Here is a 144179-nt window from a genome sequence, read left to right on the forward strand (position 1 = left end):
ATCAAGATAAAGCTTTCTGAATTTTTTGGCTTTTAGTTCAGATTAATATACAAACCTTGACAAATCTGATCATTTATATTTCTAAATTGTCCTTTGCAGGGTGGCTCTATCATTGCATAATCGTTTAGTAATGTTAATCTGCTTGGTAGTCCTTTGCTGAAAGTGATATCTTGGCTTTGCCTTTTGTTTTTTTTTTTTAGTTGCTTGGGGTTATGGCCTGGTTTGGTGACATCCTGGTCATAAATAATCCCAAGGCAACCATGTGCTCAAGGGCATGGCCCTGAGTCGACCTTGCTGGGCTCAGGCCAGCAGCTTGATTGGCTGTCTCAGGTGACTGGAAGATTCCACTCAGCAGTCCTTGCTGAGTAAATTTTTGGGTCTTTGAGAATATTCTTGTCATGTTTTAGGTATGCATAATGGAGGCTTTTGTTACATGTTCCACTTTAAAAAAATTTTCATTTCGAGTTAATTTTTTTTCTATTTTTTTTTTTATTATTAATTACATTGCATTATGTGACACAGTTTTATAGGTACTGGGATTTTCCCCTACCCCTCCCCAAACCCTCCCCCCATGGTGGGTTCCTCCACCTTGTTGCATTACCACAGTTCAAGTTCACATGAGATTCTTTCATTGCAAGCATATACCAAGCATAGAATCCAGCATCTTATTGTCCAGATAAGTTCAACGGCTTGTTGGGGAGAAGTTCAACGGCTTGTTGGGGAGACCATCTCTGGTCTGAAAGTAGAGCCAGCAGAGTATCATCCCGAATAATCAAAAGCCCCAACATAACATCAGCAACAATTTATAACATTATGAAATTAATTGACATAGTATTGTGTAACCAACATGTTTAAAAAAAAATGCAAGTTCTTAAACACATCCTGCGACTCCTTCATTGACATTTCAATTTTATCGAGTTTAACATTTCATTCAGTTGAACTGAAATAATACATTGACTTTAATGCTGGCAAGACACTGTGCTAATACTAAAATAAAAATGGCCAATTCAATAATAATCTTTCATATCCTTTCCACAGAAGTATGAACCACTATTTTACCTCCCCAAGCCTACTATACTTCATATGGATGTTATTTTTTCCTTCCAGAAAAGGTATTTCTAAATGGTTTGCAAAGATTTCCAACCTTGTTTCATTTGTTCTTTTTTTCATAAGCCATGATAAAACTATACAATTAATGTTTCCATACAAAGGCATTAAGAGTCTGAAGCATCAATAAGCAACATTTAAAAAGATGCTTTGATTGCCTCTTTCTGGTGTTAAGACAGTCAGCTCATTATTCCTCTCACCCATCAAGACCTGCTCACTTAAGGTTAACATTCTGAATTGGAGCTACAAAGTTACCAGGTGCTCAGGGCTCTACTATAGCTGCCAGGTGGGGTGGGCCTCCAGGACTTCTCTTCAGGAACACAGAACTCTGTCTTGCATGTCCAGGGTGACCATTCTTGAAAGAGAAGCCTCCATGCAAATGCAGCATGTCCTAGGGTATAAATGTCAAGTGGTTTAAGACAAGAAATCTAAGTGAGAAGATGCTGGCAGCATCCAGGAAAGTCTACAGCTTCTTCTCCGTGAATCCTTCTGGAGATAAGAGAAACACAGACACAAGGCGTATGTGAAATTCAGTCTCATCACATTGTCAGAAAAAAAGAGTGGCTCAAACTCAGTAATCTCTGAATTACACGGATGTCAGTGGAATGACTATCCAGACCTGACACACAGTCTCTGGTGAAGTTACTACAGATGGTGTCAACAATGACATACGGTTTCCTTAATTGTAAAACGGAATACACAACAGTCACCTAAAAGTCTCCTAGACGGACTCATCCAGACATCATCTTTGCATCTTTCTGAAAAGTTGGAAATCTAAAAGAAAAGACATGTTGGCAACTGGAACGGTGGTCTCAATTAAAAAAAAAATCCAACAGTTCAGGTTGAACCCGGTAACAAAGCATTGGCAAAATATGACAATTCAGTTATTCAAAGACTATGAGAGCAAGGTGAAATGAATTTAAGAAAGACACTCAAGTCAGCTGAGACGATCCACCACTGATACGCATGTGTGTCATCGCTGACAGCAGAGACGGCAGACAGCACTGGGGTGGGGACTGACTTGTGGATCTACGGGACTTCTGACACTACAAACCCTAAAACTTCATCGTCTATTAGGGCCTTCTCACTGCCCAACCTGGGAGTACTCTGCTTTTGTTACTCACGGATACGCTTTCTCAGTTTAGCTTCTGAGTTTCTGTATTTCAGCACAGCACTGGGAATTTCCTTATTTGCAATGTGAATGGGAAGGAAAATTCAGGAAAATTTTAGACAGATGACCTTTATACGCATCCCCTACTCTATGCCTAGCACTTCTATGCCTAGAATCCTAGTTGAGGGCTGGGATATCACCTTTGAGAAACGATTATGATAGAAAGGCCAAGAGAAGGGTATTTCAATAGAAGGGTACCAGTGGGTGTCAGGCACCTGGCCTGTACCAGGTGCTGTGCAGGAAGCAACAGCAGCGTCATTCTTTGCACCTGAAGGCATCCAGGCCCAACGGGGAGTTTATCCTCACTGACATGGCTCCACCAAGCTTGCAGGCAGCAGGAAGGAACTCTGGAGGTGTCTCTCCCTACTTTACAATTCTTTATTGAAGTACATGTACCATAATTCAGGACGGGATTCCTGGATCAGGGCCTGCAGCTCCACCTCCAAGCTGGTCACGGGCATGGAACCTTCTAGGGAAACATTTTGTTACATGTTTCATTAAAAATATATATTTATTTCTATTGGAAAGGCAGATATACAGAAAGGACAGACAGAGAGATCTTCTGTCCGCTAATTCACTCCCCCAATGGTTGCAATGACCAGAGCTGAGCCAATCTGAAACCTGGAGCCAGAACACCCGGGTCTCCCATGCAAGTGCAGTGTCCCAAGGCTTTGGGCCATCCTTGATTGCCTCTCAGGCCACAAGCAGGGAGCTGGATGGGAAACAGGCTGGCCAGGACAGGAGCTGGCACCTATAATGGGATCCCGGGTGTAAGACGAGGACTTTAGCCAGTGGTCTACTGCACCAGGCCTTCCATGTTCCATTTTTTTTTTTAAAGATTTATTAATTTTATTACAGCCAGATATACAGAGAGGAGAGAAGGAGAGACAGAGAGGAAGATCTTCCGTCCGATGATTCACTCCCCAAGTGAGCCGCAACGGCCGGTGCTGTGCCGATCCGAAGCCGGGAACCTGGAACCTCTTCTGGGTCTCCCACGCGGGTGCAGTGTCCCAATGCATTGGGCCGTCCTCAACTGCTTTCCCAGGCCACAAGCAGGGAGCTGGATGGGAAGTGGGGCTGCCGGGATTAGAACCGGCACCCATATGGGATCCCGGGGCTTTCAAGGCGAGGACTTTAGCCGCTAGGCCACGCTGCCGGGCCCCCATGTTCCATTTTTATAATCAAAAAGTTGCTTAAGATTTCATAACTGGCCAATCAAACCTTAAATATTATTTCTTTGAGATAGTAATACCCTATATTACACTGTGAGCTTAGCTGCTCTTGGGATGTCAGCTTTCTAGTACCTTATGTTCACAATAAGGTCCCAGAAAACAAATCAAACAAGAAATGGGCCACGTGCAGAGATCTTGCAGTTGGATTCCCATCTGTACAGGGGTGGGCGGTACAAAGGATTCTTGTCTCCAGTGGTACCAGAACTGAATTGAACCTTAATATGAGAATTGTCAGGAGTTGAGAGGGATTGCATCTTCAGTAAGAAGGGAATGAAGCCAGCCTTTCAGGGCAGCCTAACTCTCCTAACCTCACATGCTCACCCCCTTAGACGTTTTTCTCATTTGACTCCAAGTTATTTGTTTTATTGGAAATACCAAAGTTGCATAGACTTTTAATCTGGACAGCACTCCAAGTCCCCTAACAACTTGGGCTTGGGGAAGGCACTCTCATTTTCAATTTTTCTGTAGAGGGCTTATAAGTACCCAAGAGTGGCTCAGAACATGGCTTTAGAAATTAGAATTAAAATTGATTAGAATTTCCAGGTTCTCCCAAAACCAGGCCATGGCAATATGTCACTGAAGACATAAACTGAGATCAGTATTTCAGGTCAGCTTTATTGGATCTGGCAGAAGTTGAATTGATTGGCTTGGTTTTCATCATTCTCTTGGGAAGGATCTCTTGAATAGATCTTAAAGATCTGCCAGTGGTCGTTGCCAGTTAGCAGTTGCTGGTTGCTAACTGTGTGTTCTGTCACTTCTGTTTTCACAAAGCTGCTTCCGTTTGCAGAACAGTCTCTGCCGAAGCAGATACTAGAACCCTAAGTGCTTCAGGAAAACCCAGGCTGAGGCCCTCAAGCTTGCACACTTAACCCCAGGCACAGCTGTGTGTTTGATGCCTTAATATCTAACGTAATGTGCGTCTAAAGTTCTCCACATTTTATAAGCTGTTTGCATGTGTTTGCTCCTTGCCTTGTATGCACCGGGATCCCATATGGGCACTGGTGGTTCATATCCTGGCAACCCCACTTCCCTTCCAGCTCCCTATGTGTGGCCTGGGAGGGCAGTTGAGGATGGTCCAAAGCCTTGGGACCCTGTAACCTATGTGGGACACCTGGAGGCGGCTCCAGGCTCCTGGCTTCAGATCAGCTCAGCTCTGGTCATTGTGTTCACTTGGGGAGTGAATTAGCAGATGGAAGATCTTCCTCTCTGTCTCTTCTTCTCCCTGTATATCTGCCTTTCCAATAAAATCACATAAATCTGAAAATGAAAAAACCTCACACCTTTGTGAGGGAGACATTAGCATCTTCATTTTGTGGGCTGAAATTGAGAGACAGTAAAATTTCTGATTCAGGTCTTGAGATCTCTTGCTTAGCAAATAAACAGTTTTGCAAAGTAAAGTGTCTTCAATTAAAGGAGAAAGAAGCTGAGTTGAAATATTTTGTCCAAGAAGTAGAAGAGTTCAGTTTGATACTAAGTTTTTCTCATTTGTCTTGCTACTTATCTAGAATTCTAGTGGACTGTTCCAGAATAATTCTGGTATTATAACAGATGATATAAGTGGCTTTTTTTCTTTTTCGCTTAATAGAAATATCTGAATTCTTGGGTGGTTAAATCTGAGTTGCATCCAATTATCTTGTGAAATTTTCAAAAATATAAAATGCAAAGTTATAAAGAGGCAGAGAGGTGGGGTAGGGGGGCTCTTCCATTAGCTGGCAATCCCCACAAATGACTGCAATATTGAGTCTTGACAGGCCAATGTTGGGAACCAGATGGTTTTCCCATCTGGTTGGCAGGGGCCATTGCCTTTCCAGGCATATTAGCAGGAAGCTGGATGGAAGGTGGGAGTTGGGACTTGAACCGTCACTTACATGGTATGCTGGCATTACAGACGGTATCTTAGTATGATGCTCCTCAACTCTGGCCTTATTTCCATAAACGCAATTTAAAAAATTATTTGAAAGGCAGAAAAATGGCTTTGGTGTTGGCAGCTGGGACAGGCCAAAGTGGGGAACCAAGAACTCCGTGTATGTCTCTGTGGCGGGAGGGGTCCAAGTACCTGATCAGTCTTCTGCTGTTGCTCTCCTAGAACTGGAAGATCAGCAAGGACTCTAACCAGCCCTCCACTATTGGATGCTGGCTGCAAATGGCAGCTTAACTAGCTATGCCACGAACCAGTAAGACAAATCTTTCAAACACTTGCTGGAAAACTAAAGGTTTTTTAAGCCTTTAATGTAAAAGCCTACTATGTTACAAAGATTAAAATTGACGGATGCTAAATGCCTGAGGACCTCTGACAAATGACTTAGTTTTCTGTCTCTGATTATTCATCAGGAAAATTGGGTACAGCAGTAATACTTCAGAGTCCTCACAATAATAAAATTATTTACAATTTTTCAATTCACAACATTGGTTATTTGGTATACAGCTAATCATAAAAATAGAGTATGCAGTTGTTAAATAAATGTGTTCAACCAATAAAACACATTGATTTCAGGTTAGGTCCTGTCCTATATTAATTTGCATTAATCTCGGTGCCACTATTTCTTATTTTGCATATATGTTTAATTACCATATAATTATACATTCAGTTGCTGAGTTTGCAAATGAGCCACTCACTGGTTTCTGGTTTTGGATTGTTTGGCTCATTAAAAATGCCCAGAGAAGACGGTCACTGCAGTTGTATGTACTAATGGGTTGTGCTCCTGAAGTTCACATACCAATTGGTCATTTGGAACTTTGAGTGCATTTCTTTGTAGAAACAGCATTGCTAGTTGTGTTTAAAGTTACGCTCAGAAAGCCAATTTAGCTCTTACTATGATAAAATTGCAATTAGACTTGCTTCAACTATAAGGAATCTTCATTCATAATATTTCTCTAGAAAAATAGTTTGAAAGTTGCCCAAAACTCCTCTTTCTTTTTTAAAGGTTTATTTATTTGCTTAAAAGAGGGAAGAAGAGCCACAGGTAGAACTCTTCCATCTTCTGGCTCACATCCCAAAGGCCTCAACGGCCAAGGCCGCACGTAAACCAGGGACCAGAAGCTTTATTTGAGTGTCTGACACGAGTATGGTGACCCAAGCACCTGGATCATTCTCTCTTTCCCAGGCTCATGGGTAGGAAGGGGGAGTTGGAAGCGGAGCAGCCAGCACGTCAAGTGCCCTTCTGGGATGCTGGTGCTGCAGGTGGCAGTTAACTGTACCACAGTGCCAGCTCTCAAAATTAATTTTTCTACCACTTGCTCCTCTTCCTGATGCGTCCTACCCTTCCTGCCCCATTTTACAGGACCAGTCAGGAGACACTCGGCTGGTGTTCTCCACATGGAAAAAAGAGAGGTACTCATGGATTCCATCTTTGGAATAGCAACTGCTTCTGGTCTGAAAGGGAAAGTCTTAGTTTTGGTTTGAAAATTGCAAACAAGGTCAGTTTGGGGTTAATGTTGGTGTATTTATTGATATAAATTTACATTTTCCTATTGATGCTCTAGGGAATCACAAAGCATCACGTATTTGCTAACTCTGCACGTTTCTGTTGACTTGCAGTTTGACATCCAGCCTGCACTGGTCTCCCTCAATTAAAGAAGGGCCAGAGGAAGGTTGTTGACTTTGCTCTCCTCTCTGCTCAAGACATGTTGAGGGGGACCAGAAGCAATGCAGAAAGTACCATATTTGCTACCCCAAGTCCTTCCAGTTTCAAGTGCTATGTCTTGTTTGAAATTTGGTAATCCTGTGAAGTGGGTCCTACTTAACCATTCAAGAAGAGCACCAAAGAGGTTGGTTTGCATAACAAGATGGAGTTTTCTAGTCCCGATCTGCAGTCCAAGGCTCTTCATCTATTACCAGCCCTCTCCCCAGCAGACAGTAAAGGGATTTAGTTAGTTGACAAGGCACCTACCAGCCCAGCAGGTTCCTTTTCAAATCTCAGTCTGTGCCCAGTGGAGAAAGTTTGTTTGTAGGAGTGAGGGAAACCTCTTTCTGCCACCAGCCATTTGGATATTTATAGCATCATTGCAGGATCAGATTTATTTCTTGGGCCTTATACAGCCTGTGGGCAAGACATTCCTCACCCTTGATAGGACAGCTCCACAGCTAAGGAAATTTCCCTTTATTTAATTTCATTTGCTCTTTTGATACTGTTGGGGATTTGGCATCCAAATATCCAGGGAAGATGGCCTTGTTAGTGTTGATAGCTTAGATGATTTCTTCCACTTTCAGTTTCTCCAATGCTGCTTTTGTGGGTAGCTTTCCACAGTTGCAGAGTTTGTGTGAACGTTGGCATATTCCTGCATTTTACATGCAAACAGATCCACTTGGTGTTGAAATCACAGCCATACCTCCTAACAGAGCATTTTTCAGGTCAAATGCCCATCCCTTCCTGCTAGACTTTGACTCCTTGGGCAGTCCACATGAGGGTGTTCCTTGTCCTGGATACTATCTGTTTGTTGTTCTAATGAGCATCTTCTTGGGCTTAGGCCTCTAGATGGTTGTACAGCTGCTGTGTGTTGGCCACAGTGCTTCATTCTTCTGCTATTTATGGGCTGCCTAATTGTATGTCTCTAATGGGTTTGATAAGCACTTTTCCTTGGGACAACTGACCTACAGGGAAGGAAAGAAGCGCTATTGCTCTTGTAAATGGGTGTGGGGAGGGTGGAGACCAATTTTCCTTCCGACATTGTTAAGACTGTGCTGATAGGTGAGCTACCTTTTGGCTTTGATGAACTGTGTTTTTCTGAGGTTGGGCAATCAACCCAAGAATTAGAGGCTTTCTCCATGTGGAAATACCAGATGTTCAATTCCCTACAACCTATTTTGATCACAGAACTAATAAGTGAAAGATTCCTAGAATTTAAATTCTAAATTCTCACCTGTAAATCTTGATACAAAAACTGAAAGCCCAAATCAGCTAAATGTAGTCCCAACATGTCTAACACAATTAGACCAGTTCTTCCTTTGAGTCTGTCATAAGCTCAGTGAAGGAGGGAATATGTTGATTTGAAAGAGTCTCACACTGATTCCCTAATATGGCATAGTCTTTGAAGAGAGAGTTTTAAAAGCAAGGTAAGCCTTTTTTTTTTTTTGCTTCAAGACAGAACATTTTTAATATTGTTACAGAGATAGCAATTGCCCATCCAAACACTACTTCTAATTTACTTCTTGTCATCAGAGCTCTGTTTTTGCTCAGATACTGGGCAGCAAATTGCTCAGGAAGTCTGGACCCATCCCCAGGGAAGGAAGGATAATTAGCATAGGCCAATACATGGTCAACCCATTCTTTTCAGCAGTGATTGGTTTTGCTCACCTCCTAGCAGCAATCTTGAGGCATGTCCAAAGCCCTAATGATGCCAGGTCAGAAAGAGACTGTGTCCTTGATAATATTACCAAGCTTTGAAGTCAGTTGTAGCTTGTTTTGTGTAGAAAAAACTAAAAAAAAAAACTTTTTTTTTTAAATTGACACATCACTGAGATTTGGAAAAGGAGGTGGAAAGGAAGTGCCAGAGAGAGAAAGCAAAAGAAAAATATGTCTTCATTGGCTAGGTCATTAATGGCATTGATTGACTTGCAAGTTGGAACCCCATCAAGAAAACTGAATTTGGGTTCTATGCTGATCCGATCCATCATTTGTCTACTACTTCCTGCCTTAGAACCCAGAGGCTGGTAATAGAGAAACAGTGATGACATTGCCAGCTGCATGTCCATTGTCTCCAAATAGAGCATTCCTGAGAATCCCAGTGCAGTGCCCTGCATGGGAAAAGTTTCAATAAATGGCTGCTGTTCAACCATTAGCTGCATTATTAATTAAAAAAAAACACCCTGAAATTGCTCAATGTCTAAGTCTAGCTTTTTAGTAGGGGAAAATAAACAATAAGATTGTGGTGTGTTAGATCACAACATTGTACATTTTCCGAAAAGAAAACGCTGAAGTGTCGTGTGTCTTATTTCAAAGTTGCAATAGTACATTTCATCAAACCTTAGATTAAATATTGACTCTCAGCAAATATGTGGTTTATGCTTCCCTATCCTCACATTGTTATTACTACTTATCACTCATTTTCACCAGTCCCTGGGCAACTTCTTGATTCTGCCTGACCTGCCAATGCCCACTGTAACCTGTACTTCTTGGTTATGACCTCCTCCTGAGATGCGTTGGTGGCCTCCCATTTGGTTACCATTTCAATCACAGCAATGTAACATATGTGATATATCTTGTACATTTTGGCTTCCCCATCTGAATTAGAAGACTTTTAGGAGTGTAAAGTGTCCTATGTACATTATAATCTCAGTTCAAACACAGGGCCCAAATATAAATGTTTACTGATGACTATTAGGTTGCTGGTAGTTGTCTTCTCTTTTTTACTGTGATACAAGAGAGGTGACAGATTGCCAGGGATGTGCAGGTAACTCAACTTTAACCCCAGAGGGTAGTATGAGCCACCTTCTAAAGTATGGTTTTCTAAAAGGCCAGACAAAATAACTATTAGAAAATAACCTGCTTCAATGGATGGATTGAGTGAACATCTCATGAAAAATTCCCATGTGAGTAAGATCATTCTTAGAATCTGTACAGCTTTTCTCATTATTCTCTAGAGAATGGCACACAGACAGGAACTTTCCTCCCACTTGTTTGCTATTTGCTTGCTATTCAGTGCAACCTGTTCTTAATATTTCTTTGTAATGGAATGTAGTCCAAGGATCCAATCATTGAAAGGTCAAGAAATTAAACCCCAGGAAGTTTGGAGGGACTTGATTTCTTAGCCTTTTCATAAGATTACCTTAAATGACTCAACAAGTAGAGTAGGACCTAATGTAGCCATTCTTCATAGATTCAGAATTTGTGAACAGAAAACGTCTTAGCTACTCTAGATGGATTACCATATGTCTTTGTAATTACCTAGGAAGAATAGGTTTTCCAAATGAAGGAAAGCTTAGCCTACTTAGATTTAAAGATTTAAAAAAATATTCTTTGCTTTAGAAGGCTTTCCTCTTTTGTTGGTGGTACTTTATAAAATCACCATTTATAGAAACTGTTTTTTGAACCTTTCCGTACTTGCTTGTGAATTAAACTATATTTCCTCTTTGTGATTTGGCTCCTGGCTTTCTCAGTAATGAGACCACTGAGGGACTCAGAAGTCGGAAGGAGGAGTAGCTCTTTCCTGTTTGATTTCTGTAAGCATCACCGTTTGCCTCACTTCTTAACTTTCCTGTGGGGGTAATTGATTTCAGTAGCAGCATTTGGTTTCAGTTTACAATTTTCCCAGCAGTGGTCAACCTCATCTTATTCCCTCTGAGCCAAAAAAGTGAAATCCTTCCTCCAAGATTTTAGTTTTAATGATGTCAACCTATTGGTTTGTCCTTCTGGTTGTAACAATAACAACTGCTTCCTTTTAAAATTTGAATAAAAAATTTTTTTTTTCAGAATAGAGTTCCAAAGGCTCAGGAATTTCTTCTTCCACCCTTCTTATTCCTCCTGCAAGTCTCCAGTTTACACTTCCTCTAGGTGAATAAATGTATGTATATGTTTGCCTGTGTATCTTTTGATCTTGTATTTTGCATGAAGTTTGCCTTATATCAGAGAGAACATATGATATTTGTCCTTTCGTGATTGGCTTATTTCGCTCAGCAGAGTGGTTTCTAGTTGGGACAATTTTGTTGCAAGTGGTAAAATTTCATTCCTTTTAATGGCTGAGTAGTATTCCATGAAGTAGATGTACCATGGTTTCTTCATCCACTCCTCTTTCAATGGGCATCAGGATTGTTTCAATGTCTTGGTTATTGTAGATTGTGCTGCTGTAAATATAGGATTACAGGAAGTACTTTGGTAAAGATTTTAAAAAGTTACCAAAAACACAGATAGTCAAAGCCAAAATAAGCAAATGGGACTACGTGAAACTAAGAAGCTGCTGTACAGCAAAGGAGATAATCAAGCAAATGAAAAGGCAACCAACAGAATGGGAGAAACTGCACACACTACACAACTGATAAGGGACTAATATCCAGGATTTACAAAGAGCTTCAGAAACTCAATGACAGCAAAACAAACAAGCAAACATACAAACAAAAACCCTGCAAAGACATGGGTGAAGAAAATGAGCAAGCTTTTCTCAAAAGAACAAATTAACCTGGCTAATAGACATATGGAAAAGTGCACCGGCTCTCGAGCTGTCAGGAAAACACAAATAAAAACCACATTTTGGCTCCACCTAACTCTATTGAGATTGGCCTATATTTAGAAATCTACTAACAGCAGCTGCTGGCATGGAGAGAAGGTATCCTACTTTGCTGTTGGTGGGAGTGTAGGGTAGTAGAGCTACTATGAAGGTCAATATGGAGAGTGCTAAGACAACTGAATATAGATCCACCATTTGACCCAGCTAACCCACTTCTGGATAGATATTCAAAGGAAATGAAATCTGCATACTCTAGGTGCCTCTTGTAGCTGCAGCCTGCGCAACCTCATCATTCCTTCATGATCCTTTTTTTCTTGGTTGTTTCTGTTTTAGGTCTTCTTGTTAACAGAACCTTGCTCTTTGTATAAATTGCCCCTGTAATTCTCAATACCTTATGTATATGGAGGTAACAAAAAGTTGTACATAAACCTTCAATCCATAAATTGCACCTTTTAAAATTTCTACCAAATGTGTTGGAGTTATTGACATAGTCTAGAAACCATTTCTCCCTCGGCAATAACCAACATAACAGGCTGGAAGCTGATACTTTAATACTTAGAAAGAAAGTGCAAAATTTTCCATTTCCAGTAAGAATTGACATTGTTTTCCATTGCCGGACCCCTCCCTGTCCCAGGTTTGTAGCAGAAGTGCCCCTCTTGTGGCACTTCCACATCACAGGAGTAGCGCCACAGGGCTCTGATCACCCTGGGCTGCTCACCCTGGGCCCTTCTTGCTTCTGCCAGAGGGAGGAGTAACCCTTGAGGGAGCAGCAGAACTGATCCAAACATTCCTCTCCACATTGCTCCCATGAGTGCTAATAGAGGTTAGGAACTGATGCTCTGCCTTTGACTTTGGCAATTCTGAGGTCAGAGCAACACTCGTTAGGAATGAGTTCAGACATGGTGCCGCTTTCTCTGACTCATTTGCTAACCACTTCTGGGTCACTATCAGGTAGTTACTTGTCTTTAACTCTTTCGTGACGTTAATTCTGTGAAGCAGCTCTTATCGTTCCACAGATTTTGCAGATAATGAAAATGGAGCTCATTGATAGAATTTAAGTAACCCACCTCCTCATTGATGGATGCACTCCTTAAGTGCAGGCTTTCTGTCCACTCTGTGACATGTGTGTAGGTTGGGGTGAGGGGAAGAATTGGACTGAATAATTTGTAAAGGTTTTCCTAGTCAGAAGATTATTTGGAATGTTGGCATTGCAGGTGGTGGCTTAATCCACTGTGCCACTATGCCAGCCCCTGTCATTTTTCCCATGTTTAGAATGAGTTTATATTTTTGGGGAAGAAGATCACCACAGTGATATTTTCGTTGTGTTGTATGAAGGGTGAATATTGACATTGTGTTTTTTGGCTCCTGATGTTAACATTGATCCACTTACTAGGGTTCTAGCCAGCTTCTGCACTGTGGGATCACTGACCCAGCCCTTTCCAGAGCTGCTTCTTTGAAAGGAATACACTCCATGCAGCCATGCTTAGAGACCAAGTTTCTTCTTGCTCCTAGAGGGTAAGTATGTAAGCAAATTGCTTAAATTCTAACAAGGAGATTTGTTTCTTATGCCCCGTTTGTTTCCTTACCTAGTAATTTATGTGTATCAGTATGGACTGAAGAATATTGTCTACTGTATACATGCCACACTAGAAAAAAGAATTTGTACCTTAAAAGAAGTATTACGACACTAGCTTGACTCAGTTGGCATTTCTCTTTTGAGTAATGGCTCCTTAAGTCAGCTGCTCTTTGGGAATTTCAAGCAAAGAAAAAGTAACTTACTTTTTACTCCATTGGGTCTGGCTGACAACATTTAGTTTTCATTTGCCCATGGACACATTTCCTTGTTCTCAGAAAGAGGAGAAAATGAGACCTGGAGATCTTTTTATTTCCTTTGAGATGTTTTTCTTCTCCTTTTCTCATTTGGCTAAAGGAGCAAAGATGAATGTGAGTGTTATTAAATAATCACTTGTTACAAAGAGCTGATTAGGCTTTGGGCCCTGTCAACAATCATTGCTTGCCAGACTCTTGGCAAAGCTCTGGTCACGTTCGATCTGGGGTAATCAATTTATTCTAATACAAACCATATTGGATGATGGAAATTTTATGCCTTTTTTATTTCCTTTAAATAGCCCCATGAATGAAATGCTTATTATTCTGGAATGCAGCCAAATGCTGGCCACCACAGGAAGCCACTATTGAGATGGAGCTTCTATTCCTGCAGACATTTCTTTGCCTTAGGTGGAAATATTTGCAAAACTGAATAGAAAAATAATGTTTCTGGTTTCTCTTCTACTCTCTGAGTTTTATACGACACTGATGGAGTTGTTACTAAAAGGAAACTTTCTCTTCCTGATTTCTTCTCTTATATTTTAGATGATCAAAGATTTCCCAAGAATCCAATATTCAAATTTAGTAAGAAGCAGCAACCAGGGGGTATGAGAAACTCCAGAGAGAAAGGCCAGAGTGGAGCTTCCTGGAAAGCTATCAGACAATGCGTAGTCAGCTTAGAGATTAGGCATGGAGGTTCTGTAGGACCTTCCATGGAAAGAGAAGATAAAAAGGTCATTTTTTAAAAAGATTTATTTATTTTTATTGGAAAGTCAGATATACACAGAGAGGAGGAGAGACAGAGAGGAAGATCTTCCATCTGATGATTCACTCCCTAAGTGACTGCAACAGCTGGTGCTGCGCCGATCTGAAGCCAGGAGCTCTTCCAGGTCTCCCTCGGGGGTGCAGGGTCCCAAGGCTTTGGGCTGTCGTTGACAGCTTTCCCATGTCACAAATGGAGCTGGATGGGAAGTGGAGCAGCGGGGATTAGAACCAGCGCCCATACTGGATTCTAGCACATTCAAGGCGAGAACTTTAGCCATTCCATTAGGCCACTGTACCAGGCCCAGAGGCCATGTTTTAAAGGTCATATAATAACAGTGTCAGCAAGACAAATATTTGGAGATATATGGAACAGTAAAAGGACAGGGACTTAAGGTTGAGCAGAGGTGACAAACTCAAATACCCACAGGGAGTAGGCAGGAGGCATACAAGTAAGGGTGCTATGTAACATTTGATAACTGCTCTACCAGTATTTTCTTTTCGACACATCCATCTCAAGTTTCTGGGTGCCAGAACTGTGAAGCAATACATGTACACTCTTTTAAACTACCCAGTTTTTGATTCTTTGCTACAAGGCAGTTCTAGGAAACTGAAATTTCTCCTTTGTCAACAGTCCCAGACCTGGCTTGTGTACAGCCTACCACAGATCAAACCACTGCTGCTTGGAGTGTATGGAGGATAGAACTCACGTATTTTATAGAGACTACTACACATGAAGGAAATTATCATCTACAGGCTAAACATGCCTTCTCTGTTGCAAGACAGAAACCATATAACAGGCAACATTTTCTGTGTTGCTTCAGAGCAGTACCACCCACTAAACTACTACAAACTCACTGCTTTTGGCTCTTTACAATCAAATTTAGATGTAAGCTATTGAATTGAAAATTCTGTTCCCCTTGGATATAAGAGCTGCCTATAAATGGTGTCTTTTGGCTAGTCATTGCTACACTGGACAGCAAGGATATACAATCTATTTGTCACTACTTAGTATTTTGAAGTTCTGTTCAGTGCTGTTTTTGAGAATGGGATAGTTTAATTAGATGAATGTCCTGGTTGACCCAAAATGCCATGTATTAACAGGAGACAAACAACAATAATGAACAAGACAGAAGAGAAGTTGATACGGTTAATCCTGAAACTGTACTTTAGTAATTCTGAAGGGATGTTATAATCTTGAAGTAATTTAGAGGTGGGAGTATAAATTTCAACACTCAGTGTTCTGACAGAGGCCCGGAACACTGGCAAATTGGAAGTTGGGTTAATTGAATAACTCAGTATTTGCTATCTGAACTATGGTCCCAATATAAAAATCTAATCAAGTCTGGGGAATAATTTGGGAAGATTGAAAGTCATTAGGATCATTAGATCAGACTCAAGCAAGGCAAAATAGACAACCCTCCCTGCCTGGAAGTCGTTCTTCCCTTGCCCTGTAAATCAAGGTTGAGTCTCCTGAGTTTAAATAGATTAAAAATAGTGGTATTTTGCTTGGCTAATGCTTATTTTCACTTCTCTGTTATTTTCAGTGTTTACATCATTGTTTTCTGGCCCTAATTACTCAGTGTCTCAGAGCCATATGATGATAAGAGGTCTGAGTTGTCCACTTGCTTTCTTTGCTTCCATTGTGGGATTCAACGGAACAAACTCTGTCTGTTGCTACGTACTGGCTGCCATCCCTAGGGAGAATATCATTGGCCCTGGAGTGTACCTAGAAGTTTGACATCCCTAACACCATTTATCATGCCCATCATTTTTCATAATACTTACATCCCTTTGCAACCTTTGGGTCAGAGTGGCATTTAGTTTGCCCCTGTAACCTCTAGCTTTAATTTTCTTGGGGTTACAGAGGGACTAAATTTCCTTTTCTATTGTGGTTAGAGGATTCACCGAGCAACAATGGTTTTAGAATGCATCTCTGATTCTCAAATCGTGGACAATTAAGTCATACTTTTACGCAGAGGACTGCAAAAATCTTTCTTACAGATTGGTTGGCTTAAGGTAATGAACATTCTCTTCTGTAAAAAAATTTTTTGGTGTATTTATGAGAAATGCTCTAAATTTTAAATATATCATCAGAGAAGAAACTTACTTCAACTTATAAGGAGGAAAAAGCTATTTTGAGGCTCATTGAAGACCCTGCTTTAGGTGTTTATTTCTTCTGCTGTACTCCAAAAATATTTTGATTATGTTGGGTTCTGACAAAGCTCACTGTGATCGCACCATGAAGAGGCTGTCCTGGACAAGCAGGCAGGGATGCTACTGGGTCCTGGGTGCTTTGGAAGACAGCTTAGTGGCCTGCTTACTCTTCTGAGTCCAGCAATCTGAGAATGTGCTTGACACATGTGATGGCAAATTAGAGAAAAGATGCATCGATGAAGGTAGACAAATTTAATAAGAAGCCATTTCACTGTTGAAGATAAGAGGTCCTACTGCATACTCTAATGATTGCTCACCTAAGCTCTCGGATCTTGTCCCTAGTGAGGCAGATAAGGGTGCATTTTTCATTTTAAGAAGCTAAAAAATGAAAATCCAGAGAGCTAGAGCAGCTTTAGTAGAATAGCCTACATCAGAAAAATTTTCAAGTTGGCTTAGGAAAAATACATGTATACATAAATATAGAAGCACTTTGAATCATAAGCTTTGGCAGAAATCGCTGCTTTGGTTTTATATAGATCATGCTTTTCTTTTCCACCAAGGTTCTAGACCCCACATTTCATGTACTCATGCTAGTTTAAAATAAACTGCTCTTTGTCTTATGTTGGGATTCTTACGGGAAGTTTTGAAGCCTTTTGTCTCTGAATCCAAGTTTGTTACTCCAGCCTACACCTCTTCCTTGGTCTCCAGATCCATGCATACAATCATTTATGTATCCACTGGGTAGGCCAGTGGACATCTCAGACTTAACACTGTACAAAATTTCCCTTCAACCTCATATCTACTGTATCAACAATCTTCCTCAAGTAAGGAATTGTGGAGTATTCAAAGCTTGGTGTTTTCTTCACATCCCAACAGTGTTCACAAAGTTTAGCAAATGTGAACATAGATGTTTCCCTTAGGAGACATTTTGTGGGTTTCCCATTGGGAGCCTCCACTGTATGGTCCTATGATGTGGAACATAGCTGACCACTCAAAGACACAGGCTTTGGGTTCCTGGGCACCACAAGGCTCTGTCTGGTAAACCTCTTGATTAAAGACTTTTGAAGAAGATTCCAGTCTGGCTCCCTAATAACCACAAGGCCCATGCATGGTGGGAATGTCTCTCATATCTTAGCCTGTGTGAAAGTGCATTTCACCTCCAATGCTGCCCTCCTTCTCTGAATGGTATGTCTTAGCTCACGTGAACCAAGCCCTTTTGCTGGATTTCAGAGTGTTAGGGCAGAACATCCCTCTAACTTCCCCCTAGTGGGAAAGACAGGGCAATGGAGGGGAAACAAGGCATAATTATAACTTCTTCAGAGAAATCATTGTTCTTAATATCTCCAGCTCCAGTCCTTGTTTTACCCTTGAGATTGGTAGCAGGCTGAGGGTTGACAAATGAAGTTTTGGGTACTCTCTTTGCAATTCCTGTGGGCGCATTTGACATCTGTTATTTTGATTATCAGCCTACGGGAAGATGAAACAGAAAGAAGGAGCCACAGTTTAGCATCTCCTTGTAACTTCAAAAGAGTAAAGAAATGAGTTGAGGTTGTTAGAATGTTCTTTGATTCTCCTCTGCCGCTGCACCCTGCCTCCTTCTACAGACTCCAAGCCTTCATGGGGCTGGCTCTATGTTCCTTTTAGGTCTCAGCATAGCTGTAGCTATTTACAGAGGCCTGTTTTGCTCATGAGGTCCCTATCAGGCTGTCTTGATTCCGTCTTTATTTGCTTCTTGCGAAAGTTTTTGTTTGAAATCACCCAGAGACTTGCTTTACTTAATAATAGAGATATGTTCTGAAAAATGCATCACCAGGAAACTTCATTGTGTAAATATTCTAAATCTATAGGCTATATCTACTGCAAACCTAGCAACAGGCGAGAACAAATCATGTACAAGAGGAAATCATGCAAAGAGAGGTGAGCACAAAATGCATAAAACCATAGTTAATGAAATGGATTTACTGATTTTACAATAAGCTTTAAACACTAGTAGAAAGAATTCACTCTAAAATAAGGATACAAGATATAGTGCAGTAACTACATCAATAGTAACATAATCACTTATGATCATTATCAAGTGTTATGTGCTGTATACAGTAGAGATGTCATAATTTTGTTTTCCTGGCAGCACAGCAAGACTATATTAGCCTCACCACAAAAATGTGAGTAATGAGCTTGTAATATGATGTTATGACAGCTAAGTTGTGACAAGGTGGCAGGAATTTTTCAGTTACATTATAAACCCACAAGATCAGATGTGAGTGTGTTTATGGTTTACCAAGATTTCATTACGTAGCTCATGATTGTGTATTTAATTTCTGCTTCCCATTTCAGACTACTAACACCATACAACACAGATTATTTCTACTTGGTTCAGAGAGGCCTGCTTGGAGCCCAGTACAGAATCTAGCATGTAACTCACGCTCAGAAATGTTTTGGGACAAAACTGTATATTTTAGTGTTTGGGTCCTGGAACCACACAGCTTGAGCGTAAATGTTTGTTGTATACTAGCCACTAGCTGTGCATTCTCAGTAAGACTCCCCTGCCCATGTGTTGCAGTTTCCTCACTTACAGAGTTGGGACAATAATAATGCCAATTACTAAGTATTTAGAAGAGTTTATGGCGTACAGAAGTGCTTTTCAAGTGTTTGCTGTTATAAACAGTATGAGTGAAGCACTGTCTATGGACTACATAAAATATATTTTTTAAAGATTTATTTGTTTTTATTGGAAAGGCAGATATACAGAAAGGAGAGACAGAGGAAGATCTTCTATCCATTAATTCACTCCCCAAGAGGCTGCAATGGCCAGAGCTAAGCTGATCTGAAGCCATAAACCTGTAGCCTCTTCCGAGTCTCCCACGCAGGTACAGGGTCCCAAGGCTTTGCGCAGTCCTCGACTTGCTTTCCCAGGCCACAGCAGGGAGCTGGATGGGAAGCAGGGCAGCTGGGACCTGAACTGGTGCCCATATAGGATCCTGGCGTGTATAAGGTAAGGACTTTGGCCACTAGGCTACTGTGCCGGTCCTGACAAAGTATTTTTAGGTAATATTTTCATCACCATTGAGGGAGCACTCATTAGTGCTGTGCTTTGGAAGTGTGGAGTCATTCCCCATGTCTCAACCTGAGAACAGCTTTGAGTTCCTGTGGTACACACATCCAGGAAGGGAATCCTGAGAACAGCAATTGAACGTAGGGGTTCTAGGGTAGGTTATGGAAGCTCATGGGTCAGGACTGAGGCGTTATTAAATTTCTGTAAGGCTCAATTTCCTTACATTTAAAATGGAGACAATAGGGCTCCATTTTAAATATTGAGATGATTATGTGATTTTGGATCTATGACCATGTTTGACACATTTGAAACACTCAGAGATGGTAACTGACATAAAAATACTATTGTTAGTAACTGTAGCTACAACCCTAGAAACATGGTGCACAAGGGCTCTGTCTTTACTAAGTGAAATTTTAGAAATTGTGCACAGAATGTGGGTTATTGTTGTTTGTTAAGGTTGAAATTAATATGTAAATATTGGATATCATCTCAGTATAAGGAAAACCATATGCAAGAAAATCTAGTATTAAACTGAGAAAAATATTTCCGTTTCCTGCTTACTTCAAGTAATACTAACTGCAGTAGTTTCCAATACAAGCCAGGCTGCAAGGTGAGTGATGCTTTGAATCCCAGGACTGTTATGGTTTTTAAGCCACACCGAACATCTCTCTGTGAAGGCACAGGGAGCTCTCAGGGCCCCTTTGGTTTACAGCCAAGCTCAGCAGCTGGATTAGCCCCATGCTGCACCAAATCCATTTCTTTTTTTTCTTTCTTGTTTTATTTTTTTCATTTAAAAAATCTGAAGTGTATAGAAATAGAGAGATTTTTTCCCATCACTGATTCACTCCCCAAATACTTCCAACAGCCAGGACTAGGCTAGGCTAAAGCCAAGAGCCTAAAATTTGGTCTGGGTCCCCCATGTGGCAGGCAGAGGCTGAAGTACTTGAACCATCAAGGTGTAGGTCCACAGGAAGCTGGATTGGAAGCAGAGTATCCAGGACCTGAACCAGGCACTTAAACTCAGGTATGGGATGCAGGTGTCTCAAGCAGTGGCAACTGCTGAGCCAACCAAATGCTTTCTCTGCATTTATTGAAATCATCATGTGGTCTTTATACTTTAGCTCGTTAATGTGATGCGTCACATTTATGGATCTGTGTATGTTGAACCATCTTTGCCTATCAGGGATAAATCTCACTTGGTCCAGGTGAATGATTTGTTCAAAAACAAAAACAATTAATGCCTGTGAGGATGTGAGGGAAAAAAAATCAAATCCACTGCTGGTGGGAATGTAAACTGGAACAAACATCATGAAAGACAGTATGGAGGCTCCTCAGAAATCTGTAAGTAGACCCACCACGTGAGCCAGGCATCCCACTCTTGGGAATGTACCCAAATCAAATCAAATCAAAACCTATTTATGAATTATCTGTACTCTCATGTTTGTAACATCACGATTCACAGTAGTTAAGGTGGAATCAACCCAGAACTCCATCAACTGAGGACTAAAGAAAACGTGGTATATTTATATACACATACCATGCAATACTACTAAGCCATAAGAAATAATTAAATCTTTGCTTTTTGCAACTAAATGGATGCAACTGGAAACCACTGTGCTTAGTGAAATAAGCCAGTCCTTAAAAGACAAATACCATACATTTTCTCTGATATATGGCAATTAGTATGGAGTACCAAAACATAGGAATGAAACGGACATCCTGTGATATGTTTCCCGGCTGCTCCACTTCCCATCCAGCTCCCTGCTTGTGGCCTGAGAAAGCAGCTGAGGATGGCTCAAAGCCTTGGGACCCTGTACCTGCATGGAAGACCCGGAAGAAGCTCCGGGCTTTAGATTGGCTCAGTTCTGGCTGTTGTGGCTGCTTGCAGAGTGAATCAGTGGACAAAATATTTCTCTCTCTCTCTCTCTCCTCTCTCTCTCTGTGCATATCTGCCTTTCCAACAAAAATAAATAAATCTTAAAAATTTCAAGTTATTTTGTTTGGCATACACATATGCGTGCATTTTCTCTCAAATGATTGTGTGTACACATACCCAGACCCAAGAGGTGCCATCTGCTGGCCTACTCCTGGAAATGCTCACTGAAGTTTGGGCCAGACTGCTGAAGCAGGGAGCCAGGTTTCAGGGTGCATACTGGCAGGAAACTGGAATTGGAAGTCGGACCGGAACCCAGGCCCTCCATGGGATATGGGCCTCCCAACTGCTGTCTTAATTAGTAGACCAACTGCCAGTCTCAATTCTTTAGGTTTTAAATCTTCAAAACACTAATTCAATCATCAAAGAAATAGGTAGGAAATACAAATGAAGATTTCTTGTGGTTCTATGATAATCTAACTGAGAAAGCTAGATTTCCATTTTACAATTTCCTTATCTACATCTATTTCTTTTTTTGCTTTGTGTTTTATTTGAAAGACAGGGTGTAAAAAATAGTGGACCACCTGCTGGTTCACAACCCAAAGGTCATAACAGCCAGTGCTGGAATACGCTGAAGCCAGGAGCGAGGAACTTCTTTTGGGTCTCTCACATATTGCAGGGTCCAAGCACCTGGGCTGTCTGCTGCTGCTTCCCCAGGCACAGCAATAGGGAGTTGGTTTGGAAGTGGAGCATCTGGGGCTTGAATTGGCACTTACATGGGACACGGGCATTACAGGTGGTGGTTTGTCTATTATAGCACAAGCTAGCATCACATTTATTTCTTTGATCAAGGTGTGTACTTATATATTTTAACCAGGAGGGCAAATAAATGAATAGATATTTTCCCTGCAAAATTTCACCTCTATTCCAAATAGGCTCAACACATTGTTTCCTAGGTATTGTACTCAACAACTGTTCTAATCACTTTAAATGATTAAAAACTGGAAAAAAAAAGATTTGTTTATTATTTTGAAGGGAGATAGAGACAAAGACAGGTCTTATGTCCATGGGTTTACTCCCAAATAGGAAAGCCAGGAGCCAGATTTCCCATATGGGTGATAAGAGCCCAGGGACTTGGGCATCTTTGCTGCCGTGGAAGATGAAATGACAGTGATCACAAGTGGAGCACCCAGGTGGCCAAGTGGAATGCCGACCTCACAGTTGGCAACTTTACCTGCTTGGGCTACAGTGCTGGCCCTGGGCCTGTGATGAAGCCTTTTGTGAACATTGTCTTGACCAGGAAGATCTCTTTGGCTGCCCTTGGAGTCATCAACAAATGTATGGGAGTTTTCACATTGTGAAAAACTATGCATGCACTTGCAAGCATATTTTTTATTTTTGCATTGAAGTAAACTTATCTTTTAATTCCATTTTCCCCCTCACATTGTGAGGCCTTTCTGTATACTTGATGTGATGCCATTTTCTTATTTTCACAAGAAAACTGAACTTAAGAGAGTTTCGATTTTGTTTTTTCTTTTTTTGACTGCTACTTACAGATGTTGACAAAATGCCTTTCAAGAGGACTTTGGATTTGCAGTTGCCCATTGGCCCACCGCGATCATATGAGCAGAAGCCTGGGGTTATCACGCTTTCTTTGATCTCCCCAGGGGCACTTCTGAACTGTCAGGGAAACTGTTCCAAATGCCAGGGAGTCCCATGACCATAGGCAGATCAAGCCCTTGGGTCGCCTTTTCTTCATGCAGCTGTTTCCTGGCTGTCACTTTCTTTCTGTTCCTGGGTGTTCAGGCTGCTGTCTGTGAATCTCCATACTAGTATTCTAAATACTGCCTGTGCCTTTGGTCCAGCTTCCTGGCAATGCACCGGAGAAAGCAGGACTCGAGAGTCGCTGGTACCCACATGCAGACCAGGCTTTCCTGGCTCTTGGTTTCAGTCTGGCCCAGCTCTGGCTGCTGCAGGCGTCAGAAACTGAATCACTGGTTGCAGAGTCCCTCATAAAGTTGTTCTGCTTTTCAAAGAAACAGAAGGAATACAAGCATTTAGAAAGAGAGTTATGCTTATCTTATACACTATATCAGGCTATTATTGATTCTTGGCGTGAGAAACGGGAAGGGTATATGTATCCCACTTTCCCAGAGATAGAAGTACTTCTGTTATGGATTTTATTTATTTTAATATGTGATGGTTAATATTTTTTTCTGATACATGTGGTATGATTTAACTAAGGCAGTTAAAGTTCAGCCTAGCTAGAACTTGCATCCTGCAAAATAATGCATACTCTGTTTTCCACAAGATTTATTTACTTTTATTTCCATGTGCTGGTTTACCTGGTAAGCTGTGGAAATGACTGGAGGTGGGGCCTTCTGAAACCAGGAGCCTGGAGTTTCCTCTCAGACTCTCATGTGGCTACAGGGGCTGGGGCAGGGACCGATGCGCCTAGGCCATCTTTCACCGCTTTCCGAGGGGAGTGGAATTAACAGGGAGCTGCATTGGAAATGGAGCAGCCAAGACACGAACAGGTACCCATGTGGGATCCAGGCATTGGTGAAAGCTTTGCCTCCTACCACGCCAAGGCGCCAGCCCCAACGCAGCCTGTCTCTTTAACTGTGAGCTTGGGAAGCCCACCTTCCCAGGATGCGTCTGGCTTACCTGTGAGCAGGGCGCAGGCTCAGACCCCACCTGGCTGTGTGGGATTGGGATCCCGCGCTGCTTCCTGCTAAGAGGAGATGGACGCTGGGAGGGGTGCTTTTCCACCGCGGGACACGCGTGGACGTGCTGCCCCTGCTCCTTCTCTTTGCCGTGGTCTGACTGGGACAGCCGCTCCGCTCTTGCCTGGAGGTACCATTTCCGGGTTTTCGTTCTCCGTCTCCAGCGGCAGGGCTTTGGCCCACTGTGTGTAGGCGTTTCTCCCGTCCTGAGTGTGTGTTTATTCCGTCCCTATCCAGTCAGGTCCCTGTTTGCACGTCACTGTCTCGGCTTAGTGTTTTTACCTCTGTGAAAGACAAGAACCTGGGCTGGAGTAATTTTCCGTATCATATGTATTGCAAATATTCTCTTTCAGGCGTGACTTTTGAAAGTTTGATTTCAAAGTCTCTTGGCACACAGGGATTTTTAGGAAGCCAAGCATTGTCAAAAACGGGCAAAAGAAAGACCATTAAAATGAAAGAAATATAATTTTGCTAAAAGTCGGCGTATGAAATCCGAGTTCAGGGGGGTGGAAGTGAAGAAATGTGATCATGGAGTTGCCACAGATTTTAAAAACAAAATATGTAGTTTACTGAAAAAAAAAATCAGTGTAATATCAGACTATTTAAAGTTTTCCGGATTGGTAGGAAACACTGTAAGTATAGACGTTGGGGCCAGTGGCAGATTAAGCCAACGTCGGCAGGGCTGGCCTTCCATAGAGGAGTCAGTTTGAGTCCCAGCTGTTTTGCTCCTGGTCCAGCTCCCAGGTGACGCACCTGGGAAAGTCAGGAAAGATGGCGTGAGTCCTCAGGCCCTGTGCCTCTGTGGGACACTTGGAAGAAGCTCCTGGCTCCTGACTTTGGCATGGCGCAGTCATGGCCATTTCCACTATTTGGGAAGTGAGCTAGAAGATGAAAGATTCTCTCTGACTGTGCCTTTCAACCCTCCCCCCCCCAAAAAACAAGCAAGCAAGCAAACAAACAAAGAAAAAACCCATATAAACACACACATATATGCAATTCTAGAAAAGATTTTCATCTTACCCTGCCATGCTTTTAAAAAAGAACAAAAATATTCATACATGAAATGAAGATGAGCATTTTATCTGTGAAGTGTTGTGCTAGGGATCATTTTAAAATTACAAATGTAAAGGCAGGGCTGTGGCGCAGCGGGCTAAGCCACCTAGTTGTGATGTTGGTATGTCATCCTGAAGGGCTAGTGTCAGTTCCAGCTGCTCTGCTTCTGATCACGCTTCATGCTGATGTACTTGGGAGAGCTGCAAGAGGATGGCCCAAGTGCTTGGCCCATTGCGCCCACACGGAAACCCAGGTGGAGTTCTTGGCTCCTGTCCTGGAGCCTGCCCCAACCCCAGCTGTTGTGGCCATTTCAGGAATGAAGTAGTAGCTGGAAGATCTCTGTCTTTACCACTCTGCCTTTCAAATAACTATATCTGAAGAATTAGAAATACAGAGAATTTGTTTTATTTTTTGTTATTCTTGTGCAGCCCACAAAAGAAATATAAAATTAAAGGGCTGCAAGTACTAAGATAATACTTTTTTTCCGAGGTGTAGAATTCCTAGTAATATAGGTGAGATAAATATTCTCTGTGAGAGTTAAATTATCTTTTTAGGGTATAATGGAAACCCACTGTAATTTATTATATGCATCAAATTACGAAGCCCCACAGAAGGAATGAAATATTATCTAAATATCAGTCCTTTTAAAGTGATGTTTTGCTCTTCCCGTTTCTATGGGGCCTTTTGGTCTTTTATATCCTTTTCATATGTAATATTCTGCAATAGAAAGCTCTTGAGAATTCACCTCATATCTAGTGTCCTCTGAAAAGTGTTTTAGAAAATTCTGTTGCTTGGCTTTGCACATTACTGGCTTCATATAATCACATAACACTGTATTTGATGGGATGAAAATTGCATTGGAAGTTCTGGGAAATTTTGTGGCTGATGATGTAGGTCTCTATTTCGCCATTATATCCGACTGGCATTCAATCTTCTCTGGGGAAAGGGGACATCAGCACTGGATTAATCTCTCATTTCAGGCTTGTTCATAATAAAAAGTTGCTAAGACTGTAAACTCTCAGGAAAATTAGTTTGATTTGTATTTGTTTCTCCCTGCCTGTTTTCTAAGACAGTTGCTAATGCAATATGAAAGACAGGTAAGGAGGGTAGTAGAGACACGCAGGTGAGTGGATGAGCCACAGCTGGTGGCCAATGTTTCTTCCTAAATTATAGAATCTGGAATACCGATGACATGCTTTTGTGTTATGGGCGTTAAATAGAAACAGTGTTTTGTGCTTCATTTATATGAAAGAGTTACAGAGACAGAGGGGAGGAAAGAGAGAGAGAGAGAGCCACCTGCTGGCTCACTTCCTAGATAGTTTCAATTGCCATGACTGGACCAGGTTGAAATAAGAACCAGGAATTCCATCCACGTTTCCCATGTGGGTGGAAAGAGCCCAAGCGCTTTGATCAGCTTCCTCTGATTTTCCCAGACTATCAGTGGGGGGCAGGACTATAAGGAGAGCAGCTGGGAGAAGAACTGGCCCTCATATGAGACACTGATGTCATAGGCAAGAGTTCTGCCTGGTACGCCACAATGCTGGCCCTTGTGATTTGTCATTGAATTGTAAAAAACAAATGATGGTAATCTAATATTTGATAGTCTTAAACTGAATGGTATTTTATTTTAAAAAAACCCTGGCATACTGATACTGGAAGACAGTACCAGAACTTTTACATTAGAACCATATTAATTGACATTTTTGCAGGCCAGGTATTAGCCATCTCATATGCTTCAGTCTATATGAAAATTGTTCAAAGAAATTACACATACTGGGAAGGACATTTTATCTTTTAAAAGACTTATTTATTTATTTGAAAGTCAATGCTAAAGAGTAAGAGAAAGAGAGAGAGAGAGAAACAGAGAATAGTCTTCCATCCACTGTTTCACTGCAAAGATGGCTGGGCCAGGCTGGAGCTAGGAGATGGGAGCATCCTTTGGGTCTCCCGTGGAAAGTAGGCCACGTGGGCCATCTTCCCAGAATATTAGAGAGGAGCTGGATCAAAAGTGGAGCAGCCAGGACATGGACTGGAGTCCAGATGGGGTACCAGTGCCACAGGCTGTGATTGTAGCTGCTGTGCCACAGTGCCAGTCCCTGGGCAAGATATTCTTGAATAGTGCATTCATAGACTACTCTCATTTTGGTGAGTGAGTAGGAATGAGGTTGGGAAGAGGAGGTATAACATGTTGTTTTCCTGGCCCTTGGAATAAGAGAGAAAGTTCTTCCACACAGTGGAAGAGCAGAGAAACCATCAAACCTTCACTCCTTCCCTGTCCTCACCCCACCAGCAAAGTGACACCGCAGAGGGAGAAACCAGCCACTCCCAGCATGATAAGGAGCTGTGCTAGTGTTGTGCTGTGAGGAGGAGCTGTAACCTCTTGTAAACCTTTCTTTACTTTGTGCAAAGTAAGCAGGAGTAATATGAGTTATGTAAGTTGTGGCTGATGGGGCAGTTCAAACCTGGATATTCAGAAGTTGCAATTAGAGAGATAGAGGCTTCTAAACAGCAAATGTGAATGCAAAACAACTTGGTGCCAAAGCAGCTTGATATTTAGGAGAAATAATCATGGAAAGATACCGAAACACAGTAAGAGGAGGGCTGCCTTGGCTCTGTTTCCATCCTGTTGTGGGACCTGTCCTATTTATTTGGTACTTTATAGGAGAGGTCTGATTTTTCAGAAACAGATCAATGTGCTGTCTCTGTTGTATCACTTGAGAACTGCTTCAGGCTGCAATAAAGGCCAGGTTTTCTACTTGAAATATAGTTGTGTTTCTAGAATTGTTCAAGTTGTTGGTCCCAGTAGCTGATATAAGTTTTGAAAAATCACACAGTATTTGGGATATACATTTCTGTTAGCTGATCTTGGGCAAAGATGATGTCATTGGAGTGTTATTAACAAGAAGCACATCACAAACTGTACTCTGTTTGGATATGCAGCACTGAGTACACACACAATCGGCAGAGCAGAGAAGAAGCAATGACATTCACGCCTTTCACTGTGTGTAGTGGTTGTCTCTGTGTTTGCTTATTCCAGTTGGAGAGGGAAAGCATAGAGGACACAAAACCATACGAAATCTCCAAATTATTTTCAAAGGCCTTTCCTTGTTTACTAATAATTTGCATGGAGGTCAGCTACTGTACCCAGCAGATGAAATAAAATTTAACTTTAATGGGTCCTCATGTCTAATGGAAAGGGGTTGAATATGTACAGCTCTGGTTGGTTGTGAGCGACTGTAGGTGTTTTCTGGAACTCAGTTGTAAGAGCCAGCTGCAACTGGTTGAAAATGACACAAATGGACAACCTTATGCCTAAGAGAGGCCACCAAAGAGAAGGAGGATTCTGTAGCGTCTAGGAGCAGGGAAGTGCACATCATTTGTAGGCAAGCATTTCTTTCTCAAAGTTCCTTTGTGTCATAAAGATAAACTGATTTAAAAAGATTTCTACTTGATTTTCCTAAAGAGACGACTCATTTCCTGCCGTCGTTCAAATTAAGCTTCAAACAACCACTGTAAACATCAATTTTCTGCTAATTGGGACTTCATGAAGAATCTAAGATTATATTTTGCCCTTAATGTACTTTTAGTATGTAGATTACAAATCAGGTTTTATGTGTTGTGCATATTTCTCCCCCATGTATTATGCAAAAAAAATATAAAACCAAACAGCAGGGTGCTGACATTATCTTTGAATACAGGTTGATGCCACAAAAATGTTAAGGCAAGTCTTCAAAAAAGTAAAATTCAACCCGATTCCTTTATACTTGAATCACGTTAAAAACCATGTGGTATTCATTTCAGAGATGTCCCTTGCTTCAGATTCCTCCACTTCTTAAACTGAGATAACATGATTTCCTTAGAAAAATCAGTACTAAGATTTGAAAACTTTTTTGTAATTATTTTAGATAGAATCAAACTGGTTGCAAACACATTTTCTTGAGAGCAGATTTCTGGTTTTATTTAATTTTTCATGTTTCTTTTTTTAAAGATTTATTTGTGTTCATTAGAAAGGCAGATTTACGGAGAGAAGGCGAGAAGCAGGGAAAGATCTTCATCCGATGGTTCACTTCTTAAATGACCACAATGGTTGGAACTGAGCTGATCTGAAGCCAGGAACCAGGAACTTCTTCTGGGTCTCCCATGTGGGTGCAGGGTCCCAAGGCTTTGAGCTATCCTATTTTGCCTTCCCAGACCACAAAAAGGGAGCTGGATGGGCAGTTCAGTACCTGGGACATGAACTGGTGTCTATATGGATTGTGCTTGGAGGTGGAAGATTAGCTAGTTGAGCCAATGTTTTGGCCCCGCTTGTATTATTACTTAGTGGTGTCATCTGTGTGGTAAAATAAGTGTAAACATTCATCATGCAACTGAATATATTTTACTAATTATCTCCTTTCCTAAGGCTTAATATATTAAATAAAACTAGCTTCCTCCATGATGCCTGACATTGGCATAAAGTCTCACTTTCCAGATAGCAGGCACAGAAATTGAAGAACATGTGCCTGTAGAATGAATGAAGAGGTTGTTTACAAGATCAGTATGCAAGATCAGGTTGTAGCAAATTGCAATATGTGCATCACATGCTGGGATTTCAGTTTTGCTATTTTCTGTATACAACATTGGTTTGAAATATCTGAAAGAGGGATGATGAAATGTTGTAGGCAGTTGGATTTCAAAACTTTCCTGTATTTTTCCTGTTTTTAACTTATCTTGTTATCTTGTTCTTGACAAGTAACCTTGGCTTCAAGTTTTTTAAAAATTTATTACTTCCTACTTTTGTTAGAGGAAAAGAAAAGAGAGAAAGAGAGAGAGAAAGGGAGAGTTGATCCCTTGTTAACTTGCCAAATGCCAGTGTGTCTGTGCTTGGCCAAAGCTGTGTCAAGGAGCACAATCACAGTGTTGACCTCCCATGGGGTGACAGGAATTTCATTATTCCTGCCCCTCATAGTCTGCTTTGCTGGGAATTTGGAGTCAGGAGTTCGAGTCTGAGATTAAGCCCAGACAGTGGTAAGCAGAGTACGGGCATATTAACCACAGAACTCAGTGCCTACATCCCAGCTTCTGTTTTATGGACAAGAAAGACCTTTGTAAAACACACAAGCCTTCATTTTCTTCTTTGCCACCTTACAAATCCTTATGCATATTCACCAGGCCCTTTTCCTTCCCTAATTAAAAGTTGTCTCTTGGCTTGCTAAGTCCAACATTTTTGATTCTGGCTTCTCTGTCCTCTCACTGATGAAATTTTGTGCAATTTCATCTTTTTTACATTTCGGATTTTGCTTTCTCTGCTTGCGTCTCCTTTGCCTCTAGCCATATCAGGTTTTCTGGTCTAGCATACGTTTCCTTATTCCTCTCATCATTTCAGCATCCTCTCTGCAAAGTGAGCATCACAGTAACAGTGCAGTATTGTGCTGTTAGGCCAGTTCTGCATTCCAGTGACATTCTTTATGAAATTAAGGAAGACAGCTGTGAAATGTAGCAAACCACAAAAAACTCAGAATAGCCACAGCAATCTTAGGTGGAAAAAAACAATCAAACTTTAAGCATTGAAATAGCTGATAGCTGATTTTAAAGCATACTACAAAGCTATAGTAAATAAGGCAGCTGAGCAGTGGCATCCACATGCATCGGTGGAACAGGATAAAAAGTAAGGCGTTGGGAACTCAATGTGTGTGCCTATGTGGGCGGCAGAAGCCCAGCCTCGGGAGCCATTATCAATGCCTCACAGGGTTCACCGTTAGCAGGAAGCTGGAGTCATGTCTGTATCTTTTTGACATGTTCTCACTTTTTTTTCCCCTTTTACTACCTCCTTCCTTTCTGTTACCTCAATAGATTTTTATGCCATTATCATATACCAAGATTTTAGGAGCTATTTCTGAACCTCTCAGTCTGATGTATGTAATTTTATGTGAGTTATCTCCCTAGGCCTTGCTTTTCTTTTTAAAAATTATCTGGGCTATTTGTAATCTTTGCCCATTGATGTTTTAGAACAAATATAGTGAATTTCCTTAGAAATTTTGCGGAGATCAATTTAAATGTCATTGATTTTGTTAAGCTAGCTACGGAAAAATTGGTCCCATTAGAATATTAAGGCATTTCATCTTTAACTGGATTCTTCTTTATGTGGTATTTGAAATGTTATTGACCGATTTTATGTAAAGGAATTCATTAATTTTCAAGGTAACAGGGAGTGCATAATTACCATGGTACAATTCTCATATCATTATGATATTAATATAAGAAACAAAATCAGTGTAGTTCGTAGATACAAGAATATACTCTTTCCCATCTTCCCTCCAATTTGCCCTTTCTGTCTTTTTAAATTTTTGAGATAACATATTCTTAATTTACATTATAATCAAGGGCTTTATACGCCATGAAATAAAGATTTCAACAAGTAAAAAACAAAGAGATTGTGTTTCAGCAGGGATGTAGGCAAGGACTCTAAACAATCGAGTGAAAAGATGTTCATATAACTTATGTAAAATAAATTTACAAATAACTACAGATCATGAAAACTATAGTAGTGTATCTCTCCTAAGCATTGGTTTGACAAAGTTTAAAAAAACTGTATTTGCAGCAATGCTGATACACACAGACCTTTCTTTTTGTGTGTTTTGATTTTTTTTCTTTTTAACTTTTAGCTCTCATATATAAGGGAAAACATGATATTTTGTCTTTCTGTGCCTGACTTATTTCACTCAACATACATTCCTCGAGTTGCACGCATTTAGATGCAAATGATAGATTTATTTTTTCAATAGCTAAAGAATATTCCATTGTGTATGTATGTCACATTTTCCTTATTCCATTTATTATGAAGAACTCTGGCATAAACATGGTAGTGCAGGTGCCTCTTTGATACAGTGTGTTCACATCTTCTGAGTATATACCCAGTAGTGAGATTGCTGAATCTTGTGGCAAATCTGTACATTTTTAAGAAATCTCCAACTGTTTTTTACAGTGGTTGTGCTAATTTATGTTCCTAGCAGTGGTGTAAGAGTTCGCCTTTCTACATAGACTTGCCAGTCTTTGTTACTTTCTGTCTCGGGTAGTAACTATTCTGCCATGGGGGAGGTGACCTTTGTTACTTTCTGTCTTGGGTAGTAACCATTCTGCCATGGGGGAGGTGACCTTTGTTACTTTCGGTCTTGGGTAGTAACCATTCTGCCATGGGTGAGGTGAGGTCTCACTGTGGCTTTTGATTTGCATTTGCCTCAGGGCTGGTGATGTTGAACATTTTTGATGCATTATGTCGGCTATTTGTATTTCTTCTTTTGAGAACTGCCTATTTAGCTACTTAACCCATTTCTTAGCTGGATTGTACTTTTTGCCATGGTTTTCGATGAGTTTTTTGTGTTGCTGATATATCCCAGAGATTAATCCTTTGTAGGATTGGTAACTTGCACATTTTTCTCCATCCTCTTGAATGTCTCTTCACTATTAATTATTTACTGTGCAGAAGCTTCAGAGTTTAACATAATCTCATTTGGAAAGGAAAAAGTAATAATGTACCTGTTTACTCATGACGTGGTGTTGTACATGAAAGAGCCTAAGCTGGCCACCAAAAAGCTGTTAGAACTGATGAACCAATTCAGTACAGTTGTAGGTCACACAATCAACATACAAAGCCGCATACTATGTTTCATGTGCCAATGATAAATGCATTGAAAGAGAAATCAAAAAAGAAACCCCATTCAAAATAGTAACCAAAAATAGCACATATTTTGGAATAAAGTTAACATTTAAAGGGAAGATTATAAAACATTGTTGGAAGAAATTATTAAGCACATACAAATGTAGTTACGAATATATGTTGATCATGGATTGAAAGGATTAATACCATTAAAATGTCTAGATTATCTAAAGCAGTGCATTCCATATCAAAATACCAATTACATTTTTACAAAAGTAAAAAAAAATGCTAAGATTTTTATGGAATCATGAAAGACCGAGAATAGACAATCAGTTCCGAGGTAGGAAAGTCCATCTGGGAGGCATCACAGCATCTGACTTCAAACCAGAGTACAGGTTATAGTAATTAAAATAGTGTGGTTTGGGCATAGAAACCAACACATAGGCAGGATTCCTGTGAAATATTTTATTTTCCTGGAAAAAGAGACAGATGTTTGATCTTTCTGCTTTCATTCTTCATTTAATGTGGGTGTGATGCTGGAAGCCACAGCAGCAATTTTGTAACCACATTAAAAAAGAATTCTTCTGATACTGTTGAATCCCTGAATGAGTGTGAATATCAGTTAATTTTCAGATACATGAGAAAAACCAACACTTTCTCCTACAAGTGGTCTTCTTTTCCTGTACAAGTAGGTGAACAAAAGCTTCAGCCTACATACATCTAATTTTTTATAACTTGACTTTTCTGTTTAGTATCATGTCACTGAAGATAGATGTATTGAGAAATGAGTTGTTGGGCAATTTAGTGGCTGTGTGTACATTGTAAAATACAGTGGCAAAGACTCGGGGAGTTTTGTCAGTAGCAGATCTGATCTTCCAGTGCCACTGAGATGTCATCATGCAGTATGTGATGTAGCTCTGTTGAACACTTAGGTTTGCCCATTGGCTTGTTTTTCCTGGAGTTTCTGTGTAGATGTTGTAAAACTGCCTTTCTAGTGCTTTGAAAGAACCTGTTTTGGGGCCCGTGTTGAACTGCTTCCTGTGACCTTGGAATTCCACATGAATGCCAATTTGGGTTCCAACAGTAGATCTCTGTCCCTGCCTTTTCCTTTCTCTCTGTAATTCTGCCTTTCAAATATGCTAATAAATGTTAAAAACCTCTCTCTTTTTCTCTCCTTGCCTTGGTGTACTAAAGCTGTATCAAGAGTCCTTTATTTTAAATACTTACTGAACACTCATTTTATGCCTGATACTGTTCTTGTCATTGTGGCAAACAAGGCCTCCTCTGCTATGCTAGGGACATTTTATCTTGTTTCTTGCCCCAAAAAGAATCCACCTAAAGTTTCTTTTGAGTCATGATATTTGCTGTGGTTTCTGGTAAGCTGCCTTTGTAATGTCAAAGATATTATGTTGCTTAAATTTCTGATCACTTGAAGTTGATCAGAGCCCTTTCTGATTTGATTAAATTGACAGTGTGATTTTTCATAGTAATTCAGGTAATAGCATGTACTTTCAGTACAATTTCTTTTTTAACCCAAGAGTTCTTGCAATTTCTGTTTGAGTCCAGAGGTGTCCTACCTGTGTATGGCTGCCTCTAGACTAGTGGTGAGTTTCCTAGGGGAGACCGTCTGCTTTTCATCATTAAGCATCCTTTCAATGCCCAGCACCAATACTTTACATCTTTGTAAGTGCTTGTTTCACTGTTATGATAAAACTGGTACTCTGTAGTAAAACATTTACTTAATCGATGTTTACATAGCCTGCTGTCATTACTGCTGATGGTGATTGATTTTCTTGGTGTCAGGTTGTAAAAAACTCTCCTGTCAGGAACGCACCAGCCTATAAAGTGCTCAGCTAAAGAGGCTTACAGAACAAAGCTGAAGAGCTTCCTCAGATGATCCGCCTCACTTTTCATGCGATTCACACATCAGCCCAGCCACTGAGCACCTTTGACCTCGCTTTTGTTAAGGTAGAAGCGAGCTGCAAAGCCATGAGTGAGGGAAAACTCAGGAGCCAGCACTGATACCAGCTTTGCATTTATTTGGCTAACCCAGTTATGGTAAACAACTTAGATGTGGCGATAGATGCTACCTCTTCTTGTTTAATTTTTTCACCTGTATGGTACTCCACTGTCATCAGAAACTCCTGCAATCCATCTCAACTGGATTATGGGGTCTATCACTTTCCTACAAACGAAGAAGACAGAGACATATATTTGGGCTCTTAAAATACATAAACATGTTTAGATTTCTCTGTTTTGTTCCTTACTTTTGAAGCCAGAGACTATGGTATACAGAAACAGGCCTGCCTCCTGTCACTTGCTGGTAGAGGGCATTCATAATTTCAATAATTTCAATAATTTGATCAGGCCATCACTCTGTGGCTGCCTTTATGCCATTTATTACGCTGGCCTTAACTGTTTGTGGGTGGCAATCTAAAGAAAGTAACCAGGGCTGAGCCACTGTTCTGCTCATCTGTTGGTTATACTGAAGAAGTCGCCATGGAGACCGCAATCTCTTCTCCTTTCTGTTCCCTTCCTTACTCGCTTACCATTTATGGTTCAAAACATTTGTGGGGACATTCATGTACTTACATGATGAATTGAAATTGCAGAAAAGAGAATTGTAATTTTTTAAGAGTATTTATTTGGAAGGTGAAGCGAAGCAGAGGAAGGTAGAGATTTTCACCCTCCCAGATGGCTACAGCAATTGTGGCTGCAAAGCCAGGGGTGAGGAATGTCTTCCAGGTCTCCCACATGAAAGGTAGAGACTCAGATGCATGAGCCATCTCCCTCTGCTCTCCCAGGTGGACCAGCAGGAAGCTGGATCTGCAGTGGTCGAGCTAGGGCTTGAACTGGCACTCCGATATGGGAGGCAGGCATCCCAAAGGGCAGCTTAACCTTATTGCACCACAGCACCCTCCTCAAAGTGCCCTCGATTTTGAATTTCTTGGAGAAAAGAAGAATGTTTTTGATGTAGGGAGATTGATCAGGAAGCAGTCATCCTTGGTCATTATTTGAAAGAACCTCACTTCACCCATGTCGAAAGTGTGTCAGGCAAAAGGACCATTTCCAAGGCAGGTTTGCATTTTGTTGTTTGATGTATTCTGCCTCCATAGAAACCTAAGCATATGCCTGTACTTCTTTTTCTTTTTTCCCCAGTTGGTCATTTCTTTCCGTGTAAAATGTGTTAACAGATCCAAAATCTCAGTTTATACTATTGTGCTTACAGGAGATAGCAGCTCAGTTCACAGTATTTGTGATTTAGTTGTGCAGGGAACCAACGTTTTGTATCTGGAACCATTTGAACACAAACATCTGTGTCCATCTTTGCAGAAACGATTTTTTTTTCTTTTTCAGATTCTGGTTATTTATTTTGAAAGTCAGTGTTAAGATGGAGAGAGGGAATGATGGAGAGATCTTCCATGTACTGGTTCATTCCCTAGATGGCCTCCATGGTCAACACAGGGCAGGGTGAAGTTGGCAGCCAGGAGCGAGGTACTTCTTCCCCATCTCTCACATGGATGGCAGGGGCCCAAGCTCCTTGGCCATTTTCCGTTGCTTTCGCAGGCCACCAACAGAGAGCTGGATCTGAAGTGGAGCAGCTGGCACATGAACCAGTGCCTACTTAGGCTGCTGCTGTTACAGGTGGCAGCTCTACTTTCCGTGCCACAATGCCAGCCCCAACGATTTGAGTTCTGCTCCATGAATCGCTTCAGTTAATCCATTCAGTTCATTCTTTCATTCATCAGAGGATAGCATTGTTCTGGCTGAGTGATGCCCACATCTTTCCTTGTATTTTTGTAAGAGGAGAATGTTACTGTCCCCATTGGTTGTAGACTGTTGAACCACAAAGTACAATTTCTGCTTTTCTCTCCCAATTGGATGGGCTAGCTGATTTTACTCACCTACTTTGCACCCACATTTCCGAGCAATGTATAGAAAGGCAGGGCAAAATTTCCTTCTTGGGAGATGCTTTTGATGTGTGGTCTTGTGAAATAGGCCTCTCCAGCCATCTCCCATATCCTAGGCTCCTGGGGTGGAAGTGGGGGCTTTTATTTAAAGCTCTAAGAATGAAAAACGGAGGAGGTGGGCTATTTTTTTTTTTTCATTCTCTCTGGTTGCAAATGCTTTATCTGCTCTGCTGTTTTCAGTTTGGCCTCAGATTGCAGCTGTTCCTCTAATCTTCTACAGAGCTCCCGTGTCTCTTTTATGCTGGGTAAGGGCTGGGTAAGGGCTGGGATGAGAAGGAGGCTGAGACAGTCTTAGGAGATAAAAATCATGTCAGGTTTCAGCCACCACGTAGTTAGGGAGGCCTGGTATGAACTTGTAAAATTAAGCTGAAAAGTTGGAGTTTTTTAGGTGTCAAAAAAGTCAGTAATGGTGGTGGATTGGAGTGCTGAGGGTAGGATTTGTGGAAGCAAGGGGAAGTCCGAACAGCTTGAGAAGCCGAACTAGAATAGAGAAATCACGAAAGGTGTGAAGTAACGCTTCAAAGGATTTTAAGTGACAGAGACAGACAGTGCTGTGTGATTTTGCTTTTATTGTTGGCTTAATGGGAGGGTCTTTCTCAGTGAATCCATCTTTAGTTTCCCTGTTGTAGTCATTTGGTGACTGAATCAGTGGGTAGAAGATTTCTGACCATCTCTCTGACTTTCAAATAAATAAATCAAAATTGAAAGACACTGAAATGTTTTACAAAAGTGTTTAGGATTAAAAACTTGTAAATTTTGGTTGGAAGTGGGTAAAGCAATAAACCTTGAAGAAAAAGCATCCTGAGTTCTTTGTAAAATGAACATTTAGGGTTGTTGTTAAGGGAAAATTTGATTTCTGTGTCTTTTTGAATTTCTTTTAGACTGAGTGTCTTCTGTTTGTATTTCCCCCCACTCCTGGAGGAAGTAATTCTCAATAAACCTTGTATTTGAGATCTCTCTCTCTCTCTGTATGTTTCCCCCCTTAACACACTTCACAGCAAAGCGTTTGAAGTGGAGCAGACTTCAAAGCAGGACCCTAAGCTTTTGAAGTGAATCTACTCTGACACTGACTTCAAAACAAGAGAATTACATGCCTATTCTCTCTTTTACTTCATACATGATAGAGAAGGAATGTGTAGAGACCCATCAATGCCTAAAGAATTTGGACTAATAGATACAGTATCCAAATGATTTGCTTAAAGATTTTGGAAACAGCAGTAAAAATGTGTTATAAAAGGTAGGCTGGAGGCTCCTTGTTCTGCCTGAGTACAATGGATAAAAACAACTGGTTCGCCACTGCCATTCCCGTGCTGATGTGGCTGTGGCTGGCTTGTAGGGGCCAGAGTGTGCAGGCTTGCAGGGGACTAGGGGAATAACACTGGTGGGGGTGTGCGGGCACCTGAGGACTCATGTCCAGGAAGGCAGAGCGAGCCTGGGAATTTCCTCATAAGCCTGGTCCCAGGCAGGGAAGGGTAACGGAAGGAGAGAACCCTAGGTTGGCATGTTGGCCTGGTGTGCTGGTGGACTGAACCTGGGGAACTTAGAATGGGCCTGGATCTTGGGTGTGTGGAAGGGGTAAAGTCCTAGGCCAGCATATGTGTCAGGAGCTTAGGACCCTGGTGGGCAGCCAGAATGACTTCTGAGGGACTTCCAATGACAAGGCCACTGTACTTGCAGGTAAGCAAAGGAACTGAGACTGGGTAGTTTGGAGAGGAGAGACTGGAGGACCTTTATGGGTCAGACTGATGCACCAGCTCATGTGGTAGACCTGAACTGGGTTAGTTAGCATGGAACACCACTGACCACCATGCACTAGGCCACACTCAAGTGACGGTTCAAGGCCTGCCTGGCAGAGCTAGATCAGTACTTGCCAGTGAGTGTTGGAACAGAGGATGGGTAATGTTAGACTGGGCCATGACACTAATCAGCATGTGAGAGAGTCAGGTCTGGGGACAGATTCTGTGGGGGATATGTTGGCCCACCCCTGGGGAACTACAGTTTCCACTGGTTAGCTTAAGAGCTGGGGCTAGTGACAGACTGAGCTAGGCATGACCATGGAACCCTCCAGTACTCATGGATACTGGGGTTGGGAACAGGCTGGGCAGGTCCAGGCTGCAGCACCTGCAGGTGAATTCAAGAATAGGGTATGGGGTGGGACAGCCTGCATATCCACCAGCTCATACTTTGGGACTTTGGGGTCAGATTATGCCAGATGATGGACTAGTACCTGCTGGTACATGTGAGATCTGAGTGTGGGAGTGGGCTTAGTGGGGGAAGTTGGAAAACTGTCTTGGTGGACTGTAGCTCTGGCTGGTGAGCATGTGATTCAGGCTTGGGTTTTGGTCAGGATGGGCAAGGTAGCTCCACCGATTGGCAGGTGTGTGGGTTGATTCTGGAGGGTGTGGACTGGGTGGGGATGGGCCAGCCTTATCCTACTGGCTTGTAGAGGACCCAGGCTGGAGTGGAGGTAATGCAGGCTAGATTTTTACACCTACAAATTTGCATGAGCCAAGTTTGGGAGCAGATTGAGTAGGGCCAAATTGTAGCACGTACCATCAAGGGTTGGGAATGGGGTAGACTGGGACAGGTTAGGCTGCTGTATCCAATGGCAATGATCAAAATGAGTGATAGGTTATGCCAAGCAGGGTCAGAGCAATCATGGGCACACACGAGATCTGTGGTTGGGAACAGGCTTGGGTGGGCAGCCAAGGGGTTGCCTCAGCTGCATTGTGGTTCCAGTTGATGAGCATGAGAGTTGGAATGGGGGCAGTGATCTGGACTGGACATGATTGTAGTGTCCTTCAGCATGGGTGTGACCTGGGACTAGAGTATGCCATATTGGGCTAGACTCCAGCACCCACCGGTGCTTGTGAGAGCCAGGGTGGGTGTAGGACAGATTGGACTAGGTTAATGTCCATGCTGAATCATGCAAGAGCTGTGTCTGAGTGTGGACTAGGTGTGGCTGAACTGTAGCACCCTTCAGTAAGAACCAGAATAGGTGTGGGCCAATTGGGCAAGGCCACTGTTGCTGCTAGGACAGGAGAGGACTAAGTCAGTCTGGGTCAAGGATCTACCAGTGTGCATGAGATCTGCCACTGTGAGGAGACCTGATAGAGCAGCTTGGGGAACTCCTCTGTCAGGGCATAGTCTCTGCAGGAGAGTGCAGGAACAAAGGCTAGGAGCAGTCCAGACCAGGCCAGGTTATAGTACCCACTGGCATATGTGTTGGTCAGCTCTGGGGGTGGGCCAGGTTGGGTCAGTCTGTAGCATATACTGGCAGATCTGAGAACCAGGATGGTGTGCAGGACAGGCCAGGGTGTGCCACAGCACCAGCTAATTCACCTTAGGACTGGGACTGCTAGCCTGTTGCACCCACTAGCATGAGCTAGGACTGGTGGTAGGCCAGGCTGGGTCAGGCTATAGTATCTGCCAGCAAATGCTGAGGTGAGGCGAGCCATGCCAGACTGAGTTATAGCATCCACTAGCACAAGCAAGACTATGAGGTGGCAGTGGGGGATGTGAGCCTGGTAGAGTGGGCTACAAGAGGCTCTCCTGCTGGGCCACTGCTCCTACTGATGAATATTAGAGCTGGGATCAGGAGCAGACCAGATTGGGCAGAGCCTACATGTGAGCTGGGTTAGGGGGAGAGCCAGGCAGGTCTAATTGTACCCACTGGTGCATGCATGGGCCACAGTAGGTGCAGACTGGTTGGGCTTTGCCACAACATCGGCTGGCAAATTTTGGTACAGGGGTCAAACCCTGTCAAGCTTGACTGCAGAACCACTTGGGAAGTGCAAGATCCAGGACTGAGAATGGGCCCAGTAGGAAAACTGTGGGCATCTCTCTGATGGGTTGTAACTTTTACTGGTGAATGTGGAAACAAGGAATGGAGACAGGCCTAGTGGCACTGACCAGCATGAATGTGGGCTGGATAGTGGGATCCACTGGGTTGAATTATGTTTCAACGCCCATTGAAATGTATGAGAGCTCAATGGCATGTGGGACAGACTGGACCAGTCTTCTGCACATGCTGGCAAGCATGGGAACCAGGACTGGGGGCTGGTCTGGTAGAAGTTATTGGAGATTGCTGTGAGTATGCTGCAGTTCCTGCCGGAGTATGTGAGGGCCGAGTGTGTGATGGGCAGGATTGAGCTGGGCTGCAGCACCCATTGGTCTGTGTAGGAGACGGGGCTGGAGACAGAACTGTCCCAGCAATTACAACAACCAGTGTGTGTGTAGGTTGATGTGGATGATGGACAGAGCTGGACCCTGTACTGGCAAGCACACACAAGAGTCAGGTCTGGTTTTGGGAGATCCCCTGATGTGAACCGCTGGACTCAGAATTCTAGCCATGGGGAGAATTGCAGGATCTGTGCTCTGACCATGGAGTGCATGTGTCAAAGCTGAGCCTCCTCAGTGGCTTAGAAGGAACAGTGGATGGCATACCCAGATGCAAATGGAAGATATGGCAGGTCATTGGAGCTTGCAGAGGATATCAGATTGCCAAAACAGAAGAAAGGGCAGAACAAATTGATTAATTACCCCAATCACTGGCAGCAAATATCTGGCTGAATGGACTATGTCAGCCACTGGACCTTGGAAGGATTTCCTCAGCCTGGATTGGCAAGATCAACAGTATGTCAGAACTATTGAAACCACTAGAGCAGAACCCTCGGAGCACGCTCCACATCAGGGATGACATTGGGTCGCTGTTCTTCATTCCCTGGTACCGAGATGTACCAGGGTGTGGCTTCTCCTCTTATCTCCCTTCTTCCTGCAGGTATAGGGAGAAGAAAAAGAAAAGTTGGAAGCAGTGGTCTCACCCACTTTCCCATAACCCTTGACCCTTCCCACCCTAATCAACTATGTAAACATCATCAAAAATAAAATTAAAAAATTCATTTACAAGCCTGATTTGACAGAAAAGTGACTCAAAGTTGATGTCAAAATGCATATTAAAGTTTCCTCATCTCATCGAGCCAGGCTTATCTGTTCTTAATCTGTCACTGACTTCAGTGGATGAAGCCAGGAGCCAGCATCCAGGTGGCTCATCATGTGTCAGGACCAAAGAACCTGATCCATCTTCCACTACTTTTGCAGGTGCATTAGTGGGGAGCTAGATTAAAACTGGAGTTGCCAGAAGTTGGCCTGGTATCTATGGCATGAATAGTAAAAGCTTCTCTAGGGTTAGGAGATTTTCAGAAGAGAAATAATTGAATGTATATATATTTGCTTTTACTAGTGTGGCGTTAAGAGTTCTGGAAACACAATTGCAATGTATTCTGTAACTAGATAATTGTAATCCCTGAGACATGAGTAGTTCGTGGCTAGGAAAGTCAATCCTGGGAGAAGAGATGGAGCCTGCCAAAAGCAGAATTCAAAAGTGATGGGATTTGACCCTGCCAGACAGAGGCTTTGAGACGGCCAGACTGAGCCCCCTACCCCCCTGGGCCATGATGGCAGCCCCCAATCAGTTCTGCAGTAAAGCTAAATGGTGAAGACAATTCTCCTTTACTGTTAAACCTAGGCCTAGTTTAGCATGTCCTGTATATTGTGGTGTTTAAAAGTCACAGTTTTCTCAGTATCATCCCCAATTTACTGTGAGGAAAGAGGTTTTGGGGCAGCCTGTCCTGGGTGACAGTACTCAATGGGGATCTGCACTGAGGGCGGATGTCTGCAGAGCTCCACGTCTGCTCATCCTGCTGCTCATGACACAGGGGGGCAAACCCCACTCAGCTGAATACAGTATCATCCCGTGAGGAGAGGCTCATTTGGGGACATTGAGGTGTAGGGGTGCTAATTTTTCTTCCTGCTATGTAGAAAAGTAAGTGTGCAGAGTGATTTGCATAGAAGTCAGACTAGTACGGAGGGGTGCCGTCTCTACCACCTCTCTTTCCCAAACCGGAAGCTCCTGTGAGTCACTCTTGCTCTATGCTTTCTGACTCCTCTGTGCTATTTCAATGCTACAATTCATCCACTCATTTAGTCATATTTAATCAGCACCTAGTGTTGTATTAGGAGACTAAAGTGTTGAAGGGAGTGGAAATATTTGACATGCTTCTCTTCATTTCTCGTCTGTTAGGTGTTAAAAAGTGTACCTTTCCTTTTGTAAGAAATAAAAAACAAAACCTCAGGATGGCACCACAGTGAGATTTTATTCTTTTTCCTCATTTTTATTGTGGGTCTAGGGTAGGCTGGATAAAATATTAGGGCACTGTGCACTTGCAGTCAATTGCAGCAATGCACTCGTTGATATTCTTGGCAAATTGCCTCCCTGACTAAAGAAAACCCAAGGCCTGAGCGTGTCTGCTGCCAAACCGTGTCCTAGAGGGATGGTGGCCTTGCCTGCTTGAGAGCAGGTCAGAAGAGAAGCAAGCCTTCTGTGTGCTTGTGGCAGTATGAGACTTGACAGAAATGACAAGGGCAGGAAAAAAATACATGGGGTTGGGCAGTGTAAGTTGCCAGTCCTTTCCACCTTCTTTGATCTTCCAGATATACCTTCAATTTTTAAGTTTTTTTTTTTTTTTTTTTTTTTTTGGTAAAAGGGCAGATGTTATCTTTTGCACAAGCCATTTCTTTTGTAGCCACAATACTATTTTGATAAAAAGTATTTTGGTTTGGATTGGAGATGAGATAGAAAGCTTATCATGAATATTTTGATAGTGTTGCATGAACTAAGATGCATATATGTGTAGTAGAAGTGATGTGGGCAAATAATGACAGGGAAAATGAGCAGGATATAATGCACACTAGAACATCAGGAGACAATATGCTGCATAGTCCAAGACCACAAGACTAGAAAATAAAGGCTGGGAAGAAAAATATAAAATACTATGTTATCTTTTGTGGTGGAGGGGTTGGGGGTAGGAGGAATGTTTACTGCAATTTCATGTTTTCTATGCTTTTGTGTTTTCAAACTCTGTGTGGTCATCATGGATTATCCTTTTAAAAGAGAGAAGACCCATCAAGAAAAACTAAATTTCTTTTATGCTCTGTGGCCTTGAGCAATGAGTTTTACTACGTTGAGATCTGGTCAAAATCTTGTTCCCTAAACAAATACATTTTAGTGTTTGCTTGTCCCTTTGTCTCCCTTGTCTCACTTTAATACTACCCAAGGGGAACTGAACACTTAAATAATGGCCTTAGAAGAAAACAAAAAAGCAAAGTGGGGAAAAAAAAAAGGGCTGGGGGAGGACACAATAGTTAAACCAAAGGAAGAACTGGGGCAAGGTTCAGGATCCTTGGCTTACGTTTCATATGTATTTGAGGAGGTTTTTGAAACATCCATGGGAGATGTTTATTGCCTTTAAAGTCCACTGTTCACAATGTATGTGTGTGAACATGATTTCAGCTACTTATCAGCATCACCTGCAGAGGGCAGATTGTTAAAAAGTCAGTTCCTACGTGGGAAACTAAGGCTTCCCACACATTTCTGAAAGCCTTTTGAATATCCATCCCATTATATTCTTTCCAAATAGCATCGTCCTTGCTGGCCCATTTCTCCTTTTTTTTCTCCTTCCTTTCTCATTTTCTTTCGAGCCTGTGCTTTTGGGACAGTGAAATGACAACCTGCCTGTCCAGAATACCTACTATGTGTACATCCTGTCCTGAACACCTACAATATGCATACAGCCGTCTGTCCTGAACACCTACTATGTATACATCCTGTCCTGAACACCTACTATGTGTACAGCCCACCTGTCCTGAACACCTACTGTATGTATGGCCCACCTGTCCTGAGCACCTACTATGTGTACAGTCTGTCCTGAGTACCTGCTATGTGTACAGTCCATCTGTCCCGAGTACCTACTATGCATACAGTCCACCTGTCCTGAACACCTACTTTGCATACAGCCTGTCCTGAGCACCTACTGTATAAGTAGGTGTAAGTATACCCGTAAGGGTGTTAAATCCAGATTCAGATTTCAGTCCTTCTGACCCCCAACCCCATTTGCTTTACTTGATATTACATTACTTCTATATTCAAATCCAAGGAAAAAAGTAAGAGAGTGTTAATGGGAAAACAGGGGAAATCTGGGTAAAGTTTGTAGTAGCTGATAGTACTAATGCTATTTTTTTTAAGCTTGACACACTGTGGTTATGTAAGATCTTAATTTTGGGGGCTGACATTGTGGTGCGGCATGCTGAACCGCCACCTATGTGGCTGGCATCCTATATGGATGCCCTAAGTTCGTGGGCCCCTGCACCCACATGCCATGGCCAGATGGAGCCCTTGGCTCTTGGCTTGGGTGTGGCCCATCTTAGGTTGTTATGGCCATTTTAAGGGATGAACAAGCAATGGAAGCTCTCTTTTTTTCACCATAACTCTGCTTTTCAAATACATAAATCTTCAAAAAATATGGTAATGTTACTGGAAACAGAGTGCAGAGTATATGAGAATGTTTTGTTGAATCTTTGCAATGGTTCTGTAAGCCTAAAATATTTTATAATAAAAAGATAGAGGGAAGGGCGTGTTACCAAAAAAAGGCTTGTGATGTTTCCATATTATTCGATTTTTTTTATCAAACAAAGCAAGCCTAAACCCAAAGTCATGTTTTCCAGATTTTTCCAGTGTCAAATGACATTACAGTATGTGTAACAGAGATCTGTGTGTCATCTTTACAATCAGAAAACAAAAACAAGTGGGAAAAACCAGATGAATGTGTTCTTGAAAATAAAGAAACGACCACAAGCTGCAGAATGTGTAAATTCATCTTTCTAAATAGCTATCTTTCATTATCTACTTAATTAGGGTTCCCTACTTGAACTGAGTTTCAGTTAGGGAACATTTCCTACTGTGGTAGCAGGTGCTGAATCGATAAAGCCATCTGTGGAATGGGCATTTACTGTAGCAGTTACGGTGCCTGATCAATATTGGAGGACCAGGATCTGCTTCCTGCTCTGACTTCTGACTTCTGACTTTCAGCTTCCTGTGAATACAGGCTGTAGGAGGCAGCAGTGATGGCTGGAATGGCTGGGGTCCTTGCTACCCAGTAGGAGGCCATAATTAAGTTCCTTGTTTCAACCCTGGCCCAACTATGGTGACTATGGAAAATTCTCTGCCTGCTTGCCTTTTTCTTGCCCTCAATCTTCCTCCCAAATAAAGAAAATCTTAAAAAGCAGTCTGTGATTTGTTAAAGCTACTTTCAGGTGTCTGTCCAAATGTGGCAGCATCAATACACTACCCCCCCCCCCCCCCAGTCTGTTGGAGCTGTTTGCTTCTTCAGTAAATGACAAATAAATTTGCAACTGCAATTGTTATGCTAATATTCCAGCAATGTTGACTGTCATTTACTATGGATCTAATCTTTTGAGAGTCTTTCTGTCAAGCTTTCTGAAGAAAATGAATGGTGTTGGTTACCACAAAACCCAATTAGAACACAGCTAATTACCCATTCACATCTAAAACTTGATGGCATACGGCATGCATTGTTTCTGTTTAGTAAGTGGCTTTAGAAATTATTTATTGAGGTAAAATTCACAAAACACAAAGTGTTTTAAAATGCGCAACTCAGTGGCACTTAGTGCAATCACAGTGTTGTACAACTTTCACCTCTGTCTAGCTCCAAACATTTCTGTCACTTCAAATCAATGCCCCCTCCCCATTCCTCCCTTTCTAGATCTTGGAAATCACCGTTCTGTATTTTGTCAAACTATGTGTTTTGGGCATTTCACACAACTGGATTAATACATCCTGTGTTCTTTTTTTATATTTGAATTTTTAAAAATCCATCGTATTTATTTATTTATCTATTTTTCATGATGCAGGTCTATAGGCTCAGGGACTTCCCACTCCATCCTTCCCAACTACCATCCCTCCAAACTATTTTGTCATATATTATACAATAGTATAGTCCTTTAGCAACAGTCATGTCTATCATTTTGCTAATTTAAGTGTATCATGACATTGTAGGTCTAGACAGTGGTAGAGTCCAACATCCCACTGGCAAGATGTACTTAACAGTTTCATTGGGATACATCTTTTATTCGGGAATAGAGATGCATACTGCATTGTGTCTTCCCTCCTCAGTATGGTTCCCTATATATCTGTTGATCTTGTATTTTGCATAAAGGTTGCCTTAAATCAGAGAGAACGTGTAGTATTTGGCCTTTTGGGATTGGCTTATTTCTAGTTGGGACCATTTTGTTACAAATGGTAGAATTTCATTTTTTTAAAAAAAGATTTATTCATTTTTATTGGAAAGGCAGATTTACAGAGAGAAAGAAAGAAAATTCTTCTATTCACTGGTTCACTCCCCAGGTGGCTGTGATGGCCAAGCTGAGCCAATCCGAAGCCAGGAGCCAGGAACCTCCTCCAGGTCTCCGACATGGGTACAGGGTCCCAAGGATTTGGGCCATCCTCTTCTGCTTTCCCAGGCCACAAGCTAGGAGCTGGAAGGGAAGTGGAGCAGCAGGGACATCTGAACCCCTGCCCATATGGGATCCCAGTACATGCAAGGTTAGGCTTTAGACACTGAGTCATTGTTCCAAGTCCCTAAATATTGTCTTTTATTAAAGATGTGTAGATACAAAGTTTTGAGCATGAATTGGTTCAGCAAGGCTTCCCAAGAAAAACTTTAGTTTCCTGAACAACTCATATATTTTGCAGCTCTGTTTTCCTGTTTCCTTAAGGTTGGTGGAGATATGAACTTGCCTGGCCTTTGGGGTTGTTCTGCACCTTTTTAGCAGTTCTCACCCACCTTGTGCTTTATTAACAGTCCATCTTTTGGTCTCTAGGGCTCACAGGTGCTCTCCTCCCTGCAACGTTGCCTTTTGTATTCAGTCCTGCATTTTTCATCCATCAAAGCCTCCCCTGTCCTGTCTCCTGGACTGTGGCCTTTCATGTTAAAAATTGGTGCTTCTTTCTTTGAAAGTGTCATCAGTCTATCTATCTACCTATCATCTCTAATGAGAGCAAGGGAAAGGAGGGAGAGCAAGATGGAGATGTTACTCATCCTTTGCTTTATTCCCCTATGCTCACTGTAGCCAGGACTGGGTGTGGCTGAAACCAGGAGTAGCTAACTCAGTCCAGATCTCCTACATGGACTGGGTATTTGAATCATCTCCTGCTGCCTCCCAGTGTGCACGTTAACAAGAAGCTGGAACAGGGAGAGCTAAGACTTGAACCCAGGCACCCTGACATGGGGTGTTGGTCTTTGAGTTCTCTTCTCTGCCTGCAATCCAGAAACTGGCTCAAGGCTGAGCAAGTATCGTGCTCACTGAACTGGTTTTTCTCTCAGAGACCATAATCCCATCCTGCCTGTTGTCCACTGTCTGAACATCAATCTGTCCAGTGCAGTGTCTAGGTGTGTAATGTAAGGGGATCAGTAAGTTCACCGCTAGCATCCAAAAGTTCCTCTGAGGATTTTTAGTGATAACTTTATTTTTTAGTTTACTTTTTCCAGGCCAGACTATGTGTTTCAATTTTCTGCCCTTGTTTATTTCAATGTTTGTCTTCAATAAAAGAGGTTTTCCTCCAATGTTGGTATTTCCAGGCTGTTCATATTAAGACTGGGCTTGCATTTATGGTATAGTGGACAAAGTCACTCACTGTGATGCTGGTATCTTGCATGGGCATTGGTTCTTGTCTTTACTGCTCCACATTTATCCAGCTCCCTGTCAACAGCCTGAGAAAACAGATGATTCAAGTGCTTGGATCTCTGCCACGTGTGTGGGAGACCCAAAACCAGAGGATGGAAGTTCTCTGTCTCTCTCTCTGCCTCTTTCTGTCACTCTGTTAATCTGACTGTAATAGATACACAAATAAATACTTTAAAACATGGAAAAGATCATGGTACTAAGCCAGATAGAAAACTCCTCATTTATGAGCTGACTTTGCTGTTTCATGGGGTTCATTCAAGGAAGATTCGATTTTGGAGCTTTTAAATTAAATAACTAAGATTGGCCTGCAGTTAACTGCTAGTATAATTTGTTTAAACTTTTGAGATGTGCTTCTATATCCTAACATAAAATAACCAAAGAAATGGTCAGTGGAATTTCTTGGGAAGAGGATGGGAAGACATGTATATACTTTTTTGTATATGTTAAGCAATGGGCTGACTACTACTCATAGTGTGGTAGCAGAGGAGTACTTGGTTTTATATAAATGCTGACTTGATCTTAAAAGAGGATCATATATTTTTGTTTGGACTGTGAATTTGAAGATTGAAGTCCAAGTCTCCTTTTCCCTTTTGTTGCACTGTATGTTTTTCTCTTCTTCAGGACTTCTCTCACAGGCTCCACTACCCTGAGAGTTATGCTCAGGGAATTGTAGTCATAAGGACTGGCATGTTCAATTAGGTAGGGTGAGCAGTGTTAAATACAAATCACTGGAAGCCATTGATTTAGACTAAGCTCCTGCACTAGGCCCAGCTGACCAAAAGAAATAAAAATGGAGTCACTCATGCTAGATGCCACATGGTCAAAAGCAGACTAGTTAAATTTGAACTTGAGAGCTAGCTAGTTGAAAAACAAAACTAAACTAAAAACCATGAGAGTCACAACAACCAATCAGCAGGGGTCCAGAGTTCCTGAGCTGGCATGATGGAAAGTGCCATCTGTTTAAATTAACATTATGGGACAGGTGCTGTGGCACAACAGTCTAATCATCTACCTATAGGTGCCAGCATCCCATATGAGCACTGGTTCTAATCCTGGCTCCTACACTTTTCATCCATCTCTATGCTTGTGGCCTGGGAAGGCAAAAGAGAGTGGGCCACACCACACCCAGTAGAGGGTGGACCCTGCACCCACATGGTGAGGTTCTTGGCTTTGACTCGTCTCAGTTCTGGCCATTGTGGTCATTTAGGGAGTGGAGTAGCAGATGCAAAATCTCTCTCCCTCTCTCAGTAAATATTTTTTTAAGATTTATTTATTTTTTATTACAAAGTCAGATATACAGAGAGGAGGAGAGACAGAGAGGAAGATCTTCCATCCGATGATTCACTCCCCATGTGAGCCGCAACGGCCGGTGCTGCACCGATCCGAAGCCAGGAACCTGGAACCTCTTCCAGGTCTCCCACATAGGTGTAGGGTCCCAAGACTTTGGTTCGTCCTCGACTGCTTTCCCAGGACACAAGCAGGGAGCTGGATGGGAAGTGGAGCTGCCAGGATTAGAACCGGCGTCCGTATGGGATCCCGGGGCGTTCGAGGTGAGGACTCTAGCCGCTAGGCCACGCCGTCGGGCCCTGTAAATCTTTCAAATAAGAATAAATAAATCTTTTTTTCTTTTAAAAGAAAGTAACTTTGTAAGAAAGTCAATCTATTTTATATTCCTTGTTTCTGCTTCTTCAGCCTCTGTCAGCCCCCCAAATCCACTCTTGCTCAGCAGTTGAAGGACTTGTATGCTACTGAATTAATGACTTACTAATAACAGTCAGATAGGTCTTCAAACTAACTTTATTGTAATTTTGTTTTTTGATAGATTACTTCTGGGCATGAGCTCTTTCCTTCCTAGTTTATATGTAAGAGGGTGTTGAGAGTGTGTTTCCTGCACAGTTGGCTAGTGCCTGCTGAGCTGTTACTAGACACAGAGAGGTGAGGGAAAGGCTCCCTTTTGTCAAAGCTTTTCTGTGAATTCTTATATGACAAATCACTATCTGGGATTGAAGAGAGAATCATGGCTTCCTGGGAATATAGTTAATGTCAACCTGAAATGGGAGGATTTATAATTAGAAAACATTTTGTTTTGAAAGGTAGAGACACATCCAGATTTCTTACATTCACTGATTCATTCCCCAGATGCCCACAGTGCGCAGTGGCCAGCATGAGTGGTAGGAAGCCGAGTCCTTGAGCCTTCTCCTGCTGCCTCCCGTGGTATGCATCCACAGGAACCTGAATCAGAAGAGAAATAGAAAAAAGGGAAATTTGGATCCATACAGACCCAGGGACTCAGATAGGAGATATATGCATCCCAGATGACTTCCCAGTCACCAGCTCAAGTGCCTACTCCAGTGAAAGACTTTTTTCTTTTTTATTCTTATTTTCTCTTTTGCAGTTTTGCAGATGTAGGGCTTCCTCTGTCTCCCACCCCCATCCTCTTCTCTACACCCCATTGTCTCCTGTGTTTTGTAGTAAAATAGTCCATCAGGTATATCCCTGACTCCAGCATCCAAAATACAAAACAAAAAGATACACAGGTGAATAAACATACACGTATAATCTCCCACACAGAGGATGTAATAGTGAAGGACTGTTTTAGGAAGCACGTGTTGTAATTATAACCTCTTCAAACCTTTTACTTCATGCATGTGTTCATGTGAAAATTATTATGGAGGAAGATAGAAAAGTACTTCACATATCAGTTTGCAGGAAAAGAAATAAGTAGCATAGTTTTCTTAATGAACTATTTCAAATTCTAGCCACCAAACTATCAAATTAATCCATGCTAGTCAAGTAATGTTGAGACTCCTTGAAGAAGCTCGTATAAATGACCGTGGGTTCACCACTGTGCACACCCGTCACCACTCATCTGCGTTGACTTTTGACTACTGCTGGTCCCTGAATTAAACATCAAAATAGACTCACGACTCATCTGGATTGTAAATTTTGGATGCAGCCATGAGAGAAGTTTAAAATAAACATTGCATTTTCATATGCTTGTTTTCCTGAAGTGCATGAATAGAACATTTCTGATTTCAGAACCCATAATTCATTTCTCTTTGTTTTTCAATTACAAATACAGAAAAAAACCCCTCTTGATTATTTTAGTTGTCTTTGTAATCTGCCCTGGTGTTCTGTGAAATCATCTTGAAGAGGTTAAGTGACTTGTAAATTTACAAGATATTCCTACTTTCATGTCCTATTCAGTTCTTCTCCCGGGAGAGTATCTTGAGGGTGCTGTGCCTATAATGGAGTATTTCTGACCCATGGGACCATCAGAGTAAATCAGTGATAAACAGAATAATAAAGGTAAAATGTAGTTCGAGCTATGTGCCACACAGAAAATATGTAACTCTAAACTTAACAAAGGTTTTAGTAAAGTACTCTAAATCAGTGTGGCAAAAAAATCAGAGGACAATGCAATGAAATTTAAGAGCTCAGATTTTTAAAAAAGATTTATTTATTTTTTTGAAAGAGTTACACACACATACATACAGAGAGTGAGAGAGTGAGAGCGAGTGATCGGGCCAAAGTGAGGGAGTGCTTCTGTCTGCTGATTCATGCTATAAAAGGCTGCAGTGGCCGGGAACAGGAGCTTCTTCTTGGTCTTCCACATGGATGCAGGGTCCCTGGTAGCTGGACCATCTTCTGCTGCTTTCCTGGGCGTATGGGCAGAGAGCTGGATTGGAAAAGGAGAACCGAGACTTGATTGGGCTCCTCTGTGGGATGCTGACCTTGCAAATTGCAGCTTTAACTGCTATGCCACAGCAGTGGCTCCAGGAGCTCAATCTTGTGCCATAAATTCTAAGCGCTGAAATGACTCAGACAAAGGTGATCTCAGTGTGGGTTTAGAGAAATTGGGACAGTCAGCAGCAGAGTGTTCCCTGAAGGGCATGTGGGCTACCTGTAGCATCCAGGGAAGGCATGCCTACCCTGTGGAAGGGGCTGCAGCCAGCAGAGAAGAGGTGACTAGCTGCTAGAGGAAGCAATGATTGAAGAAGAGGACCCATAGCACAGAGATGACATTGAGGGGCTGACATCATGTTCCAGCTGGTTAAGCCCCAGCCTGTGATAGCGGGATCCCACATGTGTGCTGTAATCCTGACTGTTGCATTTCTGATCCAGCCCCTTGCCAAGGTGCTTGGGGAAGCAAAGGAAGATAGCTTCAGTTCTGGAGCCCTTGCAATGGAATTCCAGGCTCCAATGGAATTCCAGCTTCGGTTCTGGAGCCCTTGGACGGAATTCTAGGCTCCGTGCTTTGCCTGATTGTCATGCCAGTGTATCAGAAGGTGGATGATCTTTCTCTCTCCCTGTAATGCGGCTTTCAAATAAACCAATAAATAGATAACCAACTAAATAAATCTTAAAAAGAAATAATGCAGAAGAGGTTTCTTTGGTGACAGAATCTGCAATCCACTTAACAGCTGTTTTTTTTTTTTTTTCTGGAAAAGTTTTTCCACCACACAAATATTTAAAAATATATCTGAGGTTGGGTTACGTGAGAATCATGCCTTTGTTGCGCACAGGCATCTCAGGTGTTGGCTTAACTAGCTGTACCACAATGCCCATCTCTAGGCGACCATCCTGTGTGGGTCCTGTCTGGGTTTGGCCCCTACTGGCCTTGTGGTCTTGGGAAAATTTCTTCCTTAACCAACTGTCCAAACCCTGCCCCTGCCTCCCTGGATTAGCGTCTTTCTGTTTATCTTGCTGTTATTTCCCAGCACACAACTTTTCACACATATCATGTCCACATCTGCCTTGCCCCATGAACTTGTACTTACATACCTTTAACCAAGTTTTTGTATATATTTTATATACATATAAATATGTAAATGAATGTATGAATATGCATACTAGTGAAGAACAGGGGTTATTGCAAAATATATTTGGGTTCATTGCAGCTTCAGTTACCAGTCTCAGGTGAGCAAGTCTGTTTTCCAACCTTAATATGCGAAGGCTGTCCCTTGCAGAACGATCTTACAGCTTGCTCTGTGTAGGAAAACACAGGTCAAATGACCATTTCGGTAGATAGCTTCCAAAACTGATTTCAACTTAAAACAATCAACATGGGTCCCAGCGCGATAGCCTAGGGGCTAAATCCTCACCTTGTTTACAGATGGGTGCCAATTTGTGACCCAGCAGCTCCACTTCCCATCCAGCTCCCTGCTTGTGGTCTGGGAAAGCAGTAGAGGATGGCCCAAAGCCTTGGGACCCTGTAACCATGTGGGAGACCTGAAAGAAGCTCCTGGCTCCTGGCTTTGGATCAGCTCAGCTCTGGCTGTTGTGGCCCTTTAAGGAGTGAACCAGTAAACAGGAGATCTTTCTCTCTGTAAACTTAACTTTCCATTAAATAATAAATAAATCTTTAAAATAATCAGCATGTCAGTTTACCACGTTTTGAGATGGCATGTCTTTAATTCCTGCATCCTTAACTCAGCAGGTGGATGCAATTGAAGTTTTATAATTCCTCAATTTGCTTTACCTAAATTTGTTTCTCTGCAGTGAGAGGGTGAAATGAAATGAACACATCCATCAAAGAGGTCTTGTTTCCGTTTTTGGGAGGTATTCATAATGAAAACAGAAGTAGGAAATTAGAGAATGAAATTTTGGAAATAAGTGTAGGGAAGCATATGATAATAGTAATAAAGTCTTTTTGTAGAATTTTAAAAATAAAATCCCCCTAGATGTTTGTTTCATAATTTAAGAATAATCATACAGCTGTAGTTTTTGTCCCTAAGAAATGTTATATTATTTTCACTGAACATCGTCTTCATAGAATTTTTTTTATCTTTTAAAGTTTTTCTTCTATATAAGGATCTTTGAGACATATCACATTAAATATAATTGCCATACATTTAAAAATGCTATCAGTTTTCATAGATGCTTATATTAAAAGCTAAAGTGTTACCAACAAAATTATCTCTAACATGTAGATAGATGTGATAAACTCAGAAAATTGCTCACATTTGAGCAGCTAAGGTAAGTTTGGAAGAATTTTAATCTAGGAATATAGATGTCTCACTCTAGAAAATGCAGAACATTTTAACTGGAAGTTACATGAAATCACACATATTTCTGTGTGCATTTTTAAATTTATTTGACTGAGCTGTAGGAAGAGGAGTAGAGTCATGGTGAACCTCTCATCTGCTGGCTCACTCCCTGAACGGCCACAACAGCCAGGCCTGGGCCGGCCTGGAGCCAAGAACCTGGAGCTTCTTCCGAGTCTCCCACAGGGTGTGTGGGCTCAAGCGCTTGGACTATACCCTGTTGCTCTCCCAGGTGTGTTAGCAAGGAACCAGGTAGGAAATGGCACATTGGGGACTCGACTGGCTCTCATTTTGGATACTGACATCACTGGCAGAGGCTTAGCTTGCTATGCAATGGTGCCAGCCTCTCTGTGTGTGGTTTTGAATGATTTAAAATAGTTCTGGATCTGGTGTGGTAGCCTAGTGGCTAAAGTCCTCACTTTGCATGTGCCAGGATCCCGTTTGGGTACCAGTTCATATCCCAGCTGCTCCACTTCCCTTGCAACTCTCTGCTTGTGGCCTGGGAATGCAGTTGAGGATAGTTCAAACCCTTGGAACTCTGCAACCCACATGGGAGACCCAGAAGAAGCTCCTGGCTCCTGGCTTTGGATCGGCTGAGTTACAGCCATTCTGGCTATGGGGAATGGACCAGTGGATGGAAGATCTTTCTCTGTCTCCCTTTCTCTCTGTACGTTTGCCTTTCCAATATAAATAAATGAATCTTAAAAAAAGAATTATAAATAACAGCCAAATTAAAGTAAATTTTCTATTTTATATACTCTGTTAAATTATTCCTAAGCTTATTAAAACAAGTAGTGCAAAATTACAAGTTTACCAACGTAACCAACAGAGGAAATGAATATATTTTCTCTCCTGGAGCATTTTACTTTTAAAATCTTGTTTATATTGGCGTGATATTTCTAACAACTCCAGTTGGAAAAGAAAATATTTTCTTTAGTCTTAAAGAGATAATAATACTCTTGTTTGGGGAAAATTTCCCCATGTGATTCTTCAAATTATACAAATGATCAGATTTTTGATGGTGCACAGTAAATCAGTTATAAAAATGTTATTTATTTAGCTTTGAGAAGGATTATTGCATGTAACATTTTAAAAACCATTTTTTTTGCGGGGGGCAGGACTGACTTTGTGGTGTAGTAGGCTAAGTTTCCACCTGTGGTGCTGACATCCTATATGGGCTCTTGTTCATGTCCAACTGTTCCACTTCCAGTCCAGCTCCCTGCTAATGGCCTGGGAAAGCAGCAGAGGGTGGCCTGTGTGTTTGGGTCCCTGCACCCATGTGGGAGACCTGGAGGAAGCTCCTGGCTTTGGATCAGCTTAGCTGTGGCTGTTGTAGTTATTTGGGAAGTGAACTCGTGAATGCAAGATTCTCTTTCTGCTTCTCTCTGTAACTCTGCTTTTCAAGTAACAATGAATAAATCATTAAAAAAACCTGATTTTTGTTCTTGAATAACTATTATATATGGCACACAACGTAAAGACTATGTGTAGGGATACAATGAAAAACAAATGTCCTACAACCACTGTCTTCCACATGGCAGAAAATTGTCTATTAGCAACTCAAGCTTGTCAATTGTGATTGGTTTACTGTATGCCCTTCCAGGGACGGTCTATGCTTTTAGTTCTATAAATAAATACATAAATTTATTTTTGAATTTTTTATTGAGGAGAATTCATTTACTGTCGACTCAGGAAAGTTTACTCAGACATATTCTTGTTTCTTTTTAACTGATCGATTGATGGTATCCATGGAAATGGATCTACAAGAACATACTAACATAGGGGCTAATCTCCTTCATTGTGATGTATACCAAAGTTCTATCTGAAATTGTGACCAATCACAAACTCCTAAATCACTTTTCCTGCCAAATATTTGCTGGGACTCCAATTTCTGCAAAGTTAGCATTCTGAGAGCAATTGAGCCAAATTCCCCTGTCTTCCTCCATTAACAATGTTAAAACAATTACCCATCTTACTAGTTGGAAAATGTTTCCATCACCCCAAATGAAAACTCTGTGCCCCTTAATTTGTCATTTGCCCCGTTTCGTTAGCTCCTGGGATTTTCCTGCTTTTTGTCTCTGCAGATGGATTCACCTCTTCTGGATATTCCATTCAAACAGGATCATATAGCATACAACCATTTGTCTCTTACATATAGAATAACATAAGTATCTGTTGTATCATGTGTCATCAGGACTTTGTGTTTTTAATGGCTGAGTGTTATTCTGTTACGTATGCACTGCAGTTTGCTTATGCATTCATTCATGTCTGGTCGTTGCAGCATCCGTATCTTTTAGCTTTTTTAATAATGTTGCTATGAATGTTTTCGCACAAGCAATTGTTTGAATAATTGCTTTCAAAACTTTAGGGCATTTACCTTGGGGAGAAAGTGCTGGATCATTTGTTGGTTCTGTTTACTCTGAGTTAAAGGACCACCAAACTTCATTGCACAGTGGGTAGATCATTTCACCTTCCTACCAGCAGAGTGGGGATCCCAGTGTCTCCACACTTGGTAGTTTCTGATGTAGTCATCCTTGTAGAGGTGAACTGCTGTTTCACTGTGTTCATAATTTCTGTTTTTCTGGTGACTGATAAAGTGAGTGTTTTCTTGTGCTTGTTAAGTCATTTGTACATCTTCTTGTAAGAAATGTCTACTTCAATCTTTTGTTCATTTTAAAGTGGAGTTGTTTTTTTTGTTGTTGTTGAGTTATGAGAGTTCTTTAACTATCTTGGATCTGGATTTATATATATCAGATGTATACCTGCAGAATGAAATATATATTTTTTTCACTCTGCAGGTAGTCTTCTTTTTATATATTATGTTTTGATGATCAAATGTTGCTTGTTTTGTGAAGTCCAATTTATTTGTTGTTTTCGTTTTTTCCTTTTATGCTGATGCTTTGATGTCTAGCTGATATCTTGTGAAAGTCTAAATGTAGAATATTTGTCATTATGTTCTAGTCTAAGACTTCAGGGCTCAAGTTTTTAATTTTCCAATAATATTTTGCGGTGAATCTCTTTGCCCAACCAAAGTCCCCATTTTCATTAAATTCCATAGCCCCTGGAATCCATGAATTATAGTGGTTGGGGCTGATATTCAAAATGAAATTAAAGAAGATCATCTCATGTTGCTAATGGCTAGAATATTCTTCAGTTTCCATTTTAGAATTTAAGTTATTGAGGAAAAAGTAAGGCAAACTAAGGAGAATCAGACGAGCCATATAAAAAGAGTAAGGAGAAAAAGAAGTCAGTGCATCACTCCACAGTGGTTTATAGTTTCTTTGAGAGTGCTACAGAAATTAAGTCATAAAATGAAAGCCCGGAGTGTTCTTTTTGCCTTTATTGCTGCAACTTGACAGAATGGTATATGTTCAATTCAGTTAAAATCTTCTGCCAGTTGTCCTGGTAGGCTGGCGAGAGCCTTGCCTGGAACAAAAGACCAGCCAGTAGCCAGGGTATTAACCGGCTCTTTAAGTGACTCACTCTCTATTCCACACTTTTCAAATGACCAATTATTCCTTATGGGCAAATCTTGGTCTCTTTGCTTCAATTTCTTTCTTTTTTAAAATGTCTTTTTAATGGGATGACAAATTTGACACCAATACAGCTCACAGCAGTCTGGTATGGTTAATGGGGTGACCTAAATTACACAGGGGCTTGAGAAGTACAATTCCTATAGGAACTGGAGACATGTTGGATGAAGGAAGAGAACAGAATAGGGTCAACAGCTCTCAGAATGTCTGCTTTGCAAAAAATTGTAGTTTGAGAAAATATTCAGCTGGAACATTGATTTAGAGGTTTATGATTAGTCACAATTCCAAATAAAACTTTGGTACAGTACACTGTGGGAGACTAGCTCATATGGTAGTGTGTTCAAGCTGATCCACTTCCACTGATACCCGTCCATTAGCCAGTCAAGAACCTGGAAAATGGCGGGTGATAACTTTCTTTTATTTTTCCTTTTACTCTGATTTTAAAAGTAGTACATGTTCATTATATTAGACTCCGAAACTGCAGAAAGGTGTGAATGGTAAAGCATATTCACAATACTACTTCCCTCTGGGTTGGGCCTTCTGGCTCAGCAGGTTAAGCCAGGACTAAGGATGCCCACATCTCATATCAGAGTCCCCGGGATCTAGCTTCCTGCTAATGCATACCTTGGGAGGGAGCAGTTTATGATTTAAGTGCTTGGGTCTCTGCAATCCACATGGGAGAGCCGGATGGAACTTGGCTTTGGTCTGGTCCCAACTTGGCTGTTGAAGGCATTTGGAATAGACCAGGTTGTTCTGTCTCTCCCCCTCTCTCCCCCTCTCTCCCTCTTCCTCCCTTCTCCTTCTCTCTTGTTTACATTCTTGCCATTCTCTTGCTATCATCCCATTTGTGCCACTATGCCTTTCAAATAAATTAAATGAGTAAACATTAAAATTTCCTTACCCACTAAGTGATCATTAACACTGCTCCTTTTCATGTATTATTTTCTTCAATAATTTCCCCTGGTGCTTGGGAAAACAGTGGAGGATGGTCCCCATGCTTGGGTCTCTGCACTCATGCAGGAGACCTGGAAGAAGTGCCTGGTTCCTGGCTTTGGCCTTCCCACCTGGTCTGTTGAGGCCATTTGGGGAGTGAACTGGCAGTTGGATGACCTCTCTTGCTCTCTTTGTAACTCTGCTTTTCAAATGAAATAAAATAATAAATCATACATACCCAGTGTTAGAAGAATAATCTATTTTTCAAGCATATTACTGTATTGCTCTTTTTTGCATATACAAAAGTGTGGTTGATTCAAGATTCAGTCACTCAAATCACTTGGCAGGGGAAAAATTTAGATTGTCAAAACAGAAAAGTGGAAGGGGAGAGATAGAAAGAGAAAGGGAGGGGACCCGGTGCTATGGCCTAGCATCTTAAGTCCTCGCCTTGACCACTCCAGGATCCCAGATGGGTGCTGGTTCTAATCCCGGCAGCCCTGCTTGTGGCCTGGGAAAGCAGTCGAGGACTGCCCAAAGCCTTGGGACCCTGCACCCACATGGGAAACTGGAAGAGCTCTTGGCTCCTGGCTTCCGATTGACTAGCACCAGTTGTTGTGGGGAGTGAATCATCGAATGGAAGATATTTCTCTTTGTTTCTCCTCCTCTCTCTATATATGTGACTTTGCAATAAAAATAAATAAACATTTTAAAAAAGAGAGAGAAAGAGAGAAAGGGAGGGAGGAGAGAGAGAGGAGAGAGAGAGAGAGAAGATACACACATGCACACAGCTCCCATTTGGTGGTTTGCTCCCCACATGTTGCCACAGGACCTGGCTGAGGCTGCAGTAGGAAGCCAGGAATTTAGTCCAGGTCTCCATGTGGGTTGTAGGAACCTAGCCACTGGTACCACCATGACTGTGTCCTGGGGTCTGCTTGGTGGAGACTGGAGCAAGCTACTAGAGCCCAGAGAATTGGAACTTAGGCACCCTGATGTGGAATGCAGTCATCCCAAAAGACTGGTCTAATAAGGCATTGTTTTTATTTGCAATTTTATAGAACTGATAAAGTTCAGTGGTTTTTGTTTCTTTAAATATTTATTCTTTCTCTGTTAAGAGGTTATTTGTAGTCATTGCTCAGTTGTTTTTCATGGGAGGATTTGTGTCTTTCTCATTAAGCTACCCCATTTTCACTCTATATAAATTATTGCCTTGCATATAATACTTGCCACAAACAACTTTGTACTGTGTTTCTTTTTTATGTCTTATTTTTAATTTTTCAACAAAAATTTAATTAGTTTGAACAAATTCAGTGTTATTTGTAGATATACCTCCAAGAACATAATGATATTACTTTCCTACCTCCATTTCTCCTTCCTTTTCTTCCTTATTTCTTCCCTAGTTACCACTTTTTTTTTGAGTGAGAATATTGGAGTCCTCTTTTATGGAATTTCACATATACATTATTAATTACTGTAGTCTGCATGGTAAATATTGGGTTTTTGGAAATTATCATGTGCCTGAACATTTTGCCAGTATCTTTCCTTATCCTGACATCTCTCCTTGGTCTTCACCCCCAACCCTGGACACCATCGTTTCTACTCTTTGTTGTTATGAATTCAACTTGGATTTAAATCCCATGTGCAGGGAGAGTTCCAGCTCCACATGTAAGTAAAACTATGCAATATTTGTGTTTGCCATGAAATGGCAGAATTTTCTTCTCCCTAAAGTATATAAAGAGTAGTATTTCATCATATATCTAAGTATTTATGAGTTTATACTGTTCATTTTGGTCTAGTTTGCCTGTTGGGTTCACTTTAGTCTCCTGCATGAGTCTGTGGCAGGCCAACATGTTAGCTAGGAAGCAAGGGTGCAGTCACAGACCTTTCACAGTTTTGGACATTCACCTCCTGCTCGGGCTTATGCACTTTCATTTCTGAGTCCGTGTAGGAAGTACGTGAACATGAACATTCCTGTCATAATTCTGACTTGAGCTGTGGCTGTGGATTCCTCATTGGCCTTTGGAGTCCTTGCAGGGCTGTTTTCCTTCATGGATATCTACTTACTACTCTTTTTTTGGTAGTAGGAATAAGGAAAGTATTGCTATTCCCTCATCTTTTGACTAGGAGAATTACTGTTGACAAGCTGAAGGAAGTTAAATACAGGTGATCATCACTGTGCAGAGCTTGGGAAACATGTGACATGAAGTATGAATTAGAAAAGGGTAGCAATAAACCTGAGGAAGACTTATACAGTCAATGTCTTCAGGCAATGAAAATCTGTTGAACAGCGAGAATTTTCACAAGCATGACCCATTATGTGGGCCTTCGGCTCGGCATCTTGAGCAAGGTTGGGTCCTTAAGATTTACACTCAGGTGGCACAGTGCATTTGGTGGCAGTTGGAAGCACAGTGTCTTTAATCACATCTGCTTCTGATATAGGCTTCACCTACCCCCCCAGGTCCTTTCCTAAATGGCCTTTGGATGGTGTTTTAATAAGCTGCTCTCCTGTACTAAGTATGCCTGAAAATCCATCTACATATTGTTGCTCATCTTGTTGGACTCCTGGGAAGCATCTCTGGAGTTAAGTGGGGGATTCAGAGTAAAACTAATGCATTTGTTTTATGAGTCTTTAAATACTTAGCTCAATTTTATTTCCACCATTGTTTCATCTATTAAACATGGAAATAGTCACACAGTGGGTGCACAATAGTGCTCGAATGATTACATGTTACCCTTCCATTGTCTCATAGGTCAAAGGTGATTCCTGAGTCATTCTGAACCAATGGTGTGTTAGGGGGAGGAATGTGCATATTGAGAAATTATGGTTTGTGAAGTGATTGATAGGATGCATGACCCACGTGTATGAGATGGAAGAAAAGAGAATCTGAGAAACTTCACTGAAAACTATGTCATCTTGGTTGGGGTAACATAGTATAGGGGCATTTTTAAGCTTCATTCTTTTAAAAAATGATTTATTGGTTTATTTGAAGGTCGGAGTTATATACAGAGAAGGACACACACACACACATAGATACACAGCTATCTTCCATTTGCTGGTTCAGTCCCCAGATGGTTGCAAGGCCATGTCTGAGTGTAAGGGACCCAACTATCTTCCTCTGTTTTTCTTAGGTCATTAATAGGGAGCTGGAATGACCAGGGGCCTGGCCTGACTAGTGGCTATGTCCTGGTCTTGCATGAGCTAGCATCCCATGTGGCACTGGGTCATGTTCTGGCTACTTCACATCGCATCCAGCTTTCTGTTTCTGGACTTGGAAAGAGGTAGAGGACAGCTCAAAGCCTTTGGACCCTACACCCATGTGGGAGACCTGGAGGAAGCTCCTGGCTTTAGATCAGCTCAGCTCCTGCTGTTGCAGCCCCTTGGGAAGTGAACCAGTGGATGGGGGATCTTTCTCTCCGTCTCTCTCTCTCTGTAAATCTGCCTTTCCATTAGAAATAAATACATCTTTTAAAAAGAAAAAAGGAAAAGGAATGGCCGAGACTTGGATTACCCTGCCATGCCACCATGCCAGCTGGTAACCTTCATTTTTGTAGAATTTGCGTTTTTAATATATTGAATTTTTGTGTGTCCATTGTATGCAGGACAGTTTATGTATTAGTTCTAAGTCACACAAATAGCTTCCAGAGAAGTTAACAATTAAATCTACGACACACCCATATCTATAATAAAAATGATTTGGAGTGAATAATTGCTGATTTTCCTGTGGCTTAGAGGTGATGTTAAAGTATTTAACAACTTGACCTTTAATCAAATTCATACAAGACCACTCACCGTGAATCATGACTTGTTTGTTGGACAAGACACCTGTTGTTCTCCCACCACCTCTGACCTTCATTTTGATCTTGATTTTTCCCAGATACATGTCTAAGTCTTAGCTTTCTTTCTTTTTGAAATTGATTTATTTGAAAGCAGAAGCTAAAGAGAGAGAGGGAGAGAGAAGGCCGGGAAAGAGAGAGAAAAAGAGAGAGAGATCTTCCATCTGTTGAGTCACTCATCAAATGCCTGCTATAGCCAGTTCTAGGTCAGGTTGAAGCCAGGAACCAGGGGTTCCACCCACATCCACATTGGTGGCAGGTTTCTAAGTGCTTGGACCATGATCTGTTGCCTCCTAGGCACATTAATCAGAAGCTGGACTGGAAACAGGCAGAATTTGATCCCAGATACTCTGATATGGGATGCAAACCTTGCAAGCAGTGCCTTAACGCACTAGACCACAATGCGAGCCTCTCCATTTCAGTTTTGAAGATTGTGACCCCTGCTCTCATTTTTTTAAGAGGAAATCAAGAAAAGTGAAACGTAGAGGATCCTTTGAATGCTTTTATCCAAGTTCTGCATGGTGAAACCAGAAAGTGATGATGTGCCTTGCTGTCCAAACTCTTTGGCTTGGTTTAAAAAAATGTTTGACTATCTATTTCATATGTGGCACAGTGCCTGACATGTACTGATTGCTCAATAATCGTTTGTTGGTGTCATTGTATCCTCAGTGTTTTTGAAAGTATCTGGTTGCTTTTATCCATATAGTCAATTTTGATTCTGACAGTCGTACTATCTTGATACTAATCACATTTTCTAAAAATTATTTTATTTGTATTGGAAAGGAGGATTTCCAGAGAGAAGGAGTGACAGACAGAAAGATCTTTCATCTGCTGGTTCACTGCCCAAATGGCTGCAACAGCTGAAACGGAGCCAGGAGCTTCTCTTGGGTCTTCTCTGCACACGTAGAGTCCCAAGGCTTTGGGTTACTCTCTTCTGCTTTCCCAGGCCATATTAAAGGAGCTAGCTGAGTGGAAAGTGGAGCAGCCAGAACATGAACCACTGTCCATATGGGGTCCCAGGAGGATTAGCCTTTTGAGCCATTGTGCTAGCACCACTGATTATATTGTAATTTATGTTTTAACTCAATGCTTTGTAATTTAAAAAAAAATCGTCCAACTAGATGAAAAGGTCTTTGAGGGAACAGGTAATCTCTGTAATTTTCCAAATCACGAATACAATGTCTTACTTATAATCACAGTTGTTTGACTAATGTTGGTTATATTCTTTGGCTTCCATGTTCTGTGACGGTAAGAATCTTGTTCATTTCTGCTGAATTATTAGTAGTTATTTTGCATTCTAAGGTATTAGAGAATACATCACTTTTTGAAGTAGCACACCTTGATTTTGCCCCTCAATAGTGACATGATCTTGTCCAAGTTAAGTAACTTGTCTGAACGCAAAATGCTCTTTTGTCAAATGAAATATCACTCATAGAGAGCTTCTGTGAGGCTTAGTGCTTAAGATGACCTTGGTAAATGTTTTGGATGCAAGGCATACAGAATATGAGTTCAATTATTATGGATTACTTCATAATGCAGAAAGCTCATTATAGATGAACATAAAAGTGAACTCCCTCTTGATGTCCTAGAACAATATCAGTCAAATATCCTAGTCCTCATCCCTGGAGGCTCCTGAAACAACCACATAGCTCGGGCACTCTGTGAGGCAGTATTTCCCAAGGACTAGGCCCAAAGCAGTTGGATGTTTAAGATGTATATAGATATTCCATATGAAAAGGGTTTTCTTAAAAATTTACAAGAGCTCAATAACAATCAGTTAAGTGATCTTTAAGCAGTACTTCTCATGTCTTTCAATACGCCTTGAGTGTGGTATCTCTTGTAGCAATGTGCACTCTCATTTGAAAAATCAACCCTTCTTACTTTTTTCTTTCTTCTGTGATAAGTAAATTTCTTAGAATATCCTTGGGAAAAATGTAGGATAATTATTTGCTAATTTTGTATAAAAGTGCTATAAAAGTAAGCTATTACAGTGCACAAAATGTTCCTAAGAATATTGAAGAGGGAATTGTGATAAATTTATGGATAAGCAGGCTAGAAACATAGTCATAAAATTAGTACTTTGTGAAAATGATGGTTAACTGAAGTAATGTGTGCTTAGATAATAAAGCAAATGAAGCTACAACCCTCAAGAATCAAACTATCACTTCCCACCAAGTGTGAAAGTTTTAATTGGGACACTGGAGAGAAATGGAAAGCTTATGTTTATTCTACATGCTTGCTTGTTACAGGACAGTTTCCAGGTTTAACTAGCAGGGGAAGAGTATATTAACTTTCATTTCATGGAAATGGATTTAATTTTAGACTCTATAGGGGTCAGAACATGACAAAATTACTGTTCACTCAAGATTTTATTATGGTACAACGTAAAGTTTTGCAGCTAATGCTTGCAAATAAATACTGGGGCAGGGTAAGTTTCAGCATGGAGAGTTGACACGAAAGTAATATTTCTCTGGCTGGTATGTTTGAACTCTGGCTCAGTCAGCCCAGAAAGCCTAGTTAAAGGTAGAACACGAATTAGCCTATGGTCTTACCTTTCATTAGTCTGTCCTAGAACTTGTATACAACAAACTACAATTTAAAATTTCCTTATAACTAACTTGAGTGTTGCTGCAGCCCATGGCTATAGAACTAAGGACTTCCCATTGATCCATATCCAGACAAAGCAAATGTCAAGCAGTAGCCAAACAAGGACAGTGGGTGCCTGGTATCCAGAGAATTGTTTCCAAACCTTCTTCTCTGTCCCCCTTCACCCCAATTCACAAACACTCAAGTATCTTCTGTGGAATAGTGTAGTATTTGCATGTGACCTACGCGTATCCTTTTGTATATCTTAATTTCTCTCTAAATAGTTAAAATAGCTAATACAATATAAATGCTGTGAAAAGCCTTTTATGCTGCATTATTTAGGAAACACTAACAAGAAGAATCTGTGTACATTCGGAACCGATGCAGTTTTTCTTTGGGAGTACTGCCCCGTGATTGAATCCCTGCATGTGGGACCCAGGGATGCCCAGATCTGAATGTGATTCTACATTTTCCTTCTCTGTCCAACCTACAAAAGCCTGCTATGTATGCTGCTGGTGTTGAGTGCTGTATGATGAGTTGTTCTTGGCTTCAATTTTAATTCTGCTAGATTGATATTGTCTATAGTTTTTCTTAAAAAAGAAAATATAAAAATAAGTTGAATCAAGTCAGCTATCTGTCTTGACCTTTTCTAAGACATGGAGTGGACTTGTGGAGGTGGTAAGAGAGCATAACTCAAACACATCCTTCAGTTGGCTCAGTGATGTGGAGGATGGAAAGGTTTGTGCTAGCTCCGTCGCAGTGGTTCTTGGTTGATCTCTTGAGAATGTGAACAGCAGTGGAAGAGACAGTGAGTCATGGCTTTTTGAATGGCTGTAAGAGATGCCCCAAGAAGGAACGAGACCACGTGTTAGGTTTCCAGGGAACCCAGAGGTGAGTCCTGTCTTTAGGACCTTTGGTACCTCTGAGGCCAATATGTCTGGGGAAAATTTGGGTCACATAACCTGGTATTTCTACATCTGGCTGTGACAAATTTAAGGGAGGAGATTCTCAACTGTCATTCTGCCAAAGCTACACTTCTGAGCTGTATGACTTAGGTCATGATATTTACTTTTATACACTTCTATTTTAATATATATCATAATTCCAATTTATCATGTGATATGCTTCATTCTAGTGGCTGAAGTCCTTGCCTTGCATGTACTGGGATCTCATATGGGTGCTGGTTTGTGTCCCAGCTGCTCCACTTCCCATCTAGCTCGCTGCTTGTGGCCTGGGAAAGCAGTCAAGGATGGCCCAAAGCCTTGGGACCCGGCACCCTTGTGGGAGACTGGAAAGAAGCTCCTGGCTTCTGGCTTTGGATCAGCTCAGCTGCAGCCATTGCAGCCACTTGAGGAGTGAGCCAGTGGATGGAGGACCTTTCTGTCTCTCCTTCTCTGTGTAAATCTGACTTTCCAGTAAAAACAAATAAACTGTAGAGATCTTATCAAATATACACTTTATGAGAAAAAATGATTAGGGAGTTACTATTTGCAGCTACACATATGAGCCCGGATAAGGATGCAAAAACACCAAAACACTTTTGGTTTCTGAAGTGGAGACTCCTTTTTTTTGTGAACAACTCTAGAATTACATTTTCTCTTGAAATTCTCAACCAGAAGAACAAATGTTCCCTCTCTGCCAGGAAATGCCATAATTTCTAGAAACTGATTTAATATAGACTCTGATGGGCAGAGAAAAAGAATTTGCTTTCCTTGTTCAGGAAAACTCAACCTGGTTAGAGCATGCCATGTGACTGGTAGACGGATCATTATAAATTTGATGTCTTTCTCTATTTCTGTCTACACAAGGACACAAATTATTCTGGTTCAGATATTGATGTTTGCTAAAAAATAAAAAAATTGAAGAATATGTTCATGTTTTTACAGTTGAGTAAGCAAGAAAGAATCAAATAACTACATGAATAAGTATTTGTTAACTGGACATTAGCATATAATTATGAATAATTTGTACCTCTGTTTTCCAGTTAAATATATGTCCCTAATTCAAATTGGTGTTAAATTTCTCAGTTTTGATATCTGTTTTAAAGATGAATCTTTGCTTTTCTAAAAGAAAGGTATTTATTTGAGAGGTAGGAGTAGGGTGGGTGTGGAAAGACAGGGAGAACCAACTCCCAACTACTGTCGTATCACCAAATGTCTACGACAGCTGAGGCTGTGCTGGAGCCCAAGTTAGGAGCCCGTTCTCCCATCACTGCTGCCTTCAAGGGTGTGAAGGAGCAGGAATCTGGAATCAGCAGTGTGCAATCCTAGATTGTGATATTCCCAAGTGGGACACAGGCATTTTCAAACATCGCTATGTAGTCATCCCTGTAGGAAAAACCGGGATGAATCTTCACTACTCAAAGAATACCATTCGCTTTAATTGAGTTGATGTCTTCCCTGCTTCGTGGCTAGGTTGCTCTCAGTGTAAATAGGCTTTTAAATGCGTTACATAGCCTGGAAGGCCTTCCATCCTACTTTGTCCACATCCTCTGAGACTTTGTTCAGGACACTTAAGCTCTTTGAAAATTGCCTTCTTAAACATGTCCCAAGTTAATCTCCACTATCCAAACAGGATTTTTAATAGATATTGTTTATTCTCTAAATGGCTCTGCTGTGTCCTTCTACACAAGAAATAATGATTATTAGTTTTTCCTGACTGATTTCACCATGTATGTCTTACTTCTTCAATTATGTTACTGTCATCTAGAGAAAGGATCAATACTCCACTTAATTGTTGTCTATTTCTTTGTTCCTAGAAGAGGGCTAAGACCTGTGTGAGGTGGATAATAGTTTCTGCACATTGGTTGCAATGAAGCATTTCCTTGAATATTTTTTTATTATTTTATGGGAAGATTGATTCATTAGATAATGTAGTAAATTTAAAAAGGTTATACATGTCATTGGTAAGATATTTCCTTAAATTAAACAGAAAAGACTGTGTTTTAGAACAGATTTACATTAGGGGCTGGTGTTGTAGAACAGTGGACTAAACTCCTCTCAAGACAACTGTACGAGTGCTGAGTTGAGCCTTGGGTTCTCCACTTCTGATTCAGCACCTTGCTAATGCACCCAGGAAAGCAGAGAATGACAACTCAGAGGCTTGAGGCACTGCCACCCATGTTGGTGCCTAGCTCCTGCTTTTGGTCTGACCCAGGTTTCTGAATACCCAAAGAACACCTAGGCAGAGATAGTGGCTTCCAAGTCTGGGTTGCCCTGAAGCTGAAATTTCTCCTTTCTGCTTGAAGAGTGTTTCTCAGGGCCAGGTGCAGTAGCCTAGCAACTTAAGTCCTTGCCTTGCAAATGCTGGGATTCCATATGAGTGCTGGTTTGTGTCCTAGCGGCCCTGCTTCCCATCCAGCTTCCTGCTTGTGGCCTGGGAAAGCAGTTGAGGATGGCCAAAGGCTTGGGACCCTGCACCCACATCAGAGACCAGGAAGAAGCTCCTGGCTAATAGCTTTTTTTTTGTTTTTTTTTTTTATTCATTTTATTATAGCCAGATATACACAGAGGAGGAGAGACAGAGAGGAAGATCTTCCGTCTGATGATTCACTCCCCAAGTGAGCTGCAACGGGCCAATGCTATCCTGATCCGAAGCCAGGAACCTGGAACCTCTTCCGGGTCTCCCACGTGGGTGCAGTGTCCCAATGCATTGGGCCGTCCTCGACTGCTTTCCCAGGCCACAAGCAGGGAGCTGGATGGGAAGTGGAGCTGCCGGGATTAGAACCGACGCCCATATGGGATCCTGGGGCTTTCAAGGTGAGGACTTTAGCCACTAGGCCACGCCGCCGGGCCCTGGCTAATAGCTTTGGAATGGCTCAGCTCTGGCTGTTGTGGCCACTTGGGGAGTGAATCATCAGACCGAAGATCTTCCTCTGTCTGTCCATCTCTCTGTGTATCTGACTTTTCGATATAAATAAATCTTTTTTTTTTAAATGACAATGTGTCCCTACAAGAGAGGCCACTGTAGGTTAAAGGGTGTGGCTGTGTTGTAGTCAGTTCATCCTTGTTCTTAATACATATTTTTTAAAAATAGTGACTGACATGTTTTTTCCATTTAGCAATATATTACCTTTGAAAATGCTAATATGATTAATAGATGCTCAGTGCTGGGTATATAAAAATAGAATTTTCTTCACTTTTCCTTGATGAGCATTTAGGTTCTAAAACTTTAAAAAAATCTTCTGAACAGTGCTGTACCTAATAATCTCATACTGTGTGTGATGGCATGCTTCAGGGTTTCTTTAGGATTTTTTTCTATAAGTGGCATTGTTAGGTGAAAATATATGCAGATGTTTGTTAAGGTTTGATTTACACATCAAGGCTTGATATATGATGACTGTATTCTACAGATATATTGTAACTATGTATCCCCCCATTAGCAGTGTAGGAGAGTAAATGACTTAGTATTTCTTGAACTGAAAGCATTACAAAAATAAGGGTATTACTGAGCACCCCCAGAGAGAGCAGTTAAAGAATACAGACTGTCTTAGCAAGGGACATAATCAACAAAGTAAAAAAGCAACCCACAGAATGGGAGAAGATCTTCACGCACTACGTAGGTGATAGAGGGCTGATCTCCAGAATATACAAAGAGCTACAAAACAACCAAAATATCAAAACAAACAAGCCACTCAAGAAATGGTCACGGGAAATGGGCAGACACTTCACAAAGGAACAAACCCAAATGGCAAATAAACATATGAAAAAAATGCTCAAGTTCCCTGGCAATAAGGGAAATCCAAATTAAAACATCAATGAGCTACCACCTAACGCCAGTAAGACTGGCCCACATGAATAAAAGCACCAACAACACTTGTTGGCGAGGTTGCTGGAAAAGGGATCCCTACTCCACTGCTGGTGGGGCTGCAGGCTGGTACAGCCTCTATGGAAATCTGTATGGAGAACATTCAAACAACTCAAAATCAACATACCGTATGATCCAGCAATAGCACTCCTAGGAATATATCCAGAACACTTGTTTTATGAGAAACCAACATGCACTCCTATGTTCATAGCAGCACAATCAGTAATTGCAAAAACATGGAAGCAGCCAAAATGCCCATCAGCAGAGGATTGGATAAGAAAGCTATGGTTCATCTACTCCATGGAATACTACTCAGCTATTAAAAAAACAAAATGCAGTTCTTTGTGGCCAAATGGGCCAAACTGGAAACCATAATGCTAAGGGAAATGAGCCAATCCCAAAAGGTTAAATACCACATGTTTGCCTTAATTTAAGATGATATGATGTTATGTATAACATGTTATGTTATGAATGTTATATGTAGTGTAGCAACTAAAATTGAAATGTCAATGAGTTGGTCACAGAAGGTGGTTAAGAACTCGCATTTACTTTTAACATATTGGTTACTCATTACTATGTCAATTAATTCCATAATGATGTAAATTTTTGCTGATGGTATGTTGGAGCTTTTAATGACTGGGATGATACTCTGCTGGCTCTGTCTTCAGACCAGAGAGGGCATACCTAAGAAGCCATTGAACTTGACTGGACAATAAGATGCTGGACTCTATGTTTGGTATATGCTTGCAATGGGGGAATCTCAACTGAACTTGAGCTGTGGTTATGCAACAAGGTGGAGGAATCCACCATGGTGGGAGGGTTTGGGGAGGGGTGGGGAGAACCCAAGTACCTATGAAACTGTGTCACATAATACAATGTAATTAATGAATTAAAAGTAATAAATAATTAAAAAAAAAAGAATACAGACTGTCTTACGGGAGACCTGTGTGAGATGTATCTGTCTGACGTATTTGCCAGAAGAAGGTCATTCAGCAGCAACCTGCCTCAACAACTATCCACAAGGCTTTTTACTGACAGCAGAAGCCTCTGACCTGTCTCTTCATTTTGCTGCTTTGGCAGGACACGTGATGCATGGCTTTTGCGAAAATCCCGGTGTCCTGAAGGCTTGGGTGTCTTTGGAGATACTGATCGAATGTGGTAGACAGGACTTTAAGTCAGCTTCAGATTCAGCGTCTGCAGGGCAGCATTAGTGTCCTTTGGCTCTGAAGAATGCAGCTGCCCTTATTTTCTAGCCGGGCATGAATGCATTCTTATGTTCTTCTTTTTGTTTAAACCAGTTCACTTGATGACTTGATTGTTTCTTATTTTAGTATGTTTTATGAAATGTTATGAAGCATTGGCGCCTGGCACAATGAAAATAAGAACTATATAATATTATTAATGAAGGCTTAGAAAGATAATGTGCTAAAGAGCTAATGCATATTGCTAAACAATGGACCTAATCAGTTCTCAGTCATAACTAGACTGGCTGCGTGTTGCAAGAAAAGCTTTGTTTTGAATATTTAAAATCTTTTATGAAGACTGTCATTTAAGATTCATTAAAATCTTACTGTGTAGGAAAGATAGTACTACATGACATGTTATAAATAGGTCCAAGAAATTTAATCAAAATTTTCATTTCAGATTCTATGAAAACATTTAATGATTCCCTATAATAACAGGCTCACATCTTTTCTAGGAAATGTAAAGTGAAAAACTGTAAACATGATGTACCACATATCAGCTTCAGGCAGATGGTACAACATTGAGCTGCTAGAAAGAAAATGGCCATCAGAGAACACAGAGTGTGTGCCACATTATATATATGTGTATTTACTATGGTTAAACATTTTGCCACATTCACTTCAAATGTAGACATTACCTAAATGCAAACACCGATTTTTCTTGAAAATAGAGGTATTAGTATCACACAGCGAGAGATTCCTGACAGTGATCACATCATGGGGTAAAGAAGAAGGGCAGGTTGTCATTTACATGGTAAGATTCAGTGAAACGATAGTCATAGCTAAATTCAAATGATATTACAATTTTATACTCTCTCTATTAACTTTGTAAAAAGAGAAAATGTGATATTGCATCTTTTTGTGTTTGGCTTATTTCACTTAGCCTAAGGTTTTTGCTGCAAGTGTTAGGATTTCATTTTTTAAATGTCTGAGTAATATTCCATTGTGTGTATATACTACATTTTATCTTTTTAATTTGTTCATGGTATGGTTCCATGGGTACAGGATTCTCCCCTCCATGCACTCAGTCCCCCTTCCACCATTTTCCCCATATTATTTTAGCCATCAACTGATGGATACCTAGCTCACATATTTTTGCTGTTTTGAGTTGAGCTGCTATAAACCTGGGAACATAGGTAGCTTTTTATATGCTGACTTTGTTTCCTTCAGATATATTCCCAGGAGGGGAATAGCAGAATTACAAGGTAGGTCTATTTTTACTTTTCTGAGGGTTTCCATTATGGTTTAGCACACAGAGTGCAGCATTATGCTAGGCCAGTTCATCTCTATTTTCCCTGGTGAGGGCACCATTTCCACTGCTGTCCACTTGCAAGTGTAGTATAGTTGTGCTTGCCTTGTTGGTGCCCAAGTCAAGTAAGAAGCCCTAGCTGTAATGGAATCTGGAAAATTGGAAAATGTGGGCCACGATTTTGTCCCAGGTGAATTTTGTTATTCCTTTTTAAAAATTATTACTCTTTTAAAAAAAGATTTTATTTATTTTTATTGGAAAGTCAGATATACAGAGAGATGGAGAGACAGAGAGGAAGATCTTCCATCCGATGTTTCACTCCCTAAGCGGCCACAATGGCTGGAGCTGAGCCAATCTGAAGGCAGGAGCCAGGAGCTTCTTCCAGGTCTCCCATGCAGGTGCAGGGTCCCAAGGCTTTGGGCAGTCCTCGACTTCTTTCCCAGACCACAAGCAGGGAGCTGGATGGGAAGCAGGCCCGCCAGGATTAGAACTGGTGACCATATGGGATCCTGGCACGTGCAAGGCAAGAACTTTAACCGCTATGCTATCGTGCCAGGCCCAAGTGCTTTTTATTTTTGGTGATTTTTACATAGTTGATTAGGGTCAAGGGCTACAGGAAGGTGGGTGAGACCACCATTTCCACAATCTCTATTTTTCCTTCCTTTATCTGGGGGAATGGACGAGACCAGGAGAGAAGCCACACCCAGTCCCAGGTTTATAGCCTCTCTAACAGGAGGCACTGTTGGCTATTGGGCATTGTGATTTAACTTGTTTTCCTTACAGAATATATATTGTCTTACGAGTTAGAGGTTGATTCATATGTACTGAATTCCTCTGACAATCTGTTTGAATAATACCCTGGGCTTCCAATGAGTTTGCTCAGGATTTGCAAAGAAAAATATTCAAACTACTTGTATTCCAAAACAAGAAGTAAATCTACAAATAACTATTAAAAACACATGCCATGACTAATGTAAGGGAAGAAATGTGAAGTGCCCTGAAAAATTCAAAGGGAAGAAGAGGATATATTTCTTTTAAGATCTACAAGGCATCACGGAGGAGGTGGCTTTTGAGTTATGTCTTCACAAATAGACTTTTGACAAATCAAGATGTATCCATAGAAGCAGGAACAACACATTGAGCAAAGGTGCCTCCAGTACAATCAGAGCATGGCGTAAGTTGGGAGAACAGGAGTCTTAGCTTTAATATAAATGTAGAGAGAGGAAGAGAGAGAAATAGCAGTGTATATATGACAAGAGGAGATCACTCAGTGGATAATGAGCAGCAGTAAGGAGAGGAGTGATGAGTCTAGACATGGCTGGAATATTTTATTTGAGTGCCCAGGTTTGTTTAGAGAGAGATGAAGAAGGAGGCTATCTCCACTTTCTGCTCAAATGACCAAAGCAGCTGCAAAAGGCAACAGCATTGAATGTCCATTCAAGATCCAGTTGTGAGTTGTAGAAGTATCTGGCTGACTTTGGCGGAAAGGGGATGTATTGGCAGGATTGAGAGAACGGCTATAGAAATAATCACTGTTAATTCAGAGTAAGAGAGGGGAGCATTGGCCTAGTGATTTTGCTCTGTCTCTGTCACTTTTTTATGCTTCAAAACTTGGGTAGAAGAACCTGACTGGCTGAGAGTTTGTTTCCATGTTCCAGGAGACTGGAGGAGGAAGGTTCCTCGACTTGGGCTCCAGGATGGGAGATGGGCACTGTTTCTCCTAACCACACAGCAAAATGGGAGGGGTTTGGCTGTTGCAGATATGAAAAGAAAACAAGAAGGTTAATACTCACTGGGCCCTACCTCTCTAGCTATCTAAGGACACATCCTTTCTTTACACCTACCCTAAAAGAATGAAAAAAAAAAGGATAAGGGAATATAGTTCAAACAGACAAGAAGGTATGTACTCTCTTTATAGTGTGAAGTAACCCAAAACCTTGTGTATCATGACATTGTGGGCATGGACAATGGCAGAGTCGAGCATTCTGTTGTCAAGATACAGTAAACAGTTTCATTGGGAGTCCATCTTTGTGTAGAAGTAGAGATGCATACTGCATTGTATCCTCACATCTGGATATGATAGTCTTCATTACATAGTTACTATATATCCTCTTACATGAAAAGCCACAATACAAAATCAACAGCAGGAAGAAATAGAGAAATTTATAATACTATGAAGTTAAATAACATGCTGTTAGATATGATAGTCTCCATCACACAGTTACTATATATCCCCTTAAATGAAAAACCACAAAACAAAATCAACAACAGGAAGAAAAAAAAAGAAATTAACAACATCATGAAATTAAATAACATGCTACTGGATGACTAATGTGTTGCTGAAGAAGCGAAAAAGAAAATCAGGAACCTTCTTGAAGAAAGTGATGCTACTGTATGATCTATGAGTCAGTGGAGAGTTTAATGAGAAGAAAGTGTTTTGAAGAGGTGAAACTAACAAAGTCAAAGTCCATGAGATATAGTTTCTGCTGATATTTGTTGGTGGAATATTTCTCCTGTAGGCAACAAATAGATGGGCTTTGTTTTTTAATCCAGTCTACTAATCTATGATATTTGATTGATGAGTTTAAGCCATTTACATTCAGGGTTAGCATGAATGGGTGCTAATTTGGTCCTGTCATTTTAGCAATGGGTTGTTCATTGATTTAGTCTTCTGTTGTTATTATACTGGGATGTTCTTCACATTTACCTTTGGTTTTGGTGGGTGCTATTCCACTTCTCTGTAGAGAGCATCTTGAAGTATCATTTGTAGGGCAGGTTTGGAAGAGGCATATATATATATGTGTGTATATATATATATATATATCTCCTTTTCTTTACTGCATTAGAACTTTATTTCATTTTCAAAGACAAAAGTTTTTCTGGTTATGTTATCCTGGGCTGACACTGTTTTGCTTTTAGAATCTGGAATATGTCACTCAATTCTCTTCTTGCCTTTAGAGTTTCCTTAGAGAGGTCTCTTGTGAGTTTAATTAGCATTCCTTTATATGTCAGTTGATTTTTTTCATGTGCACATTTAAGGATCTTTTCCTTATGTTGGATAGAAGAGAGTTTGATTATCATGTGTCTTGATGAAGATTGGTTTTAGTCTAGCCTGTTGTGAGTTCTGTGCCCCTCCTGGATGTTGTTTCCCAGTTCTTTCTCTAGATCAGGGAAAATGTCCCTTATTCCATTAAATATATTTGCAAACCCAGCTTCTCCTTCTGCAACTTCTGTGACTCCCATAACTCTTATTTTGGCCTTTTAATGGTGTCTTTCATTTCTTGAATACTTGTTTTAGCTTGACGCAGGTCTGCTTCTAGCTTTTTGTTTGTTTCTCCCTGGTGTCAGGAAATATCTTCCAATTCTGAGATTCTTTCTTCTGCCTCCTTCATTCTGTTTTGGAGACACTGCACTGTACTCCTGGTAGACGTCTCTTCCCACCTTGTTGCTGGTGGAGTTCTGGTTGCCGGTGCAATTTGGATCGCCACTTGCTGAATGCTGCTGTGGTATCAGTCACTGCAATACCACACCGTTGTGTCCGCTGCTTTCCTGTGTCTGTCAGTTTCCAGGTACCCCACTGCTGTTGCTGTGTCCTCTCCTGTTTCCTGGAATGTGCCCTCTCTGCTTCACACAGGCTAATATTTCTCCATCTGTTTAAATGTGTCCTTACCCTATTCTGCCATCTTGGTTCTCTCTAGATAGTTCTTTGTATTAGATGTTTGGGATCAGAACAATCCCAATCTTATTTTATAAATTAAATTTCATTTTAAATACAGAGAGACAGAGAATGATAGATTTTCCAAGTGTAGGTTGACTTCTTTCTTTCTTTCTTTTTAATATATGTTTTTATTTTAACTTCTTTTTAAATTAATATCATCATTCTATGATAAAGTTCCATAGGCCCTGGGATTTCCTCTGCCCCTCCATTCTCTCCCCATATCAAATTCTCCTATACCATTACCATAGCATAGCTCTTCATAAACAGTCACAGATTCCTCATTGCGAGCATGCATCATGGCAGAGAGTCCAGTATCCTATTGTCAAGATACAGCTAATAGTTTCATTAGTAGTACATCTTTGATCTGGAGGTAGAGATGCGCACTGTACTGCCTCCTCACATCTGGACATGATAGTCTCCATTACGCAGCCACCACACATCTCTCTTGAATGAAAAGCCACAGTATAAAATAAACAACAGCAAGAAAAATAGAAATTTACAACGCCATGAATTTCTCAAGAGGTTTGGATAGTTCAACAATCCTGAATTGCTGGCAATCCTGCCACTCCACTCACGATGAAATCTCTTCCGCTTCCACTGGCTGCTATAGTCCACCTTAGTGTCTCCATCTGCCCAGATCTTCACTGGCAATGATTGGCTGGGGTAGTTGATCAATTTGTTCTGTCCTCTGTGCTCTGCCATGGTACCTGCTGTCCTCTAGAAGCTACAATGTACTGTCATATCCTCCATGTACATTTGGATTTGGTGTCCACTACTCTGTCTGAGCCACTGGGGAGGCCCAGCTCTGACACATGCACTTCAGGGTCCCACCATGGAACCTGCAATTCTCTCCATGATGAGGGTTCTGAGTCCAGCCTTTCAGTTGGTAGGGAATCGCCAAAGAAACCTCATCTGAGACCCTCCCAAACCTGATTCTTGTGTATATTTGCCAACACAGGGTCCGGCACAGTCTGTCACCACAGTCAGCCTACGCACACACTGGTAGTTGCAATTGCTGGGTCAGTTCTGTCTCCAGCCCTGTGTTTTATGCAACCCAGTGGGTGTTGGAGCCCAACCTGATTCTGCCCACCACATACTCAGCCTTCACGTAAACTAGTGGGAGCTGCAGTCTAGTTGGAGTGACCCACAAAAAAACCCCCTACCAGGCCCACCCCTCCCCTGATTCCCATACTTGCCAGTATGTATAGCAGACTGGTCCCATCTGTCTCACATCCCATTCAGCTCTTGTACATGTTGATGGGCATTGAAGCCCAGTTCGTCCCAACCAACCCCACTATCCCGTCCGCACTGGTGCCAGTGGGTGCCACCATCTGTCTAAGCCATGCCTGCACCTGACAGAATTTGGCCCCTGTGCCAGGATCTGCCGGCTAATGCTGCAGCAAAGCCCAATCAATCCACACCTGTACTGCCTTATGCATCCACACTGGCTTATGCGTATACCAGAACGTACAGTCAGCCCAACCTGGCTTTTCCCTGGTCCGGTTCACATGCAGGCTATCAGATGTGGCCCTGCCCAGCCTGCCCCCATTCCAGCTCTCATGCTCACCAGTGGCAATGGTGACCCAGCATGGGGCCCTTGCAGTTTCCTCACTGGAGCCATCCCCCCCCACCCCCAGGTTTCACATGTGCTGGTTGGGTGCTGCGGCCTAGTCTGGCATGGACACCCCACTTTGGCATTTGATGGTGGGTGCTGTAGCTTGGCCAGACCAGGTCCACCCCGAATTCCAACTAATGCTGGTGGGGGCTACAGCCTAGCCCAGCCCTTCCAGCCCCTAGTCCCGGCCCTCATATGGACTGGTTGGTATTGGGCCCTGACCCATCTTGACCCACACTCCATTCTGGCACTCGGATTCACCAGTTGGTGATATGGACTGACCCAGCCTGGTCTGCCCCCGACCTGCACCAAATGTATGCTGGTGGGTACCGTATTTTGGCCTGGTCTGGGCTGCTTACCATCTTGGTTCTTGCACTCATGTGCAGGGAGTGTGTCCCAACAGAGGAGTTTGTTTGTTCGTTCCTTTCTCTCTCTCTCTCTTGTTCTTTCTTTGAAAGGCAGATTTCCAGAGACAAGGAGTGAAAGATCTTTTGTCTACTGGTTCACTCCCCAAATGACTGTAACTGAGCCGATTTGAACCTAGAAGTCAGGAGCTTCCTCTGGGTCTTCCACATGAGTGCAGGGTCCCAAGGACTTGAGCCTTGCTTTTCTGCTTTCACAGGTCAGAAGTAGGGAGCTGGATGGAAAGTGAAGCAACCAGGACATGAACCAGTGCCCATAAGGGGTTTGGAACTTGCAGGAAGAGAATTAGCCTGTTGGGCCACCACACTAGCCCCTGTATAGATTCATTTTCTAAATATGCTTGATGCGTGGGGCTGGGCCAGTCTGCGTCTCTCATAGGTGTCAGTGACCCAGTTTCTTAAGGCATCACCTGCTGCCTTTCATGGTGCACAGTAACAGGAAGCTGAAATTTAGCGTAGAACCAGAACTCAAACCAGACACTCTGATATGGAATGCTGGCACCCTGGGTGGTGTTGGTGTGTTAACTGATATGCCTAACACTTATTCCATCATTTCCTTTTTTTAAAAGATTCATTTAAAAGAGAAAGAGAGAAACAGAGAGATAGAGACAAGCAGACAGAGATATATTCCATTTACTGATTGATTCCGCAAATTATCAGCATGGCCAGAGCTGGTTTGCTATGAAGCTGGGAGCCAGGAGCTTCTTGCAGGTCTTCTCAGGGTTGCAGGTGCTCAAGGCCTTGGGCCATTCTCTGTTGCTTTCCTAGGCCACCAATAAGGAGCTGGATCAGGAGTGGAGCAGATAGAACATGGACTGGTGCTTACATGGAATGCCAATGCCCCAGGTAGAGGATTAATTTACTATACCACTGCTCTGGCCCATACTATTTATTTTTAACCTTGGCTTGTTACCAATCCACACTTTCAGGGCCATGTGTTTGGTGCAGTGGTTATAATGCTATTCAGGATACCTGTATTCTCTATCAGAGGGCCTATTTTGAATCCTGTCTCTTCTGCTTCTTAGCCAATCTCCTGCTAATGCAGTGCAACACCCTGGGAGAGATCCGGTGATGGCTGAAATACTTCGTTCTCTGCCACCCACATGAGAGGCCCAGATGGAGATCCAGGCTCCTGATTTTGGCCTGACCTAAGGCTTGACTGTTACAGACATTCATGGGGTGTGAATCAGTAAATGAAAGATCTTTATCTGTTTCAAATGAAATGAAAACAAGCAAGCAAATTAATGAAGAGGGCTATCCTTTAGGCCCATTGGGCCTTCCCTATGATTCTCCTTGAGGGGCTACAGTCTCCATTTTGGTTACCTTGAGATTCTTTTATTCCCCCAAATCTTTTAGGGTCAGTGGGTTGACGGCATAACTTCCGCCTCTGCTGACCACATATCCCAAGAGCATTAACTTGTTATTGGTTTCACTCAAGGCCAGGGACTGTTAGGACACCTAGCAACATGTCAGCATCACTCCTAATTTGAATTTGTCTCCCACATTCAGAGACCCAGACTGCATTATGCTTTTCTTATTGGTGGAGAAAGGATCTTGTATCAGGCCTCTTTATTTTCATGGGATCTGTTCCTAGCTCTTTAGCGTGCCCATCTCTTTCTAAGACATTGGGAGGATCTGCTTCTTCTTGCTCTTTAGGTCATGCCCCCATGAGATGATGTCATGGAAGTTGTGAACCAGCATGGAGAATGGTCAGATAGTCCATTTCCTAAATACTGAATCATGAAATAGAGAAAGGATGTTATAGAGTACTACTGTCTTGCTGAGTGGAAGAAATTAACTTGTGGCACCACCTACCTCTCAGGATGTAATAGAAGTACTGGCCTAATTGAGTTTCTAGGTGCCAGACCTTCCTCCTTCACCATTAAAACAGGTGCTCTTGTTTGTGGATGCATGATTCAGTTTCTCAAAATCCACTTGCTATTTCCAAGACCTGTCTATCTTTATCACTGGCCAAAATGAACTAGTTAAATTGGAATGTGTAAGGTATCCACCTTTGCATCTTTGGAATCTTCAGTGATGGCATTAATCTCTGTATTTTCCCCTCTCTCAAAAGTGTTTAGCTTTTTAATTCTGTTTTAGATTTGGTGTTTGCTAATCAGAAGGAAGAGCGGCATTCTGTTTCTTCCATCTTATCTCTCACAACATGGGCCAGTGATTACCACTCCCTTAGGATACCCATTTCTGCCACTGACTCAGAATCTAAGGACATAACTCCAGAATGTATTGGGGGAAATTTACTGGGATTCCCATGTCTAAACTTCATTCCTGCTTTGTCACATCAGGCTTGTTTACTACATTTGCAGTGTTTCTGATTAAAAAATGGACTTGGATCTTAGTGAGCCATCATATATTCTGTTCTAAATACCCCCTTGTTGCTTCTTGAGAGTTGGGCCATTTTGATTTCTAGTTTCGATGATGATTATAAAAACCTCCCTGCTTTGCAGCTGGAGATGAGGGCCTTTCCCAGGATCCTACAAATCCAATTGAAAAGAGAAAGACTCTTGAAGGTAACACATGGGAATGGAATCCCCAGCTTCCTTAGACCAATGACTAGAGATATTTCCAGAGGTACCGGCACTAGCCCCAAATGCAGGGAATGTCTTCCAGATCACTTGAGGGCACTTGACCTAGGAGTGAGTGAGTGGTGTATCATGTGTTGGTAGCATTTCAGCATTCCTGTCTCTCAAAGTCGTCAGAATCCACTCACTGCATTTCACTGAGGAATTTCTGGTATTTTATTTTTGCTTAGTGTGATCCAACACCAATTCAAGATATCTGAGGGCCAGCTGCACACAATATTGAACCACTCCCGCTTACTGGGGAAGGACACCAGCTCCAGGATTTCTGCTAAGACTGTCCATGATGATAAATTTAGGCTCAGTCCAAAGCTACATACTTTTCTTCCTTGGCTGAACACCTCAAAAACATTTCTGTATAGCAGTTTTGCCAATATAAGCAAAGTTCCTACAATGTTTCTGGTGTGTAATAAGTTATTCTTAGGTTTGGCTTTTTCCTTGGCCACTTGGGCATGTTTTCATCAGGCTCTAGTCCTAAGACTGGTAATAGTTATGACTCTGTGTGTGTGTGTGTGTGTGTGTGTGTGTGTGTGCACACGTGCATTTGCATAAAGTGTGCTCTGGCCGATACCCATATATGTGTTGATGGAGGAACATGAAGAGAAATTTCTTCATTCTTACAAATAACTCTCTGGAGTAAAGAAGATATTTCTGGAATGTATCCCACATAAAATTTTCAATATGGGTTTGCAGATTGGTATGTAGTCTACAGAAACATAAAATAATGAACATTCAGGAAACACTGCTGAATTATTGGGAAATGATTTCCCAAGGGTTACCTCTGGGAATATCTTCCTGGGTCACTAGGGTTTTTAATAGGATTAGAATTTATCTTTTTCTTTTAAAAATTTATTTATTTTTATTGGAAAGGCAGATTTACAGAGAGAAGATGACATACACACACAAATCTTTTATCCACTGGTTTACTCTCTGAATGGCTGTAATGGCTGGAGCTGAGCTGATCTGAAGCCAGGAGCCAGCAGCTTCCTCTGGGTCTCCCATGTGGGTGCAGGGTCCCAAGCAAGTGGCCATTTTCCACTGCCTTCCCAGGCTACAAGGAGGGAGCTGGATGGGAAGTGGAACAGCTGGGACATGAACTGGCACCCTTATGAGATGCTGGTGCTTGGCGTTGGAGGATTAGCCAGTTAAATTAAGACACTGACCCTCTAGAACTGATCTTTTATTTTCAAAATAAAAATCAAATGCCAAGTAACTGGCACCTTGCCTTGACTCTGATGGTTCTTGTGATCGAAGATTCTCTTGTGCTTTCTACAACCTTGGTTTTCCCCTTCTGTCTCCCCCACTTGCCCCTTTCTTTTTGGCATTTAAGCGCCTGATCGCCCCAGGGAAGATGATAACATTAGGCATCAACACGAACTTGGCTTTCAAAAATTCTCTTGTGATTACAACCTTGTATCTGCAAATCTGAGTTGGTACGTAACTCAGTGAGCTTTTTTAAAAAGTGGAAGCAGAAGCTCTTGTACATCATTTCCTATAGTGCTTATTTTTACACAAAAATCATTATAAGAAAGTACAATAAAGTTGGCATTTTCTTTTAGTAAAAACATAATTAGAAATTCAGACATGAATGCATCCTATCAAAGTTTTACTGAATGAACCCTCTTTGGCCTCCGGAGCGCTTGTGCCCAGTGGCCTGCAGACCTGTGGAAATGTGCGGCAGCCTCTGCTGCGTTGGGTTCCTGCTGAGATCCTAACAATCCTCTGCACTCCTTGTGCCTTGACCTTGAACTGATTCTGCTTAGGAAAGAACAACATTGGCCTCCAGAGTTTGCATTTTTATACTTTTTTTTTGTTTCTATAAAGACATTATTAAAACAACTATAAAACATTGTGGAACAAAGGAGAGCTGTAATTGTACCCCTAATTTTGACACTTTGACAGAGTAGTTCACTCTATTTCCTTGGTGTTACCTGCATCTCTGAATGAGGCTCAGGGCTGTGTGGCGAGCTCACTCTTCTCAGGCACTAAGCAGCTTCATGTTGGATTCCAGTCAACTTTCTATATCAAAAGCTGTTTCTACCATTCCTTCCAGACTTACGTACTTCAAACTTTATGTTTTCTTCATTGTCTGCTCTGCTTCTCTTTTTTGAATAAATTGAAGCTTTGCAAAAAAAAAAAATTTCCCTTATTTCCAAAATGAGTCCACAGCAGGTTCTAACACTTCCTCTCTCTCTCTCTCTCTCCCTCCTTCCCTGCCTCCCCCTGTGTGTGTGTGTGTGTGTGTGTGTGTGTGTGTGTGTGTGTACCTTTCCAGCCTTCAAGAATGGTTTTCTTGCTGTGTGCCAGCTGACTGCTAAGCCAACTCCACATTTTTTAGGCACTAATTTTTGTGTTTGTCTAACAGGTTCAGTTAAGGTGCTAAGAATAACAACCCTACAATCTCAGTGGCTTAAGACTGGAGAGACTTGGTGCTTGTTTTTATCTGTGCAAAGGTCAGCTCATTACAATAACTCAGACACTCTCGCTGATGTGGGCTCACTGAGAAAACGCTTCGTTGGTTGTCCCTGCAGGCCCAAGGAGATAAGCAATATCTTGCACTGAAATAATGCCCATTAGTTTTGTTCACATTTCATTGGCCGTAGTAAGTCACACAGTCAGTCCTGACTTCAACTAGGGCAAGAAAGTGTAATCCTGTTATGGGATAAACTGCATTCTCCACTAAGATGTCTGAGTCATTTGTGAATGTCACCTTATGTAGAAACAGGGTCTTTAATTGTGAGAGTGTGCCTTAATCTGATGCAATCTTTCTGAGAAGGGGAAATTAGGGCTGAGAGGCAAGGATGTGCACAGGACAACTTCGCCAAAGACAGGGAATGCCTGATGCTCCCAAGGCAGGAGAGAAGCTTGGAACAGATCCTGACATGCAGTCCTGGGAGGGAACCAGCCCTGCCAACACCTGGGTGCTGGGCTTGTTGCCGCCAGAACTGCGAGGTGACTCATACCTGTTGCTTTGAGCTCTCCAGTTTGTAGCACTTTGTTGCGACAGGCCCAAAGAGATAATGCATCTACTCTGGATCCGCAAGGAAGAGGCAGTTGGAATATTTTGAACTTCAGTGACAAAAGCAATGTCTTTATTTGTACAATAACAGATATTATTTTTGCTAGTTTCAACTTGTTTATAGAAAAATGTATTTTGTCACTTTAACAATTTAATAACATGTCTTTATATTTGCTTCCTGCCATCATATTTGTATAATTAAACTGTGACATGTTATCATACAATTTAAACAGTGTTCATGCTCTCAATATTTTGTCAATTGCAGATTCTAAAATTTAAAGACCGTATACTTCTCAGCATGAATTTCAATAAGGCATGAATATGAAAGACATATGTGGTGCTGCACTAACTCTGCCCAGTGCTAACTCTTAGAAGGTCAGAGATTGTTTCCAGAATATGACGACTTTATTATGTTTAGAAAACACATTCATGTCCCATATTAAAAATGCATCTTTCAGTATTCTAAGGGAAATTTCAGTCTTATTATGCCTTCACCCACAGAGCAATGGAGCTAAGTTCTTGCTTCCTAGGGAATACGAAAAACTTCAAATTAACTGTTTTTCTTATTTTAAGTATCTGGTGTTGCTTAAAAAGAAAATCTTTTGATCTTCAACTCCTCCTTAGATATATACTGATGTAAGGGATGTTGTACTACACACTGGAACATTTCTTTCTTCTTTCCTGCCCCAGCTTTAAATTATGTATGACTCCCTGGTGTGTATAAATATTTCCTTCTAGTTGGAATCTCACTTGCAGATGGTAGAATGTCATAAACATAACTCCAAAGATCAGTAAAAGGTATATTAATGCCACACATGTATGAAAAATGCATGAAATTCTTTCTCAAAGAGATGATGCCATTTTTATATCCTATCTATATTTAAAACTGAGAAAAGTGAGCAAAATGACAGGACATAATGAAATATTTTCCCGAGACTACATTTCATGATTTCAGAACATGAATCAAAGAAATCCTTGTTTAGTGCCTTTTAATTGGTGTGGCATGCTGGGACCTTTAACAACCAAGCTCGCTTTAATAGATTTGGAATTTTCCACACAGTGGGTAGCCGGTGAGGTGCTCAGTCTTCATTTGTGTAATGTGTATGCAGGTTTTTCCTGTCTTCTTGCAAAGCTCCAGATATGGGGAAGGCATTCAGTTTTGGTTTTCTAAAGAGGTGTCAAGAACTGACCTGTGGAATGGGTTTCCTCAGCACCTGGCATCCCATTCACACCACCCACCTGATACAACTGTTACTGAGTGCTCGCTACACACTGTGTGCTCCGCCACATGCAGTTTCTTATCCTCTCATGTAGCTCTCACAGGAGCTCTGCCCGTTCTGTAGGTAGGAAATGGAATTTCAAAAAGATTTCAGTCAACTTTACCTCGCTGATAGCAGAATGTGGAATTGAATTGATCTGTTTTGCTCTCACCATGTTCCAATATTTCAAATAGTTTTTCCATGCAGTAACGCATACAGAGTGTGATTACTTTTGCCTGCAGGTGGGAGAAACTCGAGGGAGTTTGAGGGTGTTAACTCTGGGATTTGGTGAAAAATAAAACAGTGCGTTTTATCAGTAATGTGTTTAATGTTTAATTTGATAGTTATAAACAACAATGATGAGTAGAACAGTTTGAGAGATAATATTGAAGTTTTATGTTTTCATGAAATATAAAGTGTCGTATATGTAATTTTTTACTTTTGAAATTTACTTTTACTGTTTAAGAAATTATTTGGTAGGTAGAGAGACACACATGTAGAAAGAGAGAAATCTCTCACCTACAGCCAGGGCTGATTCAGGTAGAAGCCGGGAGCTCAGTCCTCGTGTCTCACATGTGGGGCAGAGATCCAGGGACTTAGCCAGCACCTGCTGCCCGCCAGCAGGCTGGACTGGAGAACAGAGCAAGGACTTGAGCTAGGCACTCTGTTGTGGGACAGAAGCATCTCTGGGCGTGACGCAACAGCTGCACTGCATTTTTCATAAGAAACATGAATTCACTGCTATGATTATTATTTTTGGTATCAGAATTCAGACTTGAAACAGCTAAACATGATTTCTGACCACATTTAAAAATGACAACTGCTTCACAGTCAAGATAGTTTTAATCAGCTGGAAGGTTTTTATAGACAAGCAGTTAAAAAAAAAACCAGAAGTTCAGTTTAATAGTCATTTTTTTAAAGATTTATTCATTTTATTACAGCCAGATATACACAGAGGAGGAGAGACAGAGAGGAAGATCTTCCATCCGATGATTCACTCCACAAGTGAGCCGCAACGGCCAGTACGCGCCGATCCGAAGCCGGGAACCTGGAACCTCTTCCGGGTCTCCCACGCGGGTGCAGGGTCCCAATGCATTGGGCCGTCCTCGACTGCTTTCCCAGGCCACAAGCAGGGAGCTGGATGGGAAGTGGAGCTGCCGGGATTAGAACCGGCGCCCATATGGGATCCCGGGGCTTTCAAGGAGAGGACTTTAGCTGCTAGGCCACGCCGCTGGGCCCTTAATAGTCATTTGTAACAGCTGAATTTTACTCAATACACCTAAGGATTCCCCCCATCCCCCCGCAACCTTTTTTTTTAAATGTTGAGCCAAGGCTGAAATTTCATGTGGAAATGGGTAGATTTTGCATCCTGTCTCTACACCTGCTATTTCCGAATGATGATTAAGGTCTGCTTTTACCTGCCGTCGTGTCTCCTGGAGTCTGCCCTGTTCATGCCATCAACACTGTTCTCATTAACGGTACAGTCGGAGCTCTGAGTGGAAGTTCTCATTTACATTGTTTTTAAAGATTTATTTATTTTATTACAAAATCAGATATACAGAAAGGAGGAGAGACAGAGAGGAAGATCTTCCATCCGATGTTTCACTCCCCAAGTGAGCCGCAACGGGCCGGTGCGCGCCAATCCGATGCCGGGAACCAGGAACCTCTTCCGGGTCTCCCACGCGGGTGCAGGGTCCCAAAGCTTTGGGCCGTCCTCGACTGCTTTCCCAGGCCACAAGCAGGGAGCTGGATGGGAAGTGGAGCTGCCGGGATTAGAACCGGCGCCCATATGGGATCCCGGGGCATTCAAGGTGAGGACTTGAGCCGCTAGGCCATGCTGCCGCCGGGTCCTCTCATTTACATTTGTTTACATTTTAAAGAGATCTCTAGGAAAAGGTGGAGGCTGAGGCTGACAAGATGCAGCGTGCTAATAAGGTACAAAAAGGAAAGTGAAGCGTCAAGGTGGTGGGTTTTTCTTTTTGAGAAATAAAGCAAATTGTGTGAGGTCAAATGCAGATTTGAATCCAAGACCCACTCCACAGCCTGATCGCCTCCTGTCCAAGCTCATATGTAGGATGGCATGGAATGCTGCCGTGCTTCTGTTAGGGTCCTTCCCTGATGACCAGCATCCAACATTTAAAACCGGCTATTTCTACATGCCATGCAAAGCCTTGGTTAATCATCAAACCCCTGAGAATTGCCTCAGTGTCAAGTTTTTTAGCTCCTACTTTCTAGCTGTAACTAGATAAAAGGTCATCCTGTAAGTCCATCAACAGTGAGTGCCTGGAAGACAGCCATGGCTCAGGACAGTAGAGAGCTAGTATATATTCTTGAGTATAGATCATTTAAAATAATTTAAAACATACCATCACTTTGCTAGGTGGTATGACACAGTGCTAATGATATGGTGGGGGCAAGGAAAACCTTGAAAATGAAGAAATGGTTTGTTACATTTTAGTTTTAAATTGGAAAGTCAGATTTATAGAAAGGAGAGACACAGAGATTTTGCATCTGCTGGTTCACTCCCCAAGTGGCCACAATGGCTGGGGCTGAGCCAAACTGAAGCCAGGAGCCAGGAGCTGCTTCTGGGTCTCCATGTAGGTGCAGGGTCCCAGTCCTTTGGGCCATTCTAGACTGTTTTCCCAGGCCACTAGCAGGGTGTTGGAAGGAGAATGGAGCAGCTGGGATAGGAAGCAGTGCATTTTAAACGTGGTCAGAAACTGCGTTTAGAAGTTGGATCCTGGCACATGCAAGGCGAGGACTTTAACCACTAGGGTGCTACTGCACTGAATCCCTGAGCTGGTTTCTAAGAGCTCTGACTCTGGTAGATGAGATCAAGCGATGATGGGAATTTACACAGGAGCAGGAGGCCCATGCTCAGGTATCAACCTTAATGCTGCAACTTCTGGATCAGTCTTTTGACATGTCTGCGCCGCAGCCATGCTGTATGGAGTTGTCTCACACAGAACCCATGTTGAAATTTGATTGCTGCTCTGTTATTGGGAGAGGGGAGCAGGTCTTTAGGTGAGATTCGTGCTTTCACACATGAGTGATTTCTCACTCTTAAGGGACTGGAGAGTCACTAGGAAAGTGAGATGGTACAAAGCAAGGGAGCCCTGCCCCTCATTCTGTCGCCTCTGCTTTCTACCTTGTGATCATGTGCCTGAGGCCCTCTCTGGAAGCCGAGCCGACACCAGCACTGTAGGCTTGGACTTCCTACTCTCCAGAATTATGAGTTAAAAACACACCTCTACTTCTTTTATAAGTCCCCAATCTCAAGTATTTTTCCCTAGGTGCATAAAACAGGCTAAGCAGAAGGTATTTATGGAAAAATCTTGAAAAGTAACAGAATTGTGACAAAAGGATTTTTAGAAAGGTTTATTTATTTAAAAAGGAGAATGAGTGACTGTGAGCCCAGTGGCTGCAGTGGCTGGGCCAAGCTGAAGCCAGGATCCAGAAACTCAGGGACTGTTAACAAGGTGGAAGGGCCTACGCACGTGGTCATTTTGTGCTGCTTTCCCTGGCACATCCACAGGGAGCTAGATCCAGAAGCATCCGTATTGGATGCTGGTGTCTCCAGTGGGGATTGAACTCCAAGTACCCTTGCAGGGATTTCTCCCAGGAACCAGCACATGTAGCTGTGTTTTCGTAAGCGTTTATGACTGTCTATTTGAACTTCGTATTTCCTCTGTTGGCCTTCTTGAAGTCCAGTATCACCTTCATTGAAAACCATGTCTCTCTTAAGCATATCAGAGTTGATTTTTATCATACTGAATATTACATGCTGACTGGGAAAGTGATTTTTTTAATTCAACATATATTTGAGTCATTAGTATATGTGCAACACTGTTCCATGTACTTGAATACATGACTGACATGTTCAGTGTATTCTCTTAGGAATTCATAATCTAGAAAAAGAAAAATTACTGATACAGGCATACAGGAAAAAGGGCATCTGGGATCTAGTAGTGCAGAGACAGATGTGCATGTGAGCAACTGTTACATGTCATATTTTTTGTTAAAAGTTTTACTTACTTATTTAGTAAGTCGGAGTTATAGAGGTAGTAGGAAGAGAGACAGAGAGGGAGAGAGATTTTCCATCTTCTGGTTTACTCCCCAGATGGCCACAATGAAGGGTCTGGGTCATGAACCAGTGCCCCTATGGGATGCTGGCACCAGAGTCAATGGTGTTACCCACTATGCTATAATGCTGACCCCTCAAACTGCAATTAAATATTTTTAATTATTTATTTTCATTTTATTTGAAAGGCAGACATTATAGTAAGAGAGAGAAATTTTCTGCTTCATTTCACAAATGCCAGTAGCAGCTAAGTTGGATTTTGGCCAGGCCCAAGCCCAGGAGCCTAAAATACCATGTTAGTCTTCCCTGTGGGTGGCAGAGAACCAAGCATACGAGCTGTACCCTGTTTGTCAGCATGCACATTAGCAGGGTAACCCCACGGGTTTTGAACCAGGTATTTTGGTTTGGGATGCAGGTGTTCCAAGAGGCATCATGACCATGGCATTGGATGGTTGCCAAATACATTTCAGGTTGAAAGGAAGAGTAATCATAACTTTCCAATAAAGCACAGCAACAGTGTTCAGTCAATAAAATGTTGTTCTTGGGGTTGGAATGGTGGCATACCTGGTTGCAGTGTTGTCATCCTATATGAGAACGCTGGTTCCAGTCCTGGCTGCTCAACTTCAGGTGCAGCTCTCTGGTGATGTTCCTGGGAAGGTATCGAGGAAAGCCAAAGTGCTGGGCCCTTACCATGAACATGGGAGACCCAGATGGTTCCTGGCTTCTGACTTAAGTCTGGTTCAGCCTTGGCCATTGTGACCATTTGGGGAGTAAGCAGTGAATGAAAGATTTCTCTCTCCTGTCTCTCTTTGTCCTTCTGTCACTCTGTCTTCCACACAAACAAGTTTAATGAGTATTATTCTATTTACACAGCATTTTGTCAAACATTGTCTCCTATGATCATCATATCCAGCTTCTCATATAGGCAGGGGTTGCTTTGTGTCATGGGTGAGGAACTAATCATCAAGGAAACTAACTCATTTCTTCAGAGTTAACAGTAATAAAAAGGAGAAATGAGAATTTCCAAATTCAGTAATTTTGGCCTAACACCTCCTGACTGGGCTAAGAATTTGGAGGGTAGAAGTGGAGAAGGGTTGTGCTGAGAGTAAGGCTTAATGGGCTTTGATAGGGCTACTTTTAAGACAACATTCTTGCATGACATCTTGATTGATTTTGGAAATGAATGATGGGGGTTCCCCAGTGTCATGGCTTAGCCATAGCCAACAGGTGGCACCAGGTCCCAGTGCAAATCTTTCTCCTTGAAGCTGTAGCATGGAATACTGATCTTCCTTGAACACTTACTGCTTGAGTTAGATGAAGCTGGGAATAATCCTGTCTCCTGTGATGTTTACGGTCTGCTTAATGAATACTTCAATGAACAGTGTTTATGAGGGAACTTTAAGAAATTCATTTGAAATGGAATTACGTGTTCTTGGTGCAAAATAGTTCATAATCCATGCATACATGGGGTCTCTGAAAAGTTCATGAAAATGTATGTTATGAAAGATTGTGCATGGGTTTAATTTTTTTTGCATTGAAATAAATTACTATTTAAGTTCTATATACCCCCAAAATTTTAAAGTTCCTTCATGAAAGACAGGTTTGCTGGAGTGATGTATGTGAGGTCCGCGGAGTCTGACTTTCAGTCAGCTATTGAAAGCCGAATGTTTTTTATCCAACTTGTCTGATCCTACTAGATGTTAGCTCCTCACCAGCAGAGTGACCAGTCACTTTCATGTTGGTGTTTGTGAAGATTAGGCATAATCTGCTACCGTGGCAGGTACACAGTGGCTGCTCATCAAATAGTAGTTGTGTTTATACATATCTAAGAAGGAGGTAAATGTAAATCATGTAAATCTCCATTCATGTATGGGTTGCTGGGTATGCTGTGAGGACTTGGATCATCTTTTATAGAAATAATATGATTCTGTCAAAAATTCTAAATGACAATGGGCATTGCATAATTTATTTTCTGGCATATAAAGAAGCATTCCACATAAAATGGAAATTATCCCTCATCAAAATAGGAAAAGGGCTGATAACCACAAAGCAATCGAAAATGACCCTAGGCTAGAATTATTGTATGTTTAATTTCTAAGCAATGTGTATAGATTAAATGTGTTTTTTGATTTCCTGATCCTTGAATCTAACTGCTTATTACTGTGATGGTTTAAGTCAAGAGGATCCCTTGCAGTAGTGATCTTTCCCTTTATCAGACCAGGTCACTCTTAGCAGATAGGATCTGGTGAAATTTTTTTTTTTTCACTCTTATAGGTTGCAAGATAGGAGAGATGTCAGCTGACCTACAGAGGCAAAGGCTTGGTAAAGGGCCATGAAGAATAGGAAATAATGGAAAGTTTCTCAGAAAGAAGCATGGGAAGTTTGTCAGGAGCAATGTGGTTGATAGGATCCTGTTCTTTTTCTGCCCATTTAGCTGCAGGAATAGTTGCCTTCCTTCTGCCATGCATTTACAGACACTCTGCTTCAGCCACTCCTGCTGTTAGCCAATATCTGCTAGGGTTTCCCTCTTTCCCACTTTCTTCCTTTTATATCAGTTTCTGCTAACTTGTGGGTTGCACTCACACTTCCTATTAGCTTCTGGATAGCTTCTCTTTTTTTTGCTTTGCGTCTTTCTTCTGGCCAACAGCCATCTATCTGTCTGGTGAGTCTTTTAGTAGTAAACAGAAGATTGGATTTTTCAGCTGTTGCCATGGAGAACAGCATGCTTCTAGGTATTAGTAACCTTTTCACGAACTAGTATGGTTGGGATAGGTCAAGTGTCTTTTCTTAGTTATTTATTTTGTCCAAAGTATTCACCACACAGTTTGATGCCTGGAAGTCCAGACAAGGGATCTTCCAGCAGCCCATGGAAAAAATCATATTATGGAAAAACCCTATATGAATTTCAAAAATTTTTGCACCATCATATGAAAGTGACAGGAAACCTTCAGAAGTGCATTATGATCCTGGTTCTCATGCTCTCCAGTGGGAGTGGTAGCCCAACAGGGAAATATCTACCATTTCCCTACTGGGCCCACTCCCACTCCTGAATCATGGATCAGTCTGCTGTACATACTGGCAAGTACAGAAACCAGGGCAGGGGGTGGGAACGATGGGAGTATTGTGGGTTGTTCTGACTAGGCTGCAACTCCCACTGGTTTGCGCGAGGGCTGAGTGTGTGGTGGGCAGAATCAGGCTGGACTGCAACACTCATTGGTATGTGTAGAAGACAGGGCTGGAAACACTCAAGAATTAAGGCTGGGATCACCTCAGACAAAGTGTCTTTGGGGATCACTCTAACTGAACTGCTTAACTCAGAACCCCAACCATGAAGACAAGTGCAGGTTCTGTGGTCTGACCATGGAGTGCATGTGTCAAAGCTGAGCCTCCTCAGTGGCTTAGGTGGAGCAGTGGACAGCATATCCAGGTGCACATGGAGGATATGGCAGTCCACTGGAACCTGCAGAGGACCTGGTACCACAACAGAGGATGGAGGACAGAACAAATCAATCAACTACTCCAGCCAAGTGTTGGCAGTGAAAATCTGGGCAAATGGAGACTCTAAGGTGGACTGTGTCAGCCAGTGGATTCTGGAGAGATTTCATCATGCTTGGAATCCCAAGATTGTCGGCAATTCAGAACTGTTGAACTATCAAAAAAACTTGAGCAGTGCCCTCGGAGCATTCCCCAGGAAGGGACCCTGGGATGGTTGGGAAGCTCGGAGGGGCTTCTCCCTTTATCTCCTCCCTTACCCCAGATACAGAAAGAGAAAGAGGGAGAGAGAGAGAGAGACAGAGAGAATGTGAAAACAATGGTCTTACTTTCCTGTAACAGCCCTTGACCCTTTGAGACCTAATCAACTATGTAAAGATTTTCAAAATATAATAATAATAATAATAAATATATTTGAAAAAAAGAGGTGCATAATGAACATGGCATCCATTTTGAGGATGCTCAGTAGATGGCAGTATAATTGCAGCCTTATTTTGTGGAATTCCCTATGGTGTGCATAGCTAAGCACTATTCAAGAAATGAGAGATTATTTTTTTTAAAGATTTAAAAATTTATTGGAGAATCAGATTTACAGAGAGAAGGAGAGACATCTTCTGGTTTATTTCCTAAGTTGCCACAACGGCCGGAGCTGAGCCAATCCAAAGCCAGGAGCCAGGAGCCATGAGCCAGGAGCTAGGAGCCAGGAGCCTCCTCTGTGTCTCCCATGCAAGTGCAGGGTCCCAAGGCTTAGAGCAGTCCTCGACTGCTTTTGCAGACCACAAGCAGGGAGCTGAATGGGACGTGGAGCAGCTGGAACACAAACTCGTATTCATATGGGATCCTGGTGAGGATTTAGCCACTGAGCCATAGGTCTAGGCCTGAGGAATTGTTTTGAATATAGCTTCACTATACAAGCTGTAAGAGTAGTACTCATGTATATTGTTTTCTGTTTCTGCTGTAACCAATTAATAAAATTTAGTGGTTTGAAGCAACAGAAATTCATTGTCTTGCAGTTCTGCATATTGGCAATATTATGTGGCTATCTCTGTTTAACAGTGTAGGTCCCAGGAGAGCTGTGTTCTTTTCTGGAGCCTTCAGAATGCATTCTGTTAACAGGATTATTTATGTTGTAGGGTGAATTCAGCTGCAATTCATTTCTTGTAGTGGAAGCAGTGAGAACCTGTTTCCTTGCTGACTATATGGGCAGAGGCCATTCTCAGCTTCTAGACTGCCCACATTTATTGGCCTGTGGCCTCTTTGCCCACCCTCAAAGTTAGCAGCAGTCAAGTCACCCTCATAGGCCAAATCTGCTGCTGCAGTCTCTTGCTTCCCACCTTCCTGAACGATCCTTCTATTCTCTTTAAAGACTCCTGGGCTTAAGATGGGCCCAGTAGGATAATCTAGGGAAATCCTCCCTGCTTCTCAAAGTTAGGTTCCTAATCACATCTGCAAAGTCCCTTTGGATATGTAAACCACCATATTCACAGATTCTGGGTATTGGATAGACATCTTTCATGGGTAGAACATAATTCTGCCTATCAAACAGGTTTTTGACTTGTCTTAACTACCACAAATACAGACTGTTTAAACTCCACCTCAGCTTTCCTGTATTCACAAGTTCTCCCTTTAATATGCTTAACAATCCTGATCATGTAATTTGACTTTCTTACAGGACTTACTGCTTCTAGCATATTTTGTCTTATGATCTTATCATACAGTTTCTAAAATTTTCCATTCTTTTTTTATTATTATATATAGTTGTAATTTTAAATGGAACTTGATAATTTTTGCTGATCAGTCTCTGTATTCTGTCATTTCCTTGGTGACATTGTGAGTTTTGGCGCTAATTCATGCATTTTTTGGGTTCTTCACAGCATGCGCTGACTTCTGGGCACATGTGAGCTGTTCAATAAATATTTAAAATATTACATAAGGAAGGGATATTTGATACCAGTGATGATCACATCTTTAGTGTTTTTTTAATCTCTCATATGTAGTTGCCAAAGGACTCTTAATAATCTTTCTAATTCCCTTTTCTGACTGTGGCCACCAGAATTGGTTAGTGTTTGAACCATTTGAGTAAGACCTTTTAGACATAGTAGGATCTCTTCCTACTTAGCTTTTATTGTTTTTCCATGAAAGAATTCTCCAAATGACAATGCAGGCAGTGTTTAGAATTCAGGAACCCTCTTGAATAAAGATCATATAAAGTAATTACACTAGATTCAAGTATTCCATAAAGATAAGGGAACAGACCTGTAGCAAGTTTAGAATCAGCCTTGATGGTTAGATTCTGTCACTTCTGTTTTCTTCATGAAAGTCCAAAGAATATGTTCACAAAGACAAGGCAAAAGATGAACATATATATGTTATCAGAGGACCAAACAAGAGTCCATTGAACCGTTTCTATGAACAATACTTTTTTGATAAGGACCAAATTGAGATTACCCACTGAGTAATGATCTTGGATCCATCTCCTCTCTTCTACACAGAAAGCTATAGGAGGACAGGGTCTTTCATGGTGTCTTACATGGAAAAGCAAGACAGAATTCCTTATAGATACCGAGGCAGGCTACCTATGGCAACTGAACAGCAGAGTGGTCTTCTGACTTTGAACATTTTGTTGGTTGTGTGACCCAGGACCTTATCCCGTTTTATTGATTTGTTTGTCTGTTCAATACACCAAGATCACACCATTTTAATTGCTGAGGTTTTAACATCTGGGAGGACAAGTTACTTTCTGTGGCTTTCCTTTTTCAGAGTTTTTCTTGCTATTCTTGAATGTTTATTTTTCCATATGAATTTGAGCTATCAAATTATATGTTTCCATTAAACGGCTTGTTGACAATTTTATATGTATTGTGTTGACTTGATTAATTTATGGAGAACTGACATTTTTAATGGTGAGGCCCCTGCTCAGGAACAGGGTATGCTGTTCCATTTGTTAAAGTCTGCTTTTGTCCCTGGCAGGAGGTCTGCCATGTGTTTGATGACTTGTTTCAGCTCTTAGTCATTTTCTTTCCTTATCCCCTCCTCACACATATCCAGTGTCCTGTGCAGTGTCCTTCTTGGCTTTTCCTCTTTCTGTCTGGCCTCATACCACCTCACACACTTTGGGAGTGGTGGTAATTTGTTGCTAAGGGCTGAACAGAACCCATCCTCTAAGCAACTCATGCATGTTAAAATCCTCACTCCGAATCTCTGAGAATGTGATTATATTTGTAGAGTGTTTACAGAGCTCAAGTGAGGTCATTAACATGGGTCCTATTCTAATATGACTGATTTCCTTATAACAAGAAAAAATTTAGAAGCACATACAAGGGGAAAATAGTAAGATGGAAGAGAGCAGTTATCTGGAATTCATGAGAGCCCTGGAACAGATCCTTTCTGGCCTTCGGAAGAGAGCAGTCCCACAGACATCTTGACTTTCAATCTCTCAGACTGTGAGAAAATAGATTTCTATAGGTAATTTGCAAGAACAGTCTTCACAAATTAATGTAATTTTCCAGATAAAATTTTGTTTTCATTACCAGAACAGTCCTATTGATTAATTAATGATGAGTGCTTCTTTGCAAATTACCCTCCTGAGCCAGATACTTTAGATTGATTTGAACGTGTTCCGAGTCTCACTATTGCTGTCACTGAATCGGCCAGTATCTTGGCTGACCAATATCTTCAAGCTGTGTTCTCAGGGATGCAAGCAATGGAGTTATACTAGTCTGTAACTCAACTTTATCTTGGGCTTCATGTCTGCCTTGTTGTGGGCAACTTAACCCAGTTGATGGTAGTTTGGTTAACTATTTCAGATTAAGCTCATTTGTGAGGGCCTTGTCATTTCCTTTTCCCCAAGGGAAGAAGTTCTGTGGGTAGCAACAACCTGGCTAGGGTGGCTTGGGGCAAGGTGTTTGTTGAGTGTTTGCATGAATATGCTCCCTGTCTTGTCATGAAATACTCTGTTATTCTCTGAGACTCTGTCATCAAGAAAGCAGATATAGCACCTGCATCTTGGAACCCAGAAGCTATGAGTCAAATAGAACTGTTCACAAAGTTATCTAATCCATAACAATTACTTCTGAGAAAACTTCCCAAGACAATAGTCAGGATATATTATTTCATTTTGACATTAGATAATATTGAATTGAGATACTGTGTTAGAAGGGAATCCATTTGTCTGAGAAATATAAACTATTGGCTGTGAATCTAACTTTTATTCTGTTATCTTGTCCTCCACCCAGATTCAGGTAACTCAGAACTTTTAAAACTAGGCTGTAAGAATGTCTGAGACTCTAGAAAATAGAATATGGTGTCTGTTATAAACGAATCTGAACACTATGATCCGTCATAGTGCTCAGCACCGCATCCATGGAGGACTGCTCTTCCAAGACCATGTTAATGTTTGACGATAGAGGGCACTACAGAAACTTCTAACGTCTTTCTGCCTTCTCTAAATTCCCAGGATACTAGAAAATCAGACAGTCCAAGAACAATATTTCCAAACAAAGCAAATAAAAATCCCCGACCTACTTTTGACGTCAAAGTGAACCTCTACTCACATTTAATACCAATGTGTGACTCTTTGGTGCAGATGAGTCAACAGCCACTGAGTTAGCAGATAAAATACACTCCATGTGTCTCAGCATGAACCTCTCTAACCCATTCAAAGGATACAACTCCAGAGAATGTGTCTTCCTCGTAACTAATGGAAATATACCATTTTACTAGCTAAGATTGGTTTCAATGTTTTTTAAAAAATGCAATGAAGCCTTTTACTGTTCTAAAATGAATCTCTCAATTTTATTATTTGATGTTTTTAGATCTTCATTTGGGGTTAAAAGAGCATTTTGCCACTAATGTCAGTCTTTATGCAATGGTTAGTTGGTTAGTAAGTTGCTGAAATCATGACTCATCCACTTGTGGAAGGTATCTTGTTAGAATTTCACATATTCTTTTGTTGTAACCATGGTTAGTAAGGAATAGTATCTTACTAGTGGAGTGCCTTGCTAGAGATTAAACTCCTTTTATTGCCCTTTAATGAGAGACTATTATTTGTTCAATAGTGTCCCTCTCATCTCCTAATTCATATGTTAAAGCTCTAACCCCTCATGCCTCTGGAAGTAACCTTACTTTGAAAGAGTATCTTTGTGTATATAATTATTTAAGGAATGATGACATGATCAGGCACTAACAGCAAAAGGACTGATGGGCTCAAGAAAACAGATGTTTGAATACAGAAACACCATATACAGGGATAAGAGAGTGATTTACAAATCAGAGGATATCAAAGATAGTCAGAAAACCATCAGAAGCTGCAGAAGTTGCATGAGTCGGATTCTTCTTCACAACCTTCAGAAGGAGTCAATTCTGATCCTGATCCCAGATGTGTAACCTGAAGAATTGTGAGAAAGGCTATTTCTGTTAGTGTGGGTGACTTTGTCATGGTGGCCCTGGCCAAACAGTATACCCTGGAAGGCCTTTGGGTGGGGTCTGTCCAGTGTACCCTGGAAGGCCTTTGGGTGGGGTCTGTCCAGTATACCGGAAGGCCTTTGGGTGGGGTCTGTCCAGTGTACCGGAAGGCCTTTGGGTGGGGTCTGTCCAGTGTACCCTGGAAGGCCTTTGGGTGGGGTCTGTCCAGTGTACCGGAAGGCCTTGGGTGGGGTCTGTCCAACATGACTGTTGCGAGGCCTCATGCTTCCAGTTTCCTCCAAATGCCCATGCTCTCCTTCTCTCTATTTGCCTTCATAAAATGTCTGGAAACTTCAGAATCTAGCATCTTCCTTCAGGATATCTCAAGTTTGGCCCAAAGTAACCAGAGAATCTGTCCTTTTTTGAAACTCTCAATTTTGCAAATGATTGTTTTGGAAATATCCACCCTGAGCTGGGAAGTGAAGATAAAGGAATGCAGAAAAAGGGAAAAGAAAGCACCATGATGCTCTGCTTCCATGAGTTCTCTGCAAAGGACCTCCTCTCCTTTCATGCAGTTGCCTGCAGCACCTTATTCTAGATACAACAGAGAATGAATGGAAGTTTCTGTGCTTTGATATTCTAACAAAATCTGTTAGATGATGTTGGTTGCCACCAACAATAAAAGAATATGGGAGAAGTTAGTAGTTATATTGTACATAAGATGGCTTTGTATAGGTCAGAGGAAAGGTCTCTCTGCAGGGGCATTTGCGTGCAAGGTTGTGGAAATTGAAAGTGAAGCAGTGATGCTGGAATGATTCAAGCAGAGTGCTCAGAAGTCATAGCATGCTTGGTTTGTTCATGGAAGAAGAAAAACAGCGGTGTGGCTGGAGTATCACACCCCAGGGGAGGATGACTAAAGATGGGTTCTACAAGGTTGGTGTGGGTTTAGATCAGGAAAAACCTCATGAGCAAGCATAGGCCTTCAGTTTCACTCCAAGGGTGCTGCAAAACATTGAATTGTTTTGAGGACAGGATTGACACGATGTGATGAACTGAGTAAGGATCACTCTGTGCAGAGGAAGAATAGACTGTCCAGGGCCATGGTGAGGAAGCTGGAATATCAGTATGATAAGAGGCTGTGAGGTGTCAACTCAGTGTCCATTTTTCTCTTTCTTACTCAGACATTATTATAGTTTATGATGAGAATTCCAATGAGCCAAGCCGAGTGATGCCCTCCCAGCCATTTCATATAGTCCTCTAGTCCCTGAAGAGAGATGGCAAGGAACCTCTGGTGTTGAAAGGTTGGCTTAGTAGTTTTAAGCAGAACCATGAAAACATCTGTGACAACTCCCTCCAGGTCCAGGAATGCGGGGAGGAGGGGGGCGGCGCATCTGCGGCCTCCAGCGTGCTGCCTCAGTCCGTCCCCTCCACCCCCAACATTGAGAACTCAGTGTTTTGGCGTACTTTTCCCTGTTTAGTATCTACTGCTGAAAACATTTGGAGAGGATCAACCATGACTGAGATAAGCTATGTGCTTAGAATTGTGTTCCTTTTCTACTGTGCAAACGTTAATATGCCAGACGAGTGTCCCCATAACAGTTGTTATGGGAGATGGCGTAGGAATGAAATATCATAAAGCTTTTTTTGTTTGTTCTTAGAAATGTCTTTAAATTGAGAAACATAATTTTTTAGAAGCTTTACATAGCAATAATGTACAAATCCTAAGTTTGTTTTCTGTTAGATATGAAAATGATTTGGAAGGTGGGCCCGGCGCCATGGGGTAGTGGCTAAAGTCCTCACCTTGAACGCGCCCCGGGATCCCATATGGGCGCTGGTTCTAGTCCTGGCAGCTCCACTTCCCATCCAGCTCCCTACCTGTGGCCTGGGAAAGCAGTCGAGGACGGCCCAAGGCTTTGGGACCCTGCACCCGCGTGGGAGACCCGGAGGAGGTTCCAGGTTCCCTGCTTTGGATCGGCGCAGCACCAGCCCGTTGTGGCTCACTTGGGGAATGAATCATAGGACGGAAGATCTTCCTCTCTGTCTCTCCTCCTCTCTGTATTTCTGACTTTGTAATAAAAATAAACAGATCTTTAAAAAGCAAACAAACAAAAAAAGAAAATGATCTGGAGGGAACATGAGTGTAGTTCAAAAAGCTTATGAAAAATGGAATCCAAAGATATGTTTATATTGGTTCACAAGCCCATGAAGTCCATACATTGTTTTTGTATAAGATGTATTTTCTGTGAACTTTTTAAAGTCCTGTTTAGCTCTGGTTAGCAGTTTGATGAGTTGCTGATGTCTTACCAAGAGACAGAGAGAGGGCTGTCATATCTGAACAAAATAAAGCCACCACGTGCTCTGATTACCAAATGGCCCGTGCTGTGAATCTATTTCCCTATCACTGATTACTCTTCATAATTTTTCTTTCCAGGGACATACCAAAGAAAATCATCCTGTAGTTCCACGTCTTGCCCTAAGCTGCACGGGCTTTCTCTAAGACATTAATCAGACCAGGTCTGATTGAAAGAACAGGGAACACCAAAAACAGCACTGATGCACAGCAAACTTTGCATCTTCACAGAGTACAAATTTTATGGGAACAACAACAACAAAAAACCTGGGGTGGGAAAGCAGTGAGGGTTAACCAACATGTCTTTATTACATGGGATGTCAATCCACATGCTTTTACTACAAGGACTTTCTTGGTCAGAGGTGAAACTGACACCATGTCATTTACTTAGATGAGTCCATAAATTTTGTAGTGTTGCCCTCTGTACCCATGACTTCGTGATAGTCAAGTAAGCCTTAACTCTATCAGTGGTCTTTATTAGTGTAAGCTGAGCTAGAGACTAAGGAAGGACAGGAGACATAAATATTCAGAAGGACTCAAAGCCCCTCCCAGTTATTCTCATGCCAACCAGAACTTCACCTATTAGTGGCATCTGGGCTTTTTACTAGGCTGCTAAGTGGCTAAGTGTCCCATAGTTGTCATCTTTTCCAGCTGTGCAAGTAGTGGGCTGTGAGAAAAACAAGTTAGAGGAGATGGGCCATGAAAAATATATCATGTGTATCAGTATTTATAATGCTACAGTGTCCTTCCTTTTATTATTATTTTATGATACAGTTCCATAGGCTTTGGGATTTCCTGTCTCCCTCCAAAAGTACCCTACAATCCCCTCCCCGCCTCTACTGTTTCCCCTTTAGTATTACAATGAGTGTCCTTCATGAACAATCATAAGTCCACTTCTGCTGTTGAATTGTTTCCTGCACTGTAGGCATGGACAGTGTCAGAGAGCCCAGCATCCTACTGTCAGGATATCTTCAACTGTTTCACTGGGAGTCCATCTTTGGTCTGGATGCAGAGACATACTGCACTTTGTCTCCACTTCTACACAAGTTAGTCTCCACTATAGTTCTATTATACATCCTCTTTTTTTAAGACTCATTTATTTTTATTAGAAAGTCAGATATACAGATAGGAGGAGAGACAGAAAGGAAGATCTTCTGTCAATTAATTCACTCCCCAAGCGGCCACAATAGCTGGAGCTATGCTTATCCGAAGCCAGGAGCCAGGAGCCTCCTCCAGGTCTTCCACATGGATGTGGGGTCCCAAAGCTTTGGGCTGCCCTCAACTTTCCCAGGCCACAAACAGGGAGCTGGTTGGGAAGCAGGGCCACTGGGATTAGAACTGGCCAGGAATATGGGATCTGGTGCATGCAAGGCGAGGATTTGAGCACAGGCTACTGTGCTCGGCCCTTTACATTCTCTTAAATACAGAACCAGAAAATATAGTCTATAATAGGGAGAAAACCAGAAAATTTTCATCAAGATGAAGTTAAACAGCATGTTACAGAATGACCAATGCATTGTTAAATTGATGAGAAAGAAAAGCAAGAACCTTCTTATAGAAATTGATGCTACTGCATGATCCATGTGGTGCCGAAGAAATTATAATAAAAGCAAGAACATCATTGCCAATGAGATGTAGCAAAAACAGTGTTGAAAGGGACATTTACAACTTAGATGCTTAGAAGCAATCAGAAAATGTTTTATGGATGATCAATTAATGAATCACAAGTAGTGTCCTTCCTTTGTAACCTGAAATATACCTGACATATAGGCCAGGACCTGAAAATATGCTTAAGGAGAATGAAATCCAATGATATTTGCTGAGTTTTTGTTCCATACAGGAATAGTTTGCAAAAGCCATCATTTGAGATGAAATGAGGAGTGTTTATGGAAAAGAGGAAGCGGGTGCTATGCAGAGTAGAACTTCTCTTATGTCCCTTAATTTCCATGCCTCATCCACTTTCCTCATTCATCTTCACTGAAACACACCTATTCCCCATTTGTCAATGGAACTCTGGCGGTAGACCCTCCACTGAGGCCTTTGGCTTCCACATCAGTCTGTTTTTGTCTCTTCACTGTTGATGGGCACTTAAGTTGATTGCATATTTTTAGGCATTGTGAATGATGCTGCACTGAACACGAGTGCAGATATTTCTTGGACATAATGACATTCCTTTGGATATGTGTCCAAAAGTGGCAGTATTGGGTTAAAAAGTAATTGTGTTTTAATTCTTGGTGAAACTTCTGTGCTGTCTTCCATAGTGGCTATGTGAATTTAACTTCTCGCTAAGATTTCCGCTTTTCTCCACCTCCTCTCTAACACTTGTTGTTTTTTGTTTCTATGGAAATAGGCATGCTGTGATAGCTCATTGAAGTTTTGATGTGCAGAAAACCCAGGAATTTATCATGGCTCATGAGACCTTGACTCTAGAGGCATTTCTCCATATCTCCAGCTTCAATCTGAAACATGTGCCTGCTTGTTCACAGCATCCCTGACAAACTTCCTGTCCCTTAGCAGGCAAAGCCCTTTTCCACTCCCAACATTTGTCCTGATTTTGTTTTCCACCCAGGCCAGTTCTTTACATAACTGATCCCATTCTCAGAGAGATGGTCAGGTCTTCCCTGACCACTATTACTGAAGGATCTATCTTCAGGTGATCTCTCCTTGACACCCCATTTGGTTTCTTTGTAATGTTTACTGAAATTTTCATCACTTTAGCTATCATCTCCCCTAGAAATATGTACTTGCCAGGAGGGCAGAAAACTTGTCTTCTTCACAGCTGTGCCTTAAACTTGTCAAAGGTGCTTTGACAAGTATTTGTTGAGTCTCCCAATAAATATTGTGAAATAAATAATATCTGGGATTCAATATAAAATTTTAAAAGGGAAATTGCTTCAGATCAGCTGAAAACAGCAGTTTTAGTTAGGGGTAGTTTCTACCCATGGAGGTAAAAGTTCTCTCCCAAAATTGTTATTAACCCCCCCCCCCCACTTTGCAGAGTATGACTAACAGAACTGGGCACATTGAAGCTTACAAAAATTTGAAGTGATATGAACATTCATTGTGAAGTGATTGTTCTGGTCAGACAAATTAACCTATCCATCATCTCATACTAGAATTGGTACCTATTAATTTTTTGTGTTCTCCACAAGAATGAAACTATGAGGAGGGCAAAAACTTGTCTTCTTCAGCAGAGCTGTGTCTGACACAGACCCAGACATTCAAAGGGACATTGAAGCTATTTATTGAGTGACTCAATATAAAAATTGGTGTTATGAATGAAGGAATGAGGAGATGTTGATTTTTTATGTTTTAATTGTAATCCTATGAAGTTTTTGCTGATGATATGGTTGACTGTGTGTGTGCGGGGTGTAGGATTTAGGAGGTTAAGAACACTTACATGACACTTGTTGGGACAGCTAGTATTATAAAGCCAAATGACAACATATTGGCCAGGACGTGGGAGAAAAGAGAATCCTTGTACACTTTTGGTGAGATAATAAATTTGTACATCCATTAGGGATAATAGTAAATTCCTCAAGAAACTAAAAATGGAACTACCATGTGATTAAACAGTACCTTTCTGGGTATGAAACACATCCAGATTCTGACATTAGCGAGGCTCAGCATGGAAGAGCATGCCTGGTTCCTCTCATTCTTGCCCACTTCTCCCATTAGATGTGACACTGATCAGAGAGGAAGTAGACAATTCTAGTACTCCTTATTGAATATAAGGAGACTGAAGCACAAAGATGAATACATGTCTTTAACCCCCATTTCTTATAGGAAGACGCCCGAGGCCATAGGTAGGCCTATATGTCAGGAACTTTTCCAAACTCATAATTTCCAAGTATTGTAACTTCATAGCAAATGAAATGGCTGATAATTAAAATATCTGGGATGAGGTGTGATGTTCAAGGACTTGGCAGATTTCCACTGTGTCTTGCCCACGCTTGAAAAATATGTCTCAAAAGATAATCAAAGTGTTCTACCATTCCTCCCACTCATTTTCTCTCAAGGGCCTTGATTTTCAGCATGAGGTTTATCCTGTTTCGGAGATGTCAGTGAAGCTCCTGAAGCTTGTCTATTAGCTCAGAGCTCAGCAGTCTGATGCCATGATTGGAATTTTCTTCCCACTCCTTTCCTCTCAGACGTTCTCGTCTATAACTTTAAGTTTGATGCTTACCAATGAACATCCAGAAAAGTCACTCCAGTGAGATCTTTTTTCTTTCCAGTTGTCAAAAGATTCAGTGAGAAGGGGAATTGCAGTAATAATCTTGACCCCTTTCCTATCCTTTTGTCCTAACTTTGCCATTTTTTTTTTCTTAATAGTGCCATAGAAACTGTTGACTGTTTTTTGCCATGGTGATTATAGCTTTTCAGATTCTGACAACTGGAAGATACAAACTGGGAAACCCAGGGTCTCTCCTTCTGTCTTGGTGCTACTTACCCAAATTGGAGAAAATGGGTTTGTTATGTTTCATTTTGTGTCCGACCAACAAACCCAGTGCATCTGGTGCCTATGTGACAGAGGACTGGTTCCCCAGACATATGGGGAAGCATCAGACTTTCTTGGTTTTATTATCTGGCTGTAACTATCTGCTTGACAGAAACAGTGCTCATTACAGATGGGAAATACCTCTGCCTGACAGCCATTTCCTGTGATGGGCAGTGCACAATCCCACATGATACATGGGGCTGACAGATTGCAGGGAGAGTCAGAAAAAAAAAGGAAAAAAAGCTGTGAAAGGGAAAAGCTTATTTTAGCCAACAGACTTGGAAAACTCACAGACATTACAGGATTCTTTTAAAGTTACGCATGAATACTCCTCGTCAGCTGCTAATTGAGGACATCAATTTATCTATTTGTTTGATACTAGAAACATAAGCTTGAGTTCAGCATGAGTTTTAATTTATCATGGTTTTAGCATCTTTTGAGTAATTCCAAATTATCCTTTGCAATAAATGATTTAAGAGGAGTTTATAATTCTCTTATTAAATCAACATTTTAAATGTATTATTCTTTGGCATCACATACCTCTGGAGACTATTAAAGTTTATTACTCAGTGTCCTTATTAATAAGAACCTTCTGGCTTCCCAAGGGGCCTGAGAAGACCCACTCAGGAGTTTCTGCCCACTCTTGAATGTGGCTCTGGTTAAAAGGGAATCCTCTTCATTAATACCTTTAAAGGAGAAATCAGTGGCTGGACGCATTTTCAGGTTTTATGTAATCGCTTGTGCTGCAGGCCTCTAGTCATTTTTACACCATGACTCATTTGTAAACTTTCAAATTTACAGCTGTATCACTGGCACGCAGTGAATGGGTGAACATCTGGAAAACAGAAGAAGATGGTGGCTGTAGGAAAGGGATGCACTGAATGCCTCATGTCCTGTGTACCTGAAGTTGGCCGGGTCCTGAGATCTGACACTGCAAGGAGAAAAAAAGGGACATGAGCTTTCAAAGCATTGAAGAAAGGTGCTAGATGGTAAGACCTGCACAGTGGGAGAAGCATTTTAATTGAAGCATTAATAGTTGAGCTTCAGACACAAGACCAACTTGCATGCCAAACAGATAGGTCACACCCCCACCTATATACACTCCCCCATCACACATGCATAAAGTCATTGTTTGTATGGGTTGAGTTGTTGAAGACTTCAAGAAGAACAAAGGTGAAGGCATTCCTTCTCTTCTGTTTATGATTTTTAATTATCTTTAAAAAGGCTTTATTTTTAATTATCTAAATGATTGATAGAGTGAGAAAGAGAGATAATAGCTACAGAGTGAGAAAAAGAGAGAGAGGATAGCCACAGACAAAGAAGAGGGAGAGAAAGAGAGGGAGAGAGAAATTTTTCAAATTTTTACAACCATCTGAGCTTGTCCAAACTGAAGCCAGGAGCCAAAATACTTTTTCACCCCTGTAGGTGACAGGTGTTCAAGCAGTGGGTAATTTTCTGCTACTTTCCCACACATATTAGCAGGGAGTTGGATTGAAGGGGAGGAGCAAAGGATTGAACCTGCACTCATATAGGATGCTTGTGTCACAGATGGCAGCTTGATGTGCTATGCTACAGTGCCAACCTATTAATTCATTTTCAATGACGAAACAGTAGTACTTTCAAACTGCTGCTTGTGTTGGCACTTTGGATGACTATCTCCTGGACACTGCTGTGGAATTCCAGGCAGTAACTCATTATTGACTGAAGAGGAGTGAGTGTTTCTGCAAATATTTAGGTAAACAGTGCATTGTGTTTCATCGCTCATGTTGGTACCCGTATGGAAACAGGAGCACTGAAGAGCTGCTAGTGATGAAGCCTCTGAGACAAGGATTCTGGCAACCATCATATTTTAGTTTTTATCTTTAATCAGATATATATCACACTCAAGAACTGACTATAGTGTTTAATTGTAAAAGCAAGGAACAAAATGCACTCTTGAAGATGTCCTAAAAATCAGTTGTAGACTTTATTTCTGAACTTTTTTGAAAAAGTTACCCTCATTGTAATACATAAGGCTACTGTTCAGACTTTCTCTGCTTTTTGAGTGTTGTAGCAATTGATTATGTGCAAAAATCTATCATTTTTCTGCCTCTTCATTCTTCTGGCTTTCATCAGATTGGGTGCTATTAGGGAATGGAGATGTGCTTGTGTTCTAACATATCAACACAGATACTTATTATGAAATGTGCTAATAACCATGTAGGAATCTTGTAAATTTTTTCATAAACATAAAAATCATTCAAATACTTTATTCAACTCAAAATTAGTAATTTTACTTTTGTGTGTTTTTACCTTTGATAGAATGTTTCTCAGGGGAAATAATATATTAAAATTTTTAAATGCCACTGTAGACACTCTTTGAACCCCTGAAGGAAAAAGGAAATAAAATGCCAAGCCATAAGACATTGCTAAAAGAATTTTAGACTTTCATTTTCTAATATCTTTGTTTTGATGACCTTGAAGGGCCAAGGCAGGAAATGGAAATAGATGGGTAAGGGCTTATAATTCCTATAGTGTGCGTGCTTACAAGTAAATGGAGGTTGATATTAGCTCTCTTAAAAAATGCATCACTGTGCATTTCCCTGGGCATTCAGGGACACAGGGTCAGGGAAATATGTTTGTCATTGACAAGGTAAATAGTTGAAGAAATCACTGATTTTGGAATTCAGAGAACTTCGCCTGGTGGTTTCTGGAGGACTGCCCGAACAGAAAAGCTGAAAACAGAGCACAGGTGAAGGGTGTTGCAGCTGAACCTGGGTTTGTTTTGAGGCTGTTTTTTTTTTCTTAATTGCAAAATCAGATATACAGAGAGAAGAGACAGAGTAATCTTCTGTCCAATGATTCACTTCCCAAGTGGCCATAACAGCCGGAGGTGCTCTGATCTGAAGCCAGGAGCCAGGAGTTTTTCCGGGCCTCCCACGTGGATGCAGGATCTCAAGGCTTTGGGCTGTCCTTGACTGCTTTCCCAGGCCACAGTCAGGGAGCTGGATGGGAAGCAGGGCAACTGGGGTTAGAACCGGCGCCCATATGGGATCCTGGTGCATTCAAGGCAAGGACTTTCGCCAGTAGGCCACCGTGCCGGGTCTGTGGCTGATTCTTGATGACAGATACTTTAGGTATCGTTTTTTTCTATCATTAAAAGGAGGTATAGCTCACGAAATAATCAACTTTCTGTTACCACCTGAAATACCAGAGACAAACTGCCCATGAAGGAAACAGGTGAATTTTGGCTCATGCTTCTGGTAGTTCACAGTCCAAGACTGGGCTGGTGTTTCAGTCCCTGGTGATGTGGTTCAGGTTGACAGAATCCCAAGGCGGTGCAGAGCATCTTACAGTGAGAGACAGGGAGTGGAGTGAGTTTGAGTGCATCTCCTCTGTTCTCTTATAAAGCCATAGTACTCAATCAAGGGTTTCATTCTAGTGTCTCAATTTAACCCAATTGCCTTCACCAAACCCCACTTCCAAACAACATAATTGTATTAAATTTCTACCTTCTTGCCATTACTGGTTAGGATGTTGGGGGATCAATCTCCGGAGTTCAGGGGAGCATATATTCCAGCCATAGCATCTTGCTTAAATTGTTAGGATTAGTCTTTGATTGGGTAACATTAGCTTGGTACTTAATTCAGTGCTTAGCCCATGATAGATACTAAGTTATTGCCACTATGATCATTTATTACCCTTGGGCTGTAGAAGCCTGGCTGTGGAAGGCAGGCTGATGACACCCTCCCTCTCAAATATTTGCATCCCAATATCCTGAACACAGCAACACGTTATGCAGGAAAGAGAACTTGCAGATGAAATTAAGTTAAAAATCTTGAGGTGGAAATCTGTCCTGGATTATCTGGGTGGGTCCAATATAATTCTAAGAGTTCTTATAAGAGGGATTTGAGGGCAGGCAGTTAGAGTCAGAAAAGCAAGTGGGAAAACAGGTAGGAAAAGGAAGCGAAGGGAGGAGGGAAAGGAGACAGGAAGAGAGAGAGGTAAAGGAGAAAGAGGAGGAGGAGGAGGAAGGAGGGTGGAAATGGGAGTGAACAGACTGAAGATATTTCCACTGCTAGTTTGTAGCAAGAGGGTAAGGCTGCTAGCCAAGCAATGCAGCTGACCACTCAAAGATGGTAAGGAAGTAAATTCTTCCCCACAGCCTTCTCAGGACTTGCTCTCCCATTGAACATGGATTTCAGTCCAGTGAAATCCTTTTTGAATTTCATGTCTGCAAACTGTGAAGTAAAAAAAGAAAAGTGTGTAGTTTAAATTAAGTCAGTGGTAGTATTCTGCAACAGCTGCAAGAAACCTGATACAGGTATTATTATTTTTGGAGGTGCTCTAAAAAGAAAGTGATCTGCCTTCCTGCTATGCTCTCTCCTCCTATAGAATGAATCACACTTGTTCTAGGCCGGAGCCTGTAGCCTGTGGCACATTGTTAGTGGTTTAGGAATGGACATGTGACTGAGCTCTGCTCACTGAGCCATGAGAGGAGAAAACTGTTGGGAGGGGGATTCTTTTTGTTAGGAAGTATTTTTATTCCTAAGAAAAAGAGCTGTGAAGGTAAAAAGAAAAGATCTTGTCTTTTCTGCCTGTTGGACAAAGGGAGGATGACGTGCTCAGTGCTGCACTGCAAGACTTAATTATGATGGTGAAATCTGTGATAATGAGGGCCTGGACCAGGTGGAAGGACCGATCAGATAGCAGCTAATGACTGCTTGAGGTGAAGTGAGGCTTGCTGGGTTTCCATCATCAAAGCACAGAAAAGAGCTCCCGGTTTGCAGCTAAGGCAAATTTAGCTTTTTTGTGGCAAGTTTGTGGTTGAGTCAGGAACATTGGATCATGAACTCAAGATGTTCTGTCAGAAAAAAAAGCATCGAGCAATACACTGGCAAGATTGTTCTGATGGAGGGCTGGGAATTCACTAAATGTCTCCTAAAATCTCTCTCTTAGTGAGTGTTTCATAAAAGGACAAACTGATCAATTCTATTGTACTGAGCTTGAGCAGGACAGACTTGCTTTCAAGACGCTTTCTGCAGAAGATGGATCCCTGCACAAGTTCCGGTGTGGGATTTTTTTTTTTCCCTTTGAAGCATCTTCTGCGTTTTCTGTCCTGAAGAGCAGTCCTGTTCTCTTTCCCAATAACTGGGTCAGACTCCAGACCTCTGCTGCTTCTCTGCTTTCTGACACTGCCCAGCTCCTTGCTACCCTCCCTGTTTTCCACACCTATGTACTTCGTTCCCCTGCCTCTGCCCTGGCTTGACCCTACATCATTGCCTGTCCACATTACTGCAATGACCTCTTAACACTTCGTTGTTTCCCCTGAATCTCTCTTTCCAATCTGGACCCCACGTTTCAGGCAAATGATCCATTCACACCAGCAAAGCTGGTCATGCCAACCCCTGCTTTGCACCATGTAACACCTCGCTACCACCCACAGGGTAAAGTAAAAACTTTTAAAGATCATTCCAATATGTGGTTCCTCAGTGGGGCCCGTGCTTGGGATTTTCCTTCCTAGCATCCCCAAAAGTGGTCAGTAAGTATGGCCTAAGGGAGATACTTTTGTAGCAAAGTTTTGAAGGATGGCTAGTACTGCGCTTTGAGTAAAAGAGGGATGTGTTCTTATAAAAAGAGCATACATTAGATCATAGAGGTTTTAAGTATTTGACAGGCAGGAATAAGTTCAGCTTTGGGGAGTGTAGGAGTAGAAGTGGGAAGAAGAGTGAGAAGTGAACTGGAGGGAAGACCCTGGGGACTCATCATGGGCATTCAGATGTCACTCAGAGAAGGGTGCCTTTTGTTATGTTGATCGGAAACTTAATGAATGAATAATATAATTTGCTTAAAACAATCTATTTTTTTTTCAGTTCATTTATCCCCTGAAAGATGCATAGAGTGGGAGAAAATTGTGTGTCTTAGAAACCAGTTATGAAGTTGTTAGAACACTTCAAAGAAGACATAAAAATCAGGGTAAAGAGAACAGAGAAGGGAAATAGATTCAAGAGACATTTTTAGACAAAAATGAATGAATATCTTGGTTGGTTAGTTTGTTATAAAGGAAAAGGAGAAAAGGAAGGATGACTACAATGTCTTTATGTCAGCTGACATGGGAGAATGACCCTGTTTATTCAGAGAGGAAGGAGGGAAGGATCAAGCGTGAAGGACGCTGGGTAGTTTGAGAACTGGCCAAGCTGAGTCCACTCGTGGGAAATGTCTCAGATGTAGAGGCACTGCTGAATCTAACGATATGGAAATGAGTACAGTGTAGTTCCCACTTTGAAGGAAGGTGTTATCTACTGTAAATATTAAGATGTCAGCAAATTGCTTCATTAAAGTATGATGAAAACTAGAATGCAAGTGCTATGAAATCGTAACAGTAGTTACACTATAGAGAGGTTAAAACCAAACTCTGGCTCTTCAAGTTTCCTTGTTTTATGAGCTAATATTGCCATGTTGAGTATCTGCTCATTGCCACTCTCAGGCCTTTGACTGATTTTCCTGGACAAGAATTTTTGTCTGATTCTGTAGTCTACAACACATTGATAATCTCTAACAAATCAATGGGAAGTAATAAGGAAAGTGGCATTCATTGTCTTTTAAGATCTCACTTTCATTATCATCCTCTCACAGCTGCTCTCCTTTGGCTGGAGTTCTATTTGTTTCCTTTCTCATACTTGTGTATTATTATCTTAATATGGCACTGTCAGAGCTTTTACCATGACAAACATTCTGCTATCTTTCACAATAATCTGACTTTATGTAGGTGAATTTCAAGTTCAACATTTTTTCAAATAATTTGTTTTCATTTTATTTGAAAGGCAGAGAGACAGAAACAGTCAGATTTTTCCAAATGCAGATTTATTCCTCGATAATCTGCAACAGCCATGGCTGGGTCAGGTTGAAGTCGGGAGCACAGAACTCAGTCTGGATCTTCTACATGGGTTAAAGGACTCAGCAGCTGGAGGCGTCATCTGATACCTCTCAAGGCGTGCATTGTCAGGAAGTAAGACTTGAGAGCAAAATCTAATGCACACCTAAATGTACCTGTAAGAGATGCAGGAGTCCAACCACTGTGTAAACTCCTGCACCAAAAGTCCACAGCTTACTATGTGGCTATATTTACATTAACCCTGAAAATGTTGAGCCAGTTTTAACAATAGCAATATTCACAATTTTTCCTCTGAGAATTTTTTTCCTAAAAGTAGAATCAGGAATGGGCATTTGGCATAGTGGTTGACACCACTTGGCACACCCACAACCCAGCTAGGCATGCTGGGTTTGAGACCCAGCTCTGGTTCTGGTTCCGGGCTCTGGCTAATGGACACTCTCAGTGGCGGCAGATGATGACTGAGGTACTCAGATCCCTGACATCCATGGCAGAGACTGACTGGAGTGCTGGGCTCCTGGCTTCCATCTGCTCTGTCCCTGGTTTTTGTGAGCAGTTGTGGGGTGAACCAGTGGATAAATGAAATATTTCTGTCTATCTCCTCTGCCTTTCAAATAAATAAAAATAGGTAGGTAAAAGTGGAGCTAAAGAAGTTATCATTTAATTTATCCTCAGGATTAACTTATTTCACTGAGCATAATCGTCTAAGGATTCGGCAACATATTGACTATTCAGAAGCATGTTATTAACTTCATGTTGTTATTTTTCTATTTTTCTTCCTATTGTCAGTCTTGTTTTATGGCTTTTCATTTAAGGGGATGTATAGTAACTGTGTAATAGAGACTATCATTATCCATATGTGCAGATACAATGCAGTATGCATCTCTACTCCCAAATCAAAGATGGGCTCCCAGTGAAACTGTTAACTATATCTTGACAATAGGATGCTGGATTCTCTGTCATTGTTCACACTTACATTGTCAAGATATACTTAAATAGCAGAATGATGGACTTATGACTGTTTATGAAGGACTATACTATTGTAGTGACATGGGGAAATCAGTGTATATGGGGTGCAGGGACTTGAGGAGGTATGAATGGGAAATCGCAGAACCTATGGAACTATATCATCAAATAATAAAATAAATAAGTTTGAAAAATAATAATAATAAAGAGGTTCTTATTTTAGTAAACTGTAATTTATGCAAATTCTTCCAAGAGTAACTTGGGGACTGATAGTGTATGTTAGAGAACAGTATAAAAAGTAACTATTTCATCATCCTGTAACAGTATGATAGATATTTGAAATAATTAAAAAGAATCTTTGCATTATTATTTTGAGGAGTTATCCTTTTCCAAACTAGCAGACCAAAGTCCATTTTAGAGGAGTGGTCCATGTTCAGAATCACCATGCTTGAGTTTTCCCCATCCACTTCTCTTCTTGGGTGAGGTGTCTTTTTGACTGCCTGTTCATCATCAGTGCTAGAACTGCCCTTTGGTTTGCACAGTCCTTGTTCTCTTGTTCTTCTTTCACAGTATTCCACACAGACTGTGGTTATTCTTGCTTCTGTCTCTGATTTCCTTGCCTTAGCATGTCATGTGGTTTGAGCTCCAGGGTTTCTGGTCCTCAGTGTGGAGATGCTGAGATCCTTGAGCCTTGAAGAGGCAGGCCGTGGGGGTGGAAGGGACTAATGCTGGTCTTGTGGAGTGAATGAGTTCTCCAGGGAATGAGTTGGCCCCTTCTGCTGTGACCAGTTCCCTTTTGATTTCTTGGTTATGTTGGGATGCATCCCTGGGCAGAGATTAAGCCGGTGGTTTGGAGTTTGGATGGCAAGTCTCCAAAAACCATGAGCTAAATAAATCTCTTTTCTTCACAGATTACCCAGCTCTCAAGGTATTTCATATTACACTATTAAATGGACCTCACACACCGTGAGGTGTAAAATGGCACAAATCCTTCAGTCATAATGTCTTTTAAAACCTGGGGGACTGAGTTTGGAGTGGCAAAATCAGAGTAAATTAGAAATGGTTTCCTAAGGGGTACAGTATTCTTATAAATTATTTTAACCAACAATGAAAGGAAATACTAATGCAGACCCACTCACCACTTCTGTCCAACCCTCAGTATCAGTTTCAAGTTGGAAGAATAAAATAAAAATGCACCATCCCACATTGTGCATTGAGATGTGCCTAATACTCCTTCAGAATACTGATGCAAATTTCCTCCAGGCCCTCAGTTTTTTGTTTTGTTTTGTTTTGGTTCGGTTTGCCACTTTCACTGTATGATAAGAGATAAAAGTATTCTGTCTTTAGTGTTGCAATCTGGATCAATTACAAGGGCATGTGAAAAACTGTTTAAGATTATAGAGTGCCACGGAGCTGAGTGGTTTGGTTTGGTGCTGTGTTTTGCTAGCTGGGACAACAGTGGGTTTGGATATTGCAGGGGGTGTGATCATGTCAACACCTTTTGTCTTTAGCTTAGAGTATTGCATAGTGAACTGGGAATATCTAAAGGTAATGTCAGAGAAGAGGAAGGAAAAAAGAACAGCAGGGGAAAATGGCATGTATGAGGCAAAGCAGAATTGAAGATCAGCAATCAAAGGGAAAAGGTATTCTTTCTACAACTGGTGGGGCAATTTTGATTTAATAAAAGCAGAGTGGAGTCTAACATTCAAGAACGCCTGTAGTGTAAAAGGTGATTCACTGCATTGTTTGGTTGAATCTCCTCATGACCAGCTTATGAGATATTTTTTATTGGATCAATTTAACAGATGAGGAAGCTGATGATCCAGAGTGGTTATGCAACATTCTCAAATATCATAGGACAACTAGTAACTGCTGAAAACCAAGAGCAGAAAACAGGAAAGAAAAATCCAGTGGGGAAGGAAATAAAATCAGAGGAAGTTGGGGATGGGGAGAATATATAAATTGCCTGGAGACATCTGAATTTGTTTCCCTCTCTAAATACTGCACTGATCCAACAGCTTCAATTTTAGGCCATATTTGGCACTCTATGCACGTGATAAAGGATTGAATAAAGGATCTCTGTAGGTTATGAGTGGTGCTTGGACCCCCAAACTTCCCTGGAAGCGAAATATCATTTCCTGCTTAGCAGAGGAATCCCTGCCTCTGCTTTGGTGCCTCTTCTGCAGATGTTCCCAACTGCGCCAGAAATGCTGAGCAAACTGGAGACATCCAGAGAGTAAATGTGTAGTGTACCGGAGAGAAACAAGTGCTTTCTGTATGCCAGACATTGAAGAGTCAAGGCTGCATCTACACTAACTCATTACTTCCCTAATAAATTGTGCTAGAATTGCTTTTTCCAGTTTCTAGAAGGGGAAAGTGAAGCATATGAGAATAATCTAGTATGTTTAAGATCACTCAGCCAGTATATGGAGGAACTGAGGGTTGAGCCCAAATTATGGCCTCTCTCTTAATTAGCCAAGATGTAGCTTTACATGGGTCTCATGTGATAGGGAATACATAATTTCACGTAATATATTTAAACAAAAACAGATTATCCCAATTAAAATAAGGAAACCATTGTTAGCAAGTTACTTGTATGAAAAAATTCAGGAAAATTGTTAGGACATTTTGAGATAGTGAATAAAATTAGAATATAGACTGATTACTAGATAATGTTAATATTTTAAAATCTTTTAAGGTTATTCTTAAATTTAAAATTTCCTTATGTTTTAGAAATTAATTTGAACCATTTTGAGAAGAAATGTCATGACTTGAATTTTCTTTATCATGAGGCGAGAGAGAAAGAGGCAGATACTATTAAGGCAAATGAACAAAATGCTAATCACTGCATTTTGAGGGTGAGTCTATCGTGGTTTATTGTGCAATTCTCTCTATTTGATGCACAGTTACATTTTTCATAGTGAAAAATTAGTGAAGAAACGATTTGCTTAGGGTCACAGAAGCCCATTGGTAATGCCAACATCAATATGTGACAAATGAATGTGGTAAATACAGAGGAACAGTGTAATAGCCCCAAACAATTTACATGGAAGTGTCATTTGAAGCCACAAAATTGCGCTGTTTACTTTTCATGTGTTAGTGCTTTTTGGGGAAAAGAATGTAGAAAGGCAATAATATCATCTAAGTCTGTTTGTTTACTAGGGATAATGCTTGTATAATTGCTTTAATGTGTTGTAGCTTAACATTTATTTTTAGCATTCTTTGTTTTATTGGTTAATTCAGAACATAAACACTTCCTGGCTTGAGCAAAATGATCCAAGTCACTTCCACACCAGAGGAAAGTCATAATCACTTGTTCTGTCTCATTTAAATTTTGTGAAATGACTAATCTTCACTTTTTAAAGTTTACAAGTAGAAGGCAAATACTTTTGCAAAGATTTCCCCATTTAATTGCGGTTGAAGCTACCAGAATATTTTAAAAAAACTGGTTTATCTGACATTCATAGACCAAGTTTTATGAGGAGAAAATAAATGAAATTTGAACATTTGAGCAAAGGTGAGTGGTTATGTGGTGAGACTCCCCTTTGAAAGCCTGTCTACTGTAGTGTACTCCGAATTTGATTCCTACTATGATCTTCAGTTTCAGCTTCCTTCATTTTTTTCCTATTGAAAAAAATCTAATTTATACATTAACTCTTTTCTCTTATGTCTTCTTCTGAAATATCATTTTGAGTTATTCTGTTGGTTGCCTTCTAACTCTGGAAATAACATATATAAATCTTTTTGTCCAATTTTAATTACAAGATGAGACACTAGCCTCCATACATTTTTCTTATCTTTTCCTGTTCCAAATGTCTCTGTCAGATTCCTTTTTGATTTTTTATGTTGAAAAAGTGCTATATCTGCAACTAAGCTTTCTATACTTTTATAGTTGAAAATTAATTAAGGGAGCTTACATTATTCTGATTATATAAAGTGTTAATGGATGAGCCAAGTGTGAGTATTTGAATGAGAATCCCAGGACCACTTAGAAAAGATTGTGATTTTCAAGTTTGAAATGGAGTCTTTATCACCGACTCTTACAATCATGCTATGTCTAATTTATTCGCATGTGGCTTTTTTTTTTAGTTCTTTTTTTCTGGCCTGTTGCAGGGGAAGGGAAGGGAACCTCTGCTTACTGTTAAACTACATCAGCATCTGGCAATGTTGGACAGTCATTTGATGATACCTTGGAGACCCTGATGGTGGGAAGAATGTTTCGAGGGTTTGCTTGAGTAGTTTTCATAGTTCTGAGACATTGTCAGCTTTGTTGTACCGGGGCTGAGAAAATCTTTCCAAGTTCTATTGGCTGACCAAGTCTACTTCAGTGTGTATCCATAGACCCAGACACTTGCTGCAATGCTTGGTTGGGATAGAGGTCCAACCTGTTCTGCTTTCCATACTGTGACAAGGCACTTGGCATCCTCTGCTGGCCTAGATGAGCTGGCTGTGTGTATCTGGTCATACTGTCCACTGCATAGGCATCACCATCTGAGGAAGCCAAGACTTGACACATGCACTCCAACGTCTGACCTTTGTGGCCTATCATATTCACTTTCAAAAATTTATTTTTTACTTCCTGAAAGACAGACAAACAGACACACACACACATATTCCTTGCATTGATTGACTCCCAGGTGCCCATAATTGCTGGAGCTGGGTCAGGCTCTAGCCAAGAACTCAATCTTGGTCTCCCATGTGCAAGGAAGGGGTATGGATATTTGAACTGTCACCTGTTAGTAAAAAGCGAATGAGAGCAAGCATTTCTGTTCACTGGTTCGCTGTCCAAATGCCTGCACTGGTTGGGAGAGAACTGGAGCTGGATCCAGGATCTGGGAACTCATTCCAGGTCTCTAACGCAGGTGGCATGGCCACAGATGCCAAAGCCATCACTTGCTGCCTGCTAGGGTTTTCAGAACTGGAACAGACATTAATCCAGGTATCCCATGGGCCCTGGGTATCTTAACTAAGAGTCTTATTTTCTGATCAGATACTTCTCCAGAGATCTTTTAAAGTTCTATCATTTAGAATTAAATGTGGAACTCTAGAGTTGTGTCATCTGAAGAAGAGATCATGGCTTCCCTCTTCCTCTAGTTGGAGAGAGGACCTGAAGTGAAGTCCTTTTGGATCCTTGAGGAGGAAATAAACCTGGAAGGGTGAACAGCTGACAGAAAGAACCTAAACCCCAGAAGTCCTTCTGTTACAGCTTAAATGTTAATTCAGTTAGGAATCATCTTATGCTTTGTTTAAGGTCTTTTTAAGTTTCTGTTACAGCAGTCAAAATTTTATCTGATATATTAGTTAAAGTGGGATCTTCTTAATCTGATGAAGAGTATGTGCTTTTAAAATTCCGGGCTTGTGGGCCCGGCGGCGTGGCCTAGTGGCTAAAGTCCTCGCCTTGAATGCCCCGGGATCCCATATGGGCGCCGGTTCTAATCCCGGCAGCTCCACTTCCCATCCAGCTCCCTGCTTGTGGCCTGGGAAAGCAGTTGAGGACGGCCCAAAGCTTTGGGACCCTGCACCCACGTGGGAGACCCGGAAGAGGTTCCTGGTTCCCGGCATCGGATCGGCACGCATCGGCCCGTTGTGGCTCACATGGGGAGTGAAACATCGGATGGAAGATCTTCCTCTCTGTCTCTCCTCCTCTCTGTATATCCGGCTTTCCAATAATAATCCCCAATTGAACTGCTGGACTCAGAACTCTAATTAAGAAAAGACAGAAGACAGAGCAGATCAATCATTCATCTCAGCTACATGTTAGCAGCGAAAAATGGGGCAAACGGAGACTTTATGCTGGACCATATCAATCAGTGGACGACCTCATTGAGCAAAACTGGCAGCGATTCATAACTGGAGAACTATTGACACCACTTGAGCACATATCTCAGAGCATGCCCCACATCCGGGACTCGGGGTGGGCGGGAAACCGGGTGGGGCTTCTCCCTCAATATCCTCCTTTACCTCAGATACAAGATGGAAACAATATGGAGATAATAGTATTGCCCACTTCCCTATCCCCCTGAACCCTTTTTTTTTCTTTCTTTTTCTTTCTTTAACTGTAATTAACTATGTAAGGATTGTCAACAACAACACAATAAAATAGATTATAAAAAAAAAAAAAAAAAAAAAAGAAAAACTACTGAGTGGGATAAAATACTTCCAATCATATAACTGGTAGAATATTACTCCCTTTATGTATGGTTTGCATTCTGTGGTTCCAGATTCATGCAGGGAATTGCAGTACAAAAGGATTAAATGGAAAAATTTTAAAATAAGTAGCCTGGCCTAGCAGCTAAAGTCCTTGCCTTGAACGCGCCGGGATCCCATATAGGCGCCAGTTGTAATCCCGGTAGCTCCACTTCCCATCCAGCTCCCTGCCTGTGGCCTGGGAAAGCAGTCGAGGATTACCCAAGGCTTTGGGACCCTGCACCCGTGTGGGAGACCCAGAAGAGGTTCCTGGTTCCCAGCTTTGGATCGGCACAGCACCAGCCGTTGGTTCACTTAGGGAGTGAATCATCGGACGCAATCTCTATCTCTCCTCTCTGTATATCTGACTTTGTAATAAAAATAAATAAATCTTAAAAAAAAAAAATAAAATAAAATAATAAAAATCTTTAAAAAAAAAAAATTCCGGGCTTGTCCAGCAGGATGTCCCCATTGCCTAACAGGATGAGGGATCAGCAGAGGAGTCACAGTAGGCAGCACCATGACAATGACTGGCATTCAAGAACCATACCCGGGGGTAGAATGTGTCGGGGATGTGTGGGCCAAACCCCGTGGGAATTCTGACCCCACTGGATGGTTTAGGAGGGCCAGTGGATACAAGGCAGGAGGCACGACAGGCTATGGGATATGCTGAGCTGACCCAGAGCAACGACTGGCATGCTTAACACTGGCTTGGAACAGGCCTGGTTGGGGAGCTAGGGGGAGGCCCTGGCTGGGTGGAGTTTCCCACTAAGGGGCGCAGGAGCTGGAAGGGGGCTGAGTTCTGGTCGGGTCACAGTTGTAGTCTCCCTTGGCACAAGTGTGGACTGGGACTTGACGCACCGGGCCAGGTTAGACCACAGCACAGTTTGGTGCTCTGGAGGACCAGGGTAGATATGGGACAGACTCGGCTAGGTTTCAACCCCAACTGAGCCATATATGAGCTATATGTGGGTATGGACGAGCTGTAGCCGGGCTGAAACTTCCAACAGAAGGAACCAGAATGGGTTGAAGACCAGTTAAGAAAGGCCGCTGCTCCTGCTGGGGCAAGAGACGAAATGAGCAGTGCTGGCCCATGGACCTGCTGGTATGTGGGAAACCTGACACCAGGAGGGGGTCTGATGGAGGAACCTGAACAGTTCCTCTGACAGGACACTGACCCTACAAATAAACGCAGGAAGCATGGAGGTAAACAACCCAGAAGAGGCTATGGAAAGTGTCCCACTGGCATACATCTGGCTCGGGTTGGGGGCGGACCAGGCTGAGTCAGCTTGCATCATCCACTGGCAAGTCCGAGCGCTGGAGCTGGGTGGGGGTCCGACCAGGTTCGGTTGCAATAAAAACAGTACACAACACAAAATGCCAAGGCGAGGCTGCCTGTGCCGGTTAGGAGCGCAGCACCCAACCAGCACATCTCCCACTGGTTTAGGTGAGGGCCGAGTATGTCAGAGCCAGGATGGACTGCAATACTCATTGTTTCCGGTGGAGGTCGGGGCTGAGAATAGAACCAACCTAGCAGTTGCAACCACCAGCTGATTGGGGTGATGGACTGTGGCGGGCACTGTGCTTGCTAGTACATGTAGGAACCTGGTCTGGGAATACCTCAGAGTTTCTTTGGGGATCCCCTCAATCAAAATGGAGGAATCAGAACATTAACCAAGAAAAGATGGAAGATGGAGTAGATCAATCAACCACCTCAGCTATATGTTGGCAGCGAAATACTGGACAAGGGGAAACTCTATGATGCACTATGTCAATCAGTGGGCTCTGCACCAGCCTCATCGTACCTGGATTGTTGCTGATGATATGTTGGAGCTTCTAATTGATCGGGATGATACTCTGCTGGCTCTGCCTTCAGACCAGAGAGGGCCTCCCTAAGAAGCCGTTGAACTTGACTGGACAATAGGATGCTAGACTCTATGTATGGTATATGCTTGCAATGAGGGAATCCCAACTGAACTTGAGCTGTGGTTATGCATCAAGATGGAGGAATCCACCATGGGGGGAGGGTTTGGGGAGGGGTGGGGAGAATCCCAGTACCTATGAAACTGTGTCACATAATACAATGTAATTAATGAATAAATTAAAAAAAATTCATACCAAAAACCCTTAATGATAAAATGTTAAGATAAGTTTCTTTAAATGAATATCCACCACAGTAATCACTTGTATTTAACATTTAGCTTCATATCTCAGAGCAATATGATGACAGCAATCAGAAATATGATCATTAGGTATGTTTATATATAATCATACATTGATATATCATTATTAGGAAAATCAAAATAGTTGTATGGCTCATCCTTAGAGGATAATATTTACAGAAAACTCAAACCAAATTGCAGGAAAATGCTGAAAACAATTAGAATTCAGTAACTTCAGTGGTTATATGCAATTCACAAAAATAGGAATGCTAATATAGTTACAGAAGAAATACCATTTAGGGCCAGTGTTGTGGTATTGCAAGGAAAGCTGCTACTTGTGATACCAGCATTCCATATGGGCACTGGTTCATGTCCAAGCTGCTCCATTTCTGCGCACCCCCCTCTCTGTTACTGGCCTTGGGAAAGCAGCAAAAGATGGTCTGAATAGGGGGGCCCTCCTGCCCATGCGAAGACTTAGATGAAGCTCCTGGCTCCTGGCTCAGTCCTGGCCACTGTGGCCATCTGGGGAATGCCCTGTGACTCTGATTTACACATAAATAAATGAATCTTTAAAAAAAGAGGAAATACCATTTATTATAGTAAAAAAGTTTTGAGAATGCAAATTACAAAACACTGGTGAAATTTTAATTTATGATGTTGGTGGGATTGTGCGTATGTTTAATCAGAGTATAAATCTAGAGCCTGGTGTGGTGGTTCGATTGGTTAATCCTTTACCTCCAAGTACCAGGATCCTATGTGTGTGTAGGTTCATGTCTTGGCTGTTCCAGTTCCCTTCCAGCTCCCTGCTTGTAGCCTGGGAAAGCAGTGGAGGATGGCCCAAAACCTCAGGCCCCTGCACCCACTTGGGAGACCTGAAAGAAACTCCTGGTTCTTGCCTTTGGATCAGCTCAGTTGCCGCCACTTGGGGAACCAGCAGTTGGAAGATCTTTCTCTCTGTCTCTCCTTCTGTAAATCTGCTTTTCCAATAAAAATAAAGAAATCTTTGTTTTTTAAAAGAATATAAATCTAGAAAAATGGATTTTCTCTGGAGAAAGAGAAGTGAAAATGGATCCCTTCATGCTACACATAAAAACCATTCTGAAGAGTCTTATGTTTTTGAATGGAGAAAGAAGTATTGAAACTTTTAGAAGAAAATATAGGCTAGGGCCCAGCGGTGTGGCCTAGTGGCTAAAGTCCTCGCCTTGAACGCGCCCCGGGATCCCATATGGGCGCTGGTTCTAGTCCTGGCAGCTCCACTTCCCATCCAGCTCCCTGCTTGTGGCCTGGGAAAGCAGTTGAGGACGGCCCAAGGCTTTGGGACCCTGCACCCACGTGGGAGACCCGGAAGAGGTTCCAGGTTCCCGGCTTTGGATCGGCGCACACTGGCCTGTTGCGGCTCACCTGGGGAGTGAATCATCGAACGGAAGATCTTCCTCTCTGTCTCTCCTCCTCTGTGTATATCTGACTTTGTAATAAAAATAAATCTTTAAAAAAAAAAAAAGAAAATATCGGCTAAAAATCAACCAGAGCAGTATTTCTTTAAAAATGAGAAAAAGTAAAAAATCTAAAACAAAAGATGATTAAGCCTGACTATTTTAACCTTAAAAACTTTTGTTCATCAATAATCCACATAGAGAATAAAAAGATAATGCATCCTGGTAGAAGATGCTAGTTGACACACATTACTTACAGAAAACTAGTATGCGGGATGCATAAAAATAATGGCAGATCAGCTGGATAAAGACAACGTAGAAATCACAAATAAGCATGAATTGTCTTTGAACAAAACAGGAAATGTGCCTGGACAAAGATATGAAAAAAATACCAAATGAATGTGAATTCAAGAGAATGCGAACTGAAAGCACACTTGTCAAACTGGATGATGCTGATTGTTGAAGTTGTGACCGGTGGTGAGGGGTGTGTAATTTTAGTCAAAGTTTGGTAGAAGCCAGATTCGCAATAAAGTTGAATATCCATGTATTTCATGACAAAGTCATTCCATTATTGCTTCTGAATCATTTAGAAATTCTTGCATGTGTACCGGGAACACACATGACACTAAATATTAATATTTCCTTAATAACACAAATGAGGACAGACTCAAGTATTCATTAACAAAAGAATGGATATATAGATTTTCTTGCATTTTCTAAAGGAATACCATGTTTTAGAAATAAATGTACCATAGCTTTATGAATCAACCTGAGTCAACTTCAAAGGCATGACTTATTAAAAAGAAATTGTCAAAGGGATGCATAATTTATGATTTCCTTATATAAACTGCCCAGATAAGCAAAAACATGTAAAATGGTTATCATAAAATTAAAAAGTTTCATAAAATTAAAAAAACCCTTTGATATAAAAGTATTGAAATCATGCTTACAAGGGATTTTCAGAAAAAGTTTATGGAAAATATGTTTTATGGAAAAGTCTGCTTGGATTTTAGTTTAGTTTACGCCAACATCACTTTTAATTGCTTTTCCACACATTTTTTAAAGTACCTATATATGTGGATGTGCATGTGGTAAAAGTATGAGGAAAAGCTAGAGGCTCGGTAGCTGAATGCTCAGTTCCTGGAGACTTCTGATGGAGGGAAATTTGTGTTTGTGATGGAGAGACGCAGAGAAGATCAAAGACCTTGATTACACTTAATCCTTTTGGCTGAGTACTGGATGGAGACTGTTTGCACTTAGCAGTTTGTGTAAGTTAGACACTTTCTCTCACTGTGTGATTTATGTCCCTCTAGTTATTTTCTCAGATTACCACATGCTAGCTTGAGTTCCTCACTGTTTTCTTGAAACTGCTTTCTCAGGGATGGCCAATAGCTGGTCAATACATGTAAATACATCTCATTTGACTTGCAATCCTACCCTCCTTACAATGACTTTCTGTGGAAAGTAGTTCTATTTCTTTTCTGTTTTTAGAGGCAAAGAAGGTAAGAAGTGATATCTAAATATTAAATTTAGGTTCAAAAATGTACATTTCAGGAATACAGCTTATTACTATTATTTAAAATATTGTCCCTTTGTGTTTTAGATGAGCTTAGTTGTGATAATCATTTCATAATGTAAATATGTATCAAGACATTATGTTACTCTTGAATATGTATAGTTTTTACTTGTCCAGTATCAAAAAAACACTGGAAAATATTGTACTAAAATGATTTGCCATATTTTACACACTGAATTTGATAAGCATTTGCCAAGCACATAATATGTGAAGAGCAGAGAAGTTTCAGAAAGCTGTTTCTAATTTGTAAGCCTGTTTCTTGGCCCGTCAGGTAACATGAATAAGGTAAACATCATGAAGGCATTTAAATCTATCATTTTAATATGAAAATTAGCATTGTGATTATATAAAATTTCAAAAATTAGGATTTTCTGTAAGTGGCTAAAAACCTGAGCTTTTTTTTCTGAGGAGTGCTATAGTTATATTTTGGTGTAATTAAGTATGCATGGGAGGTTTATTTTAAAGATTTTGTGATTGTTATTCTTTTTATTTAATTAAACATTTGGAAGAGTGCAGTTTTTCCACATTCAAAAATGATCATATGATTTCCTCAAATTTTCCAGAAGAGGAAAAAGAACTATATTTGGGAGGGATAGAACACGGAATGGAAACTGTCAGCCCCAAAGGCATTTTTGTATGAACATGTGAACATGGAACTATAATTGAAACCATTTTTTATACTTTGCCATCAAATTCATACTGAAAACAATGTTTTAGTAATTTAAACAACAGATATAGAAAGCTATCACTGGTTCGTGAGATTTATTAAGTGCTTCCTATAGCACTATGTAGAGTGGAGTGCTAAATTGTGTATTATCAGGGATGTTAAATTTATGTGGAAGAGCTAAGTGGTGCCTACACAATCTACACATAACTCTTTGGTAATGACTCTCAAGGTTTTTGAGATGGTTTAATGTGAAAAACAGTTACATGTAATAGGTACTGCAATCTAGGTTAGATAGACTAAAGCAAAGCTTGCAGTTGACCTCTCAAAAAATTTTTCTAAGTTTAAATGAATAGCGAAGTGATCAAAAATCAATGAACAGATTGAAAAAAAAAGTCTGAAGAGAATGTTAGGGCAAAAGGACCGAAGAGAATTCATTTGACCTAATTCAGCTCAGTTTACAGTAAATGTTAGCTGAGGCCCAAAGAAATTGAACTATGTGGAAAAACCCAGGCCTTTAAAAATCATTTCATTGCTCTTTCATCTCAAGACTGTTGTTGCACTTAGTATGTGGTAGATTCTCACATATTTTTGATAAATGAAGAGCTGTACAGCTAGTATTTAGATTATTGAAAATATAGAAGTAGAATATACTAAACATTATTTATGCAAAAGTTTAAATTATTTTGTTGTGTGTTATGGTTTCAGAAATTTGGTTTTGTTTTTAAAGATTTATTTGATTCATTTCAAAGGTAGGGTTACAGAGAGAGTGAGAAAGAGAACAGTCTTCCATCCACTGGAATACTCCCTAAGGGGTCACAGTGGCCAGGGCTGGGCTTGGCCGAAGACAGAAACTAGTAGCTTCTTACAGGTCTCCCCTGTGGGTGGCAAGTGCCCAAGCATTGGGGTCGTTCTCCATTGCTTTTGCAGGCACATTAGCAGGGAGCTGCATTGGAAATGGAGCACCAGGGACTCAGGAGATGCTGGTTCTACAGGTGAGGTCTTAAGCCACCGTGTCAGTCCCAGGGTTTAAAAACTTGAGCTGCATTTCATTGCTGTTCCTGTCCTGGGGAGAGCAAACGAATCTCTATCACTCTCTACCTCTGTATGGGGTAGAATATGTTCATATCCTGGTCATATATCTACCATAAATCTATAAATCTTATATTTGACTCAAGTGTCCTGATTTTTGCCTCATCCAGGGCAACGCTCAAATATATGATCGTTCGCATACTGCAACTTTGAAGTTCGTTAGCACCAAATCTGTCATCTGTGTTTCCACAACTCAGGGATCAGCGAGAATTAGAGGCCTGTTTGTATCTTATTATAGTTTATTTCGAAACCAGTGGTATTCACCACTGAAATACAATAGAACTATTCTTTCTAGTTATCTGTAAAATGAATAGGTTTTTTGTTTTGCATATTGTTAAATGAATAGTCATCCCACTCTGTGGGTTCTGCAACCGTGGATTCAACCAAACATGGTTTAAAAATATTTTAAAAAATGTTTCCATAGTGAGTACAGGCATCTCTTATGGCATTATCCATTTAACAATATACTTTTAATCCTTTTTGTAGCATTTTCATTATATTAAGTATTATATGTAACACAAAGATTACTTAAAGCATATGGGATGATGTTCATGGGTTATATGCAAATGTAATGCCATTTTATACAAAGGGGCTTGATATTCCATTGATTTTGCTATTAAGGGGGGGGATTAGATCCTGAAATAAATTCTCTTTAGATACCAAGGGATGATTTTAGCTATAAAAAGTTTTCTTGTAGTAAAATGTCCAATGTTCTCTCATCCATTTCTTCTTGAGTCTGAGTCTTCAATACATATGTTAATGTCTAGACTTTCTACATGTGCTTTTCCAAAGATGTGTTATGTGCTCATATAGAAACATATACACAAAACAAGGGGCAGAGCACATTACAGTTAACACAACCAGAGGTTCTAGTGTTCTCCTTTTGCCCAATGACCTGTTTTGTGCATCACTTCAGTCCATGTGTTCAGCTTTGGTGAAGAATGCAGACAGGGAAACAGGCACTTCATATTCTCGGAGGAAATACTCTAGTTTCAAGAAGTCGCCTAGTTTGTCTCCTGCCCAAGGTCTTCCATATCTGATCATATATACCTCTCTCATGGATTTTGATTCCTACAAAGGAGAAAGGGTGGTAGAATTCAAAGAAAATTGATGAGGCTTTGGAGTATTGAAATGGTGTCTCTGCCATTAACGAACCATGTGTATTGTCTCTTTTTTCCTTATTTTTCTAAGATTAGAAGGGCTTCAAGCCAGAAAGATTAAGCGTGGGAATGTATAAGCACATCCTTTCCCTACCCATTATGGATGGTACTATCAGACCACTTAGGAGAAATAGTTGCCTGTAAGAGTGACCAAGATACTGTTAGCTGGAAGGAGGGTAATGTTGAAAACATGAGAAATGTAGCAAGATTGAAAGGCGAGGTCTCACCGAAGGTGCCATATCAGTGCCTACAACAATCCAGGCAGTGCATCCAATTTCTTGAAATGGAAAATTCACTGTGTTTTTATATTTGTTTTTGTTTTGTAAGAAGTCTTTAAATGAAATTTAATAAGAAAATATTAAATTCAGAAGCTAGGACAGGAATACTCAAGAGAAAACACAGTGGGGTCATGAAACAAAAGCAGAAACTAAGCATATGAAAAGTAAGGGAGATAGAGACTTTGGGTTTGAAAAACTGATAGAGTATAAATCTGTAAAGAATGGTAGAAGGAAGAAGCAATGGCTTTTACCTTCATCTTAAAAAACACACAAACTGAAATATGTTAAAATAAGATACATTTTTTAAAAAAAGGGAATATTGGACAGCAAGAAGAGAATTGGAAAGAAGAGGAAAATTGTGAAACTCCCCTTGTTTTTTGATTTAGTAACAAATATATCAGTGGTAAAAATGTGTTGAGTTAAATCAGATGATGGAATGAAAAGATGGGTTGTATATACCAGCAATGTCCAAGTGGGAAATGTAGTTTAAAGAACATCCATTTAAGAATGGGCATTTGTTTTAATTTTATAAAAAGGCTTTACTTACTTAAAATACTGAATATAGAGAGGGAGGGAGAAATATAAATACATCTTCCAGTGGCCTGTTTATTTCTCAAATGCCTGTAACACTCGCAGGGTTTGGCCAGGTGAAATCCAGGAGCTGAAAAGGTGTGGCTAAAACTTAAGTACTTGGGCTGTCATCTGCCTTCTAGATACATTAGCAAGAAGCTGGGTTGGAAGAAGAGTTGAATGAATTACAGGTCCCCTAGGATATGTGGACCTCCAAGTGTTAGCTTAGCCTGTTACTACACAATGACACTACAAGCAACTTTTTTGTTGCAGGGGAATGGAGGGGGGAGAAGGGGGAAGGAAGGAAGACTCTTTGTTTATCTGAAAGGAAGAGAAACAGAGAAGGAGAGGGAGAAATAGAGATCATTCATCCACTGGTTCCCACCCTAAATGGCTACAATGGCCAGGGCTTTATGTGGGTCTCCTGCATGGGTGCAGAGGCCCAAACACTTGGGCCATACTCGATTGCTTTCCCAGGCACATTACAAATTATTTCGATAAGGAACAATTTAAGTGGAGACTATCTGCTTAATATTTGAAAATCAAGAAATAGCCTACAAATGTGGAATATAATAACATATTTGTATATGTATGTAACATCCATTTACGAATCTGTAGTGACTTCTGACCTTTGTTACCTTGTTTGGCATTCACTGAACACTGAAACTGGTTTGAGTGCTCCCGGTTCTGAACAACAGCTCCAGAGCTGGTTTATCCAGCAGATACCCACTGCTTCAGAGCCTTGCCTCACTGGTAGACACAGTTCATTTTATTCCCTCTCACTTTCTCCAGCAGTGTATTTAAAAGCAGGCGGGGTTATACATCTGCTAGCTAGCTGGAACTCTATTCTTCATTTATTTGTAGAAAGCTGCCTGGAAGCCAGTAATTTGAGTAGTGCCTGTATTTGTAGATTTTGCTTCCAACTCTTTCAATTTGGTTTGGGGCTTTGAAAGCTAAATCTTGTCAGCTTTCTTGGATGCTAAAACTTTTCATGTCATCCAATTTGTCCCCATTCTGACATCATCACTTCCAGTAACAATCTGCACTGAATACCCACATCTCAATCCCAATTTTCCCAGACTGTTTGTCTTATGGTTATCTTGAGCTTGGCACAGTGCTCTGTCCTGTCTCCCAACTCTCCCAAGTCTAATATCTTCACAGTTCATTTCACACTTGGACAGACTTGTTTTCTCAGTGACCCTTATAGAGACAGGTCTTGTCTGCCTAGCTGGATAACATATATTCTTTAGGTGGGAACTGTGTTTTTAACAGCTTAATGTTCAACACAATGCCTCGTACACTTCCTTCAGGAATCCAGTTTTCAATTTCAATGAAGGTGTCCAGTATATAGGAATTCCGTGGATCTGGAAAGTGCATAGGCCATCCTTTTCTATTGTGTGGGCTGATTCTAGTTCTCTTCTTGGTAGTTCTTGATATTTTTGGTTATACACATCAAATGAATGCTTATTTTGCTTTTTCTGTTTTTGGTAAGACTACTAAGACAACCAGTGTGCAAAAGAATAAGTGGTGCTTGTAATATTGTGTAGCCATCTATAATATGTAATACAGACTTAAGCATAAAAATTTTAATTCTTAGAAGAAAACAAATGAGTAATTCTATACAATTCTGAATTAGGCAATATTTCCTTAGATAATACACGAAAGGTCTAATCTGGACTTCAACAAAGCATAAAATTCTGTGCTATGACAGTGAAAGGATAGCCCATATGATTGGAGAAAATATTTACAACTCAAATGTAGCTAAGAACTTTGTATTTAGAATGTGTAAATATTATAGCTTAACAAGAAAAAGACTATTTGATTTGAAAAGTAGGCTAAGCATCTAAATGTGATTTATAAGGAAATTAAATGAAAAGCTTTGTATTAGTTAGCATTTTGTTACCTTCACTAAAGTCCTTGAGGAGAATTTCAGGGGAAGAAAACCTTTATTTTGGCTTATATTCTGAAGGTTCTTATTTGAGGGTCAGGTGATTCCATCAGCCTTGTCTCTAGTGGCTGACCATGGTAGGGCAAGTATAGAGAACTGGTTACATGATGAGCCGGAAAGTAGAGAGAGAAGCTAGGTTTAAAGAACCCACCCTCCCTCTCATGAGAACTGCCTTCTGAGGGCAACCTGCCAGTGACCTTAAAACCTCTCACCAAGCTTACCTCTCAGACACCTTAGAGCAAGCTTCTACCTTTACCCCATTAACCTTTACACCAGAGTTCAGAGTAAGAGGGCTCCAGGAATTTTGGGGACATCAAGTCCTGTTACTTCCACAGCAGTCTCATAAACACATAAAAAGATGATCAGCCTTAATAATCCCTCAAAGTACACAGCACAATAAGGGTGCCATTCCATATCCATTAGACAAACTAAGAAAGATCAAAAAGCAAATAACAAAAGGAAACAAGTATTGGTGAGGTTTCAGAAAAATTGGCAGCATTGTGCATTGCCAAGTGCATTGTAAAGCAGTGTAACCATTATGGACAACTCTTTAACCTTGATCTGGATATTAAACAGAGTAGTGTTAGATCCAGCAGTTATGCTCCTGAGTTTTTGCTAAACAGAGTTAAAAGCCCATGTCTCAGACCTGGTATGGTTTAATCCTTGCTTTGCGTGCGCCAGATTCCATATGGGTGCTGGTTCGTGACCTAGCAGTCCCACTTCCCATACAGCTCCCTGTTTGTGGCCTGGGAAAGCAGCAGAGGACGACCCAAAGCCTTGGGACCCTGCACCCATGTGAGAGACCTGGAGGAGGTTCTGGCTCCTGGCTTCAGATGAGCTCTGCTCTGGCTATTGAGGTTCCTTGGGGAGTGAACCAGCAAATGCAAGATCTTTCTTTCTGTCTCTCCTTCTCTTTGTAAATCTGCCTTTCCAATAAAAACCAACCAACCAGTCAACCAATCAAAACACATGGCCCTCAAAAACTTGTATGTTCAGAGTGGACTCAGTGAACAAGATGTCATATTATAAAACTGTCAAAAACTAGGACCACTGACCACAAAGAAAACAAATCAATTTTTATCTGTTTATAGGCAATGATTGTTTTATGCAAATATGTTGTTTCAATAATACTGGTATCATTCTGCCTGGTCTTCCAGGGGAAATTGATTCAGACTCAATCCTGTAGGTCCAACAAAGGATGATGGCAAGTATATTCATCAGAGTGAATTCAGCAGGGTCTCCTCAACAGATCTTGACATGAAGAATTAAATGACAGTGCCTTATTTATTTAGGAAGTCCTAAGTGAACATTGGAAAAATAAGACAGAAGATTCAGTACGTGTAGTACAGTTCTTGCTGTGACAATGTGGTACCTGATTCTGCGGGATCATTGGCAGAAGCTGCAGTTATGGAACCCTGCAGAATTATCTCACTCAAGGAGACCCAGGCTGAGATACTCTCCTCCCACTCCTCTTGACCACTGGCTGAAGGCTGCCTCTACGATGTTGACTGCTTAGAACTTCCAGACACCCTAGGTCCTCCTTTAAGCCTAGGTGGCTTATGGTAGGAGATCTCTGGCCTGCTTGAAAACAATGAATACCAGGGAGATTAGGGTTAGGATCTCAGTAAGTTACAGTTGAACAGATAAATGAAATCCACATCTTTTAGCATTTGGCTCTCAAGATCACAATTTGAGAGTCATTATTCTCTTATCAGCAGAGATTTAAGCAGTAAATAGAAGGATCCTTTAATACTGGTATACAGCCCTTTCTCACATGACTGGGCATCTCATTACAGGGAGATGCTTCATTTGATCACTGTTACATCCCCTGTATCTAGTGGAATAGTCAATGTTTACTTGATGGCTTTTTCATTTCTCCTTTCTAACATTGTTGAATAGGAAGTCTTCACTTCCTATAGAATTTTTTTTAAAGATTTTATTATTATTATTGGAAAGCCGGATATACAGAGAGGAGGAGAGACAGAGAGGAAGATCTTCCATCCAATGATTCACTCCCCAAGTGAGCCACAACGGGCCAGTGTGCGCCGATCCAAAGCCGGGAACCAGGAACCTCTTCTGGGTCTCCCACGCGGATGCAGTGTCCCAAAGCCTTGGGCTGTCCTTGACTGCTTTCCCAGGCCACAAGCAGGGAGCTGAATGGGAAGTGGAGCTGCCGGGATTAGAACCAGCGCCCATATGGGATCCCGGGACACGTTCAAGGCAAGGACTTTAGCCGCTAGACCATGCCGCCGGGCCCTATAAAATTTTTTTAAGATTCATTTTGTTTATCAGGAAGGTCTGGAAGGTAGAGCTTTATAGGGAAAACGAGAGACAGAGAGAAGGAGCTTTCAACCACTGGTTCACTGCTCAGATGGCTATAGCGGCCACGCCAAAGTAGTCACATGGAATTCCACCCAGGTTTCCCATGTTGGTACCAGGGGCCAAAGTACTTCAACTTTGCTAGCGTATTGGCAGGGAGGTAGATCAGGAGTGAAGTAGCCAGGATGTGAGCTGGCTCCTGTATGGGATATTGCCATTGTAGGTGACAGCTTAACTTGCAGTGCTACAATGCTTTCCCCAATTCCTTTCTAATGTTTTAAATTATAGTTCAGAAATCTGTATAAAATTAACCAGAGCCTGGTTAAAAGATAAGCACTTAGTAAATATTAGTAGAATGAATAAATGAATTGTACAACGTCATTAATAGTGCCATTGTTAGTCATGCCGTATTCATTTTAATTAGTGATATCATTCAGCTAGTACAATTATTAATATGTTTTAATCAGAGCAAGAATGCCTGGTCTACTGTTAAATATTAGAAGATATATTATAAGTAATACATGAATCTTTAATCTGCACACACATTCTATTAGGTTTGATCTAGGTAGGAGTTCAGATTATTTGGTTTGTGTTTACATTAAAAAACATTTTCACTTTGCAAATACAGTCACACATGCGTGTGTATGCACACACACACACACACATACACAAACACACACAATGAGTCACTCTCCCCCTGGACATACAGGAGGTTTACTCGGTTGAGAAAAATTGACATTTGGCACTGTACTATATTCAATAACTTACTTTGCAAAGCTTTATAAAATATTTTCCCCTCAAGTCTTGAAATTGCTCCGAATGCGCTCAACATTGTATCACCTGCAAGTGGAAGGAAGTCTGACCAAGAAAAAATTTGGGTAAAGATGAGAAAACAATGTGAACTTAAACTTGGACTTGAGGGAATTCACAAAATATAAATTCATCCTGTGTTTCTTTTGTTGTGTTTTTACCATGAGAAAACTTGATGCCTTCACCTTATTGGTATTTTTCCCCCTTTTTAAAGCCAAGATGGCATATGATTATATGTGTTTTTTGGGGGCCCATAACCTGGCTGTTTCCCCTGGCCTCTTAGAAGTTGAAAAAACTGTATCTTGGATCTTAAGTGATGCTGTTATTCTCTTGGGGGCAGGTGCAGGATATGGATACACAGAATTTTCCTGAATTGTTTCCTCCCTCAAACATTTAGAAGTAAACAGGGGATTTAACATTTGGGATAATCCCAAAATTATCTCCAATTATTTATATTTACTCTACAGTAGTTGAATTTGAATGTAGCTTGGGTTCCTGTCTTCTTTTTTCTTTCTTACTCAATGTCTTGTTTGTGTGCTAATTATTTTTTAAAACTTTTAATTATTATTTTTAATTAAACATTTCAATCTTAGTTTTTCGCACAGTCAATATGCTCCGTGGATACAATTCTAAGAATGTAGTGATATTATTCTCTCCATTCTCCCTCCATCCACAACTTTTTCTGCCTCCTTTCCTTCCTTATTCTTTTCTTTCTGCAGTTTTTTGTTTTTAGTTTTTGAGATAACATACTTTAAATTTACACTGCAGTAAAAAGGCCTAATACTTTACCAAATAAGAAGGTTAACAAATAAAAACCAAAATGGCCCTAGTTTAGTGGAAATATAGAAAATGACTATAAATGATAACTGAATGGAAAGATGAGCAATTTACTCATATATAGTGTATTTCAAAATAATCACAAATAATTAAATGTATAGCAGTATAACAATATATATTTTTAAAAGATCTATTTATTTTTTTTATTGGAAAGGCAGATTAACAGAGAGAAGGAGAGACAGAAAGATCTTCCATCTGCTGGTTTACTCCCCAAGTTGCCACAGTGACTGGAGCTTAGCCAGTCTGAAGCCAGGAGCCAGGAGCCAGGAAACTCTTCAGGGTCTCCCAAGTGGGTGCAGGGTCCCAAGGATTTGGGTCATCCTCTACTGCTTTCCCAGAACACAAGTAGGGAGCTGAATGGAAAGTGAAGCAACCAGGATATTAACCAGTATCCGTATGGGATCCTGGTGCATGCAAAGCAAGGACTTTAGCTAGTGGACTACAGTGCAAGACCCTAGCAGTATAACATTCTTAACTATTGGGTTTACAAAGCTATAAAGCAAAATTTTATAAAATTATATTTGCAGCATTACAAGTACACACAGGCATTTATTTCTTTTTGATTGTTTTAAAAATTTTATCTTTCACATATGAAGAATAATGGTGTTTGTCTTGGGGGCCCAGTTTATTTCACTCAGCATAATGTCTTCCAGTTGTGTCTATTTTGTTAAAAAATGATAGATTGCATTCTTTTTATGGTTGAATAATAGTTCTCTGTGTGTATGTGTGTATCTAGGTATATATACCAAAATTTCTTTATGCTTTTGCCTGGTAATGGATACCTTGGATGATTCCCAGTTTTGGCTATTGTGAACAGTGCTGCTGTAAACATGATGGATGGCTAATTGTGTTCAATATACCTAGTAGTGGGAATACTGGACCATATGCAGTTCTATTTCTAGTTTTTAAAGAAATATTCATACAGTTTTCCATAGTGGCTGTATTAATTTACATTGCCTTTTTATTCCCTTTTCTCCATTCCTTGCCAGTGTGTGCAATTCTATGTTTAGGGTTTTAGCCATTCTGACAAAGGTGAGGTGATATCTTATTATGGTTTTGGTTTGTATTCCTCTGATAGTTGGTTAATTTGGGCTTTTTTTTTTATATGCTTGTTGGCCATTTGTATTTCTTCTTTTGAGAACTACTTATTGAAATTCTTTGCCCACTTCTCAACTGCATGGGTTGTTTTTTTTCACTATTGGATTTTTAAAGTTGCTGATATATTTGGAATATTAATGTTTTGTTAGGTGGCTTGCAAATAGTTTGTTCTGTTGGATGTCTCTTTTCTGTATTGGTCACTTCCTTTACTGTGCTAAAGCTTCTGAATTTGCTACAGTCCTGTTTGTTTATTTTTGCTTTTGTTGCCTGTGATTTGGGGGTCTTGTTCAAAAAGTTTGCCATTACATCAATGTTTTGGAGTGTTTCTTTTACATTGTCTTGCAGCCAGTTCATAGTCTTAAGGTCTTAAATTCATGTCTGTGACTCATATCGAGTTGATTTTTATATATGGTTGGAAGCATATTTATACATACACATTCAGTTATGTCAGCACTGTTGAAGAGTTATTCCATTGTATGGTCTGAGCACCTTTGTCAGAAATCAACTGGCTGTATGCATGTGGATCTGTTTTTGTTTTTTCAATTCTCTTCCATTGATCTGTGTGTCTAGTTTAATTTCTATGCCAGTACTATGCTGTTTTAATTTGTAGTAAGTTTGGTTTTTCATGTTCAGAATCACTTTTGCTATTCTGGGTTTTTTTTAAAGTTTCATATGAATTTTAAGATTGCTCTTTCTAATCTTATAGAAATGGTATTGGTGTTTAGATAAGGATTGCATTGAATCTGTAGATTGCTTTAGGCAAAGTAGACATTTTAGTGATGCTGGTCCTTCTGATTCATGTGCAAGAATATATTGTTTCATTCTTTTGTGAAATGCTTTCTTTTATCAATACTTGATAATTTTCTTTATGCAAATTTTTCACTTCTTTGATTAAGTTTATTTCTAAGTATTTGATTTTTTTAGTGACTTGTAAATGGGAGTTCTTTGCTGATATCTCTCCCTGTGAGTTCATAATTAACATTCAAAAAAGCTACTGTTTTCTGTATCTTTATTTTGTAATCTTCAAGTTTACTAAATTAGTCTATCTCTTCTAGCAGGATATTTAGAGTTTTTTGTGTAGAATATCATGTCATCTGGAAAATTGATAATTTGGCTTCCTCGTTTCCAATTTTGATGTCCTTTATTTCTTTATCCTCCCTAATTGCTGTTATTAAAACTTCCAGTCCTATATTGAAGAAGAGTGGCAAAAAGTGGAAATCTTTGTCTTATTTCAGATCTGGGAGAAATTCTTTCAGCTTTTCACAATTTAATATACTGGTTACTGGTTTGTGATATAATATTCTTTATAATTTGAGGGATGTTCATCCTGTACTTTATTTGTGGAGGTTGTCCTTTTTATCATAAAGGGCTATGAATCTTATCAGATAGTCTCTTTTGTATTCATTGAGATGACTGTATGATTTTTGTTCCTCATTATATAGATGTGATTTATGACTTCTGTTGATTTGCAAATGTTAAATCACCCTTGCATTTCTGGGATAAGCCACTTGATTGTGATGTATTATTTTTTGATGTGATTTTCTACCTTTTATTGAGAATCTTTGCATCTGTATTCATTAAGAATATGGATTTGTAGGTTTTTTGTGTTGTGTTTTTGTTTGGTTTTGGTATCAAAGGGTTGGTATCCTCACAAAAGGAGGTTGACAGAGTTGCATCCTTTTCAGTATTTTGGAGTGGTAAAAATATTATGATTATTTCCTTTGTGAATGTTTTGCAGAATTCAGTAGGAAAGCCATCAGGTCAAACTTTTCTTGATGGAAAATTTTGATTACTGCTTCATTCTCATTGACGGTTAAGAGTTTATTTAGGTTGTTTATATCTTCTTGCTTTAATCTTGGTTGGTTATGTTTCACAGAATCTATCCATTTGTTTGCGGTTTTCCCATTTATTAGTGTATAATTCTTCACAGCAGTTTCTTATTATCCTTTGTGTTTCAGTAATGTTGGTAATGTTTCCATTTTCATCTTTAATTTTATTTATTTGAGTTTTTTTCCTTTTTTCCTTATTAGTTGGCCTAGAAGCTTATTTATTTTGTTTATCTTCACCCTCCCCCTAAAGAAAAAAAAACAACAGCTTTTTGTTTTGTTGTTCTTTTGTATTTGTGTGTGGGTTTTTTTGTTTGTTTCACTTTTATTTATTTAAGGTCTGATCCACATTTCTCACCTCCTGCTGACATGGAGTTTAGTTTGTTCCTATTTCTCTAAGTTTCCTCATTAGATCTGTGAGACATTTCTCTTTTATTAATGTTAGAACTAACGCTGTAACCTTCCTTCTCAACATTGCTTTTGTAGTATTCCACAGGTTTTAGTATGTTGTGTTTTCATTTTCACTTATTTCAAGAAAGTGTTTTATTTCCTTCTTAATGTTTTCAGTGATCAGTTGGTCATTCAGCAACATGCTGAATTTTTAATTTTACATGTTTATGAGTATGCTATTGCTCTAATTGTTGATTTCTGGTTTTATTACTTTATGGTCTGAGAAGATACATGGTACGATTTCAGTCTTTTTAAATTTTCAGAGTCTTGATTTGTGGCCTGCAGTGTAGTGTAGCCGAGAGAATACTCCATGTGTCGAAGAGAAGAATATGTATTCTACAGCTGTTAATATGTGAAATGTGCTGTTAATGTCTCCTAGTTCCATTTGCTTGATAGCATGCTTCAATTGCAATGTGTCTTTGTTGTTGTTTTTTGTGTGGAAGATCTGTCCACTAATGAGTGGAGTATTGAAACCACACACTATTATTGTATTACAGTCAATGTCTCCCTATATGGCTAATAGTATCTTTTGTGTATATCTTGGTGATCTTGATGGGTGCACATATATTAATTATTTTTATGTTTTCTTGCTGAATTCAACCTTATGTCAAAACATAATGTCCTTCTTTTTTGCCTCTTTTTCAGTTTTTGATTTAAAGTCTGTTTTTATCTGATTTTAGCATAGTTATATCTGCTTGCCTTTAGTTTCCATTTGCCTGATATACATTTTTCTAACCCTTCACTGTGAGGTGAGTTTCTTGTCATGCTTTTTGTCCATTCAGCCAACCTAAGTTTCTTTGTTGGTGAGCTTAATCCATTTATATTCAATATTGGCAGTGATACAAAAGAAGTAAGACCTACCATTTGTTGATTAAATAATAATTCTACATCCTCTGTTAATAAATACAGTGGTGTCATGTGTGTTCATGCAGGGTCCTTCAAAATTTCAGTTTTTGACTATCTGGAAGCTATTTCTCCTTCATTTTTTAAAGGAATGCTTCACTGAATATAATATTCTTGCTTAGAACTTTTGTTTTTTAAGACTTTGAATATATCATTCCACTCTCTTCTAGCCTGAAGGATTTCCACTGAGAAATCTGATGTTGATCGAATTGATTTTCCTCTATTTTTTTTTCTGACAATATGTCTTGGATAAGACCTTTTTAGGTTGAGTTGGTTTAGGGCTCTTTAAAATGCTTGTATCTGGATGTCCATTTTTTTTTTAATATGTGGGGAATTTTCACATATTAGCAAGTTCTTAACACCTTTTTCCTTTTCTTCTTCAGGAATATCTATAATACAAATATTTTGATCACTTAATTTTATCTCAGGTTTCTTGTAGACTTTCCTCATTTTTGCAAATTACTTTCTCCTTATTTTTGCAAATTACTTTCTCCTTATTTTTGCCTGATTGGGTTATTTCAAAATTCTTATCCTCAAGGTCAGGAATTCTTTCCTCCACTTGGTCTATTCTGATAAAATGCTCGACCAGGTTTTATATATTTATTTCACAGATTGAATATTCAATCTCCGTAATTTCCATTTGTTTCTTCTTAATGTGTTCTGTCCTTTGAATAATATTTTCATTCATGTCGTTCTTCCATTTCTTCATTCATTTAACCTATCTGCATTCTCTTGAGTTTCATTGACTTTCACTACTATTTTTGGTTTGAATTCTGTGTCTGTGATACAGGCTGTTGCAGTTTGTAGAAGTGTTGCTTTGAGATGAATAAATGTTCCCTTGGTGTGTATCTTTGGCCTACGGAGAATTTAGTGTCAACCTCACTGGCAGAAGTGGCATACAGAGCCTTGTTCTTGGTGCTGTTAGAGACAGGGGTGACTACCCTGTTATCCCTCTGGCAACTCTGTGATACAGAGGGACCCTTTCTCAGTTCTCATTAGGAGAACCCAAGTGGTACAAAAACTTAAAACACCAAAAGCCTTAACCCCAGAACTCAGGGATGTGAACTGAACCCTGTTCCAGTCCTATAGCATGACTGCAAGGTAAACAGATTTCACTCTGGAGATGTGAGTCCAGAGAGGTGGAATACAGATAGGATTTGTACAAGTCCATGGGGTTGATTCCAGTGGCATTGAGAAATTTAGAATGAATTATTACAGTCCTAGTGTTACAGGCTATAGTGGGTCATTGCCAAGATCTCCCAGAGTAGGAGTAAATCTTTTTGTGAGCTGTTCTGCTATAGCTCCCAGAAGCTGAGGAGAATTTCCTGGCTCAAGTTGACTGCATGAGCATAGGTCTGGGGCTAATGCCCAACAATTTCCACAGATACAGGCTCTGCCCTCTGCCCCACACATTGCCCTGACCTGGACTGTGATGCTGGTAGGAGCAAAGCAGAGGCTTTCTGTGTGGCTTTTGGGTGCTGAGCAGGGTGCTCTGTGTACTCAGAGGAGAGGGGAGGGAAACAAGGCAGTCACACAGATCCCAGTTAACTCCCCAGGATGAAGTAAAAGTCACTGGGAGAGTGTAGGATTCCTTCCTGGCAAAAACTGTGAATTACATGTCTTCCTGTCTTGGGCAGTATGATGGTTCACAGCTGCCAGGCAGTTGTACCATATGGCTGGATGAAGCAATGCCTGTGTCTTCTCCTTGTCCCACATTTTCTTGGTTGTTTGTTGTTTAGTTCTTCCTGAAAGTTTGTCAGAACCTTCAACATATAGTCCTTACTTTATACTTTTCATACCTCCAATTATGTTAGTGTGGGTATACTCTATTCAGTGACTTTCGATTTCCTAGAGGTTCTGGCTTCTTGGGGACAGAATCTTCCCCTTGACTTAGTGCCAAAGTTAGGATACATATGTAACCTTGAATCTTGTGTTAAATGAAATAAAGCAGATGTAGAAAGACAAATACTGCATGTTGTCAGCTGTGTATAAAACCTAAAAGATTGAGCTCATACATATAAAGGGCAAAAGAGTGATTGCCAGAGTCTGGGAGACGGGGAGGGGTTGTGACCGGAGAAGGATAGTTATTGGTAGAGGGGCACATTTGACACATGGAATATCTTTTAATATCACAGAACCATATGATTGACAACAACTAATTGATAATCCCAGATAACTAAAGGAGAGCACTTAAATATTCCCAACACAAAGATAGGAAAATGTTGGAAGTGCTAGATATGCCAGTACCCCAGATCTGATCATCAAACATTATATACATATATTGATATATCACTGTACTTCCCCAGTGCATGTGATTATTTTGTGTTAGTTCATTATTAATTGCTATGAGACCCACTCCCATTCATAGTATTTGTTATTTTAGTTCTACCTTTCATGGAGTGTGAATCCCTTTGCCATCCCAAGTTTATGTGGAGGTCTTGCTGTGATCCTTATGGTGGATTAGCCCTGGGCATTGTCAAGTTTGCCTCATGTTCAGAGTCATCAAAATGTGAGCTCAAACCGTGGGAAGCAGCACAAGATGTACCCTACACTTAGGTCCTTGGCATCCACACGAGAGATCCAGATGGAGTTCTGAGCTTCTGGCTCTATTCTGGCATGGTTCCAGTTGTTACTATTGCAGGTATTTGGGGAATGAACCAAGTGACATGAGATCTCTGCCTTTCTGTTTTTCAAAAAGTGTTTCAAGAAGATCCAACTCAAGTTCAGGTTCTCCAGGGTTGAGTTTCTGTCCCAAGGAGGACGTCAATGTTCCTCTCCTTCTCAATGATTCTCAGTTCTTCTGCTCTCTACTTTTGTTGTTGTTTTGTTTTGCCTCTGGGTGTTCCTCTCTTTCTGAGGCAGAAATACTTTAGAAAAGGTGGTTAAAGAAAAGTTCAGTGTCAAGACAAGTATTTAGCCTTGTGGCTAAGAGAAGCATGCCCCATGCTGGGGTACCTGGGCTAGATTCCTGGTTTTGCCTCTCTATTCCAGCTCCTTACTAGTACAGACCCTGGGAGGCAGAATGATGACTCAAGCACCTGGGCTGCTGCTACACTTGTGGGAGAATTGGCTTGAGTTCCTGGCTCCCTCCACTGCTCTTGCCAAGTTCCTTCCCTGGCTGGCATTTATGGAGTGAATCAGAGGATGGGAGCTTAGTCTCTTGGTTTCTCTGCCTCTCTCCCTTTCCTCCTTCAAAAGAGAGCACTGTCTGTATTGCTTTCAGGAGAAGAGTTTTTCAGGTTATCGACTTCTGGTACTGTAAAAACAGCAATCCCTCTTCCTTTGTATTTGGAATAGGGAAGCTGTAAATTGGGTAAGATTTGCATTTTACAGTCCTATATGTGCATACCATTTCCACCTACTACTTAGAGGCACAGAACTTGCATTAACTGCAACTTTTCTAAACATGTTTCCTCAACTTTAAGCCAAAGATTGCAAATAGTGCTTGATTTAGATGCTTACTACAATTATTACTGATAGTGTAAAGCAATGAGTTCAATAGCTAGCACATTGGAGATGTTCAGAACAGAGCAATCATCATCATCATCCAAATATTATTGTGTGTATGATTCTTTAAATGATTTACCCTTTCAACATCTTACTGTACATGTACATTGAAAAATTCATGCACTGTGGATATGTGTCAATGTAACAGGAATGTGTACATATTTATATAGGCTTCTATGTTTTTGTAACTTAATTTTTGGGCTTCTGGCATTAATTATAGGCAGACATAAGAATTCTGCTAAGTAGCACTTTCCTCTGTATGAGCATACTTCAAAAGGTTAGTAAAAAGTAGAATTAAAAAATGCATTATTTTTGGCCTGGTGTGATAGTCTAGTGGCTAAAGTCCTCACCTTGCATGTGCCGGCATTTCATACAGGCAGTCATCTGTGTCCCAACTGATCCACTTCCCATCCAGCTCCCTGCTTGTGGCCTGGGAAAGCAGTCAAGGACGGCCCAAAGCCTTGGGACCCTGCACCTGCGTGGGAGACCTGGAGGAAGTTCCTGGCTCCTGGCTTCAGATTGACTCAGTTTTGGACATTGTGGTCACTTGGGGAGTGAACCAGCTGATGGAAGATCTTTACTTCTGTCTCTCCTTCTTTCTGCACATCTGACTTTCCAAAAAAAAAATGAATCTTTAAAAAATGTATCACTTTTCAAGGTCAAATCTGGGCTCAGCTGGAAAGAGTGTAACAAGTAATGGATGGCGAGCCCGGTGGCATGGCCTAGCGGCCAAAGTCCTCGCCTTGAACGCCCTGGGATCCCATATGGGCGCCAGTTCTAATCCCGGCAGCTCCACTTCCCATCCAGCTCCCTGCTTGTGGCCTGGGAAAGCAGTCGAGGACGGCCCAATGGATTGGGACACTGCACCCACGTGGGAGACCCGGAAGAGGTTCCAGGTTCCCGGCTTCGGATCGATGCGCACCGGACGTTGTGGCTCACTTGGGGAGTGAATCATCGGATGGAAGATCTTCCTCTCTGTCTCTCCTCCTCTCTGTATATCTGACTTTGTAATAAGATAAATAAATCTTTAAAACAAACAAACAAAAAAAAAAACAAAAACAAGTAATGGATGGCATCTCCACGTGATCAGATGATGACATAGATTCATGATAATGAAGAGAATAACCACGTTTTTAATTTAGTTGATTTTGAATTTTTTAATTTCTTAAAAATTATTTATTTTCATTTTATTTGAAAAAGAAAATCATGGGAGAGAGAGAGATAAAGAGAGAGAAGATTGGGATTCTGTCTGTTGATTACCTCCAGTTGTTTGCAGCAGCTGGGTTTGGGTAAGACCAAAGCCGGAAGTCAGGAATTCCATTTAGATCTCCCCTGTGGGTGGAAGGGACCCAAGTACTTTAGTCTTCACTTGCTGCCTAGAAGGTAAATTAGCAGGAAGTTCGATTGGAAGTTATTGAGTCAGGAAGCAAACCAGGCCCTGCAATATGGGTTATACGTAAAGTGTTGGTTTAAACCACTGCTCTGAATCTCTTTTCCCTTAATTTGACCTTTAAGCAATCTTTCTTTCTATAGCGTGCAATTTAACTTATGACAAAATTCATTTGGGTCTAGGAAACTTGTAAAAGATTCATCGTTGTTTTTAAAGTGTAATTTTGTGATATGTTTGTGTGTGTGTTTCAATGAAATTTTTAAAGATCCTTTGCTTTATGATTCACATGTACATCCCCAGTTCATGTATATATGTTATCCAATCAGTATAGACTGCAAATTCAAAGTGATTTTTCACTTTCTTTTTTGAAGCAATCTTTTCCTTAAATGTTGCTTCTCATTGATCAGAAGCCGAAATCTGTCCTTGTCAGGGGATTGAATAGGTTTGAAAACAGGATCAAACGTGCTAAGATATGTAACATAAGTGAATTTCTGGAGTTTAAAACTCTAGCTCTTGATTAAATGAATTTGCAACTGATAGGATCATGAAGTCCTACAGATATGCAGGAGTCTGTTAGTCCACTCAGTTGCCATTCTACTAAAACAGAAAAAAGAAAAAAAGCAAGCTCTGGCAGAGTTGTAATTTGTTTTACTAACACAAAGATGGTTAGGTTTTGAGGAGGTTTTTTTCATTGACCCCCAAAATGGCATAATTGGATGGTTTTAGTCACGTTTTGTTACATGCTTAAATTAAAGGGCATTGACACCCAGTACTCAATGATATATTTATTTTTATTATATGCTTAAAACTTTATATTTTTTATCAGCTTACACTTTTATATAGAGAAATGAAGTCCACAGATGAGAGCTCCTCATTCTGGATTCATTGCTGCTGGGCGTGTGGATAGATTCTAGACTGCTCTTGGTATTTAATTGACTTTCTGTCTCTGAAGGTAATTAATACATGTAGAACCAAACATTTAGATGGGGAATTAGGAGTGGGAGTGGGGAATAATATGTCTAAGCGTAGATTAAGCTTGAGACCTAATGACTTTTGATTAAAGTGCATTAAAGCATGCATTACTTGATATTTGGCTGTTGTTCTGCTACTCCTTAGATGTAA

The 144179-nt window shown here is 40.9% G+C and overlaps 1 long non-coding RNA gene across 1 annotated transcript; it reads left to right on the forward strand.

The window, feature by feature from the left end:
• The first annotated feature begins 13120 nt into the window (after positions 1–13120).
• Positions 13121–71800, forward strand: LOC131481199 (uncharacterized). The gene is made up of 3 exons (XR_009246120.1): positions 13121–13189; positions 16159–16278; positions 71764–71800. It is a non-coding gene; the product is annotated as an uncharacterized LOC131481199 (long non-coding RNA).
• The last annotated feature ends 72379 nt before the right edge of the window (positions 71801–144179 follow it).

Source organism: Ochotona princeps, chromosome 10, assembly GCF_030435755.1.
Source record: "Ochotona princeps isolate mOchPri1 chromosome 10, mOchPri1.hap1, whole genome shotgun sequence".
NCBI classification, from domain to species: Eukaryota; Metazoa; Chordata; class Mammalia; order Lagomorpha; family Ochotonidae; genus Ochotona; species Ochotona princeps.